General features: G+C 44.0%; 8 protein-coding genes across 9 annotated transcripts; 5 read left to right on the forward strand and 3 right to left on the reverse strand.

Annotated features, from left to right (window-relative positions):
- Positions 1–20,976: 20,976 nt before the first annotated feature.
- LOC138786274 (olfactory receptor 5G29-like) lies at positions 20,977–26,205 on the reverse strand. Its single transcript, XM_069963148.1, has 4 exons — positions 26,200–26,205; positions 21,919–22,042; positions 21,102–21,717; positions 20,977–21,019 (listed from the first exon to the last, which is right to left on the reverse strand). The coding sequence occupies exons 1-4, from the start codon at positions 26,203–26,205 to the stop codon at positions 20,977–20,979; spliced, it is 789 nt and encodes a 262-aa protein (XP_069819249.1).
- A 4,632-nt stretch (positions 26,206–30,837) lies between these two features.
- LOC138786279 (olfactory receptor 5G26-like) lies at positions 30,838–31,788 on the forward strand. The gene has a single exon (XM_069963158.1). The coding sequence runs from the start codon at positions 30,838–30,840 to the stop codon at positions 31,786–31,788; it is 951 nt and encodes a 316-aa protein (XP_069819259.1).
- A 4,981-nt stretch (positions 31,789–36,769) lies between these two features.
- Positions 36,770–50,741, reverse strand: LOC138786285 (putative olfactory receptor 5AK3). Its single transcript, XM_069963172.1, has 2 exons — positions 50,656–50,741; positions 36,770–37,730 (listed from the first exon to the last, which is right to left on the reverse strand). Exons 1-2 carry the CDS (start codon positions 50,739–50,741, stop codon positions 36,770–36,772), a joined length of 1,047 nt encoding a protein of 348 aa, XP_069819273.1.
- Positions 50,742–52,479: 1,738 nt separating this feature from the next.
- LOC138786293 (olfactory receptor 10A7-like) lies at positions 52,480–53,400 on the forward strand. The gene has a single exon (XM_069963185.1). It carries the CDS (start codon positions 52,480–52,482, stop codon positions 53,398–53,400), a length of 921 nt encoding a protein of 306 aa, XP_069819286.1.
- Positions 53,401–67,700: 14,300 nt separating this feature from the next.
- LOC138786299 (olfactory receptor 10A3-like) lies at positions 67,701–68,615 on the forward strand. The gene has a single exon (XM_069963197.1). The coding sequence runs from the start codon at positions 67,701–67,703 to the stop codon at positions 68,613–68,615; it is 915 nt and encodes a 304-aa protein (XP_069819298.1).
- An 8,552-nt stretch (positions 68,616–77,167) lies between these two features.
- LOC138786308 (olfactory receptor 10A3-like) lies at positions 77,168–78,097 on the forward strand. The gene has a single exon (XM_069963209.1). The coding sequence runs from the start codon at positions 77,168–77,170 to the stop codon at positions 78,095–78,097; it is 930 nt and encodes a 309-aa protein (XP_069819310.1).
- A 7,752-nt stretch (positions 78,098–85,849) lies between these two features.
- Positions 85,850–86,821, reverse strand: LOC138786313 (olfactory receptor 1500-like). The gene has a single exon (XM_069963223.1). It carries the CDS (start codon positions 86,819–86,821, stop codon positions 85,850–85,852), a length of 972 nt encoding a protein of 323 aa, XP_069819324.1.
- Positions 86,822–113,789: 26,968 nt separating this feature from the next.
- LOC138768739 (alpha-2,8-sialyltransferase 8E-like) lies at positions 113,790–139,215 on the forward strand. Of its 2 annotated transcripts, none has more exons than XM_069946792.1 (7): positions 113,790–114,097; positions 129,239–129,319; positions 132,002–132,088; positions 132,229–132,370; positions 133,333–133,445; positions 137,501–137,587; positions 138,464–139,215. In XM_069946792.1, exons 3-7 carry the CDS (start codon positions 132,021–132,023, stop codon positions 138,924–138,926), a joined length of 873 nt encoding a protein of 290 aa, XP_069802893.1. In that variant the 5' UTR covers positions 113,790–114,097; positions 129,239–129,319; positions 132,002–132,020; the 3' UTR covers positions 138,927–139,215. The 2 variants fall into 2 exon arrangements, with proteins under 2 accessions (XP_069802893.1, XP_069802825.1); XM_069946724.1 differs by lacking the exon at positions 113,790–114,097 and adding an exon at positions 129,042–129,137.
- The last annotated feature ends 4,964 nt before the right edge of the window (positions 139,216–144,179 follow it).

Raw genomic sequence — 144,179 nt, forward strand, 5'->3', positions numbered from 1 at the left:
AGACTCAGCTTGCAGGTACACAGCCCAGGCTTTCTCAGGTTGTCTTTCTTGCACATAGTAGTTAAATAGTTACTTAGTTAGTATGGTTAAAAAAAGGCACATGTACATCAAGTTCAACCAAGAAGGGGGTGGGTGAAGGGAAGGGGGATGGATGATGGGTAGATTCTGTACATATGCATTTATTTTATTTTGAGCTAAGAACTTGTCTAAGCCTGTTTTGAAGCCCTCCTCTGTCTTTACCGTTTTAGTAAAGCTCCACCCCCACATCCTGTGGTCTGTCTTGCTCTAACTGTTACTAGAGACAAGTTTTCCCTACCAACAGGACAGTAGATTGTAGACTTTACAGCTATTTTTTTTCTAGGTAAAGAGTCATTTTTGGTAAATTAAGTTTTACAAATATGATAGGAATGGCAGGCATTTCATAGGATAGTAATTTATTTTGCGTATTCTGATTACAGCTAATGACAATGAGAATCCTAGAAGGGGTGGAGAGGTTTTTAAACTAGGGATGTGGAGGGAGGACAATGTAGTATGTAATGTAGTGGCAGATAGGTTAGAGAGGGGACAGAACATTGAGGAGGGAGGAGAAGGGTCCTGTGGGGGGAGGGTAAGAGCAGTGGATAGGGAGAAGGGACCTGTGGGGGGAGGATAAGAGCAGTGCATAGGGAGATCCATATGTTGCGGATGGACAGTGAGGATGATTGTAGCCACAGCACAGTAATAAATCCTATTTCTTATAATGAAGCGGTTAAACTCAATGGTAATATAAAGTGTATGGTTACTAATGCCAGAAGTCTAGCCAGCAAGATGGCGGAGCTGGAGGCCTTGGTTCTGGAGGAGTCCATTGATGTGGTTGGTGTGACTGAGACATGGCTGGACTCCTCACATGACTGGGCTGTCAATATTCAGGGATTTACATGGTGGGCAGAAGGGGAGGAGGAGTATGTCTGTATGGTATAAGGACCGGGTGGGCAGAAGCGGAGGAGGAGTATGTCTGTATGGTATAAGGACCGGGTGGGCAGAAGGGGAGGAGGAGTATGTCTGTATGTCAGAAATGATATTAAAGTGAGTGTAAAAGATGCAATAGTGGGCGATGACTGTGATGATGTGGAAGCATTATGGGTAGAACTACAGAAGGAGGTAAAGAGTGAAAAAATTATTCTTGGTGTAATCTATAGACCCCCCAACATTACTGAGGAGGTAGATGGCCAGTTGAATAGACAAATGGAGCGGGCTGCCCGGGAGGGGACAGTAGTGGTAATGGGGGACCTCAACTACCCAGATATAGATTGGGGTCACGGTTCAGCTAAATCCACAAAGGGGGGGAATTTCTTACCCTCCTGCAGGATAATTTTCTGGGCCAGTTTGTGGAGGAGCCAACTAGAAGTGATGCCTTGTTGGATCTGGTTATTTCTAACAACGCTGAGCTGGTTGGGGATGTCACTGTCCATGAACACCTGGGGAATAGTGACCACAATATAGTGACTTTTAGCTTAAAGTGTAGAAAAGAAAAACATGTTGGGAGGGCAAAAACTCTTCATTTTAAAAGGGCCAATTTTCCTGGGTTAAGGGCAGAACTTCAGGGCATAGACTGGGAGCGGCTGCTGTCACATACGGATACAGCTAATAAATGGGAAATCTTCAAATCCACATTAAATAACTGTACTGCCAAATATATTCCTATGGGTAACAAATATAAACGGTTAAAATCCAATCCCACATGGCGACAACCGAGGTTAGAAGGGCTATAAATGAGAAAAAAGGGGCATTCAAAAAATATAAATCAGAGGGGTCAGCTGTATACAGTACAGATCAGAGGGGTCAGCTGTATACAGTACAGATCAGAGGGGTCAGCTGTATACAGTACAGATCAGAGGGGTCAGCTGTATACAGTACAGATCAGAGGGGTCAGCTGTATACAGTACAGATCAGAGGGGTCAGCTGTATACAGTACAGATCAGAGGGGTCAGCTGTATACAGTACAGATCAGAGGGGTCAGCTGTATACACTGCAGATCAGAGGGGTCAGCTGTATACAGTACAGATCAGAGGGGTCAGCTGTATACAGTACAGATCAGAGGGGTCAGCTGTATACAGTACAGATCAGAGGGGTCAGCTGTATACAGTACAGATCAGAGGGGTCAGCTGTATACAGTACAGATCAGAGGGGTCAGCTGTATACAGTACAGATCAGAGGGGTCAGCTGTATACAGTACAGATCAGAGGGGTCAGCTGTATACAGTACAGATCAGAGGGGTCAGCTGTATACAGTACAGATCAGAGGGGTCAGCTGTATACAGTACAGATCAGAGGGGTCAGCTGTATACAGTACAGATCAGAGGGGTCAGCTGTATACAGTACAGATCAGAGGGGTCAGCTGTAGCCTTTAAACATTACAAAGAAGTCAACAAAACCTGTAAAAATTTAATAAAAGCATATAAAAAAAAAATCATATAAAAATATTTTTTTTAAAAACCCCTCCCTAATAAAAATTAATTGCACCAGAATTTAAGTGCCCAATAACAGCCAGTTGTATACTACAAAAACAGGCATATCAGGAAGCAGGTGCTGGATCAATTTAAGAGGGGTACTGCTGGAATCAGCATGGCACTGCAGAATGGTGAGTATATAAAAAAAAAATTTTAGCAGGCTTCTTGATAGATTTGCTTTAAAGGGGTAGTTTACAAAAAAAAAGTCTTTTAAATCAACCAGTGCCAGAAAGTGCCAAAGATTTGTAATTTACTTCTATTAAAAAATCTCAAGTCTTCCAGTACTTATCAGCTGCTGTATGTCCTGCAGGAAGTGGTGTATTCTTTTCAGTCTTACACAGTGCTCTTTGCTTTCACCTCTGTCCGTATCAGGAACTGTCTGGAATAGGAGAGGTTTTTTATGGGAATTTGCTACTGCTCTGGACAGTTCCTGAATAGAGATGATAGAACATCGGAAAATCTTAGGTTTTATAGAGCTTGAACCTTGTCAAACCTTCCCCCATTTGATTCCTGATGCCTTCCCGGTCTGTGGGGAAGGAGGAGACAGCCCGGGTATCGCCTGGAATTCCGGGATTCAGGCTAGGTAATAGGCTGTATCCCGGAATTCCAGGCGGTACCCAGGCTGTCTCTCCTGGGAAGGTATCAGGAATCAAATACAGAAGGTTCGACAAGGTTCGAGTTCTGTAGAACCAATGTTCTATCATTTCTATTCATGCCATGGACAGAGGTGGCAGCAGAGAGCACTGTGTCAGACTGGAAAGAATACATCACTTCCTGCAGGACATACAGCAGCTGATAAGTACTGGAAGAATGGAGAAAGTATAAGAGAGAAAGAAATCTCTGCCTGGTGCCGGAGAAAACTGTAAGAGCAACAGTTCAAAGAACTAACAAAAACGTCCAGCATCAGTCTGCAGTGGACGGAAATGTTCATGGGTACACAACCAAGACCATTGCGATAGCTCCGGCCGCTATGTTCCAGCAGAAAATACTGCCAGCATATGGAAAAGAAAAAGTTATAAGTAGCAAAAAAGCCATAACTGGTGGCAACAACAAACACATCAAAAAGTGGAGTTATCCCAACGACATGAAATGTGAGATCAGAGCCCAGCTCCCCATAACGATAATTAACCTGCGAAGCCAAGCGCCCAAAACATCCTAGTACATGTAGATTACCCAGTGTGCCCCTGAGGTCTTCAAAGCATTCGACCAGGGTTTCTTTAAAGCTGATCCTCACCAGTGCTCATCGCAAGGTGGGATGGACTTGCTGCGGCAGACAACCCCCTGGCTTGGCTTGCCAGTGGTGGTGGGTGAGGTGCAGCTGGAGACACGTAGGAAGGTTGGCTGGCAGGGACAGAGCAAGACTCACGGCTGGTACCGGGACAGCAGCCATGGGCTGCAACCACAGACAGCGGGCAGGAATCACAGGCAGCTGGGACCAAATGCTATGGGAAGCATGCTGAGGCTCCAATAGAGGGGTTAGAGAGGTGCCTGGATTTATAGGGGAGTGTTGGGTGCAATTGACCAATTAGGGTTGTACTGTCCCTGTAAATCTGCAAGAGCCGACGCAAGCCCTAGGAGGCAGGGGACGTGCGTCGGCCAAAGCAGGACAGAGCAGGAGGACCCATGCACATGGGCTCCAGCGTCTGCTAGAGACTGCCAGCAGGGAGAGCAGGTGCGTCAGCGACCTGGAGCACGGGCCGCCGCCGCATCCCTAACAATGATTACACTGCCTTAGGCAATGCATGAAGTCAAGGAACCAAGTGACATTTAGGGCGCTTGGTTAAGTGTCCCTGTAAGGACTGTAGCCTGTAGAATGACAAACTTATTGTGGGTGCTGATGATTTATGGCTGGTCTGTTGGGTGTCGCACGTTGGCCAAATTCTATGCTCTCTTTTCACTGTACAATGAACATTCAGGCCAAGTGGTGCTGGTAATTCTTCTGCGCATATCGCTATGATACAGGCTGCAGAAATACTCTCAGGTCAGCCGACAATTCTGAGATTACTCCTCCGCGATTTTCTCGACCTTCAGCCTTGTCTTGGAAGGTTTTAATCATTCTCGTGGACTGCTGTAGTTTTGCTTTAGGGAAGATTAACTCAGACTTGACTGTATCCAAGCACTCCTCCAGCTCAGTTATCTATAGCACAATGACAGGACAGCTGAAGCCCCGGGAGAATCATATCGTCCAATTCACTGCCTTACTACATGCACGACTGCTGGGACCCGATAATCCTATCCTCTGTGTCTGGAGAGACGGGCACCACCTTGCCTTTTCCCTTGTCAGGAGGAGGAAGGGCCGCCTCCCATCTCGGCCAGTGCGGTTCTCAGAGGGTTCCCCTACACATAGAAAAAGCCCTGAAATGAGTGAAGCGGAAGGACAGGTAACGGAAAGCCTGGTGGTCGGCTCACACCGCTACCATACACATGCTGGAACTAAAAATGAAGTTTTTGAGTTTAGTCTACATACCGTAGGTTATTGCCTCTATCAAAATGCTGCAGTTGCCCATAAAGAAAGTAGGAGACCCTGGACTGTCATCTCGGACTTTTCCCGACAACCAATCGAAGGCCAAGCTGTGAGGAGCTGAGGGACAAAGGAAAAATGTTGTGTTTCATTTATTGTTTAGTTTGTGTTGTCTTAAATACACGGTTTACCATATGGAGAGGATGACACCATAACTTTATTTAGCAGGTTAGAACTTTTACAGCCATTTTTCTTTTTCTCTTAACACTTTAGTTGCTGTTCATGTCATGAACCAAGGTCCTACAATAACAAACATGGGACGGGAGTGCCAGGCTATTCCTGCCCCTAAATGAAAAGATGTTTGCCTATCCTATACAGATGTAGCCAGGGTTAACTTGATCACAATGACGCATTTTCCTCCCTGACACAGTTGTTGCCTCAGGGATCACGTTAACCCTGGCTACATCTGTAGGTAGTCACTAATACACTTTTTTCAATCTTCACATTTTCTTTCTTCATTGCCAACCACAGATATCTCCTCATAGAAGACTGAATATCTTTGTTTCTTAGACTGTAGATAATTGGGTTTAGAAGGGGGGTCAGTACAATGTAGACGAGAGAAATAAACTTGTTAATAGTCAGTGAGTGTCCTCTGTACGGGACCATGTAGATGATGAGCATAGACCCGTAATAGATAGACACAACCACCAGGTGAGAGCTACAGGTGGAGAAGGTTTTCTGCCGGCCCGATGTGGAGGGAATCCCAAAGATGGTGATAAAGATGGACACATACGATATGATTATAAATAAGAAAGGTAACAGAATCAATGGTACAGAAAGGACAATCATGTCGATACCCACCCCGGTGGTATCTGAACAGGAGAGTTCTAAAAGTGGAGCAAAGTCACAAAAAAAATGGTTAATAACATTGGACCCACAGAATACTAAGTCACATAACAATATAAGTGTAATAAGCACCAACATAAAGCTTATAACCCAGGAGGAGATGACCAGGCCGTATCGAAGCTTCACATTCATCAATGACACATAATGTAACGGTTTACAGATGGCCAAGTAGCGGTCATAGGACATGGCGGTCAGCAAGAAACACTCCGTACACACTGTTCCACCATAAAGGTAAAACTGGGCTAAACACCCAACATAAGGTATAACGCTCCCTTCTCTTACAATAACGTCCAACATCTTAGGAACAATGGTTGTTACCAGTATAACGTCTGTGAATGCCAAATGTCCAAGGAAGAAATACATGGGAGAGTGGAGACGTCGGCTCGTGGACACCAGGAGAATGATCAAGAGGTTCTCACATATAGTCACACAATACATGAGAAGAACAATAGAGAATACAAGATACTTGTAATCATTCAGATCTGGGAATCCCAGGATAAGGAACTCGGAGACGGAGGTGGAGTTGACTTCATGGATCTTCATCTGCCAAAGTTCTATGAAGTGTCTTGTAGAACGTTATAATGATTTATAATGATTTGCAGCAACTTTTTAAAAAAAAAAATATTAAATTTTATAAGAGTTCTATTTATCTGCAAAGTTCATCTTACTCCTTACTCCATAACGGGATTTGATGTAAGAGTCTTCCTAGGGTTTGCAGATATAATACAATAGATATCTCCTGTAGCCTGGAAGATGATGTAGACTGGAGTCTTCTGAAAATAAAAATTACTCAGTGTATCATGTCATCTCTATATATCCGAGCCTAAAGCTCTGAGGAAGCGGCCACCAGAGACGGTTATTGCACCTCGTTCTATGGAACAGCGACTCTCATGATATTTTTTAATAAATAAGAAAAAATAAAAATAATGGGCTCAAAATAATGAGTAGAAATTTAAAAGAAATGTTTGCAATATTATATTTGTTTTTCAAAATTGTAACTTGGTTTAAGAGCAACGTTTTGTTTTAAGAGATCATGGTACTGGGTGGGAGGCCCATGGTCTGCATAGCGGGGTCTACAGCCCTGTACTCTGACCAGGAAGTCTTCCTCACCTTCCAAATCATGGCAGATCCACTTCAGGCTGGGGCTTACATCAGGGGACAGAACTGTGGAGGTAATCTCTCTATAGCTGTAACCCCTCTCCCCGTTTAGAGAGTGCTGCATTTATGTGCCCACTTACTGCATGGCCTGATCATTCCTTCATGCCCCACACAGTCTCTGGGCGCCCTTGTGTTTCCCATCCTCTCCATTCCTGCTATAATGTGCCTGCACTCACACTCAGCTACACACTACTGCTATAATGTGACTGCACTCACACTCAGCTATACACACTGTTGCTGATATTATGTGCTTACTATACATTATACACCACATGCTGACCGTTTTATTATACAGTAACTTATATTACCACAAATTCAGCTGTTTCTAAATGTTTGTTTCATTTGTTTTAAATGTTATGCAGGATAAAATAATCATTATATTTGGGGTGTGGAACCAATTGTCTGCATTTCAATTATTTCTTATGGGAAAATTTGCTTTGGTTTAAGAGTGGATATGGATTACAAGCGCGGTCCCTGAACAAATTATGCTGCCTAGTAAACCCAGGCAAGTGCTGTGCTGAGTCCTTAACTATAAGCACGTTTAGGTAGATAGACATGATTGTCTGTTGGCCATCGGCTCATTGCACTGTCAATTACTCTTGTGACTGCAGGCAGCTCTGTACCTCTATGCTCCAACGCTCTTTGACAGATGTGCGCAGAGAGGCACAGAAGGGGGAAGAGGACAGGACATCAGAGAAGCCAGGAGCCAGTAGAAGCTGAGTATTTTTTTTTGCACAGAGGGTCCTGATACTATATGGGGGCCAGGGGCATAGCTAAAGGCTGATGGGCCCTGGTGCAAAATATTAGCTTGGGGCCCCCCATCTCACCCAATTAGGCAAAGTCCTATCTAACGTTGTATCCACTTACTCTAATGTGCCACCATGTTCTAATGCCTGTCACTGCCTCCACCTCATGTACTGCACTACTGCCCACTATAATTAATGGACTGTACTGTGTCATTGTCTAATCATTGTATTCCAATCTTTGACTCTCCAGCTGAAAAACTACAACTCTCATCATAAACTGCCAGTTGGAAACGATGGGGGTTGTAGTGCTGCAACCTGAAGAGCCACATGCTGCAAAACTACAACTCCCATAATAAACTGTCAGCAGGGCACGATGAAGTTTGAACTTCTGAAACCTGAAGAAGTCACCTGATGTCACCTGCAGTCCTATGTAACACCACAGATAACAGTGATATCCCTCTGAGTACAGATAATGTAGTAGTCACCTGCAGTCCTATGTAACACCACATAACACAGTGGTATCTCTGAGTACAGATCATGTAGTAGATGTCACCTGCAGTCCTATGTAACACCACAGATAACACAGTGATATCCCTCTGAGTACAGATAATGTAGTAGTCACCTACAGTCCTATGTAACAGCACAGATAACTCAGTGATATCTCTGAGTACAGATAATGTAGTAGTCACCTGCAGTCCTATGTAACAGCACAGATAACACAGTGATATCTCTGAGTACAGATAATGTAGTAGTCACCTGCAGTCCTATGTAACAGCACAGATAACACAGTGATATCTCTGAGTACAGATAATGTAGTAGCTGTCACCTCGGGGCGCCCCTACTAAATGATGTTCTACAAAATAAGAAAAGTGTCATACAGTGACTCACAGGTGACGTCTTCTTTGATCTGAGGAGTCACTTTCCCTTTTCCTCTCCATCCAGCCCAGACCTCCATGATGATTCCTTCCAGATATGTTTCATCTTTTCAGAACCTGCGAGACAAACAATTTAGGCTCCGCACATTTCTAGCAGCTTCCTTTCCTTCCTCCCTCCTGTAGGCTCCCATAGTAACTGCGCTGTTTGGTGTTATGTGCAGTAAAGCGAGTAGGAATGTGGGATGCCCCCTGTATGTAGGATCCCTTGCTGTGCCCCCTGTATGTAGGATCCCCTGCTGTGCCCCCTGTATGTAGGATCCCTTGCTGTGCCCCCTGTATGTAGGATTCCCTGCTGTGCCCCCTGTATGTAGGATTCCCTGCTGTGCCCCCTGTATGTAGGATCCCCTGCTGTGCCCCCTGTATGTAGGATTCCCTGCTGTGCCCCCTGTATGTAGGATCCCCTGCTGTGCCCCCTGTATGTAGGATCCCCTGCTGTGCCCCCTGTATGTAGGATTCCCTGCTGTGCCCCCTGTATGTAGGATCCCCTGCTGTGCCCCCTGTATGTAGGATTCCCTGCTGTGCCCCCTGTATGTAGGATCCCCTGCTGTGCCCCCTGTATGTAGGATTCCCTGCTGTGCCCCCATGAGCTAAAAATGCCCCCAGAGGTGCCCCCATATACTAATAATGCCCCCAGAGGTGCCCCCCATGAGCTAATAATGCCCCCAGAGATGCCCCCATGAGCTAATAATGCCCCCAGAGGTGCCCCTATATACTAATAATGCCCCCAGAGGTGCCCCATATACTAATAATGCCCCCAGAGGTGCCCCATGAACTAATAATGCCCCCATAGGTGCCCCCATATACTAATAATGCCCCCATGAACTTATAATGCCCCAGAGGTGCCCCCATGAACTAATAATGCCCCCAGAGGTGCCCCCATATACTAATAATGCCCCCAGAGCTGCCCCCATGAACTAATAATGCCCCCAGAGCTGCCCCCATATACTAATAACGCCCCCAGAGGTGCCCCCATATACTAATAATGCCCCCCAGAGGTGCCCCCATGAACTAATAATGCCCCCAGAGGTGCCCCCATGAACTAATATTGCCCCCCAGAGGTGCCCCCATGAACTAATAATGCCCCCAGAGGTGCCCCCATGAACTAATAATGCCCCCAGAGGTGCCCCCATGAACTAATAATGTCCCCAGAGGTGCCCCCATATACTAATAATGCCCCCAGAGGTGCCCCCATGAACTAATAATGTCCCCAGAGGTGCCCCCATATACTAATAATGCCCCCAGAGGTGCCCCCATATACTAATAATGCCCCCAGAGGTGCCCCCATATACCAATTATGCCCCCTGCTCTGCCCCTAAAAAAACAAACATCCTTCTCACCTAATCCGCGCTGTGCAGGCAGCAGCTCTTCCTCCTCTTCGGGCTCCATCTTGCGAGCCGCAGGGACGGGACTTCCGGCAGACGTGATGACGTCACATCATCACGCCTGCCGGAGAGGTCACGGCCCGGCCTCCCATAGGCTGCTGGTATGAAGTGCCGGCAGTCTATGGGAGAGAATACAGGAGGAGGACACTGACAGGTCCTGCTCCTGTATTCTGATCGCTTTAATGTTCAAACATCAACATCAAAGCGATCAGTGCATCCCGAGAAGCTGCGTGGCCGCAGCTTGTCGAGATGCTCAGAGACAAGTGGCAAGGGGGGCCGTGCGGGCCCCCCTAGCATAGAGGCCCGGTCACCATGGCGACTGATGCGACCCCTATAGCTACGCCACTGATGGGGGCCCCAGAAGGAGGGTGATTTTTAATTTTTTATTTTTTTTCAATTATTTTTATTGAATTTTCAGATTTATACAATACAACAGAACTAGTGCCAACGCAGCACAAACGGGTATAAACAAATCAGGCCCAAAACCGAGCCAACAAACACACTTAGCTCCAAACAGAGCAACAGAACAAAACAATGCACATCCAGTTATACAAAAATTAACCAATGGTTCCATGTTGTAACTGATACATTGCCATACACCGATTGACCTTGTAAGGGGCCTGAGTCAGGGGAAGAAAGGGGGGGGGAGGGGAAAAGGGAGCTGGAAAACAGAGGAAGTGGGGAGGATGGGTAAGGTACACAAAGCTTAAAGGAGTACAAGGTTTTGAAATTTCAACCATTTGGACCACTTTACTTGAAAACTCTTATCTGCAGACATACTGAGGTCCCCCATCATATGTTCTAATATACAGTTTCTATGGACTATGCTGATAATCTCTGCCATCGTGGGCAGGTCCCGGGACTTCCAGTGTTGAGCAATTTTAGAGCGTGCCATGACCAGTATGTGAAACAACACCGTCCGGTCCTCCCACGGGAGATCTCCCAGTCCCAAGGACAACAAGACCATTCCCGGGTCCCATGGTGGGTTATAACCCAAAACCTTCCGCACCAGTCTTTTGACCAATTTCCAAAAAAGAACCACATTGCTGCAGGACCACCATATATGTAATAACGTGCCTGTGTCGGCCTGGCATCTCCAGCATACTGAGGATGTTCCAGGAAAGATTCGGGAGAGGCGGTAGGGGGTTAGGTAACACCTATAGGTAAGCTTTCGTGATGCCTCCAGGTGATTCACACATTTGGAGAGTTTACTAGGGAGGGTGTATGATTGAGCCCATTGCTCATCTGAGTAATGCCTTCCCAACTCAAGTTCCCATTTTTGTATGTAAGGCGTTGGGCCGCTGGTCATGTCTATCAGGTGTTTGTAGGCCATGGATATACCCTTAACTGTTTTCCTATTGTTGTAGAAGAACATTTCGTACAGATTACCAGGCTGCTGCTCGCTCATTGGCAGGTTTCCTGCAAAGTGTCTGAGCTGAAGGTATCTGAAAAATTCTTTATGCGACACCTGGTACGTCTGGACGAAATGGGAAAAGGGAAATATATTCCCTTCGATGTCAAATAGCTGTCCCAACTTAGTAATCCCAGCCCCTATCCACCCCCCAAAGTTAGCATCGGGAATTTTACGTTGTATAACAGCTATGGGTAGGTTATATAGCCTAAGAGGGAGTATGCCTAACAAAGTTAAAGCCTGCTGCCATAGTTGCAGGGTGGCCCTAATCGTTGGAGAACAGCCCCCAAAATCTCTCACGGTTGTAGCGTTGGGGAGTACTGTCTCCCACAACACCTCACTCAGGGAGCTGCATCCTAACATATGTTTCTCCATCTGTACCCACTGTCTGGACTCATCCCCGATTGCCCATAATTTAGTTTGATCTAAAATCGATGCCTGGTAATATTGCTTTACAGAAGGGCACCCCAGACCCCCTTTCACTATAGGCAAACATAAAATGCTAGTTTTGACCCTAGCATGCTGCCCTTTCCAGATTAATGCGTTAATGAGCCTCTGAAGGCAAGATAGGATTTTCTGTGGATAAATAATAGGCAAATTACGAAAAAAATACAATATTTTAGGGAGGATCATCATTTTGGTGGTCGCAATGCGACCAACCCATGAGATGGGTAACTTGTTATATGCTTCTAAATCTCTGGATATTGTGGAGATTAACATAGTACTGTTGGTCGGAAGGAGCTTGGCGAGGGGGTAGGTCAATAGTATCCCTAAATATGTTATTTGACCATCAGCCCACTTGTATGGGTACCTGGCCTGTAAAATATCCCGTGTTTGGGCCGGAATGCCCATGTTGAGGATCATGGATTTGGAAGCATTAATCTTGTAATAACTCACCCTCCCAAACTCCTGCATGATACTGGTCGCTGCTTTCAGGGAGTCTACTGGAGAAGCCAGGCCTAAAATTACATCGTCAGCAAACAGGCCTATGCGGTGGTCAACATCAGCAATGGTAATACCTTTAATATCTGCATCCAAACGTAAAAGTTGGGCCAGCGGCTCCATTGCCATAGTAAAGATTAGGGGTGACAGGGGGCACCCCTGACGTGTACCTTTGGTGATTAAAAATTCAGTAGACAACGTGCCCGCAGTGAAAACCTTAGGGCACCTTGTATAGGGCCATTATCGCCGTCTGGATGCCCCCCGTGAACCCAAACCTCGCCAACACCTGACTTAAGTACCCCCAGTGTACCCTGTCGAACGCCTTCTCCGCATCCAAGGTAAGAAGCAGAGAAGGCACTCGCTGGGTTTCCACTGTTGCTATAATGTTCAGGAATCTCCTGGTACCGTCCAGGGACTGTCTGCCTTTCGTGAAACCCACCTGATCATAATGTATAATAGTAGGCAATACGTCCACAAGGCGGTTGGCCAGGACCTTGGAGTATAATTTTAGGTCTGCATTAAGCAGAGATATAGGGCAGAAATTGGCTGGAGTATCTGAGGTTTTACCTGGCTTAGGCAGTGTAATAATCAATGCCTGAAGCATTTCCTTAGGTATAACTCCAGACTTAAAAAATGCATTGAAAGTTCTAGACAGGTAAGGAGCTAATAGTGTCCCATTCTGTCTATAAATTTCACTGGGAAGGCCATCTGGGCCAGGCGCCTTGTTGGACTTTGTTTGTTTGAGCACCTTCAATACCTCCACCTCTGTGATAGGACGTACCAGTTCTTCTAGTTGTAAAGGCGTAATGCTAGGCAGATGACACTTATCCAAAAACCTAGAAATACTGATCTCATCCGGTTGTGTAGTATCACCATCTTTGTGTAAATTATACAGCTTCTCATAAAATTTAGCTAACTCATTCGCTATACCTTCAGGGTCAGCAATGCGGGAGTTATCAGGTGCTAATATGTATGGTATACGAGTTTTTGCCCCACGTTGCTTCAGCAATCTGGCCAGATGTGAGCCCGCCCTACTACTCTGAGAGTAAGAAACCATCTTCAATCTCTTCAAAGCGCGCTCATATCTGTACAGACTCAACTCATGCAACCGTTGGGATATTGTAGATATTTGTTGTGTTGTCGCTTGGGAGTAGGCCTGTTTGTTACTCCTATGCAGAGCCGCTAGTGTTGTCTGCAATCTCTGCAGTCCGAGTTTTAGTTTCATGTGATAGTTGTTTTATAAAGTGTCCTCTTGCTGTGGCCTTAAAGGCACACCATAAAGTAGTATCACTAACCATATGATTGTCATTATGAGCAAAGTAATTTTGAAATTCTTGCTTGGTAGCAGGGGCATATTTAGGGTGCCGCAGTATGTAAGTCTGTAGTCTCCAAGGAGACTTGCGTGCAGAGGAAAAGTTTTCCTGAACCACTACAGATATGGGAGAATGGTCTGACCAACTAATGGACCCAATGCTAGATGACCGAACCCTTGGGATTAAAGTTCTGTCCACCAGGAAATAATCCAGTCTAGTGTATATTTTGTGGGAGTGTGAATAAAAGGTGTAATCTAACTCACCGGGATGTTGAATACGCCATATGTCGTGCAGGTCATTGTTATGTATAGTAAGCGTAAAAGGTGACATAGCAGTTACAGCTTTACATGGCGTGGTTGAGTCTACATCTGCCCATAGCACCTTGTTATAGTCCCCCACCATTATGAGAGATCCTTTTTTAAGCGGGTTCAGGACTCTAAGAAGATGCCGCATAAACTTATGTTGGCCAGCATTAGGGCCATATATAGAGACTATTATCATTAATGGAACACACAAGTATTACATATCTGCCTTTGCAGTCCACCTTAACCTGGTGGAGTGCAAAGGCCAGAGAGTCTCTGACCAGTATAGATACCCCACCTTTCTTCCTAATTGCTGGTGCGGAAAAAATGTGAGGAAATTTTTTATGTTTCAGTCTACACAGATCTTCTGAATTTAAGTGTGTTTCCTGGATACAAAATACGTCAGAGCACGTGGACATCGCCTCCTTCCAGACCAGGGATCTTTTATACGGGGAATTAAGCCCCTTAACATTCAAAGATGTAACCGTAAAAACCATAACAGTGGTCTAAGAACAATGCTTAATTCACTCATGCGGTCGCCACAGCAACCCACTTCCCCATCTAACATACAGGCAGGCTCCCAGTTAGGTGGTTCCATAGCTACATGGTATGCTGGATAACAGGATGTGCAAAAAAACTAAACAAAACAAATAACTCAAAACAGAATATAACCAACTGAAGGATACAAAGTTGTGTCCAGCGGGTATATTACCCACTACTGGGGGGTCGGGTGCAATCACCGGAATAACATGTGCCAACATCGGCATCTAGGTGATAAGCACACCCAACTATAGTATAACTCAAACAGACTCCAATGGGTGGGTCACAGGAGAAACTTGAATTCCCAACCGGCTAAGTCAGTTAGTGCGTCTTTTGCTGCGGAACACCGTGGCCCATTCCGTTGGTACATTAGGTGAGCCAATCCTCTTGGCCGGTGCAGAACGTGGGGAGAGAGGTTGTAATTGCCATTCCTCACACAGCTTCATAGCCGCCTCCGGTGTGTTGGCCACCACTGTTTGGCCATTTTTGATGATGAGGAGTTTCACCGGGAAGCCCCACCTGTACTGTATAGCGTTCGCACGGAGTGTGGCCGTACTAGTTTTGAAGGCCCTCCTGTGGGCCAAAGTGACCGCCGACAGATCCGCATATACTGAAACGTGTCTGAACCGCTCAGAGAGGATCGGTGCATTCCTCATGGCAGACATTAGGTTCTCTTTTACATGAAAAAGTGGATCCGCAGGATCACGTCCCGTGGAATGTCCGGGGCCAACCCCTTAGGCTTCGGCAAGCGATGGACTCTGTCCACTATTAAATCAGTTTGCGAGGCATGGGGCATCAGACAGGATAGAAAGTTAACCACATATTCATGCAACATATCGCTCCTCACCTCCTCTGGAACCCCTCTCAGCCGGACGTTGTTTCTGCGAGAACGGTCTTCAATGTCCGTCATTTTAAGCTTAATGGCTTCTATATCCGCCTCCATTTCAGTGGACATATCCACATGGTTGTTATGTGCTTCAGTGAGCTCCGCCATTTTGTTTTCAATGTGGGACGTGGGATCCCCAAGATCCCCCATATCTTTTTGTATGTTGTCTACCAGCTTCTGGATGGTGTTTTGAAATGAAATCTTTAGGTCAGTCAGGAGAAAAGCATTGTGGCCTCAGAAATCGGGGCAGCGGCTTGTGGGATATGCAGACGTCCCTCCATGAGGGGATGCTTATCTGGTGCCTGCTGCGTCTTCCATGACATGGCGTGGGAGGCAAGGAGGGAAGATCCATATCTAGCAGGTTGACTGCGGATGCATTTGGTAAGTCAGTTAGGGACCCATATTTCCGTAATGGCGTCTCCCGGTCTCTCCCGCCATATTGAGGGGACTGTGAGGTGCTATTTTCCGGGGTCGCTGCCAGTGTTAGGAGGGGGCCGGAGTTGTGGAGGGTATCGCCTACCTCACTGGCAGAGTCCCGGTCCCCATGTGCTGCATTCGCGGCTGTCGGTGATAAGGAGGGGGTACGGGAAGAAGTTGCGTGGCGCGGCTCTTCTCGGTGCCCGGCACCATCTTGGGTCCGCTCTGTAGCGTCGAAAAACTTGGCTAATTTCAGCGCAGCATGCTTCTTTCTTCCCCTGGCCATGCTGGATGGTGTGGGCCACCTCTCAGGGTCAGTTCTATGCACTTTGGTCGGGTGTGCTGCAAGCTTTGTGCCGCTTTCGCCGAGAACAGGCAGGAGCTCAGGTCTCACACGTCCTTTCTCATGCCGTGCTGGCCACTCCCCCAGAAGGAGAGTGATATTAAATTGGGGCTGCTGGGGAGGTGGAATTGAGGAGGACTGATACTTTATGTGAGCTGTATGGGGGGGGGGGGGGGGTCTTATACCATATGGGTGATGCACGGGGGGAGCCTGATACTATATGAGGGCTGCAGAGGGGGGGGTGGTCTGATAACATAAAGGGGCTGCACAAGAGTACTTTACTATTTTGACTCTGCAGAAAGGGGTCTCATACTATATAGGGGTGCACAGAGAGGCCTTATACTATATGAGGACTGCACATATGAGGGGCCTACACTATATAGGGAACATACTACTATAAAAGAGCACAGAACATACTTAACTATTATGTGGGGGCACAAGAGAGCCTTAAAACTTTATGGGGCACAGAGGGGCCTAACTACTTTATAGGGACACAGGAGACCAAACTACTTATTGTGCTGGAACAAAGAACCTAAAATGTTTCTCTGGCAGATTCTTAAGAGAGAATTCATAGCCAGGAGAAGACTTGAAGGTGGACCTGGCTGAAAGGTGAGGAAAAGGAAAGGTGAATGACTCTGGTCTTCTATTAGTCTTCACCAATCAGCTTCACCAAGGCAGGACTGCAGTCGCTGATTGGCTGAGCGGCGATAGTAAAGAAAGATAGTAGACTGGAGCAGTAAGTATAATTTTCTCACTCCCCTCCCCAACAACAGAGCACAATCTGGTCCCAAGTTAACTGTCACTTTCAGATTAACCAGATACCTTCAGCTCTGCCAGGTGGGGGGCACTTGGATAAATGCTAAAGTTTTCCATTGATTTCAATGGGGCCCATTAGTCGAGTCGAGCACTCGAGTATTAAAAAATACTCAATTCAAGAAACAAGAACTCAAGCATTATGCCACTCCCTCATCTGTCTAATACAACAGATAAGTGATCCCTACAGTATATGGGGATCCATAGCAGATGAATGGTCACTGCTCCTCTGCTAATGAAGTAACATCTGCTGAAAAGGCTTCAGATGGCATTGCAGTATAGAAACTGGACCTCCTTCGACTGACAAAGGGTTTTCTTCTTTAAAAAAGTCACATTTTCTACTCCATTGAATGGATGTAGGTTGGTGTATTGTGGCATTTTTGGGGTCCAAGTGGAAGGCTGATTTGGGTATGAATCCATCCATGCTGATAATGTACACCCAGCAATGCCAATTGTCTTCACTGGGGTGGATGGGATCTTCCAGTAAGACAATGTGACATGTCATATGGCTAGAAATGTCCAACATTGGTTGGAAGAGAACGACCAAGACTTCCAAGTACTACCCTTGTCTCTAATTCCCCCAAACCACATCTTGCTCCCAATCTGTGATAGTACTTTGATGGTCAAGTTGGCTCTATGGGATGGTAGTAGTGGATGGGAGCCAACCTGGGAGCTTGCCATGCAGTAGAGAAGGAGCAGGGGCAGGCGCTGCAGATTTGAGTGCAATGGAGGGAGCACTGGAGGAGTTGCTGTTAGCTGACAGTGGGTAATAACAAGCTGCCCCCCTACCAAACCCCATGCACAATGTATGTAAAGGTGTAGCCCTGCGGAATCTGTTGGCACTTTACAAATAAATAATAATAATAATAATAATAATAATAATAATAATTATTATTATTATTATTATTATTATTATTATTATTATTATTATTATTATTATATGCTGTCTAAATGTCTGGTACAAAAAGGGAGTAAGTGGTAATACATAGCATTACTGCTTACACTTTTTTTTTAAACTAAGAAGAGTAATCAATAATGTATAGAGTATGATTAAAGGACAAGTGCCATGAAAAACTTTTTCCCAGTAATTGAAGCACATTACAAAGTTATATAACTCTGTAATATGCTTCAATCACCTATCTGCCTCCCTTCCCTGTCTTTTCCCCCCTCCACCCCCCACCAGGAAGTGTCCTGACTCACACAGACCTGATTACTGTCGCCACTGTCACCAGGCAGCTTCTTCTTGTGAGGATGAGTCATCAGCAGGAGGGCTGCTCTAGCTCCTGTTACACCAGCCCCCCCTCCCTCCCCTCCTTGTCAGGTGACTCTGCTCCCTCAGCTTATCTTCTCTAGTGACATGACTCCTTCACTGAGTCCACGGCAGCAGGAGAGAGGGTATGAGGGGAGGGGGGAGCTGCCTATGTGCCGGAGTCAGTCTGAGGGAAGATAAGCAAGTGAGATGTGACAAGTGATGGCTTGCAGTTGTTCAGCCAATGGGAGCTGAGCAAGCCTGTCACCTGACAAGGCAGGGGAGGGGGAGGCTAGTATAACAGGAGAAGGAGCTGACAGAAGAGCCTGGTGACGGTGACAACAGTAATCAGGTCTGTGTGAGTCAGGACACTTCCTGGTGGGGGGTGGAGGGGGGAAAAGACAGGGAAGGGAGGCAGATAGGTGATTAAAGCATATTACAGAGTTATATAACTTTGTAATGTGCTTCAATTACTGGGAAAAGTTTTTCATGGCACTTGTCCTTTAAGTACTGTAGATTATCAAGGACTCCTGTAAAGGTGACGAGTGCTCCTCTGTGCAGTTTCCATGACACCATATGTGGTATCCCACCACGGGTTTTACTATTAGTTACATCCTTCGTAAAATGTCGCTATTATAATATTGTGTATATCGTATTGCACAGCTGTAGTATTGAAGGGGTTATTGTTTGTTTATATGTCACATGGATCTGTAGACCAAATGAGAGTACTTTTTTCTTCTATCCTATAATCTCTCTCTTTATTTCTCACATCTGCACTCTTCACCCATTCACAGCACACCTTACAGGGGCTGTAGATAGGAAGTCACATGGGAAGAAGAAGGTCTTTTTTCACTAGAGTCTGTAGAGGAAGGACACAAGCCAGAATGCTCTCTACAGCGGTCCAGTTGGGCCCTGGCCCTCTGCCAGGTCCCATCTCCACTCAACACTATGCTGTGTTAAACCCTTCACTAGAGAGGACAAATCAGAGATCATCTCAACCCACACAGTGGACAAGGAGAGACACAGTTCAGGACAGTATTCATTGAAAGTAAAGGTACTGATCCAGATAGAGCAAAGTTGCTAGAAGCCTATGAACTCTATCTTGCAGCACGGGTGTGAGCAGGGAACCCTTAGCATTCCGCTCATACCAGAAAACAAGGTCTGGGGCTTGTGTCACCCTCTAGGACAGGTCACTCGACACTGGTAGGGCAATAGGTGGTGCAAAGACCAAAAACACAGTCGAAACACAGGCACAAGTATTCTCTCTCTTCTCAAGTATTCTTCTATTTCTACCTCCGCCATCCCAGCAGAGCACAGACTCTCATAACATCCTCCTCTCTACTCTTCTGATTCTTCTTTATACTTCTCAGCACGCAACTCAGTCAGCACAACTGTACCACTCTCTATACTCTCGCTGGAGATCTGGATCCTAAACTGACAAGTGTCTTATCAAGTGAAACGTGTTATGTCAATGCAAAAGCTGTATGATCTGCTGCACACAAGTATCTTCAGAGTAAACCAGCTTTTATTTATGATAAAGAGACTCTGTGATTCCTCATCAAGCACCAACTCAGTACACACGCATTCCTTGGGTCATCTCCCTTTTCTGTGGGTGGCAGTGCCAATAGTCCGGGTGGGTCACTATTCCACTCTGGACCATCGTGACAACAGCCCCAGGGACCCCGCAACAACCCGGCAGGTCACTGTTCACAGGGCAACAAGATATAACCGGTCCTTTAAAATAAAAGCAGATGTGCCACCATACCTGTGGGCCCAACTGGCGTCACAACATAACATCACTGGGCTTGGTTATATCTCGGCCAACCAATATGGAACTGGTGTCACACTTCACTGTCTAGCAAGTGACCGTCCGCAACCTCCCACACTGAGGGTCATCACACATACACTAGGGCATTGTAAAATCTGCATATAAAGTAGGAGGCGTACACTGTCAGAATGTAGGAGTGTTTGTGGCAATCATTGCATCCTGTAGCACATTCTCCACAGATGTCGGAGACACTGGCTCACTATAAATGCTGGATCGGCAGTAGTGGATTATAATAGGTCTGTTTCGGGAGGGAACCTGGGGCCCTGAGCTCCTGGGGGGCCATGGCCACTCAAAAAGACATACTTTTAGTGGTTAAATGTCTCCTGGCTACAGTTATGCCATGATATGCAAAAAATAGCTCCTTCTCTACAGCAATTTTGCACAAATCAGGGCATCATGATTTTATCTATCCTGTTCTATCAGCATTATGCTATTGCTGCCATAGTTACAGTGGGTTGGGCGCCCAGGCTTGGTGAACAGGGCCTATGGTACAGTTAATCCACCCCTGTGGGCCGGTGATAGACCTGGTGATCGGCAGATTGGAAGTGTTACAAACTGGAGCATAAATTCCTGGGAACCTTTTTGTGTGCTGGAGACAAGTCCTGCATATTAAATTAAGTAGGGTTGCAGATCTACTACCTTGACCTGTGTCCTCTTCTTCTCTTTCTTGTTTCCTTAGGCTGGCCATATGCAAAAATAATAGCTAAAACTGTGCAAAAGAGCTTATCTACAGACCCCTATAGCATTAGCTCATCTCCTACACAGGACATCCTGGACCCTTCTTGCTCCAACATCATTCCATGAGGTTGCAATTTGACGTCTTACCAACTAGAGTGTCCTACTCATCCTACACGTCCTACATGTTGACTGTGTTGGCATTAAGCTGGGTTGGCTTGTATCTAAGTGAGGAGCTAAGAAGATATTGAGCTGATTAACTGTCTTTTAGTTTCCTAGAAAACTTTTGCCGACCACTATATTTACCCAATGAAAACCACATTTAGTTTTGAAATCTTTCTAAATGCCAACCTGATCTCTCGATTTCTTAAGCTGTATATGATGGGATTAAACAATGGAGTAAGAAAGGTATAAAGCAAAGATAGACACTTATTGAGGTTGGGTGAGTAGCCACTGGATGGCGCTCCATATACAGAAAGCAAAGAGCCATAGAATATAGAGACAACGAGAAGGTGTGCGGAGCAGGTAGAAAAGGCTTTTTGCCTTCCAGTAGATGTCTGTCTTCTAAAGATGGTGAAAAATATGCAGAAATATGTTAGACATATAAAAACAAATGGAAATAAAGTAACAGTTACGGCAATGATTAAATCTTCCACTTTAACTATGTAAGTGCTTGAACATGATAGTTCCAGAAGAGCAACCGTATCACAGAAGAAGTGGTCAATGACATTGGAGCCACAATACTGCAAAACATATATCTGTGCAGCTAAAGTGATGGAGGTCATTGTACCTGCAACCCAAGACCAGAACATGAACTGATACTGGAGCCGAGCACTCATGATGGAATTGTAACGTAGAGGGTCACAAATGGCCAAGTACCGATCATACGACATCACCGCGAGGATAAAACACTCAACAGTCTCTGAAACACAAAAGAGAAAAAGCTGAATAATGCAAGGACCTAAAGAAATGGTGGTCCCTTCCTCCAACACCCCATGCAACATGTAGGGCACTATGGAGATGGTGACCAGTATGTCTGTTGCAGCAAGGTGGCCGAGGAAAAAGTACATTGGAGAGTGAAGATGTTGACTTGTTGATATCAATGTGATAATCACAGAGTTACTGGTCAACGTAATCACAAACATCCCAAGAAAAAAAGAAAATGTGGGCAACTTCAAGAAACTGAGGTTCTGGAATCCAAGAAGAAGAAATTCTGAGGTCAGAGTTTCATTCCGTAAATGCATGGCCTGTGGTGGAGAGAGACACATGGGAACAGAGTTATATTATGTTCTGAATATTGTAATATGTTACGAATAGAGGAAGCCTTGTCTCCCAAACCATTGGTGACAGTTGTCCAGATCCTATAATGGCTGAGTTGGCTTCATACATGTAGTGATGGTCATAAGATCAAAAATAGGTCTGGATCTTATTTAAGAAAACTCCAATTTTTCTCCATTAGAGTTTTCCAGTTTTTCTGGCTCTTACATGGACATAGGGACACAAGCAAGACAGATGAGATAAAGGGGCTATCTTAGATTAGGAAAAGAAAATGCTTCCCCCCACAAAGCATTCATCTTAAAGGCATATTCCAAATTATTCAGATGGGTGATGTGTTCCGACTGCTGGCATCTTCGGTGAATTCCAGAGTGGGGCCCGGACTCCTTGGTTCTGAATGGAGCAGTGACTCCTGCATGCACACTACCACTCCATTCTTTATCTTTGGTCCTCCTTAGGAGAGCTTTTTGGGGGGCAGCTCTGTAGACAATTAAGGGTGTATGAGCAAAGAACTACCCCATTTACAATATAAAAAAAAAGTGCCATTAGGTTTCCCCTCCAATGGGCATCCTTGTGATTGCATACTTATCTCCTATCTTATGCAGCACAAGTACGCAACTCCCCTCTCCCTTTAAAACAAAGGAATCAGGGGCCTGTTATGGAGGTCACATGTCCCATGGACCTCGTCCCTGTGGTTAGACCACCCCACAATCTGACAATACTAAGTCTGACATAGTCTGGTAAGTTAATTTGGAATACCCTGAGCTGAGCTGTAGTACCAGACATGACCCATGGACACCTTTGGTTATTACTGGAACTATCATAGTTATGATGGTCACATTGTGTAGTGGATCTAGTTGGCTTCTAAAGGGTTAATGGGTCCTCCAGGTTTCCATTTAAAAGAAAAGTGATAGATATCCTTTCCTCCATGTCAAATCCTTTCTGCAAGTACAACCACATTCATAGGACTAAGCGTAAAAATATACAAAGTACCTGCATTATCTCAGCTTGAAAAATCTTCTTACAAAAAGTGGGAGCGATAGGTCTGTAGATATCCCTGGTCTCCTGTACTTGTGCAGTGTAATGAAAAACAACCCAGGAGCCTAGTCTTTATACAGACTTCGGGTTTACTAAGAAAACTGTAGAGACCTGTATAGAATCCCCCAGAGCTCATGATGCAGGAGTGAGAAATGAAGAATTAACCTGTTATTTGGCCGAAGAATATTGGGCACAGTACAGACTATATAGGGAGACATCGGTATAGGACGATGGTGCTGTGTCATACCTAAATAGAAGAAAAAAAGTCACGAATTACATGAATTCCAACCTATAACCTACTGTGTTGATCCAGAGAAAAGCAAAAGTAACAACCCTTATGAGGCAGATGCCAATTACCAGGGAGAACTTCCTCCCCGACTTCAAAACTGGCCATCAGAATAAAGGTCGAATCTACTAATTGTTTTTATCTGTCCATGAATCAGAATCCTGGACCCGTTGATTTCAATGTGGTCGTCCACACATCTGTTTTTGACCACTAATATATTTCAAATAAGAAAGACCTAAACTTACACGGTCCACAGAACCTCCAATAACAGTCCATGGGGGGGGGGGATGGATGCCACTGATGCCACACAGGTGCCCTCCGTTCCTCAGTGAAGCATTGCTCAGCAAATCCTAGGCAGCCTCCACCCTGTGGCCTTTTCATTTTACCTCTTCTCGTTTTTTTCTGATCTGCAAAAAACTGATCCATCGCTGATGCCAGACTGATGGGTTTTTCCAGGACATGACTAATCCCTCAGAAAAACTGATGTGAGGATGAAGCCTAAATCCATGGATCAACGTCCTATCACCGTAAATCTAGTGCCTGTAACTTGTAATGTTATATTTCTCAAGTAAAGCATTCGGCCCATTCATATATTTGTATATTGGGATCAGATCGCCCCTAAGAACCCATTCTCTTATTAGCTTAGTGGTCTCCCTGATGTCCGCTCCAGTTTAGCCTTGTGTTTCGGTGGGTAAAATTCAATTAGACCTTAAATGAACCGCTCTAAAACTGCTTAACGATTGGCACTACGACAGTGGAATTATAGGGATCCGTCTCAAAAATGTATTTTTCCATGGCAAGTTTTAACGCCCCATTGATTTCAATAGGGGAAGTTTAAAAGCTGTGCTACAAATGACGTATGTGCCGGTTATTTTAGAACATTTAGAACATTTTTGAGCATGTGCATGATTATCTTGTGATGTACGCAACTGCATAAGTTTCCTCCCACCAACTTAAAAGAGCCAATGAACTTGTGGGGAAGGAAGGGCACATCAGGTAATGTAGTAGCCATGGTTACTACTGGCATTACTTTCTGTACGATTAGCGTCATTACATATGTTACGTGCATACTATAAAAACGAGACACTGAGGAGAATTTTCTCACAGTCTTTCCTGGTTATTGTGCCGTTCAGAAGAGAGAGTGAAATGAGCAGGGACAGCAACTGAATTTAGTTAGGCAGCAATATTCCCAGTGGTAGATTCCCAGTGGTAGGGCTTAGAACGTTGTGAAATTGTCAGCATAGGGAGGGAGAGCTGACCCAGTAGGGCTAAGAACGTTGTGAAATTGTCAGAGCATGGAGGGAGAGCTGACCCAGTAGGGCTAAGAACGTTGTGAAATTGTCAGCGTAGGGAGGGAGAGCTGACCCAGTAGGGCTTAGAACGTTGTGAAATTGTCAGCATAGGGAGGGAGAGCTGACCCAGTAGGGCTAAGAACGTTGTGAAATTGTCAGAGCATGGAGGGAGAGCTGACCCAGTAGGGCTAAGAACGTTGTGAAATTGTCAGCGTAGGGAGGGAGAGCTGACCCAGTAGGGCTTAGAACGTTGTGAAATTGTCAGTGTAGGGAGGGAGAGCTGATCGATTAGGGCTTAGAACGGTGTGAAATTGTCAGTGTAGGGAGGGAGAGCTGACCGAGTAGGGCTTAGAACGCTGTGTGCCAGTGCTTGCAGAGTGTAATTAATATACACAGTAGTATACTGTATAAGTCATTGCCAATATACGCATGGGCAAATAAAAGATACGCTAATGCCACGTTATTGCTTTGCTATGGTGTTCTGGATCTGGTTCTGAACTGATCACTCATCACTAGTTAAGAGCGTTTTTGCTTGTTCCAGTCATTTAAAAATGAAACCCCACGAAACTTGATTTTTAATAACCTTGTGAACAAACCGTGACGGAGTTAGCAGTAAGCAATGGTAACAGCGGTTAGACAAATTTAACCTGCCGACAGCTCCCTAGTGCACACAGGGTGCTGAGGATGATGGTATGTTTTTTACCTTTTTCATCAACATCATTCCGGTGCTGTTAGTTGTGCCCGGTTAGCCATTAGGAGCACTCCGAACTCCGATCCGGCCAGCCCCCTCCATTGACAATTATTAGGGGAGCTGGGGTGGATGTAATGATTATCAATTAAGGGGCAATCCCGGGGCAGTCTAGACTGGTGCTTGGAGAGGCAGAAGCCACGCCCCCAGTGTTCCTTATCGCTTACCGGGCAAAACTTACAGCACAGTAACAGTGTTGATGATAAAGGTAAGCAAAAGAATGCTGGTTGACCTCAGGGAGATCAATAAAAACACCGCAGAGACACCATCACGTGCTTCTCGACGTCAGTGTATCTAGGACATTGCCTCCTGGCAAATCAAATACTGCGGAGACACCATCGTGTGTTTCTCAACATCAGAGAACTAGGCAGACCTTCCTCCAGGAAGGAACAACCAGGTCAAGGAAGGTCTCCAGTCAAGAAAACCACCCAAGCAAGGTGTCCATCCACAGACACGGACTGGAGACCTTCCTTGGCTTGGTTGTTTCTTCCAGGAGGAAGGTCTGGCTAGCTCACTGACGTTGAGACACATGATGGTGTCTCTGCAGTGTTCCGATTGATCTCCCTGAGGTCAACCAGCGTTCTTTTGCATGCACTTACTAGGCATTGCTCCCACTAGCCAGAATTCTACTTCACACCAATGAGGGGCAAATACCAAGAAACAGCTGTCTGTGGATCGATACCTTGATTGGGTGGTTTCCTTGACTGGAGACCTTCCTTGGCTTGGTTGTTTTTTCCTGACTGATAAAGGTAAGACACCACATACCTTCATCCTCAGCACCTTGTGTGCACTAGGGAGCTGTCAGCCGGTTAGATCCATCTAACATGCTCATAGTTCCTCTTTATAGAGTCACTGTCACAAAAACATTTTTTTATGAAAATTGTGACGGTGAGCAGTTTTGCAATATACTCACTCAATATGTTTTTTCTTCAAGTTTTCTATGTTTAAATCAACATTATACATACGACCAAACTGTGGCCCATGGGTAGATTAAAAATAAATAAATAAAGAGAATATATTGCAAAACTGCTTATGATCACAACCCCTGGGCATTTAAAAAAAAAAAAGTATAATTATGTGGGTGCACTATTGAGAGTATTATTATGTGGGTGCACTACTGAGAGTATAATTATGTGGGTGCACTATTGAGAGTATAATTATGTGGGTGCACTATTGAGAGTATTATTATGTGGGTGCACTACTGAGAGTATAATTATGTGGGTGCACTACTGGGAGTATAATTATGTGGGTGCACTATTGAGATAATTATGTGGGTGCACTATTGAGAGTATTATTATGTGGGTGCACTACTGAGAATATACATATCATGTGGGTACACTACTGAGAGTATAATTATGTGGGTGCACTATTGAGAGTATTATTATGTGGGTGCACTACTGAGAGTATAATTATGTGGGTGCACTATTGAGAGTATTATTATGTGGGTGCACTATTGAGAGTATGATTATGTGGGTGCACTACTGAGAGTATTATTATGTGGGTGCACTATTGAGAGTATAATTATGTGGGTGCACTATTGAGAGTAGTATTATTATGTGGGTACACTACTGAGAGTATAATTATGTGGGTGCACTACTGAGAGTATACATATGTGGGTGCACTACTGAGATTATAATTATGTGGGTGCACTACTGAGAATATACATATCATGTGGGTGCACTATTGAGAGTAGTATTATTATGTGGGTGCACTATTGAGATTATAATTATGTGGGTGCACTACTGAGATTATAATTATGTGGGTGCACTACTGAGATTATAATTATGTGGGTGCACTACTGAGAATATACATATCATGTGGGTGCACTACTAAGAGTATAATTATGTGGGTGCACTACTGAGAATATACATATCATGTGGGTACACTACTGAGAGTATAATTATGTGGGTTCACTATTGAGAGTAGTATTATTATGTGGGTGCACTACTGAGAGTATTTTTATGTGGGTGCACTAATGAGAGTATAATTATGTGGGTGCACTATTGAGAGTAGTATTATTATGTGGGTGCACTACTGAGAGTATTATTATGTGGGTGCACTATTGAGAGTAGTATTATTATGTGGGTGCACTGCTGAGAGTATAATTATGTGGGTGCACTATTGAGAGTATAATTATGTGGGTGCACTGCTAAGAGTATAATTATGTGGGTGCACTATTGAGAGGTAATGCACATGTCATACACTCACTGGCCACTTTATTAGGTACACCTGTCGAACTGCACGTTACCACTTAATTTCTAATCAGCTAATCACATGGCGGCAACTCAGTGCATTTAGGCATGTAGACATGGTCAAGACAATCTCCTGCAGTTCAAACCGAGCATCAGTATGGGGAAGAAAGGTGATTTAAGTGCCTTTGAACGTGGCATGGTTGTTGGTGCCAGAAGGGCTGGTCTGAGTATTTCAGAAACTGCTGATCTACCGGGATTTTCACACACAACCATCTCTAGGGTTTACAGAGAATGGTCCGAAAAAGAAAAACCATCCAGTGAGCGGCAGTTCTGTGGGCGGAAATGCCTTGTTGATGCCAGAGGTCAGAGGAGAATGGGCAGACTGGTTCCAGCTGATAGAAAGGCAACAGTGACTCAAATAGCCAACCGTTACAGCCAAGGTAGGCAGAAGAGCATCTCTGAACGCACAGTACCTCCAACTTTGAGGCAGATGGGCTATAGAAGCAGAAGACCACACCAGGTGCCACTACTTTAAGCTAAGAACAGGAAACTGAGGCTACAATTTGCACAAGCTCATCGAAATTGGACAGTAGAAGATTGGAAAAACGTTGCCTGGTCTGATGAGTCTCGATTTCTGCTGGGACATTCGGATGGTAGGGTCAGAATTTGGCGTCAACAACATGAAAGCATGGATCCATCCTGCCTTGTATCAACGGTTCAGGCTGGTGGTGGTGGTGTCATGGTGTGGGGAATATCTTCTTGGCACTCTTTGAGCCCCTTGGTACCAATTGAGCATCGTTGCAACGCCACAGCCTACCTGAGTATTGTTGCTGACCATGTCCATCCCTTTATGACCACAATGGACCCAACATCTGATGGCTACTTTCAGCAGGATAATGCGCCATGTCATAAAGCTAGAATCATCTCAGACTGGTTTCTTGAACATGACAATGAGTTCACTGTACTCCAATGGCCTCCACAGTCACCAGATCTCAATCCAATAGAGCATCTTTGGGATGTGGTGGAACGGGAGATTGGCATCATGGATGTGCAGCCGACAAATCTGCGGCAACTGTGTGATGCCATCATGTCAATATGGACCAAAATCTCTGAGGAAGCTTCCAGCACCTTGTTATATCTATGCCACCAAGAATTGAGGCCGTTCTGAAGGCAAAAGGGGGTCCAACCCGTTACTAGCATGGTGTACCTAATAAAGTGGCCGGTGAGTGTATATACTATTGTGCATAATATGACACAAGATATGTGCTGAAAAACAAAGTTTTTAGAATCCTGTTTCTTCTGACTTCCCTCAGTATTTCCCAGATGGGGTGTTTATAGTCCTCAGTGGATTTGTGACTCACTCCTGTCAATGCCTTTGTGAATAATCTCACTAGATTTCCTGAGCTATAAATTCAGGACCTTTATATAGTTTGTACCAGTAATATTATAACATTTAGGTGGGAGACTTGTATTTTATTTGTTTTTCTTTATCCAAAACCTGAAGTTATAATCTTGTTATGTGAACAACTATGTGCAAATCCTGAAGACTGAACTTAAATGCTAAAGTGGGTGAGACAACAACCGATCCCACAGACAGTGAGCTGCTAACCACTGTACTTCATCCTTCCTTACCTTACCGGCTTCTGGGAAGCCAAGGCTTTAGGAAGTGGATCCTTGAGCTTCAATGGTTTGGGCGAAACTGATGTGCAGAGACTAAGGAATTTCCCACTCTTCACTCATCAATTCTATTCTCTATGTCACTTCTATTCTTTGACGACTGAGCTTCTCCTCTACGGCCTCTGCAGTTTGTTGTGGCTGATCTGCTTCATCCCTATGCTTATCCACAGTCTATGTGTTTCTCCCTCTGTAAAATGCCTTGTGTCTGCTTTCCTCTCTATGTACATGAGAGCTGCCCTCCATGTATCCTCTTCCTTCTGTCCACACTCCTTTCCCCTCCGAGACCAGGATTTTTTGAAAAACTTTCTCCGAGCAGCAGAAAAATTATAAGAAATATTTAAAGTAGTTTCACTTTGCATTCAGAAAGAAAAGACGCCTATAGTGTATAACCCTTACCAGTAGAGATGAGCCAACTTTTAAAAAGTTCTATTTGGATAGTTTGAAGCAAAGTATGAGTTTATCCAAATGGCACCTTGTACAAACTGCACTAAAACAGCTAAATGATTGCAGGCTTTCAGCTGTTTAGCGGTGTGGTTCAGTAAGCTCACTCATCAAATACTTACCCGTCCATGCTCCCCTGGTGTTCCCTGCTGATTGTAGCCATTCCCTGATAAGAGTGGTAAGCCTGCTCAGCCAATCACTGACTGACTGAGATGACTGGAGGCAGCTGTGATTAGAAAGAACACACCGGGGGAGCGCAGACAGGTGAGCATATACTTTTTTTTAAATTATTTTTTAATGTGTATTAAATTGTGCAGACGCCATCCTTACAAACCTTTTCCGAACTTTTAAAAAAGTTTGTCTTGTCAGAGAACCAAACTTTTTACAATGTTTGTAGTGAATCTCAGTTTGTAAGTTTCAGTTCACTCATCTCTACTAACAAGAAAGTATGAAACTTCTCATCCCGATTTCTAGAGACCACTCCCTAATCCTTAGATTCCAGGAATCCTGTTGTTTCAACATATGGGGGAAGCTAGTTTTAGATTATTGATCAGAGTTTGAATTATTTTGATTAGTTGTTTCTTTGGCCAGTTATGTTATCCCTGATTTATAGAGACACAATATGAATGTTACATCTTTTTTTTGTCCACTTACATATTTTATTCTTCTTAGTTTAAGAGAAGGAAAAATGTTTCTTCAAATGAACAGATAAGGCAAAAGGAATCTGTAATGATATTTTTCATGGACGGTTGTAATCTCATGTTGTCCCTGAGCTACTGGGTGTAGACTAGCCTCTATGATGTCTCCCCACACTGCACTCATAGAAGAGGGAGTACCGCATGCCTATATGTTTATAATACATATCAGAAGCAGCATGGAGGACATTATAAAGCAGCACTGAGTGATTTAAGCCACATATTAAACAATTAGTAAATATAACACTTATTTAAGCCCTCAGTGGTATCTTTTGCATCTGACTAACTCTACAGGTCCCTACTTCTCTTCTACGTCTCTCACTGTATAGCTGTAACTGATTCCTCACTTGTATTATTTATTTCGGAGAATTTTGCGGGATCGGTAATACTGCTTCAGGATGACTCTGGGACAGAACCTTTCATCAGTCAATGAGTTCTTCATTGTGGGCTTCCAGGGTCTACACAGTTTTCGTATTGTATTCTTCCTAGTCCTTCTGTTGATTTATATAATTATATTGGCTGGAAACCTCTTGGTCATCTTGCTGGTGTCTTCCACACCTTGCCTCCACACTCCCATGTACATTTTCCTCAGCCAGTTGTCCATTTCAGATATTATAGTCACATCAACAATTTGCCCAAACACTCTTCTTGTCACTTTTAATGATGGCTACACCATCTCAAAGGCTGGATGCATAACCCAACTAGCTGCATTTTCGGCATCCATGATAACTGAGTGTCTTCTTCTAACCGTGATGTCCTATGACCGATATGTCGCCATCTGTAAACCTATGCATTACCTTACTATTGTCAGTTCTACCTTATGTCTTCAGTTACTTTTGTTCTGTTGGGCTTTAGGTTTTCTTCTGACCATCATAGCCACCATCTTGATCTCCAGTCTTGACTTCTGTGGCTCCAATGTTATTGACCATTTCTTCTGTGATTATGGACCTCTTCTGCGTCTCTCCTGCTCAGATACATTTCTTCTGGAAACAGTAGTGCTCTTTATAACCACCAACGAAACCACCTTTGAAATAGTGTTCATCTTTTCAACATACGTCTGCATTGTTCGCTCTATACTGAAAATGTCAAAAAGCACTGGGAAGAAGAAAGCCTTCTCCACCTGCACCTCCCATCTGACCGTGGTCTGCACTTGTTTTGGATCAATCGTCGCCATCTATGTGTCTCCATCTGGGAAAAAAGCCTTTGGCATGAACAAAATATTTTCTTTACTCTACACAGTGCTGACACCATTGCTAAACCCGATCATCTACAGCCTGAAGAACCAGGAGATCAGGAGCGCCATTGTGAAAGGATTCAGGAATCAGAGGCAAATCCTAAGGAGTGAATAACAATGTAGTTGTACTGACCCTGTGTAATAGTATAAAAAAAAAAAATATATATATATATATATATAAAATGTAATAATTAAATATGAACCATAAAATGGTGCGACTGTTAGATTAGATGGTGCTCTGGCACCTGAATATACTAACAGCATGACTATGACCAGACAGTCTTGTGGTCCATTAATAAACCCTAGGTTGTCTATCAATACGAGATGTGGGGCTCGATCAGAGATATTTTCTGTCCCATAATCAAGACCTTTTTTGGGAAGACCTGGCAGGCAGTGGAAGATGGGCCCAAAGATAGAAGGTTAGGGTAAAAAAGCCATGGATTGAGGTAATCAGTAGGGTGCAAACTCCTGACACAACTGGCAGTCATCTGATTGGCACAGTCCTAGCGTTGGAAGCAGATAATCGACGAGAACAGAAAGCCTCAGCTTTGTTAATGGTTTGAAGTGGTTGCGCTAGTTACTGCAGAGCATCTCCTATTATAATGAGCATAGCAATATGTCATCCTTCTTCTTCACCACAGATTGAAATATAGTTTTAAAAAGGAGTTAAAATGTAAAATGTATTTGCTCTACTCTGAAGGCTCTATATGCCAATCCTGTAGCCAAAGTCTTTACCAATAACACCCTGCCTGCTTTGTGGTTGAATGAACCGTAACTATTGAAGCTGGATTTGGTCCCTTGGAGGCCTCCGTGTTTCTTGGAATTGCTTGTCCGCATTTCAATAGTATGGTGAAGGCAAAACGGTTAAAGCCATTTCAAGAGTTGGTCCTTTTGGATCTCCGTTCTGCTTCATAACACATGAAATACCTCCAGCGAAACCATTTCTTCCAACTGAATCTAAGCTCCAGCTATTTAGGGATCTCACAGATTTTGATTCCTTGTGTTTAGCAGCCTTTCCTCCAAAAAGAATGATCTCAACTTTGTATGTCCTGCTTCTTGACACCAATCACAAAAAGCTGGTATCTTGTATGCTAAATTGGAGTAAGGAGCTGGGTAGAGAGATTTCTCAGCAAGATTGGGATAAGACTTTAACCATGTGCTATAAGACATCTATTTCTTACAAAGTTCAAGAGACCAATTTTACGCTCCCAACATGATAGTATAGGGTTCCGACGGTTCTACACAAGATGTATTCGGAGGCTTCCAAGACTTGCTGGAGATGTTACTCCGAGATGGTTAGGCAGACTGACTGGTTAGCAGGGCTGCAGACTGACAGGAGGAGAAGTGGGAGGGAGCAAAGCAGGGCTGCAGACTGACAGGAGGAGAAGTGGGAGGGAGCAAAGCAGGGCTGCAGACTGACAGGAGGAGAAGTGGGAGGGAGCAAAGCAGGGCTACGGACTGACAGGGGGAGAAGTGGGAGGGAGCAAAGCAGGGCTACGGACTGACAGGAGGAGAAGTGGGAGGGAGCAAAGCAGGGCTGCAGACTGACAGGAGGAGAAGTGGGAGGGAGCAAAACAGGGCTGCAGACTGACAGGAGGAGAAGTCTGAGGGAGCAAAGCAGGGCTGCAGACTGACAGGAGGAGAAGTGGCGGGAGCAAAGCAGGGCTGCAGGCTGACAGAAGGAGAAGTGGGAGGGAGCAAAGCAGGGCTGCAGACTGACAGGAGGAGAAGTGGGAGGGAGCAAAGCAGGGCGGCAGACTGACAGGAGGAGAAGTGGGAGGGAGCAAAGCAGGGCTGCAGACTGACAGGCGGAGAAGTGGGAGGGAGCAAAACAGGGCTGCAGACTGACAGGAGGATAAGGGGAGGGAGCAAAGCAGGGCTGCAGACTGACAGGAGGAGAAGTGGAGGGAGCAAAGCAGGGCTGCAGAGTGACAGGAGGAGAAGGGGAGGGAGCAAAGCAGGGCTGCAGACTGACAGGAGGAGAAGTGGGAGGGAGCAAAGCAGGGCTGCAGACTGACAGGCGGAGAAGTGGGAGGGAGCAAAACAGGGCTGCAGACTGACAGGAGGATAAGGGGAGGGAGCAAAGCAGGGCTGCAGACTGACAGGAGGAGAAGTGGAGGGAGCAAAGCAGGGCTGCAGAGTGACAGGAGGAGAAGGGGAGGGAGCAAAGCAGGGCTGCAGACTGCAAGGCAGAGTAGTAAAGGGAGCAAAGCAGGGCTGCAGACTGCAAGGCAGAGTAGTGGAGGGAGCAGGGTGGATATACAAACTGGTAAGAGGAGTAAAAGAAGAGAGTTGGGTGGGGATGTAGACTGCTAGGAGGAGGAGTGGAGGGAGCAGGGTGGGTTTACAGGGTGGGGATGCAAATTGCTATGAGTAAAAGAAGAGAGTAGGGTGTGGATGCAGACTGCTAGGAGGAATAATGGGAGGGAGCAGAGAGGGTATGCAGACTACTAGGAGTAGTGGAGGGAGCAGGGTGAGGATCCAAACTACTATGACTAGGAGTGAATGGGGTAGGCCAGGCTGTCCTAGACCTACTGCCAACCAGAGAGGTCCAGTGCACAGTATACAGCTGGAGCAATTTGGAGATGAAAGCACCAAAACCCTTTAAGGTATTGAAATATCTTTACTTATGCAGACAGTATATTTAAATTTTTCAGCACTTTTATGTCTTTTTAATATCCCAGATCTCCCTTTACTTACACAATGATTTATTTTTTTGATACATGATATTAACAACTCTGATAAAGTGCAAACATTCAGCTGCTATTACTAATAGAAAAAATCTATATGACATAATCTGGCAAACTTATCAGTCAGATGTCTCCAATGTTAAAGTAACAGTAAAAATTAAAAAAAAAAAAAAAAGGGGGGGGGGGAGTAAAAATGTTATATTATATTATTTGGAATTATTAAGATTCTCCAGAATAAAAAGGAGAACTCTATGCAGTGGCATAACAAAGGATAAAAGATATAACATAATATTACATAGCTATGAATTAAAGGGATATTCTCATCAAGTGAAAGCATATTACTAGGACATGCCGTGATCGATGGGGTCTGACCTCTGGGATCCCCAACAATTGTGAAAATGAAGGGGAGCAGCTCTGGACGGCTGAGTGACCTAAAGAGGGGGGGGCACTGTAATTCTCAGCAATCATAAAGTGTGGCACATATTAGGCAATATAAGGACTCCATTGTCACTACTATGTATACAAACCTGCAGGTGTGCTCTTGTAGCCCACAATATCTAGATTTAAATGCAGTTTTATGCTAATGAGGTGCATTGGTGCCCTGGGGGTTGTCCCGAGCCACCAAGAACCCCTTCGCCTTTCCAGATAGCTTATTACTTAGGCCCCACAATGACGCCATTGGGGATGCATTTTCCAAAGGGTTTCTTCTCAAGCTGTCGACCTCATGGGCATAAACCTATTATTGTGTAACTACAGAACGCCACAACAGGTTTGGAAATGGGAAAAGTGCACTTTAATCAGGGTGCGATGGGCTACAGGGACATACTAGCAGGTTAGTTTACATGGGAGGGACCCCTTGATATAAAATATTATTATTACTATTTACTGCAAATATGAACAGGTAACCTTTACCATCATTATGTGTGTGTGTGTGTGTGTATATATATATATATTATATATATATATATATATATATATATATATATATATATATATACAAATATTTATTTATGTATTTATTTTATTATAAATTTGGTTTGTTTCATAAGTTTTACCGTTTCTGACTACATACATCAATAAGATATTTAATAAGTTATTGTGAACAATCGCTATAGTGTCTTCTGGCAGAGTCACAGAGTCAGGGTAAGTTAATGGGGGACACAATGAGCAGACTCCTTAGGACCTCCACCACCTTTAGGACCTAGTTGGCCCCTAGTGACTTCTCTACTCCCACCACTTCCGTCTGCCTCTCTATTTCATATCTTTAATGACTTAGTGACCAACACTGAGGAATAGTGATGAGCTAATACTGTTCGATCGATTAGATATTCGATCGACTAGTAAGGTATTCGATAGTGCCAAATATTTGAGAAATATTCAATTAACGTTCAAATCCCCCTTCCCTTTTCCTAAGGTGTCATTGTGGACTTGGTGACCTCCTGGTGGTCGAATAGATGTTTTTCAATAATCAAATATTTGTTCCCATAGACGTTAATGGGATCAAATATTCGATCAAACGTTCGAGTATCTGTAAGATATTCGTACAAATATCGAATATTTCACTATTCACTCATCACTAATGAGGAAGTCAGGCATGTATATGGAGCCAAAATATTTAAAAGAGGAAAGTTTCAAAAAGTTTGCCATGAGATCCAACATTTATTTTTAAAGTCCCATGATGGCTATCTGTCCATCCTTTCTAGATAAGATCAACTGCCTCCATGTGAATATAAGGGCCCTATTACACGCGACGATATAGTTTGAATTTAAACGATAATCGTTCTGTGTAATTGCAGGCAATGATCAAATAATCGTTTGTATGTCGTTGATCATTGATTTAGATCTGAACCTAAAATTATCGTTAATCGTTCGCTGTAATTCCACATTCGTTCACCCAAGTTCGGCATTTGTTCACTAATCGTTCAGTGTAATTGCACATTGTTCATTATTTTTCTGGGATCAGAAGGAGAAAATGATCATAGTAACGATCGCAATAACGATCATAGTAACAATCAAAACTAACAACCAACTAACTAACAACAGAACGTGTAATATGATGAACGATTTCAGGTTAACAATAAACCATCTAGTTTGCGATTATTTATCGTTAGTTGTTAATCGTTAAAAATTGCTCCGTGTAATAGGACCCTAAGGCAGTTAGTTGATCTACTTCAGTAGATAGGGTCCAATGCATGTCATTTCATATCTCCTTAGTAGCTAATACAAGGGTTCAGTTGGGGTCCTTGTCCAAGAGTTGGGGTGGGAACCCTCACCAATTTTTTCCCTTGGGTGCCCCCCCCCCAACCTCACTCTAGCCTTAGGCACAATTACTCTTAGACACGCATTCATCTTGATGATGAATGCTCCATGAGCCCATGCATTTCATTGTATTCCAGTTTTCTCCACTCAGCGATTGGATTTTCTGCCCCTGTAAACATTTTTCATGGTGTCGATGATCTCCCTGTTTCTCATGCTGTATATGATTGGATTGGTAAATGGGGTGAGCATGACAAAGAGCAAAGATTTCATCTTGTTTTCATAGAAGGCATTTGTGCGTAAAGGAGACATGTAGACGCCAATGAGGGAGCCATAGTAAGTGCAGACCACGAGTAGATGAGAGCTGCACGTTGAGAAAGCTTTTCTTCTTCCTTTTGAGGATGAGATCTTAACAATCACAATAAAGATGCAGATATACGATACCATGATGAAAATAAAAGGCAAGAAGATGACAACAATGTTAAATGAGATGTCAAGCCAAGCCAGGACATCGACCTTCGAAGATGAGAGAGCAAGAAGAGGAGCAAAATCACAGAAGAAATGGTCAATGATGTTGGAGGAACAAAATTGTAACTGGCTTATAATGATGACTTCAACTTTTATGAGAAGAATCCCGATCATCCAAGATCCAAAGATCAACCGTATGGAAAATGTTATATTCATTATAGAAGAATACCGTAACGGTAGACAAATGGCCAAGAATCGGTCAAAAGACATCACCATGAGGATGCAGCACTGAGCATAGGTGGAGACAAATACAAAGAAGTACTGTGAGATACAACCATTGATGGACATCTTGTGACCTTCCAGCCATATGATACGCAGCATGTTTGGTACGATACTGGTAGTGATGATGAGGTCAGCCACGGCCAGGTTTGAAATAAAGAGGTACATTGGACAGTGGAGGCGATAAGTGGAGGACACCAAGAGAATGATGACAATATTTCCAAGAAATGTGAATACGTAGACAGAAAGGGCAAGACAAAAGAGGGCAACCCTAAACTTGTGGCTATTCTGGAAACCAATGAGAACAAACTCAGTCACTATGGTCTCGTTGCCTTCACACATGTTACAGTGGGAATATTCCGACCTAAAAATGAACCCAGAATCATAAATACGTCATCAGAAAAATTAAGATTTTCTTCTTAAAAAAAAAAACCTTAGGTTTTAACTAGGTTTTAACTGGTGTTGCAGCTCGGCTTAAATGAAGTGATTAGGGATGAACTCCAGACAATCTCTGCTATGTCTAGCCCTATGTGTAGCCTTTATTTAATCTAGAATGTAAAAATGCAAAAAAAGACAATAAAATAAAATAAAAAGTAAATAAACTAACTAAATAAATGACAAGAAATATTAATATCCGGATTATTTCAAGTTATAAGTTAAAACATTTCACAACTAAATAATAATAATAATAATAACAATACAATAATTATATTGTAATAATGACGCTGCATTACCGTCAGCCTGTAGCTCTTTTATACTGTACTACAGTATAGGTTACATGTAACTTTATATACTGTTAGGATTACTGAAAAGTACTGAGTGATTTATTCCAATAATAATAATAATAATAATATGAGAAGACTGAGATGACTGGAGAAGACAAGTCCTGTGTGCGCAGAGCACGGAGGGCAGAGGTGATGGTTACCTTGGATGGAGACAGTGACAGAACATACAAATATCATTGACCTGATGACCCAAACAAAGGAAAACATCATGGAGGATAATCGTCCATATAACTATCATGTATAGAATGGGGGAGGTCCAGTGGCCTGTAGGGGGTTGTTTGCTGCCTCCATCTGTATTTTTTTTTTTTTAGGTTTGTAAGGATAAAAGTCAAGCAAATTAGGGTTATTTTTTTTCCAGCTTGCATCCAAATTCATTAGTAGTGAAGAGTACTGGCCGGGATGATCATCAGTAACACCGGCTGGTCTGTGGTCTGGCCGGGTCATAGAATGGCCGGTGTTTACTACATGTGAACATGGCCTAACTATGCAACCAGGAAAGGGGAAAACAAATAAAATATTATAAAAAAAAAAAAAAAAAAAAAAAAACATAAATTAAAGCATAATTATATTTTCAAACAAAAACACTCAAAATTACATGAAAATACAATAATCAGATAAAGTACAGCTAATAATAATAAAATAAAATAATAATAGAACAACAACAAAAAAAGTAGGATAAACTAAGATAAATCAAATATATCCTTTGTTTCTTTTTCTTTAAATAAAGTTGTTAAAATGTATTTGTTTTTTTATTTTATTTTACAAACTGGACACTTTTAAATGTTTCCTGTTTTTATTTTAAATTCATATTTTTAACATTTTCCCGCTGTGTTACAACTGTATAATGGCAATGCTTTTTTTATGGTATTCTATTTATTATTATTTTTTTATTTGAGTAATCAAATTTCTTTTGTATTTTACAAATAGGACACAACCATTTTTTTTTCAGTTTTTTATTCAGTAATATTATTCCCTTTGCATTTAATAATAATTTATTGTATTTCTTTTATGTCAATAAATAATGTCTTTGTATATTTATGAGCAGTCAACAAGTACAAAATCTAACAAGGGGATTGTCTTCAGATTTATCCCTGCCGACATGAACTCTTTCCATTGTTTGACAATAATGTTTAGTGTTTTGGAGATAATCTCCCGGTTTTACTCACAGTTTTGGCCCCTGGAGATGAGAGACAATCTGTGCTTCTGGTCCGGTTGTATCTTCTTATGTATCTCGGTTACCCAATCCTTCCTGTCTGTAACATCTCTTGTCTCTTTTATACCGTCAATCACCTGGGGGAATCCATTGTTGAGTCTGGTAAGAAAAATTATCTCCCTACCTCTGGGGTATCAATGAGAGAAAAACATGAAGCCCCTCATCACCTGGTGTGAGGGATAAACATATTATGTCCCCATATACTAATATTCCCACCCAAAACACATAACAGATCAGAGACCATTATGAGACTGGAACCAATTATCAGCTCAGCGAGGAAGAAAGACACAAATATATTAGATATAATGTGATAAAGTCATTGTATTATTATTACTACTACGCTTGATAACTCCATACATTGTTATCCCTTTTCTTTCTTTCTTCTTCTTCATCTTCTGATTTTCTGCAATTCATAAAGCCCAAACCACTTAACGTACAGACTCAACCACTTTGCATTCAAACTGCACTTCGTGACAGGTGTGGCAAGTATTTTTTTTGTTTCAGTCGGATTGGTCTTTTTTAAGAAATTTTCTGAATTCATTTATTTGTTACCTTGTTAAATGATTTTTTGGTTATCTGGTATTAAACATGACTTCTTTGTATGTCAACATTGGATGATGTCTGTTATGGTTCATGGTGTTGCCATTAGATCAGTGTTGGCTAGACCAGAGATTCCCTGGAATTTACCATTTGAAAAAGTGTAAGGGATCATGAACCCCCATTATTGCCGTCCTGATTCCTCATTTTTGAAGATCGTTTTCTAGACAGCTCAACATATAGGAAATATTTGTTTAGTCAACCACTGACCGTCCTGACCAACGTTACAGGGTTCACAGTGAAGACTCAAACAATCTCATAGACTCACCTCCCTGCTTTAGTCCAACAGAAAATGAATCGTCCTTATTTCAGATAAACATTGTTACATCTTGAGATTACATAATCTGTGGGGCGATCCGCACAACGAAAAAATAGGACGTGTCCTAGTGTGGATTGCACTGGCACGGATCACCTCCCCATCACCCGGCTGCAGAGATATGCTCTCCTGTCATCGCCTACTTCCCCGTGCTGACCGGCGTACATGTTAACCAGAAGTGGCCTGGAGTACGCTGCTTTCTTCTTCCAGCAGAGTAGTCCCGGCCACTTCCAATGAGCGCTTGTAGCCGGTCTACACAGGGGAATAGGTGAGTAGTAGATGCAATGACAGGAGAGCATATTATGCTCTCCTGTCATCTCTGCAGCCGGGGTGGGTGGGGGATGGCAGTGGCGTAACTACCGGGGTCGCAGCGGTCGCCACTGCGACCCGGCCCGCCACAAGGGGGGCCCACAGGGCCCCCGAGGCCCCCCCCAGTCAATCCCTCTTGTGACCGCAAGCATTGTTTTGCTTGCGGTCACAAGAGGCTGACTCCCTCTTCCCCCCGGCTGATGTTCAGCTGCCTGGGGTGTCCGGTCCGCGCCCTGTGCCGCCTGGGGCCCTGACTTCCGGTACAGAGAGCGTCTTGCTTTCTGTGCCGGAATTCCCAGCCACAGCGTACAGGGAGTCCAGATGCGTGCGCTGCCGGGGATAGGACCGGACACCCCCGGCAGCCGCACATCAGCCGGGGGGAAGACTGCAGGAGGGAGGAGGCTGCAGGAGGAGTGAGGATCGACGGGGGAGCGAGTTGTAAGGTGAGTTGCATGTGTTTTTTTTTTTTTTTTTTATCTGGGGTGAGGGGGGGCCATCTATAGAGAGGGGGCTATGAGGGGAGAGGGGACTATCTATAGAGAGAGGGGAGAGAGGGCTATCTTTGAGGGGAGAGGGGGGCATCTATTGAGAGAGGGCTATCTTTGGGGGGGGGATCTATGGGGGGAGAGGGGGTTATCTATGAGGGGAGGGGATTATCTATAGAATAGAGGGGGGGAGGGGGTCATCTATAGAGGGGGGAAGGGGCTATCTATAGGGGGGGCTTCTATGGGGGGAGAGGGTGTTATCTATGGCGGGAGAGGGGGTTCTCTATGGGGGGGGGGAGAGGAGGGTATCTATGAGGGGAGAGCGGGCCATCTATAGAGAGGGGGAGAGGGGACCATCTATGAGGGGAGAGGGGGGCATCTATAGAGGGGAGAAGAGGGAGCTATCTATGAGGGGAGAGGGGGCCATCTATAGAGAGGGGGGTATCTATGAAGGTGAAGGGGAGAGGGGCTATCTATAAGGGGAAGGAGAGAGGGGGCCATCTATAGGGGGGAGAGGGGGGCATCTATAGGGTGAGAGGGGGCCATCTATAAGGAGGGACAACATAGGTGGCCATTTATAAGGGGGAAAACATAGGTGGCCATTTATAAGGGGGACAACACAGGGGGGCCATCTATAAGAGGGAATACACGGGGGGGCATATACTATATGGGATACACAGAGGGGGACCATCTATAAGGAGGCTACACAGAGGGGGGCATATACTATAAGGGGTCACAGAATCAGCCTACCCACTAAATGAGGGTGTAAAGGGGCCAGTACAGATGTGCAGTGTGTATAGAAATGAGGATGGTGCCAGAGTGAGAAGCCTAATATGTCTGTCTGACAGATTCTGTGGATTCGTGGCACTGAGAAGTTCTCATAATGGCCCAGGACAGATGGAGAAGATGAAAAGGGAAGAACTCCGATTAGAGAAGACGTCCCCTGTGAGTCACCTGATGTAACTGCACTGTGATGTATATGGTGTATGCAACCTGTGTGGAGCTGGGTCTGCCTCTATTTGCCTGGATGAGGTGATAGTGATCTGTGTACAGTGGATCTTATGCAGTAGCAGCGATGGTGGTATCAGTCAGTATGTGGTAGTGTTAGTCAGTATGTGGTGATGTTTGTTACTTGTGATCTGGTACTGTGTTTTATTGGATTTAGTATACAGGATTTGGTCAGTAACAATGTGGTGGTGATGGTAGTAGTGGTGTTGCGGTAACATTTCCTTCCTATATACTGGTAATATTGGTCTTAGTGTACAGGATTTGGTCATTAACAGTATGGGGGTAATATGTATGGTGATAATATTTTCTCTTCCTATATGCAGGTGTTATTGGTAAGTTCTGTTTTGGTGTGTGTGTGTATATATATATATATATATATATATATATATATTACCAATAGCATCACTTGGTTGTGAAAGGGGGGGGGGGCAAGTTGACCTCTCGCCTCAGGGCCCAGGAGACATTAGCTACGCCCCTGGGGGAGGGGATCCATGCCGGGCGAGTCCAACAAGTTTAGCCTATAACCCTAATGTGTTGATCCAGAGGAAGCAAAAACCCTTAGGCCACATTTACACCTCTCTTGTTCTGTCCGCAATTATTCAAAGGCCCCATTCACACGTCCGTATGGGTGTACGGGGCTGTGATCCGTGCCGCAAATGAAGCGGCAATGTAGTGCTCCATGAAGCACAGAGCCCTACAGATGCACATTCTCAGTGCAGGCTGCGGTCACGGGCTGCACTACGGATGTGTGAATGTAGCCTTATGAGGCAGAGGCCATATGCCCCATCAGAGGGAGAAAACTTTCTTACCGACAATGGCGATTAGAATAATCCCTGGATCAGCGTCTTATCACATGTAATCTGATGCCCATAACTTGTAATATATTTATCCAGATCGACCCTAAGACGTCTTTTTTCTAGTGTAAGTAACTTCAAGCTTGATAACCTGTCTTGGTCCTGTAACCCATCCATTCCTTTAATGACCTTGGTCGCCCTCCTCTGTCCTTTTTATACTGGTGTGTTAATTTGGCCCGGGCCAACGCCGTGTCCAGTTGGTGGGATGCTATGGCAGCCAGGAGTTGTGGCCGATCAGGACAGTGACAGGTAGCTCAACCTTTCTGAACAACAAGACATTCCCGTACTCCTCACTACCATTTACCTGTATCTTATTGTGTTTTACCCAGACCTGACTATTTTGCCAGTCGTTCATCCCTACTTTCTGCCAAATAAAAGGTGAGGTATAGAGAACAGAAGACGACTCAAGCTTTCGGATCCCTAGTGCTCACTTTACCTACTGAGAGGGAGCTGGTGTATAACTAGATTATCATGTATAGGTGAAACCTTATCATCACACAATGTCTAACAGATGCACAATGTTACTAATGTGGAGGCAACATTGTACAGCTATACACCATGTGCAGGAGTAGTTTCACTTGCACATGATGATCAGGATATAAACCCACCCACATACATCGCAAAAATGCAGAAAACATGGTTACAAGGTCCACAGATTCAGATCTCTGTTCACACCAAGGAAAGGTTGCTGATTGCAGGCAGGGATAATAAGGTCCTAAAGCTGTGGGATCGTCTGTGCTGAGGAGCTGGTGGCTTTCAGAAGACCATTGAAGGAACGAAAAGGAAGATACTGGGAGGACAGTGCCTCATGTAATCCTGTTCGGTACAAGTATACACGCACGTCGCTTCTGACCACCTCACCTCGCCTTTGACCACCACACGTTCCCTTTGACCACCGCACGTTGCCTCTGACCCCCCCAAATTGCCAATGACCCCCTCCAGATTGCCGTAACCACGCCAGATTACAGGTACCCACCCCAGATTACCTATAAGCACTTCAGTTTATCCGTAACCACCCCAGATTGTCTGTAACCACCCCATGTTGCCCGTAACCACCCCATGTTGCCCATAACCACCCCACGTTTCCTGTAACCACAGCAGGTTGCCTGTGAAAACCCTAGATTGTCTGTAACCACAACAGGTTGTCCGTATCCACCCCTGGTTGCCCGTAACAACCCCACGTTGCCCATAACCACAACAGGTTGCCTGTAACCACCCTATATTGTCTGTAACCACAGCAGGTTCTCCGTATCCACCCCACATTGCCTGTAACCACCCCAGGTTGCCCGTAACCACCCCACCTTGCCTGTAACCACCCCAGGTTGCTGTAACCACAGCAGGTTGCCCGTGACCACCCCATGTTGACTGTAACCACCCCAGGTTGCCCGTTACCACCTCTAGGTTGCCCGTAACCACCCCAGGTTGCCCGTAACCACCTCCAGATTACCTGTAACCACCGCAGGTTGCCCGTAACCACCCCACATTACCTGTAATCTCTTTTTTTTTTTTTTTTTTTAGTAACTGCACTATTCTAATAATTATTACTAGCTGTGGTTTTGCTCCAGCAAATTGGCGCTCCTTCCCTTCTGAGCCCCGCTGTGTGCCCATACAGTGGTTTATGCCCACATATGGGGTACCGTTGTAGTCAGGAGAACCTGCGTTACAGATTTTACCTGTTCCTTGTGAAATTTAGAAATTTCAAACTAAACCAACATATTATTGGAAAAATTTGAGTTTTCCATTTTTACTGGCCAATTTTGAATACTTTCCTCTAATACCTGTGGGGTCAAAATGTTCACCACACACCAAGAAGAATTCTTTGAGGGGTGTACTTTCTAAAATGGAGTGACTTATAGGGAGGGGGGTCACTCCACTGGCACTACAGGGGCGCTGCAAACGCACCTGGCGCCCAGAAACTTCTTCCGTTTTAATGTTTACTTTTGAATACTTTAATACCTGTGGAGTCAAAATGCTCACCACACCCCAAAATAAATTCTTTGAGGGGTGCTCTTTCCAAAATAGGGTGACCTATGGCGAGATTTTACTCCGCTGGCACTACAGGGGCACTGCAAACCCACCTGGCGCTTGGAAACTTCTTCAGCAAAATCTGCATTGAAAAAGCTAATTGGCGCTCCTTCCCTTCTGAGCCCGGCTGTGTGCCCATGCAGTGGTTTATGCTCACATATGAGGTACCTTTTTACTCAGGAGAACCTGCGTTACAAATTTTAGGGTACATTTTTTTCTCTTGTTCCTCGTGAAATTGAGAAATTTCGAACTAAACGAACATATTATTGGAAAAATTCGAGTTTTTCATTTTTACGGTCTAATCTTTAATACTTTCCTCTAATACCTGTGGGGCAAAATGCTCACCACACCCCAAAATGAATTCTTTGAGGGATGAACTTTCCAAAATGGGGTGACTATGGGGTTCTATTCTGCTGACACTACAGGGGCACTGCAAACGCACCTGGCGCTCAGAAAATTCTTCAGCAAAATCTGAACTGGAAATGCTAATTGGCGCTCCTTTCCTTCTGAGCCTCGCTGTGTGCCCATACAGTGGTTTATGCCCACATATGGGGTACCTTTTTACTCAGGGTGCTTTTTCTCTCATGTTCCTTTTGAAAATGAGAAACTTTAATCTAAACGTATGTATTATTGGAAAATTTTAATTTTCCATTTTTTTACGGCCTAAGGCTATGTTCACACTGCGTACGAATCCGTATGCAGTTCTTACGCCGCCGTACATGTGCGGCTGAAACTAGGGGCGTGTGAAAAATATACATGTGGCCGGATGCGTACGCATTACGAACATACGCCCGTAGTACAGTTATGCTTCCCTAGCTTGATTCGAAGCGATCTGAAGCAGGTCATTTACTTAAAAATCTTCGCCCAGCCCCGTAAACCACACAGAACCTTTTGGATCGAAAAATCAAGTTCAATTTGACTGAAATAAGTACTCCGTACGGGACCGCATGGAAATCCACGGCCGTGAGTTCGAACATTTCCGTCCTCAAACAATGGTCTTGTTCATTTTTCCCGGCGGCGTTTACAATGCGATCGTAAACTCATACGTAGTGTGTACTGTGCGGGCGTATATCGTATACTTTCAAGCGAACGCATCAAACTCAAAACTACGTACATATATTCGCGGTTCGCACTACGAGCGGAAATATACGTAGTGTGAACCTAGCCTAATGGTGAATACTTTCCTCCAGCCCCTGTAGGGTTAAAATGCTCATTATATCCCAAGATGAATTCTTTAAGGTGTGTAGTTTCCAAAATGGGGTCACTTTTGGGGGTTTTCAGTATACAAGCCTTCTAAATCCATTTAAAAAAAGAACTGGTCCCTAAAAAAAATCATTTTTGGAAACTTTCACAAAAATGTGATAATTTGCTGATAAATTTCTAAGCCCCATAACACCCTAAAAAAGTGAAATATGTTTACCAAATTATGCCAGAATAAAGAGGACAAATTGGTTATGTGACTTAGTAACTAATTTATGTGGTAAGACTTTTTTTTTTTTAGAAGCAGAGAATTTCAAAGTTCATAAAATGCAATTTTTTTAAATTTTTCATGATATTTTGATGTTTTTCACAAAAAAACACACAAAGTAGTGATCAAATTTTGCCACAAACATAAAGTGCCATATGTGACGAAAAAACTATCACAGAATCGCTAGCATACGTTAAAGCATCACTGAGCTGTAAGCTGTCAGTGAGACAGGTCAGATTTTGAAAAATGAGCCTGGTCATTAAAGCCCAAACTAGATGCAGCATGAAGGGGTTAAAATGAAAATAAAAATTACAATTTCAAAATAAAATTAAATTATCTGCCATCAAATAAAAAAAATTAGAGGGTCGCACCAGGCTCTCACCCACTTTGAATCCTTCACAAATTTCAATCGTGCTTGGCATTGGATATTGTCTTTGAATTCCAGGCCTGCACTTGCATACTTGACCTCTCATAGATACACAGTAAAGGGAAACTATCAGCAGGTTAGACTAACCTAGCCTGCTGATAGCCCCCTATTGCACAGGAGGTAAGAGGCGGTATGACTCTTACCTTCCTCCTCAGTGCCGTTCAGTTTAGCGTTTGCTCCATGGTCTGGTAAGATTGTGAGGACTACTGCCCGCCCCCCATAGTGCTGAACGGCACTCGGCCGACCCCTTCCTAATTATATTCCATGGAGCGGGCCAGCCAGATGGGGGCGGGGCAGTGCTCCTAACAGCCTTCAGTACTCCTAAGATCTCACTGGACCACGGAGCAAACGCCGACCTGCACGAGAACGGCGCCAAGGAGGAAGGTAAAAGACACACTATCCTCCTCGACGTCTCCTTAACTATTCGGGTCTATCACAAAGTTAGATTCGTCTAACCTGCTGATAGTTCCCCTTTAAAGGATTAAAAGAGTGTTTATTCAAACTCCATTGCTTCTTAGGAAAATTGTCTTGTTATTTATTCATCCCTAATTCCAGGAATTTATAAAAGGGTCACACCAGGCTCTCGCCCACTTTGAATCCTTCACAAATGTTTATCATGCTTGGCATGGATATTGTCTTTACAGACACACTTGCTCTCCTTTAGATACTTATTAAGGGTGCATTCACACCTACAGGATCTGCAGCAGATTTGATGCTGTGTTTAGTTATTTAAATGAAATCTGCTGCAGAAAATCAGCTGCAGATCCTGTAGGTGTGAAAGCACCATAAAGCATGGGTCTCCAAACTGTGTCCCTCCAGTAATTGCAATGCTACAAATCTTAAGCTTTAGCTGTCTGAGCATTATGGGAATTGTGGTTTTGAAACAGCTGGAGGGCCACAGTTTGGAGCCCCATGCATACAAGGATTGAAAGTGTGTTCATTAAAATTCTAGGGCCTGGAATCGTTGTCAAATTTAATTTAAAAATCTATTTCAAATTCATCAATTTTACCAAGTAGCTAATTCTCAAGCAGAATCAACCAGGTCGATCGATCAACAACGGGGTGTTATTATAATCTTAATTAAATTAAATTTTCAGGGGAATTTTAATTATAAAAAATATCATTAAGAATTCAGGCTCTCACAGACCTGGTAATTTTTCTTTTAGAAGCTCAGCCTACTCTGCACTCCTGCATTCATTGCATCTCTTTGAAGGGGTCACCTTTTTAACAAAAAATCATGGCCACACAATCAATCATTAAAAGATTGGATTAAAAGTGTAATCATTAAAATTCCAGGCTATTAGAAAAACTGTATTGTTATTTAATTATTTATATCTACAAGAATTTATAAGAGGGTCACACCAGGTCCTTACCATGAATTATAGGGAGATTTACCATCAGGCCCTCACCATGAATTATAAGGAGATTTACACACACACACACACACACACACACACACCCTTCCCCAGTTAGCAGGCACACACAGTGGTCACTCAGTGAAGTTATTGTCAGGGTTGTAAATTAGAGGGAGGATGTAGGCATGGGAATGTCTAGGTGCTCATTGTCCCACCAAACTTCAAATTCAATACTAATTTAAAAATTTATTTAAATTAAATAAAAAGTTACAGTGATACACTGCTTAAAAGTCAATAAAATGAAATAAATAAAATTCTGTTAAGGATTTAAATTAAATTTGAACTGTCCTGTGGTTAACCCCCATTTTGGTTTGCACCCTTCTACTCCTTTCTACACCCATTTTACAGCCATTTTTGTGTCCTAATGTTCAGATCCCCATAGTCTTGGGATGGGTTTTGTGTCCATGCAAAAGTTTGGGTAAAAGTCCAGGTGTTTAGACTTTGTTTTTCAAAATCGAACCAACTGGTCAAACCTGAATATCCATGGGTTTGCTCATCACTATTCATTATTTCAAAATGTTATAAAATTTGTATTTAAAAAATATCAAATTGCATTAAAATGAAAATGTATTCATAAAATTCAATGGCATTTCTTCTTGTCTCTATGTGGTGTGAAAACTGCAGATTCCAATCCCTTGATTGGGCTGTTAGAAAAATTCTAATCAGTAGGATTCCCTCATATCTTCTTCTACACTGTACGGGGTGGGTACCACTCCTTAAAGTGGGCACCGATATACATTCATTGTCCCTGTCCCCAGTGCTGCAAGGCAACAGTGCTAACTTTTAATAAAAATTATACTGCCATTTCTTCTCCGCTGTACAGGGTGTCAAACCTCTTACTGCTACTGCGTAGGAAAGAACCTAATTTAAAAAAAATCAATGGCATTTCATCTTCACTGTATAAAGTGGCAAATTTGTTGGTCTAATTTTGGGATGCTCACGGGCAGAGCATCTTACATAGATTTTGCCATATGCCCTACATGCTTCCTCAATGCCATATACACTGTTGCCTAAAAAGTGGCCCAACTTACTTAAAAACACTCTTAGACTACCTGAAAGCTTTAGGCCACTTTTTAAAAACCCAACTTGTTCAAAACTCACTCAGGTTGAACCGAACCTTCAATCTTTTCACATATTTCTAGTCAAAACAGTTAAATGTAATAAAAACTATTTGCACTTGTTATTTGTTATTATAAGTACTGCCCCCCCCATCACACACACAAAAAATAAAAATAAAAAAAGATATAAATTGAATATTTGACATAAAAAATTAGAATGACATTTCTCCTTTGTTTTGTTTTATTTCCTGTGAACCATCTCAAGGCTAAATACAAGTCTATAATCCTGTATTGAGGGGCAGCTTTTAAAATGTGGTATTTTATGGGGGTTTCTAGCACACAGGCCTCTTAAAGGAGTTATCAAGCACTACAAAACATGGCCAACTTCTTCCAGAGACAGCAACGTTCTTGTCTCCAGGTCAGGTGTGGTTTGCAAATAAGCTCCATTCACTTCGATGGAACTACTGTAAATCGCAAAACCTGCACCCAAACTGGAGATAAGAGCGGTGCTGTCTTTGGAAGAAAGCGGCCATTTTTTTCTAAGACTGGAGAACTCCTTTTAATCTTTAGAAATGAATTCTGTCTCTAAAAAAATCAAGTGGACATTTTCCACATAAAGAAGACATATTGGTAACATGTATAGTTAACTGACTGGCTATGTTCACACTTGGTTTAAGAGCGTCCGTTGCATAGCAACAGATGCTGTTAAACTGCCGTCATCCGGGCTGCATTTAGGACATTAGGAATGTTCTTGTTTTACTACTGATTTGCGGGCACCGTCAGGTGTGCGCCAAAAACAATTAGCCATTCACTTCAATGTAATGTGCGGCCGACGCTGCACCTTACATTGTGTCAACAGCTGTTATTTTCAGATGCTGTTTAGTGAACAGCGTCCGGAAATAATAGACAGGTACATTATTTTAACGCCCGTTCTAAACAACACTACGCTGTGTGAATACAGTGGGCGGCATTGCATTGCAATCAGCATCTGTTCTTTACTCAAAACTAATGTTGTGTGAACCTAGCCATTCACAAGTTTTCTGCTTGATCTTTGTTTTCTTGGATAGGAGATTGGCCTCAGGACCCTTATTGAATGGACCTGGCTTAGACGGATTACGTGCGTGAAATTGCCGAACCAGACGTGGGGCATGTATGTCCTTCCCAGAAACCCACATACGTTTCTCTGGACCAAAGCCCTTCCAGTGGACCGGATACTGTATGGAACCCTGTACCCAAAGAGAATTGAGAATTTTCTCCACCTCATATTCCAGCTCCCCCTGGATGACCAGTGGAGTAGGAGAAGTGGATGGAGACACCAGAGGAACGTACCTTTTCAGGGTAAAAGGACGCTCAAAGTCTGGCTGTATTAACACTGGAGCCTGTGAGAAACATTGACTAAGTCTGTCAAATGCCATAGTGTCTGAGGACCAATTAACCAGATCCGCTCCCTTTTCAGTAAGGGGTTTTGCTATGAGTGAGAACCTCTTAATGAATTTCCTGTAGTAATTGGAAAAACCCAAGAACCTTTGCAAAGCCTTAAGACTATTGGGTCACTCCCTTCAGAGGGTCCATACTGAACGAGTTTGAGGTTATTTTATACCCCAAGAATGAGATCTCCTGTATGCCAGATTGGCATTTTGACAGCTTGGCCCACAGATAATTTACTCTCAGAAGCTTGATGGCAGTACGGACATCCAAAATGTGAGAAGACCAATCGGGGGAAAAGATCTAAATGTCATCAAGATAAACCACCAGAAAATGACCAAGATATTCGCTGAAGACATTATTGACAAAATGCTGGAAGACTGCCAGGGCATTGCATGACCCAAAAGGCATGACCAGATATTCGAAATAGCCTTTTTGGGTATTAAAGGCAGTCTTCCACTCATCGCCCTCCTTAATCCTAATCAGATTGTAGGCTCCCCGCAGATCTATCTTAGAGAACCATCTAGCACCCACAATCTGATTAAAAAGGTCAGGGATGAGAGGCAGCGGGTGCTGTTTTTTGACCGTGATCTTGTTAAGCTCACAATAGTCAATACAAGGTCCACCATCTTTTTTGCCCACAAAAAAGAATCCCGCCCCCAAAGGAGAAAAGGAGGGGCACAATGGCCCTTATGTTAACTCTCCTTTATATACTCCCACATGGCCTCTTTTTCTGTAGAGAACAGGTTAAATATGCATCCCTTAGGATAGTTGAGAAAAACAAATACAATATGGTATAGTCAAACAGGCAAGGTCAGAACCAAACGGGCAGCGTACTAAAGAATTAAGTAACAATTGGATAGACAAAAGTCAAGCCAGAGGTAAGGTGATGAAGTCGAGCAAATAGAGGCCGTTAGGACGGGAATTGCAGTAACAGACAGGGGGAGCTGGGACCAGGAGCCCTGTGGCTCCTATTAATATAAATCCCCAGACTTTTTGTCCTGGGAGTTTTTGTTTTATCTGGAGCTTTGTCTATCTTTTCTACTGTATAAATACATCTAAGATACTGGAAAGATTAGCAGCTTTTGCCTGCTACATCGTGCAAGTCTAATCTACGTATACACCATCTACGGTAAGATAGCCGCTCCATCCTAGGGTTACATTATCTTGTTGTATTGTTAGTTCTGTCTTGTCTTGATTCCACATCTCTTTTAGATCACTTTTTTTATTTTAGCTTTTAATGTTTTTAGTTACATATAAACAAAAGGGAAGAACAAAAAGCAACTGGATAAGGAAAACAACTAAAACGTGAGTGCCAACACAGAAACCTTACTCTAATAAACTTATATTAAATGATAAAAAATAAACAAAACATACAATACAGTAAAAGAAAAAAAAAGAATATAGGTATAAAGTATTTAAAGAAAAACATTTAAAAAATATAGAAAACTTTTTAATTACCCCCTTATAAAAAAAGGGGTCAAGTTCATGTCTATGGTCCTCCTTGTGGGGCCGTATGTTAGAGACATTCATCTCTTTGAACTATACCTATAAGGTAGAGAACCTTGATAATATTGCAACCTGGAAGATGGGTAGAGACATAACATTACCAAGTGCATAAGGCCTCATAAGGAGATAATATGTATAATGATGTGTTATACAAAAGCACCGTGACAATATAGATGTATAGGACTTCTTTCAATTCTGTTGCTTTTCAATATCTAGATTATGATTGAACCAAACAGGACAACTGTTACAGAAATCTTTCTTCGTGGCTTCGATGATATCCAGAATTTGGCCCCGCTCCTCTTCATCCTGTTCTTGCTCATCTATGTCTTGACGGTGGCTGGAAATGTTTTAATCATCATCTTGGTATCTGTCATTCACCGTCTTCAATCCCCCATGTATTTATTTCTTAGAAACCTTTCCCTAAGTGAAGTCATCTTTACTACAAATATTGTGCCCAAAATGCTGCAGGTGATATTACAAGGAGGAAGTGCCATATCATTCGCTGGTTGTGTCACCCAACTCTACGTATTTGCAGCCACAGGAATAGCAGAATGTCTTCTTCTCACATCAATGTCTTACGATCGCTATTTGGCCATCTGCAAGCCTTTACACTATTCCTCCATCATGAGTTTCAAGCAACACCTCTACTTGGCGGTCTTTTCATGGGCGTGCGCTTTGATTCTACCAGCAATTACCATAAGTCTCATCTGCGTTCTTGATTTCTGTCGCTCTAATATCATTGACCACTTCTTCTGTGATTTTGCTCCACTCCTAGAGCTCTCTTGCTCCGATACCTCAACCGTAGAATTTGAGGTCTTTGCTCAAACTATTCCCGTCTTTGTTTGTACTCTCATCTACATTGTAACAACTTACATTAATATTTTCGTTGCTATCTTGAGAATCTCCTCTATGGTTGGGCGTCAGAAGGCTTTCTCCACCTGTAGTTCCCACCTGACTGTTGTGTGTACGTATTACGGCACCATGATCTCTCTATACGTCACCCCCAACAGACGGCAGTCAACAAAAGTGAACAAGACTCTTTCCTTGCTCTACAGTGTGGTGACCCCATTATTAAACCCAATTGTTTATGGTCTGAGAAATCGTGAGCTATGGAGCTCAATCTCATCAACTTTAAAATAAAATTATAAATAATCTTTACTTATCAATAAGAGATGAGCGAAGCAGATGGAAATTCATTTCATAAGCTTCGCGAATTTCGCAAACTCGTTAAGATGAACACTTCAATATTATTCAATTATTTCAATAAAACAGCCAAACTATAGAAGCTACAGTACTGGGACTATTACAGAAGGGCGATTACAGAAATTTGCTAATACATGTTCTTGTAAAAGTGTAAAAAATTGGAAAATCACAATTTAAAAAAAAAAAGTCAATCAGCCAGTCAATCATCCAAATTCTATCATGGACAGCAGTGGATCTAGCAAAAAAGCAGCATAAAATATATAAACTTTCTAATAAACCATGTAACATGTTCCAATCCCCCTTTAAGTTCCCTTTCACCAAAGTAACTGACAGTTTAATTTCCATTTTAACCCTTTGAGGACCAGGCCCAAAATGACCCCGTGGACCGCGCAAATTTTGATCTTAATGTTTTCATTTTTTCCCTCCTCCCCTTCTAAGAGTTCTAACACTTTCAGTTTTCAGTTTTGTACTTTGTAATGGCGTCTTTCATTTTACCATAACATGTATGATGGAATCCAAATATATTATTTATGAAGATATAAATAGGTGAAATCGTAAAAAAGATTGCAATATGGTAACGTTTGGGGGGTTCCTGTGTCTACGTAATGCACTATATGGTAAAATCGACATAATACTATTATTCTATAGATCAGTCCGAACACAACCATATGCAGGTTTACACAAATTTTCTAATGTTATATATTTTTTTTTAATGAAATCCTTTTTTTTGGCAATTAAATATTAATAAAATGGGCCTATTGTGACGCTTATAACGGTTTTATTTTTTTACCTACGGGGCTGTATGGGGGTTTTAATTTTTTCCGCCATGATCTCTAGTTTTTAAAATACCATATTTGTGAACATCGGACGTTTTGATCACTTTTTATTATTATTTTTTTTATATATAATGTAACATAAAATCGGTAATCCGCGCACTTTTTTTCCTCTTTTCGTGTACGCCATTCGTAATGACGCTTGTTATAGTTTAATAGATCGGACAATTACGCACGCTACGGTATATTATATGTTTATTTATTTTTATATGTTTTATTTGTATAATGTGAAATGGGGGTGATTTAGACTTTTATTGGGGGAGGGGTTTTGAGGTTGTGTGTTGGTGTTTTTAACTTTTTTTTTACACATTTGAAGTCCCTTTGAGGGACTTGTACATACAGTACTTGGATTTCTACACTGATGATTGCTATGCCATAGGCATAGCATTGTTCAGTGTTATCGGCGATCTGCTCATTGAGCCTGCCTGTGCAGGCTCAGTGTAGCAGATCGCCAATCGGACCGCACGGAGGAAGGTGAGAGACCTCCGGCAGTCCGTTTTACCGATCGGGACCCCCGCAGTCACACTGCGGGGGTCCCGATTGGTAAGTGACAGGGGACTCCCCCTGTCACTTACACTTAAACGCTGCGATCGCAGCGTTTAAGGGGTTAATGACACACGGCAGCGCGATTGCTGCAGCGTGTCATTACCGGTGAGGTCCCGGCTGCTGAATGCAGCCGGCCCTCACCTGCTATGAAGCGCGCTCCGCTCCAGAGGACGCTTCATAGCTCAGGACGTACCGGTACGTCCTAGGTCGCCTAGGGGTTAATTGATTTTTTTTATTTTATTTTGATGTAGATGTAGAGTGACCCAGTGTGAGCTGCAGTCTGGTAACAGTTACAATGCCATCATAATTAACAGCCTTCAGGAACGACAACAGGCTTGGATTAAGGTTGTAGGACCCAGTAGGACAAGTGGTCAAGCGATTAGTAGCCAGGCTGGTATTGTGTAAAAGATCCTTTAAAGTTCCAGCTCCACTGCAGTCAGTATTCATCCCAGAGCCAGCAATCATCAGAAGGGTCCTCCCAAAGCAGTGCCAACACCAATCCATGCCAAGAGCAGGATGTTTCCTCTTCCCTGTGTCCATTGGTGTCTCAGCCGCAAGTCAGCTTTGAAGGACCATCTGTAAGAGAGCTTCTGGCAAGCCTAGCCCTCCCACCAGAGCCTTAGTCTGAGTCTTGGTGTAAAAAAACACACAATGCTATCTGAGGCATCCGTGACCATTAAGTGGTTCGGCTTTGGGTTCAAACCCAGCCTAAGTATCTATGCGGCAGCACATGGAACACCCCACCCCATTGCCTGGAAGAACCTCCATGCCACTTTTTGCCCTTAAGCAACAACAACTGCAGCTACCATTTATTTAGTTAATCAAAATTTTTTATAAAAATTTGATTTAATAAAAAAATAATAAACATTTTTAAAATCAATCTTTTTTTCATTCAACTTTTTTAATTTTCAACATTTTAATAGATTTTTTATTATTAAAAATCGATTATTTTTTTTTAGTTGATTTTTCTAATTTTTTTATTAAATTTGCAGTTCTCCCACACAAGTGTCTGCCCTTTCCCATTTTAAGCATCTGCTGCAGGTGAAGGCCTGACCCTCCTTCTGGTGCTGCATCTATTTACATTTTATTTCTAAGTTAAGTTTTTTTTTTATAATCCATTTTGCTTCCATTGAGTTTTTCATTATTTAAATTAGAATAATTTTTTTTTATTTAGTCAGTTTGACATGAGACACCAAGCTCACATTCGCTAGGATAATTGATAGGGAAAAGGGTTAACAAGCTTTATGCATCACTATATACAACACACTACTACTGTATATACTACCAATAAACAATATAAATAAAAAAAAAAACTCCTTTGCATAGGTTCCCCGACTCCTTCCTAGGATTGAGGGATCTCTTAAAAATGTAACCACTTCAGACACTTGTACACGACATGTAACACCCTCTGCCAGATCCAACACAATGGCTATGTTCACACAACATTTTTTCAGCTCCTTTTAAAATTACGTCCGTTATTTTGAGTCTAAAATAACGGACGTCATTTAGCAGCCTGGCCTTCCCATAGACTGGTGTTTGTACATTATTCTAGTTTGTTACTAATTGCCGTTTGGATGCGGCTTAATTGAAAAGCCCATTGAATTTAATAGTAAAAACGGAGAAAGAACGGTGACAAAAAAAAAAACTGTGTATGAACTACTAATAAAAAAAGTCAGCTGTTTGCAAAAGACGTCCGAAAATAAGGATCATGTTAATTATTTTGACGCCAACGGCAAAAACGTCCGTTATTCAATACATTGTGTGCATTGAATGTTTGTCTTCCCATTGACTTCAATGCATTGCCATTGCAGTCAGTTAAATCTCGACGAAAACTGACGTTTTTTAAATATGAAAATTGTCCACCTTTTCAATATTTTTGACGTTCTGTGAACATAGCCAATCGTGGACTGTAACAACATTGACTGACCGGCTTTTTGTCAACTTGGTGTAACTCATCCCTTCACATGTTGGATTGGCTGTACACACAGAGATCGCCGGATTCTGCAATATCCAGGTCATTATGCGTAATAAGGGAACCACAAAAATGCTAATTGACTAGAAAAAAAAACACATAGGGGGAAATTTATCAAGGACTTTTTCACCCATTTTTGGTGTCTAAGTCTTATTTATGAACCAGTATTCGACGGGCGAATATTTTTTAATCTGAATTATCTGGGATTAGCTCCAAATTTATCATTTGTAACTTTAAAAAACAGGTGCAGGCCTACGTCTGGTCAGTATCAGGTGAATATGCTTGCATAATTTTTTTATTTTTAGGCCTTTTTTTGTGCCTTTTTACTTAGATACATTCACTAAGGCAGTACAACATTTTAATCGATTAGTCACAAAATATTGGACCAAAATACACACCAACCCTTATTAGAATAGTTGAACACATTAGACTCCTTAATAAATGACCCCAGTCTATTTGCAGACTCTTAAAGAACCCCATCTTCACATTTCCTGCCCATGGTGAAGGACAATGAGACCATCTGCAGCTTAGGTATATATTATCCACTGCAGGTCACTGCATCCACCAAGTGCACCATGCAACCCATCCCCCAAACACAGAATTATCCAGGATTATCTTGTGGTTTCTTGAGTGGTATAAGACATTTTTCGTCCTAGAGTATATATCTAGGAGGATATGATACAACACCCTTCTCAAGCTACTACCAGCAGCAATTTTTCGCTGAAAGACAGGTTACCTTGCGTCATTTACTGTCGTCTGTGAATGGCTGATGGAGCAAAATAAGATATGTATATTGTGGATAGTGCCACTACAGGCGCCTCAATAGATGGGACGGGGCATGGATGTAATTGGGGGGGGGGGAGAGATTTATTGGATTAAATATTTTATTGTAAAGAGTTTAAAAGGGGATTCATGTTTTTTAATTATTATTATTATTATTATTATGTGTTTTTCAAGACAGTACAGTAAAGGTATACAGGAACTTACAGCTTTACAGGAACATTGATTCAATTTAACCCGGAAATCCATGCATCAAGGACCTTTGGCATAAAGGGTTAATAAAGAATAATAAAAGATACATTTTATGCCACTGGGATATTTTTGAGGAGACATTCCTCATATGGAGATTCGGGTAACTACCATATGGAGACACAGAGAAGGCCCAACTACTACAGTATATTGAGGATGCACAGACGGGGGTCTGTGTTCTATATGGATGCACAGAGTGGATTTATCTACTACATGTGGGCACAGATAAGGGACCTTCTGCTATGGGAAAGTATAGAGGGGGCTTAAGTACTATTTTAGTGCCCAAATTGACCCTTAATACTGCATGGGGGCACACGTTTGATAGTGTTACTGTGCGGAGCAAAACAGATGTTGAGTTTGTATGGTGAGAATGATGCTAGATTGAGGAGCCTAAAATGTTTGTCTTGCAGATTTAACAGAGATGGGCTGTGCCCGGGAGAGGTCAAGGGAACATGAGCAACTCCGATCAGAGAAGACATCACTTAAGAGGCACTGGATTCAACTGGAGGAAACACTGGGAGAACTTACAAACTCCTTGCTCAGGCGCCTTGCTCTTACTGGTACCCCAGCACTGTAAGGCAGTGATGTGACCCCAGGACCCCAGCACTGTAAGGCAGTGATGTGACCCCAGGACCCCAGCACTGTAAGGCAGTCTTCTTAATGTGACCCCAGGACCCCAGCACTGTAAGGCAGTCTTCTTAATGTGACCCCAGGACCCCAGCACTGTAAGGCAGTCTTCTTAATGTGACCCCAGGACCCCAGCACTGTAAGGCAGTCTTCTTAATGTGACCCCAGGACCCCAGCACTGTAAGGCAGCCTTCTTAATGTGACCCCAGGACCCCAGCACTGTAAGGCAGTCTTCTTAATGTGACCCCAGGACCCCAGCACTGTAAGGCAGCCTTCTTAATGTGACCCCAGGACCCCAGCACTGTAAGGCAGTCTTCTTAATGTGACCCCAGGACCCCAGCACTTCAAGGCAACAATCCAAACCACTGATCCACTGCACTGCAATAAATGCCCTATTACATGAAACGATAAGAAGGCAATGATAAGCCGACATAACCGATGTTGGCTGATCATTGCAGTCGTTTGTCTTTCAACACATGTTGAAAGACAAACGACTAATATAGCAATGATCTGCTGCCGTCGTTCCATGGCATAGGAGCAGCTGCAGGAGACCGCCACTGATCTGGCAAAGAGTGATCGCCATTGGCCTAACTAGGGTTTTGCTGTAAGTTACCTACTAGTAGAGGATGGCCCTGGCATTGGGGACCCACATACTGTATGAGCGGTGAGAATGCATTATGTATGACACAAGGAGGGGGTCCTGGTGGTTGGGGACTCTTGCACTGTACCTCCAGGTCAGGGCATAGTCAGTGTGATCACTATGAGATGAGGTCATGGACATGTGACTCATTGTTATCATTAATATAAAGGTAGAATTATTAGAACCATTGTCTGCTGTGTCCTATTGTTTATTTATGTTGTTATTATGATGATGATGATGATGATAATGTATTCACTTATAACACACATAATACAATGCTTGTTTATATGATAGAAGTCTATGGCCTGGTATACATTGTGCTAGGTGCTTCATAGATCAGGAATCTGACATAGGAGGCTGGGAATGGTTAACACTCCGATCTATTGCATCACGTCTCCTCTCAGGTTAATGGGTCTCCGGAGGAATCGGCAGGTTATACAACAACAGAAATAATGAAGAGACAGAGAGGAGATCCCGAGAGGTGGCGTCAGATGGAGTCACCAAGCCAAGCGGGAGCAGGAAGGGAAAATTACACAGGAAATAATTAAATACAACAAAGTAAAAATAATTAGATAAATCACAGTAAAAGTAATTAGATGTTACGGTAAAAATAATTAGATACATTGTGTTCAAGCCAAACCGTCACGTGACTATACCAGAGATAGAGAAATCCTGATTTATATTGTACATATAAAAATAAAAGTGAAAAAAAAAATCATCAAATAAATTAATATAAAATAATAGCAGTAAAAAAAAAGAAAAGAAAATATTTAAATAATATAAAACTATAAAAATATACTAACAACACAATATAAATAATAGTATAAGAAAAAAAACTACTAATAAAGAATATTCAATATTCAAAATATAAAACAATATAAATAGTAAAATAATAAAAAATATTAATGCAATATTGTACTATAGAAAATACATTATAAATATAAGGTATAAATAATAATAATAATAATAATAATAATAATAATAATAATAATACAAGTAATACAATTTTAAAATACAAAATGCTAAACTTTAAGAATTATTATTATTATTATTATTATTATTATTATTATTATTATTATTATTGTCACTACATTATATTGTTTAAATTATTATTGTTATCATCAAAATCTTCTATTTTACACATTATAAATACACAAACATCATAGACACCTTTGTCCACCATGTTGGCGCCATTGTGGCCTCAGTATACTGTACTTACAGCAGTAATATAATTAGAGGTGAGAGAACAGGATTGTTTGCTCCAGTATTGCGGTTCCTGAAAGTACTAGATACTGGAACGAATACCGCGTGGTGCTTGAATGAAAGCGATAGTCTCCTCCCCACAGGTTTGGCGGCTTAGATCAACCTATAAACATGGCAGGAAAGCAACTGGGAGGTCCTGAAGGGTAACAGCTATGTTGGCTGCTGTCATAGCACTGATTGGCCGGCTGCATCAGGTAACCTGGATATTTATAGATGGGGTACAGTATATATAGATTGGAGTGTATAAACTGGGTATTTATAGATTGGAGTGTATAGAAGAGGTGCATATATACCGGGTGTATATAGACTGGGTATATATGATGAGGGGGAGAATTAAGAAGGTTGGTACAAATATACGCCACTATTAAATAAAGCCCTTCCGCCTTTTTCAGGCTGAATTTCCAAAAAGACGCATGCAAATCTGCTTCTTTACAATGGCGTACAGCAAGGGTGTATGATGATCATTCTCCCCCTGGGTGTATATAGAGCCAGGTCTCCAGGGGCTTGAATTGTGTTCTGTTAGCTGACAGGGAGAGCTGCTGGAGCAGGGACATAGAAGGTGGAGGGTTACATTATATAGTCAGTAGGTGACAGGGAGAGCTGCTGGAGCAGGGACACAGAAGGTGGAGGGTTACATTATATAGTCAGTAGGTGACAGGGAGAGCTGCTGGAGCAGGGACACAGAAGGTGGAGGGTTACATTATATAGTCAGTAGCTGACAGGAAGAGCTGCTGGAGCAGGGACATAAAAGGTGGAGGGTTACATTATATAGTCAGTAGGTGACAGGGAGAGCTGCTGGAGCAGGGACATAGAAGGTGGAGGGTTACATTATATAGTCAGTAGGTGACAGGGAGAGCTGCTGGAGCAGGGACACAGAAGGTGGTTACATTATATAGTCAGTAGGTGACAGGGAGAGCTGCTGGAGCAGGGACATAGAAGGTGGAGGGTTACATTATATAGTCAGTCAGGTGACAGGGAGAGCTGCTGGAGCAGGGACACAGCAGGTGGTTACATTATATAGTCAGTAGGTGACAGGGAGAGCTGCTGGAGCAGGGGCACAGCAGGTGGTTACATTATATAGTCAGTAGGTGACAGGGAGAGCTGCTGGAACAGGGACACAGAAGGTGGAGGGTTACATTATATAATCAGTCAGGTGACAGGGAGAGCTGCTGGAGCAGGGACACAGCAGGTGGTTACATTATATAGTCAGTAGGTGACAGGGAGAGCTGCTGGAGCAGGGGCACAGCAGGTGGTTACATTATATAGTCAGTAGGTGACAGGGAGAGCTGCTGGAACAGGGACACAGAAGGTGGAGGGTTACATTATATAGTCAGTCAGGTGACAGGGAGAGCTGCTGGAGCAGGGACACAGCAGGTGGTTACATTATATAGTCAGTAGCTGACAGGAAGAGCTGCTGGAGCAGGGACATAGAAGGTGGAGGGTTACATTATATAGTCAGTCAGGTGACAGGGAGAGCTGCTGGAGCAGGGACACAGCAGGTGGTTACATTATATAGTCAGTAGGTGACAGGGAGAGCTGCTGGAGCAGGGACACAGCAGGTGGTTACATTATATAGTCAGTAGGTGACAGGGAGAGCTGCTGGAGCAGGGACACAGCAGGTGGTTACATTATATAGTCAGTAGGTGACAGGGAGAGCTGCTGGAGCAGGGACACAGAAGGTGGAGGGTTACATTATATAGTCAGGTGACAGGGAGAGCTGCTGGAGCAGGGACACAGCAGGTGGTTACATTATATAGTCAGTAGGTGACAGGGAGAGCTGCTGGAGCAGGGATACAGAAGGTGGAGGGTTACATTATATAGTCAGTAGGTGACAGGGAGAGCTGCTGGAGCAGGGACACAGAAGGTGGAGGGTTACATAATATAGTCAGTAGCTGACAGGAAGAGCTGCTGGAGCAGGGACATAAAAGGTGGAGGGTTACATTATATAGTCAGTAGGTGACAGGGAGAGCTGCTGGAGCAGGGACATAGAAGGTGGAGGGTTACATTATATAGTCAGTAGGTGACAGGGAGAGCTGCTGGAGCAGGGACATAGAAGGTGGAGGGTTACATTATATAGTCAGTCAGGTGACAGGGAGAGCTGCTGGAGCAGGGACACAGCAGGTGGTTACATTATATAGTCAGTAGGTGACAGGGAGAGCTGCTGGAGCAGGGGCACAGCAGGTGGTTACATTATATAGTCAGTAGGTGACAGGGAGAGCTGCTGGAACAGGGACACAGAAGGTGGAGGGTTACATTATATAATCAGTCAGGTGACAGGGAGAGCTGCTGGAGCAGGGACACAGCAGGTGGTTACATTATATAGTCAGTAGGTGACAGGGAGAGCTGCTGGAGCAGGGGCACAGCAGGTGGTTACATTATATAGTCAGTAGGTGACAGGGAGAGCTGCTGGAACAGGGACACAGAAGGTGGAGGGTTACATTATATAGTCAGTCAGGTGACAGGGAGAGCTGCTGGAGCAGGGACACAGCAGGTGGTTACATTATATAGTCAGTAGCTGACAGGAAGAGCTGCTGGAGCAGGGACATAGAAGGTGGAGGGTTACATTATATAGTCAGTCAGGTGACAGGGAGAGCTGCTGGAGCAGGGACACAGCAGGTGGTTACATTATATAGTCAGTAGGTGACAGGGAGAGCTGCTGGAGCAGGGACACAGCAGGTGGTTACATTATATAGTCAGTAGGTGACAGGGAGAGCTGCTGGAGCAGGGACACAGCAGGTGGTTACATTATATAGTCAGTAGGTGACAGGGAGAGCTGCTGGAGCAGGGACACAGAAGGTGGAGGGTTACATTATATAGTCAGGTGACAGGGAGAGCTGCTGGAGCAGGGACACAGCAGGTGGTTACATTATATAGTCAGTAGGTGACAGGGAGAGCTGCTGGAGCAGGGATACAGAAGGTGGAGGGTTACATTATATAGTCAGTAGGTGACAGGGAGAGCTGCTGGAGCAGGGACACAGAAGGTGGAGGGTTACATAATATAGTCAGTAGCTGACAGGGAGAGCTGCTGGAGCAGGGACATAGAAGGTGGAGGGTTACATTATATAGTCAGTAGCTGACAGGGAGAGCTGCTGGAGCAGGGACATAGAAGGTGGAGGGTTACATTATATAGTCAGTAGGTGACAGGGAGAGCTGCTGGAGCAGGGACATAGAAGGTGGAGGGTTACATTATATAGTCAGTAGGTGACAGGGAGAGCTGCTGGAGCAGGGACACAGAAGGTGGAGGGTTACATTATATAGTCAGGTGACAGGGAGAGCTGCTGGAGCAGGGACACAGCAGGTGGTTACATTATATAGTCAGTAGGTGACAGGGAGAGCTGCTGGAGCAGGGACACAGCAGGTGGTTACATTATATAGAGCAGAAAGTGGGCAGGGAGAGTATTGGGGGGCCTAGCACTAGGGCTTACAATGTCTGTCCCTGTATTCCACCCATGTTCCCGGATCACTTACAATTCAGCTGTTTCTGATATTTTTGGCTGTATCTTGGTTAATAATGTGATGTGTACCTATGTAACGGCCAAAATTGAAAGCTATAAAAGGGTTAAACTGAATCTGATGACACAGATGCTGGGATCATGGCTCAGGGAATGTACTAAAGTACTGTACAAGCAAACTTCATAGAGTTGTATATTGTAGCCAGTGAACAAGCTATAGCCTGCGATCATAGCAGCACTGTGGGCTTTCACCAATACCCGGGAATCGTATTATTCTGAGGTTTCATCAATCAATGAGAAATATCACTGGGCCCAGAGAATGATATCTGAGCGGTGACACTGTATGCCTCATGCATCCTGGGCTCCTTCAGTTTAGCTGGGATTCCTGCTCCTGGACATACTTTCCATGGTGCCCTATTCCGAGGTGCCAGTGAAAGTACATAAGGGAGCAGGGTCAGTACCCAGTGAATATAGTGAACACCTTCAGGTGGCTGCACACATTGAGAGTCATGGTATACACTGTATGCCTCACCGCTCAGTGCACAGGATCATGGTGGTCTACTTTTTGGACAGTAATTTTGCCAATGTGAATCGCAAAACATGAATCCACATGTACAGTATATGAAAATTCAAAGCAAAGTCAGTTTGTGACAAACCCATTGATTTATCTCTATATTTGACCAATCTCACTGTTGGTTAATTTATATATTTGTAAGGAACATACCCGTCTTTCGATGAATGTTCTCTCTATTAAACCGATCACACACTTTAGATAAATGTGGGCTGAGCCCAATTATTTCAGTGAGTCTGGCCGACCATCAAAGGTCTGTGGTGACCTCCCGACTCTGATGGCAAATGTTGGAGAGATAGATAGAGATAGAGAAGTTGGACTTACATTGCCTGGTTCCTTTGCTCCTGGAGAGCCAGGCAGAAGCTTACTCCCATCCACATGTGTTGGGAGAGATGGTGATATTATCTGCTTATAGTTTGAGATAAGTGAACTGAACTTCCCAATAACAAGATTTGGTACCGAACCAAATAAAAGTTCAGAACAAGTTCAGAAAAATGGTGGCACATCTAAATACCAATAAAAAAAGGTTTTCTCACCTGTCTGAGCTCCCCCGCGTCCTCTTCTAGGTCTCCAGTCTCCACAGGTGCCAAGATTACTTTACAGATTGACAATATTGCGCACTCACCCCAAGATAAAGTCCAATTTAAAGTGGGGGAAGAAATTCTGAAAAACTCTCTCCTGTACATTCAGTTGTAAAGAAAACAAGAAGGGAAAGAAAAAAAAAATCCTTCTACACCCTTCAGAAGCTGCCCATCTCTTACCTTAGTTCCCGTCATCTCTAACATCCATAGATGCCATAGACGAGGGGAAAATCAAACTACACCCACCGGTTACTGTCATTGTGTGTGTGTGTGTGACATGGGTGTAACGTTTAAATATTGAAGAATGGACCAAGTGCAAAGGCTGCGAAATATCGATAGGAAAGATGGAATCCAATACACCCTTCATTACACATAAAGAAAGGCCCCATGCACAAATTTAGTGCAAGATACTTGAGTGAATATTGAGCATGCTCACTCATCTCTAGTCACATGTTGTCAAAGTAAAACCCACTCCAGCATTACTCTGTTATTAAAAAACATGCTTTTTGGCATTTTTTTTGAGCTCCTATAGTCCTACTGCTATAACCCGGGGTTGCTATGTGTTGTGTCAGCAGGGGCGAGGTGCTGGGTGTACCAACTAGGTACTTGTCACAGTGGCCCAACCCCGGGGATAGAGTGGTAGAGCCCAACCCCGGGGAAAACTGCCACAGGACTTTTGAGGCAGAACAGGTGTAGGTGTAAGGACAGAGTAACAACAGAGTCCAGTACTTAACCAGGAACAATGTTTACCGAAGGAGAATACAAAAATAGTAGCCTTGACAATAAGGTGCAATACACAAAAATAGAGTATCATTTCACAAGGTGGACGATACAGATCACTTGAGCTGGGTGCTTGAGTATATAGTTACAGTCTTTAGTAAATATGTAGACTCTTCTAACAGTCCCTAGCCTACCTTTACAAATCAAACCTAACCAACAATTAAGTCTAACCTAACAATATTACAAGTAGGAGTTGGTTAGGTTTGATTTGTAAAAGTAGGCTAGGAGGCTACCAAGGGGACTTTGCCTAAGTAGAAGCAGAACTCTGTCAGGGTGACTTGATTTCATGGTTTAGGAGACCATTACCTATTGCCAGAGAGATCACAAAGTGCCAGTTCTGATAACAGGGGCCCCGGGCTTTTACAGCTGGGTGTAGCTGGCCACTCAAGATTACCTGAGATGGCTGAGTGAGGATCAATGGAGTACTTTGGCTGTAACTGCACTTTGCTCCACTTAAGATGGTCTGTCAGCTAAAGGAATGTCCTGCCTTGAAAGAAGAATGGTCACCCTAGACGTAGGCGAAGGTTATCCTTGGTGGGGTAACTACCCTTAGTGGTAGTTACCCCACCTTATAGCAGCACACACTTTAGCTGGAACACTTTAGAAGAAAATCTGGATCAGACACAGAGTCCCTGGCAAAGGAATGGGGCCTCCAGGTCAGGTCATGGAGTAACTTTCAGCAGGAACAGGCTCTAGGTATACTTTTTCTTCATAGAAATAAGGACTGGAACTAACTAACCACAGGAATCATCAGGAAGCTTTAAAGAAGAGACGGGACTAATCTCCCTTTGGTGGGGAACTTTCTGGAAAGTTCTTTTAGATGTAGCAGCGTTAGGTACCCAGCCCAAGGTGTGCTGAGAACAGTGGTGGCACACCTGCTCTGGGACACTACACTACAATTGTAGCTTCAACCATTAAGACGTTTAATAATAATAATAATAATAATAATAATAATAGTAATAATAATATATATTTGTTTAACAGATTCCATAGCGTTTTTTTTTTTTTGTTTTGTTTTTTTACACAGTAAAAAGTTTATAATTCTAATTTTAGTGCTGTTCATTTAAGGTTCGGAGGAACCTGAACTTTGCGTCAAATTTCGACGAACCTGCCTAACCAAAGTTTTAAAAAGTTCCCTCATCTCTACCGGCCCAAAGCCAGATTGGTTGGGTGACATAGCTTGTCCACACCCATTGGGGAGTTACTGTAAGTACCGTAATGTATGTACCCTGTGACTTCACCAGCAGAGTAGTGAGCGCTATTCTTACTTTTCTTACTTTTAGATCTTTTGTAGAAATTTTCCTGAGAATAGAATTATATTTTCCTCAGTTTTCTCTGCGGCTTTTGCCTCATGGGTTTTCCTCTGTGCCTCCCTTCTGTATGGGAGCTGATACTATATATCTCAGGGTTATAGCTCCACTCCACAGAAGTTGGGCATCATCCTGTATACTTTTGAGATATGAGATGTGAATTTCATGTGAGAGCCATTGGCAGGCGACACTTTATGGTGAGTGATGGACTATAATATAGTGACCTTTCCTTACCTGTGGTGCAGTATATAATGTATAGGGCTTCTTGTGAATGATCTCCTAGGACAAATGTGCTGGAGCTAGAAATGTAGGAAGGTGAGCCTGGTGACTCTGTGGCAGTGCATTGTGGGGGTTTAGATGAAACAGAGTTACAGTAGTCCTCATACATGTGTTAGATCCAAGTGCACAGACCCCATATAGCAGGACATATCTGTTGTTTCATATTTGTTAATTGTTTTTTCTGACAACCTTCACAGTAGTTTGGGAAGAATTCCCTGCTCTAAGAATCTTCTTGTCTCTCCGAAGTTGTGAAAGTCCAACTCTAATTCGTTATAATATTACAATTACTTTTAATAATATTTATAATAAAGTAGTTTTTTTATGCTTTAGGCTTTGTGTGGCCAGAACCAGACCATGGTGATGGAGGTGATTCTTCTTGGGTTTGGCCATCTCCACCAGCTCAGAAATGTCATATTCGGGATGTTCCTCATCATATACCTTCTGACCCTCTCAGGAAATGTTCTCATTGTTAGTCTCATCAGTCTCAGTCCGAGGCTCCACTCTCCCATGTACATTTTTCTATTTAACTTATCAATCTGTGAAATTCTATTTACAACAGTAATTTTGCCAAACACATTGTGTGTGATATGGGGGAATGGCGGCAGGGTGTCACTGAATGGCTGCATTACTCAACTGTACTTGGGTGCATCATCTGGTAGCACCGAGTGTCTCCTCCTCACAGCAATGGCATATGACCGGTATTTGGCTATTTGTGACCCCCTCCGATACTCCTCCATCATGAATCCTGTGACCCGCAATCACCTGGTGGCCTGGGCATGGATCACTGGGTTCTTCGTCATGTCTATCTCAACTTTTTCTGTCTGCAAATTACAATTTTGTGGAGGCAACACGATAGATCATCTGTTTTGTGATTTTGCACCAATTGTACAATTATCTTCTTCTGATACCTCCCTGGTGGAGACAGAAGCCCTACTTATTGCCATCGCTCTTAGTCTTTTCCCATTCTTGTTGATCATTACGAGCTACGTGTTCATATTTTTCACCATCTTAAGAATCCCTTCAAAATTTGGAAGACAGAAAAGTTTCTCTACGTGCAGCTCCCATTTGGCTTCGGTTTGCACCTACTTTGGCTCCATCTTCATCATATACTTGGTTCCTTCACAACGTTCTTCTGAGAAACTGAACAAGATCCTTTGCCTTCTGTATATCATTGGAACCCCCTTATTAAATCCCATCATTTATAGTCTGAGAAATCGGGAAATGAAGTCTTGCTTCAGAGCACACTTTTTCATAGGTCCTCCTCGCTGACTTATTTGTGGCTTCTTAGTAGTGAAAGTCATCAGATAAACCAGGGCTTAAAGTTACCCCTCAAAATGGCCAACTCTAACCCCCCTTAGCTGCCGGCACCAGGGGTACTGGGCAGAGATGGGTAAAAAATTACATTTCATGTGTGGGGTGGTAGCAGGCTGGTAGTGTTAGGCAGGTGAAAGACAAATGAATGGCCCTTCCCACCCTCAGTAGAAGTTTGATACTACCAGGGTGGAAAGGGCTATTTAATTTGGAACAAAATGACTTTCTGCAGTAAAAGAAGCTGCAGCACTCACCATGAATGTTCAAACACAGTTTATTTCGATCACATGATCACAAACTCTGATGAACAAAGGGCCATTTCACTCTGATTCGAACTTCCTCTGGGCCCACACATTATCCTTCTTAACCACCTCCTTATAGCGTCCCTATTCAAAAATGTAAATGTGGCCACTGTAATGACTGTAGTTTCTTAAAGACTGTGAGATGGATACGGTTGGGAAGTCAGGAGCTGATGGTAATTTATCACCTGTAGAAGAGCTTTTATGGTATTTTCAATTATTTGTGGTTTATTTTACATAGGTAAGACAGTACATCCTATGTTCAAGAGATTTGCCGAACATGTAAGATCCATCCAAGAAGAGAAACCAGCACTGGGTGGAGATAGAAAGAGGTCACTACTAAAGAGAGAAATGGAATTTATTCTCCAGATGGATGATTGGCAAGGGGTTGTTTTCTCCAATAAGTCCCATTTTCTTCTTCATAGAATGAATGGAGGTTGCCGTGTCAGAAGAGAAATATGAGAGAGTAAACACCATGCAGCCACTGCTGAAAGAGCACAAGTTGTCGGGGGGGGGATCGCTACGGTCTGGGGGATGGTCTTGTGGTATTTTCTGGGCCACTAGTACATGTGGAGGTGCTCTCAGCAGGTCTGGGTATGAATACATTCTTGCAGGTCATGTACACAAGCATATTGTCTCCCCTAGGGTAGAGGGGATCTTGTATTAAGACAATGCGACATGTCACAGGGCTAGAAATGTCTGATATTGGTTGATAGAGCATGACCTTGACCAGTACTATCCTGGTCCTCTGATTCACCAAACTATTGTCTAACTATTCTTCTCACCCTGAGAGCTTAGTTACTGTCACCAAGTTGGGGTCTACCACTTAGGACAACACGTCAAGTAGGCTGGGACAGAGGGCTGGGTTCCTGTTAGTGATTACTTTACTTCTCTACTACTTTACTCCTGTCCTGGCTGTATATACCCCCCCCCCCCTCTCCTGTCCTGGCTTTATATACCCCCCCTCTCCTGTCCTGGCTGTATATACCCCCCCTCTCCTGTCCTGGCTGTATATACCCTCCCCCTCTCCTGTCCTGGCTGTATATACCCTCCCCCTCTCCTGTCCTGGCTGTATATACCCCCCCTCTCCTGTCCTGGCTGTATATTACCCCCTCTCCTGTCCTGGCTGTATATTACCCCCTCTCCTGTCCTGGCTGTATATACCCCCCCTCCTGTCCTGACTATATATACCCCCCCCCCTGTTCTTGCTGCATGTCTGGCTGTATACAACCCTCCCTGTCCTGGCTGTATGTCCCCCCCCCCCCCGGTTCTGGCTGTAGATAACACTCCCCCCCCCCTGTTCTGACTGTATATAACAGCCTGTACTCTCCTGTGTGTGTGTATATATATATATATATATATATATATATATATATACATACATACACACACACTATTTTCCGGCGTATGGTCACCCCATACGATGGGGGCTCAAAAATTGCCCCATCCCCACTGTACGGGGTGACCACTATAAAATAAAACAAACATTTAACTCACCTAGGGCCCATTCCCGGCCTCCCCGCGCCTCCTGTACCGTTCCCGGCGCAGGCAGTGTGACGTACACTAGAGGCTCGGAGACGCTTGACTGCTGGGAGAGCATTCTTCCAAAGCTTTCCCGGCGGCCGAGACTCTCCGTGCCTCTCCGATGGGACGCTCGGCTGCCGGGGAGAGGTGACGATCTCCGGCGCAGGTAGTGTGCATCACACTGCCTGCGCCGGGAACGGTACAGGAGGCGCGTGGAGCCCGGGAACGGGCCCTAGGTGAGTTAAATGTTTTTTGTTTGTTTTTTTATTTAGCTGCAGTTAACCCCTGACTGACCGCAGCAGGGCTACAGTCAGGCAGGGGTTAACATTTTCCGTCATATAAGGTGAACCCCTGACAATCTGCTTAAGGGTACGTTCACACTTACCAGATCCGCAGCAGATTTCATTTAAATAACTGAACACAGCATCAAATCTGCTGCAGATCTGCTGCGGATTCTGTAGGTGTGAACGCACCCTTAGGGTGCCTTCACACGTACCGTATCGCTGTGTTTTTATCGCTGCGTGTTTGGTGCGATTTTTGATTTTCACATGAAAATATTGTGAAAATCAAAACTCGCATGTAAAAATCGCACCAAACACGCAGGGATAGAAACGCAGCGATATGGTACATGTGCAGCTACCCTAAAAGTCAGGGGTTGTCTTATACGCCCAATCACCTTACACGCCGGAAAATACGATATACCTCTCCTACCTGTGTAATGTGTGACACTGCTAACACCAGAGAGCAATAGCCTGTACTCCCCAGTGTGTATATGTGTATGTGTGTATATACAGTATATATATATATATATATATATATATATATATATTGACGCCATGACACCAGCATGGAGTGAACAGCGGATTGTTAGAGCACCTGGTGAGTGACGGCCTCTTCCATTAACCGTGTATGGACTGGAACTTATTTTGAAAACTTCATTTATCTTTATGTGGACTTTATCTTATGAATCAAGAGAATCGGCCACTCTGATGACACTTATCGCACGTTGTATATAGATGAATTGGGACTTTACACTTTATTGATGCACTGTACTGTATAGAATCATGTATTGTTTATGTATTCTAATTATTATGATGTCACTAATGATGGGATGTACAATGGGAGGGGTTTTCATGTTAGATACCAGCCATTGTCTCACTGATATTGTTGCTTGAAAAAGATCTCATTGATGGGTGAATAAAAACCTTTTTTCATTCACTATATACTGGAGTGCCGCCTCGTACAAACTTTGTTATATATATATATATATATATATATATATATATATATATATATATACACACATGTTATTCAGAATAATAAATCAATATTTATGGTGTGTGGAACCAATTGTCTGAATTTCTATGATTTCTTATGGGAAAATTTGCTTTGGTTTAAGAGTGGATTTGGATTACAAGCACAGTGCCGGAACGAATTATGCTCGTAATCCAAGGCACCACTGTATATATATCTTCCCTACCTGTGTAATGTGTGACACTGCTGACACCAGAGAGCAATAGCCTGTACTCTCCTGTATTATGGGCGGTGAGAAGTGCGGGAGGTGAGTGTGGGCAGGCAAACTGTATTTTGTTCTGCAGCAGGTTGAGCAGAGGTGTATGATAAGGTTCTGCAGCAGCTGAGGTGTATTATGAAAAGCTAGGGACACACTTGTACTTCTGTGCAGACAACAACAAAATGGCGCTGCCCAGCAGTACACATAATATCACCTTTCCCCTCTTTGTTCCCCTGTGAAAAGAGAAGGGAAGTGATGATGTCACAGCAGTTGAGCAGAGACTGCCTCTTTTTTCAGCACAGCCGTATATCAGGTTACTTTTACCTGCAGTTTTCCTGCTGGAGCTCCCCCTAGGGTCCATCACTGGGAAATATGATAAATTAGATAGTTAATTTTTTATATTTCCTTACATGTAAAAAATAAAAAAAATGCACATATAAATTAACAAAAAAATAACACATTCAATTTCAAGACTTTTATGTTGTTTTTTTTTCTTTACTTTGTGACACATTCCCTTTAACTATTATCATTGTTTTGGTGGGGCCAGAAGTTGGATGGATAAAGAAGCAATGTGGTATAACTGGGGTAAACTTGACATGTGACATGATATATTTTTTATCTAAAGCATTAATAGCACATTTGTTACCAACTACTTTAAGCTCCAGGTTTTTGCCCCATTGGCTATATTTTTATTAGACATGATAGTAACTTGAGCGTGCTCAGGTCTGTCCGAACCTAAAAGTGTTGCATTTGATTAGCAGTGGCTGGAGAAGTTGGATGCAGCTCTAAGGCTGCCTGGAAAAACATAGATAAAAGCATAGGCCATAGGCTGTTTCAATGTTTCCAGGACTCCCTAGGGCTGCATCCAACTTCAGCATTCAACCGGTAGTCAAATGCCTCGCAGTAAGTTTTGGACGTACTTGAGCATGCTCGAGTTACTCTCATCTCTTTGCTTTATCTTTTCGTTTGTTAGATCTATTTGGCCTTTCCTTTGGTGATGATCTCTAGCTCCACTTGGACCACTGCACAACTCCAGACAATCCAATAGCTTAGTGAGTATGCTGGTGATCACAATCTGGGAAGCCTACAGAGATGGACCATACCCCCTAACTAAGGTTCTAGGAAGAAGGACTAGAATATTCTGTGGAATCTCTCCATGAGTTTAACTAACTACAGCGAAAAAATCCACTTTTATGTTAAAAACCAGAACAGTAATGATGAGGGTCAGATAGAGGACACATAAATTAGACAGACACCGCTTGAGAGTATTTATTTTATGGACAGGTAGAAAGTAAACTCAAAGCCAACATTTTCCTCCAAATATTGATGAATTTACTTAAGTGAGTTTGTTAGGTTGCTTTGGTTAAGTTTTTACTTCATAAATTTGTCTTATTACATAAAACCCTAAAGACAACTCATCTCTATGATCACACTCCACTCCTGTTTGGTTCCCTGTAGGACCTCACATTCCCCCAGGCCTGGTTCCTGTGGTTTCTGAGAATATAAATAACATTTTAGTTCATTTTGTGTCCAGACATTGTGCCTGAACCGTGAGCAAGATGTCATTAGCCTTTCCTACAGATGAGCCGTTCAGAGGTAAGAATTGGGAAATATATAAGTCTTATATAGATCAGTCTTCATATATATATAATTTCAACTCAATCAACTCAAATTTTCAAATTGAAATTTTTTTTTTTTTAAATGATTAAATTAGTTTTGAAGTAGTTGGATCCGACGTAGCATGAAATTTTTGTATATAATTGATACAGCTTGGGATCGTCCTGTTGGCCTCCTGCTATGGGTTGGTGAAATTCTTCTGTTGGTTGGTTTATTACTCAACCTTATTCAACACAGATATTTCAAACATTAGGACAAAACCATACAGTAAATCCTTCCTAAGTCACTGGCTAAGACGGTGTGAGGCTTATAGACTAAGTTTTATTCATACCTCATGATGAGGGGGTGTTCTTGATTTTGTACAAACGACATGGTAACATGGTAAGTCATTGAATTGGGGGAAAAAAAATCGTGACTGAGGGTTGGTGGTCTCCTCTGATGATGTATTGAAACAAAGAGAAGGGGCTATTCAATAATATACATTATTTCAGAACTGATGACTGTATTCCACCAATGTTCAGTTCCTTTATTTCTTCCCTTTTAAATCAGGGAAAAACTAGGAATTTAAAAAAGTCATCTGTGCCAATTACTATAATGAAAAGGAGTAAAGGACATGAACTTTTGAAGTCATTGGATCCTGAGATGTAGTCTTAAAATCTCTTCAATCTTCTTTAGAAATTATTTTAGTATATGGTATACTGTTCATATAGTCTGGGATAGTCCTGTCGGGCCCGATGTGGATTTATGGAGTTTTCTGGTGATGCTTGTCCTGATATATGATGAAGCAAAGAGGGTTGGTTGTCTCTTCTGGTGTCTTGGTTCCATCACGTTCCAGAGAATTAAAATGTGAGTGTTAAAAAAAAGAATATAAGGCGCTATATTATGATATAAAATTATTTCAGAATTGACTAATTGTGAATTTTAGGCGTGTTAAAGGAGTATTCTCACATAAGTCTAAAAATAAAGTTTAAAAAAAAAAAAAACATGTCAGGACCCTTACAAAATAGAAAAAAAAACATACTGTACGTAGATGTGTTCGGCTCTGTCCAGTCTTCTCTCTTCTTCCTGCTCCCAAGGTGAATGCATCCAGCTCAGCCAGTCACTCATGAGACGCCACTTCTCTGCCAAATCAGGAGAAAAACTTTCATAAACTACGGATTCTACATAGACGTCAACTTCAAAGATTTGTCTCTGACCTTTTCGACAATGAAAAGAGGCAAGAGCAACATTTCTACCAGCCTCCTGGCATCTGATCAATCATTATATTTACAGTGACACCAGAGATGAAGACGACAGAGAGGATGGTGAGTACATAAGGTTATTATGGCATCCTAGAAAAAAAAAAATAGGAAATACTAACGGGTGTAACTTTGAGAAATTCTACAACTTTGCTGCCTTCTAATGTTCCTCATAGCTATTCTAATGTCCATATTTTATCTATTTTTATTACACTAGTAGAACCGTGCGAAAACTGCTGATCGAAATGAAAAAGGAACATTGAGTCCTTTATGAGATATATGGCCCTATGATTGGATATTCACAGGAGTAACAGAGGCTGAAGTAAAAAGAAAAACTAAGAAAAATTAAAAAAGAGTAAAAATAAATGCTATAATAATAGCAAAAATAAAAAAAAATAGGTGAAAAAGGGTAAATGATACAAATTATTTTTAAAAAAAGTGAATGTTAATAATAAAAACATAACAAATCAGTATTTTATAAGACTTTTTAAATATTTTATCATTGCTTTGCAGCTATTTTTGGCAAGTATAAGTTAAGTTCACCTCACCGGGGGATATGTCTGTATGTTTCGTGATCTGTCATTTGAGCAGTCAATAGGCTCTGGACGGGTAACCATAGCTTCTTTTTCATCTTCCCCCCCACCCCCACCCCCTGCCCACCCGGGATTTTTAGATTTGGCCGGAGTGCTCCTTAAAGCTGTACAACACTGTAGATGGTAGCAGATTATTGTTTATCTCGAATTATGTTGTAATGTTGAACTATGTGCCTAGAATATGCTGTCAACTCAATGAAGCCATTGTGAGGTTAGTGAGGGAAAAGAACTGCAATGATGGGGATTAGGAGTCTGTCTTTTCAACTGGATTCCTTTAAATGAAGACAAATACAGGCCAATATCTTCTAAGGTTTACTGAATGTTATCGCACACACATTGGCATATCAATAATGGTTACAGTTGGTAAAGGAAGCACAAAATCTTAGCAGTTACTTGTACACAAGGTGACACAATTTCCTAAATGTTACGGGTAACAGAATAAAACAGTGTCCGACCCTTTAGTTCAGTCATTGAATCTTCTTCACGTAAGCTTCTCTATGGTCAAAATAACTTTACACAGGACTATACCCATTTCAGAGTTCCCGTCTACTTTGCAGTGACCACTTCTTTCTATTCTATTCTATTCTTTCTATTCCTGACCTTAAAGGCACTGAGCCGAACAATAGTTCTCCACCATTTTAGTGCATAGTGGGCTTTTCTCTAGGCTCCTTTAAGGCCCACCTCCACGTCTTCTCCGAAAAACTACCAGGGGATAGTAAGGCATACTTGGATCCTACTTTCAGCGACTCCCTTTAGCACCCCTTTCACTGTTGTTTAGGCCCCTACCACTGCTGAGAGAATTGTCCAAGCTGGGTCTACAACCCAGTGCCACTATCATGTCGATATTTACAGTCCTGAAAAGAGGCCTTGGTAATTATATTTAGGTCACTTTTCAGGACTACTGGGCAATGTACCTTTTCTGTAGCTATTCCCCAGTCCAACAGGACTAAGAACTCTAAAAAGAGCTAATTCCAGCCTTACTCAAGTTTGAGCCCTCCACCAATAAGTTAAGCATAGTAGGCTGATTTTGCCCCATAGACTTAGTGGACTCCCTTTTACTGTTCACATAGAACAATTCAATCCAGCCACTGCCACATTATGTCTCCACCTAAGTCAAGGAAGGAACAAAAAATCATCACTTCACCATCTGCTCCACAAAGTCCAGTCCCTGAAGATGAAGGGCAATTCTACCATCTAAAAGATTGGACACTTCAGTTGGTGAAAGTTATTACCATTACTGAGGCTAATGTAAGGATATTTCAGTGAAACTACTGCACAGAATTTTGGGTTTTCACTCTTACTAGTGTTCCCTAAGGGTCACAATTAAAGGGGTTGTCCAGGGAGCAGGAGGCAGCTAAAGCACCCTAGCACTGAAGGTGGCTTTGCCTGCGCATGATGATCGGGACTCATGCGTTGATACTTCTGAGACATGGAATGATAGAAAGTAATCTCTCTGCTCCCTTCATTTTCTGCTCCTCGGACACCCCTTTAAGCTCTCATTAAAGGTGAGTGATTGTTTTGCTACTATTTATCCAACCAAATAAAAGATTAAACATAAACATAGCAGATCAGCGTCAATCTCTGTAATGTGATCAACATCCTGTCAGTCTATCGAGTAGGCTCCATACTAAAATGCTGTGGGTGGGTGACCAATGCAATGAGTATATGAATAGATATATATCTACATTCTCTCATTGGCCAGGCCATGTGTGAGCTGAACAAGACGATGGCGATGGAGTTGGTTCTCGTAGGGTTTCGAAACGTTCACCATCTTAAGAATCTCATCTTTGCTTTCTTTCTCATGCTATACATCACGGCTCTGATTGGAAACTCTCTGATCATTGGTCTGATAGCCACCAGCTCAAAGCTCAACTCTCCAATGTACTTCTTTCTTAGTAACTTATCTTTTTGTGAAATCCTTTTTACCACCATTATTATGCCCAACATGTTGTATGTTTTGAAGGGCGATGGAGGCCTCGTGTCTTTCTATGGGTGCATTGCTCAGTTCTACTTGGGAGCATCTACTGGATGTACTGAGTGTCTGCTCCTTACGGTCATGGCATATGACAGGTATCTGGCTATATGTAACCCCTTGAGGTACTCCACCATTATGAATAGGATGATTCGGAATCAGCTGGCCTTGTGGTCTTGGCTCTCTAGTTTCATAGTGATGACCATCTTGACTATTCCAATATGTAACTTGCAGTTTTGCCGCTTTGACACCATTGACCATCTCTTTTGTGATCTTGCTCCACTTCTACAATTGTCTTCTACAGACACCTCCCTGGTGCAGATGGAGTCCATCCTGATCACCATTGCTTTCAGTCTGTTCCCTTTCCTGTTGATCATTATGAGCTATGTCTCCATATTTGTCACCATATTAAAAATTTCCAACAAGACAGGAAGACAGAAGACGTTCTCCACCTGCAGCTCACACTTGGCTTCAGTCTGCACATACTTTGGGACAATATTCATTATCTATCTGGTTCCTGCTCAACAATATTCTGTGACTCTAAACAAGGTCCTGTCTCTGTTATATACCATTGGGACCCCCTTATTAAACCCCATAATCTACAGCTTCAGGAACCGAGAGATGAAGTCTTGCCTCAGGTCTTATTTGTGGGTTAAAACATCAATGTTTGACATAAAATGTTAATGTCGCATCTTATAACATAGCTGCCAACTATACAGTGTTAGGCTATGTGCGCACGTGGTATGAGACCGGCCGTTCCGTAACCCCGGCCGGGTCACGGAATGGACGGTCTCTGTCCGGATCATTGTGGCCGGTACTTAAGTACCGGCCGGGTGATCTTTACGGCCGCGGAGCTCTGATGCCATAGCCCACAGTGAAGCAAGTGGCCGGAGCCGCTCGCTTCACTGTGTGAACTGACAGGTCTTTCTGCGGCCGCAATTCACTGAATTCCGGCCACAGAAAACTGACCTGTCAAGTTTTTTCCGGCGCCGCACGGGATCCCGGCCAGAGCGCATACGATGTGTGTCCGAGATCCCATTGCATATAAGGCTATGTTACACACCGCAAAACTACGGCCGTAGTTCTGCGGCGAGAACTACAGCCGTAGTTTTACGTGGTGTGAACATAGCCTTATCTTGTTTTTTGTATTAAGTAGATAAAAATATAAATACATCACTGTTTTTTGGTCTGATTGATTCTGAATATATATATATATATATATATATATATATATATATATATATGTACATATATATATAGAGAGAGAGCGAGAGAGAGAGTGAAATTTTCAAAAGTTCAGAGTCGCTAAGTTGTGATGTAAAATTCTGATTTGTCCAAACTGAACCTTAACCCCTTAACGACATCGGGCGTAAATTTACGCCCTGATGCCGGTAAGGGAGTTCAGAGCGGGGCCGCGCGGCGGCCCCGCTCTGAACCGCGCCGGTCCCGGGTGCCGCGTGTAGCCCGGGACCGTAGGTATTAGCGGGCACGGTCCGATCGCCGTGCCCGCTAATACAGTAATCGGATGCAGCTGTCAAAGTTGACAGCTGCATCCGATTACCGGACACAGCCTCATCCCTGGTGTCTAGTGGGGAGATCGCTCCTCCGGGATGTTATCCCGGAGGAGCGATCTCCGCAAATGAAGCCGGCCGGGGACCGCTCCAAGATGGCGCCGTCCCCGGCTCGGCACTCGTTTACTTCCGGCTGCAGCAGCCGGAAGTAAACGAGTGCCTATCTCATGGATCTCTGCAGCATATCTATGCTGCAGAGATCTCAATGAGAGATCAAAGCACTTATACTAGAAGTCCCCCAGGGGGGCTTCTAGTATAAGTGTAAAAGTAAAAAAAAAAGTATTGTTAATAGTAAAAAGTCCCCTCCCCTAATAAAAGTCTGAATCACCCCCCTTTTCCCAGGTTATAAATAAAAGTAAATAAATAAATACATAAACAAACATGTTTGCTATCGCCGCGTGCGTAATCGCCCGAACTATTAATTAATTACATTCCTGATCTCGTACGGTAAACGGCGTCAGCGCAAAAAAAATCCCAAAGTGCAAAATTGCGCATTTTTGGTCGCATCAAATCCAGAAAAATTGTAATAAAAAGCGATCAAAAAGTCGTATATGCGCAATCAAGGTACCGATAGAAAGATCAAATCATGGCGCAAAAAATGACACCTCGCACAGCCCAATAGACCAAAGGATAAAAGCGCTATAAGCCTGGGAATGGAGCGATTTTAAGTGTTGTATATTTGTTGACAATGGTTTAAATTTTTTACAGGCCATCAGATACAATATAAGTTATACATGTTACATATCGTTTTAATCGTAACGACTTGAGGAACATGTATAACAAGTCAGTTTTACCCCAGGGCGAATGGCGTAAAAACACATTTCCCCCAAATAAACAAAATGCGTTTTTTTTTTCAATTTCACCACACTTTGAATTTTTTTCTGGTTTCGCAGTGTACTTTATGGAAAAATTCAGCCTGTAATTGCAAAGTACAATTAGTGACGCAAAAAATAAGGGCTCATGTGGGTTTCTAGGTGGAAAAATGCAAGTGCTATGGCCTTTTATGCACAAGGAGGAAAAACCGAAAACGCAAAAATCGAAATTTGCTCTGTCCTTAAAGGGTTAAACGAACTCTACTAAAACAGCTAAATTATGGCAGCTACACTAGAGGGACTATTGGGGATCTTTTTCGTAGAAAACCAAATACATAACATGCTTTCTATTTTGAAGTAGTTGTTTGGAACATTACCACGTAGGCTTTTGCGGCATTTCCCACCCTCACCATCAAAACCAATTCCCAAAAAGCTCACTAAACACCAACAGGCATCTACATCCCTGTGTTTCTGCCCCTGTGGAGCCGAATCTCTGCTTCTGTGTTTCCAGCCCTTTACATGAAAGCAAAACCACAGTAGAGAAAAGTATGGTGGCAGGTTGGCAGCGTGATGCAGGTGGTCGTAGGTTGTAGGAGTCCTTATGGGGTGGCCTGAGGAGGATGAGAAGTTCTGGCATACACCAGTGCTTCAGTGATGGCTTGAGGAAGATGAAGAGCCTTGATATCCACCAGTGGTCGGGGGTGGCCTAAGGAGGATGAAGAGCCTTGACATCCACCAGTGCTTCAGAAGTGGCCTGAAAAGGAAGAAGAGCCTTGATGTCCACCAGGGAGTGGCCTGAGGAGGATGAAGAGCCTTGATGTCCACCAGCGCTTCAGGGGTGGCCTGAGGAGGATGAAAAGCCTTGACGTCCACCAATGCTTCAGGGGTGGTCTGAGAAGGAAGAGCCCCAACATCCTTAAGTCCTTATAAAGGGGCCTGAGGAGGAAGATATGGTGATAAGGCAAGCAGCTCCCTTGACATCACTACTCTTGGCAAATCGCACAGCTATTAAGCGGCTATCAACTCAACGAATGAGCAGCCAGTTCTAAGCAGCCCACCACCATCCAACTGGAAAGCCGTATAAGGCTCGGATGGTCAAGTAAATGACTAGGGTCTAGAAGTCCCAGAGAGGCCCCCTATACAAGAATATGACTACTATAATACAGCTCCTATCAGGATCCAGCAATCACTATGGACCTGCATGTGGCTCTTCAACTAATGTGCTCTAGAAGTTAAAAGAGGACCTATCATTGACAGGGGCAGGAGCTATTGGCTCCCTGCCCTGCCAATCAAACTTGTGGCCTGAGGCAGCATTATAGTTTGGGCCACAAAAGGCCTCTCTCCCACATGTGCTTCGATGCCCAAGTGACATCATTTGTGTGCAGTGAGCAGGAAGATACCGCCGAGGGAATTGCTGGAATATCTCAGAGATGCAGACAGGTAAGTATGAACTTATTATCGCACAAGGACAGATGAGAAGAAGGTTATGCAGGCTGGAGGTCCAGCCGTGCAGAAGGTCCGGGACTTTGGTGGCGCTGACGGCATCAGATGGTGATCACTACTACACTGACGGGAATCGTAGTGATAGATGTAAAATAATAAAAAGCCTCTTTGTCAGATTAGTATAGCAATAAGATCTGCAATCTAAACATTTATACAGTAAAAAAAACAGCAACTCAGTGTTTGAATTGCCCGGGAAACATTCTTATTGGTCAATTGCAAAAACACGTAAAACATTATTTTTTTGACTGCAATAGGTTTGATTATTTATTTTTATTATGTGATCATCTCGGTAGCTTCATTTAGGCCATTGGGCGACATCACTTGTGTGCAGAGAGCAGGAACATACCGCCGAGCAGCAGACAGGTAAGTATGAACCTATTATTACACAAGGACAGATGACTACTATTGGGAATGCTATCTGGTGGGATGAGGGGACTAATAAGATTGTAACCTATAGTGTGATTCCTATAATATTAAGGGTTAATACATACTGTAGGCCAAACTTCCCGGGGATTTCTACTGGGTACATGGGGCAGCAGCTAACAGAACAGAGGCCTAATAGTGGGGATACACTCTACTGGGGTGGAGTAGCCAGGTGGTGGGTAACTAATGGGTGTATTACCTACAGTGCGGTCCCTATTACCTACATTGGGGGATATTACATCCTTAGCGGATAGGAGGGACTAACTGCAAGAGAAAACTAACTACTGTATATTGGTACACAGGGGGATAACTACTATTTGGATACACAGAGGGGAGCCTGACTACTATATAGAGACAGAGAGGTCAAACTACTACATGGGGGGCACAGGGAGGCTTTATGGGGGTGCAAAGAGGGTCTATGATCTATACAGAGTCACAGAGGGGCCTGACTACTATGTGACCTTACAGATGGTGACCTTACTACTATGTGCTATTTGAGGTCCCAATATATACTACATGGAGGCACAAAGTTGGAACAAAGTTGGCCACAAAGTGGAGCAATACAGATGGTGACTTTGTAGAGTTAAGGATGATGCTGGAGCGAAGAACCTGTGACAGATTCTGTGGCGATGAAGCATCATCCGAAGAAGTCTTCATGATGGATAGATAGAGAAGAAAAGGAAAAGTGAATGACTCCAATCAGAGAAAACACCCTCTGTAAGTCACTGGATGTACCTGCACTGTAATCACTTATATGGTGTGCAGAGCCCGTGTACCATTGGCCTCTACTTCTATATGGGCCAGTGTGGGGGATACTGGCCTTTGCATAGTAAATGTTATTTAGTCATAGATGGTGCCACTATCATCAGTCATAGATGGGGTGGTAACCGTGATGTTAAAAAATATATATATATAAAAATAAATGGTGACAATAGGCCTATATGCAGTATATATAAATATATATGTTCTATCCCTTATTATTGCGGCTCTCGAGTCACCTATGACTCCCCAACAGCTGCAAACACTACAACTCCCAGCATTTGCCGTCAGTCTGCAGCCCTCAGGATGTGCTCGGAGTTAAAGCAGAAATAAACAGGCAACTCAAAGGGTTGTCAACCCAGAAACTACAACTCCCAGCATTCTACGAGAGTTTAAGTTGTTGTTATTTAGGGAGTTGTGGTCAGATCAGCCTCCAGGGTCAGCATGTCGCTTCTCACTGGTGGTCCCCAGGTAGATCTATGTGTGGGTCTTCAAAGAAGGAGGGTAACAGTACCATTAGGTTTTGGGGGGTGGCCAATCATTTTGCACAGAGGTCCTCTGCAGTCTGTGTCTGCTCCTGCCCTACGTGTATCGCTCCACCTGCTGTAGCTTCATCAGGGGTCTGTAGTAGCAATTAATTGTGCTTTCAATGGAAGCAAATAAGCTCCACCTACATCATTATTATTGGTCAAATCAGTACAGACTAACACGTCATCTGCATAAGACCTATAAACCCAAACCATGCAACCACCATATCAACCAAAAATACGTAACATACGTATGCGAGAAAATACAAAGTGTGCGCTAAAGAAAGGCACGTGTGCTGCACAGATAGCTCAGTGTTCATGCTGTATGAAGGTAAAAGCAACAAAACAATATACAATCCACAAAGTAACATGAAAAGTCCATAAAGATAAACTGCAATAGAGCTAATATAAGTGCAGCTGCAGGTAAACTATATAGTATAACATCGCCATCTAGTGATCATTCAATAAAGTGCAGCTGCAGGTAAACTATATAGTATAACATCGCCATCTAGTGATCATTCAATAAAGTGCAGCTGCAGGTAAACTATATAGTATAACATCACCATCTAGTGATCATTCAATAAAGTGCAGCTGCAGGTAAACTATATAGTATAACATCGCCACCTACTGATCATTTAAAGTGCAGCTGCAGGTAAACTATATAGTATAACATCGCCACCTACTGATCATTTAAAGTGCAGCTGCCAAGATATAAGAAACTTGGAAACATAGAAGATTATCGACAGGGAAAGACCCCTGGGCCATCTAGTTGGCCCTGTTAGTATTTCCCTTCTTATTATCTTAGGATAGATATATGTATAGATAGACCCCCCACTTACTAGACAATCTATCTTAGGATATATGTATTATTCTATTATTTCTAATGTGATTGGTCACTTTGTGTTGTGTGTAGTCTGATCGAGTGACCGTCGTGATAGGAGCATTTCTCAATTTTATTTTATTTTTTATTTATTTATTTTGGGATCACGTTCTGACCTGATTTGGATGTTTTTGTTATGTGTGAATGTTTTTCTCATTGCGTTTTTGTCTACAAGGCTGCAACAATAATGTGTTGATTGCTGGTCCTAGAGAGACGCGTCCAGCCTCACCTTTCCCTTAAATAAGTAATTTTTTCAGAATTCCTCCTCAAAATCTTGATATTTTATGACATCTATGAGGAATCATCTTATATGTTTGTAACCCATATACCTCATAGTTTAGATTAGACTAGTATAGACCTCTGTCTGCCATAGTGACTGCTACATTACGGGGTTGCCAATTGGACACATAACAGGAGCACTACCTGTCATTTAGCCATCAATGATTGACCTCAGCGTCATTGCTGGTGTCAGTCATTGATGGTGAGTATGGGCTGCTGTTAGCTATGAAAAAAGTTTAGCCTCATAGTCTCATAGGGCACAGCTTCCTTACATGTAAAGTAGTCTAAGCCAATGGGTTAACATTGTCTTCTCTCTTATTATATCCTACTAGTAGTCTGAACCTTACAGTTTCTGATGACATCATTTCCTCTGCTGATCTCCGTCAGGTACAGTGATGTCATGGAGACTTGATTTCCAAATATCCATTCACATCAATATACTTGGACATATACACAATTATGTTTCTTGAATGACTGATCCTGGTAGTTTAGCCCCTTATAGTCTCCGATCAATAGTCACAATGGCATCTGAGATTTCTAACAAAGGGAGCGAGACCGGAAAAGACCCCAGATCTGGCAGATGCATCTGACTGTACGGGTGGTCATCCACATCACATAGCTGCTTGATGATAGTTAATTTACCTGCAGCTCTCTCCCAGTCTGACCATATGTATGAGTGCTCGGTTTAGGAAGCCGCAGTCTATTTCGCCCACAAAAACAAATTTGGGTAGCAAAAATGCAACATGCCCGATGTCTTTAGAGGATATGCTGTTTAATACTAAGTATCCTCAAACATTAAAGAGAACCTTCAGGTGCCAAGTGTCTCATGGACAGACAGGACCCAGGACCTGACAGGTAAGGAGGTCAGAACCTCATAGATGCTGTGACTGTCATCCAGTGACCGGAGAGGGGACATGGAGGCATGAATACCCGCTTGCCAATCAGGCCAATGAACAGCATGACTTAGAGCCACCTTGTCCCTCTCGGATGAATGGATAGCAGTTGTGGTTCTCATAAAGCAGAGAACAAAGTCAGAACACAGATCCCCTCGCCTGTCAGGTCCTGGGGCACATCTGTGAGGCTCTTGGGACCTGACAGTTTCCCTTTAAATAAGCTACTTAAAGTCACCTGGTGGCACCAATTTTTTTTCTAAGTTTAGGAATGGTTATAAAATGGAAGTGGGGTACAAAAGAAAAAGGGAAGTGATTGGCTTGAGGGTTACATGAACAATGTAGGTAACATCGACAGCACTAATGGCTTCTGACAGCAAGGTTGTAGATTTAGGAGATGCAGAGCTAAAAACCTCACCCAGATGCCCCCACAGAACCCTCTGCCCAATAAAAAGACACTATCCATGGCGGCCAAAGGCCTCTGTTAGAGATTCTGGATTGGTGACCTGAAGTTATACTGAAGTTTTGGGTGTATACCCTCAAGACCGCCAGTAAAAATAAACACAGTATCTGTTTTGATCAATTCTGGTCAGGTGAAGCTTTTTAAGGCTTTTACTGTACTATGTTATTTTTTTTCCCTTCCCCTACCTATGGGTGGGCATTGAGTAGAAAGCTGTAGGGACAACTTGTGTGACCCCAAATAGTTCTACCAACTCTATGGAAATGTCTACCATTGTCCTCAGAATGCTCAGTAGTGTCCATAAGGGGTACCCAGCATCACCTATGAAGCATCTACTCTAGAACATGCACATTTTTCCGTTCATGTTGGATGAATCTACTGTTAAAAATACATAATTTGGATAATGCAATTTTGATCTCCCTGTTCCGAAGACTGTAGATAATGGGATTGACCAATGGGGTCATCACCGTGTAGAGCAAAGAAAGAGTTTTGTTAATACTCAATGACTGATTTTTAGATGGAAAAAGATAGGCAACAATGAGTGTCCCGTAATATAGACACACCACTGTCAGGTGTGAGCTGCAGGTCAGGAAGGCCTTCTGTCTACCAACGGCTGTAGGGATTTTTAATATGGTCACAAAAATAGACACATATGTCCCAGTGATATACATAAGAGGGAAAAAAGTTAAAGGGACACCAGTCAAAAGATTCTCCAACTCCACAAAGGATGTATCTGAGCAGGACAGTTGTAGAAGCGGGGCCAGATCACAGAAGAAGTGGTCTATGATGTTGGATCCACAGAAATCCAACTTGAAAAATTGAAAAGCCGTATTCAACATAATGGAAAAGGCAAAGACCCAGCACCAGAAGACGAGAAGTAAGCACCTGTGAAAGTTCATAATGGAAGCGTAACGCAGGGGGTTGCATATGGCCACGTATCGGTCATAAGACATAACTGACAGAAGGAGACACTCTGTTGAGGCCAAGGCTCCAAAAAGGTAAAATTGGGTTAAGCATCCAAAAAATGATACCGATCCACCGTTTTCTGATAAGACATGTAGCAACAAAGGGACAGTTACTACCGAAAGGAGAAGGTCACATGACGAGAGGTGGCATAGGAAGAAGTACATGGGGGAGCGAAGATTCTCACTTAGCGACGCCAAGATGATTATAAGAAGGTTGCCAGAAATAATGGCCAAGAAGAGAATAAGAAAAAAAAGAAACAGGAGACTCCTGTACTGATGAAGACCCTGGAACCCCAGCAGGATGAACCTGGAAACGACCGTCTGGTTCCCTGAAGTCATTACCTGGAGGAGCAACAAGAAAAGGTTCACATGGCTGGTATCCTGAATCCTGTAATATTAGACCCCACAAGAGCTGACATTGGTTCTGCAATAGTCTTACCACTTGATTCTCCTTCTGCCTATTCCATCTATTACTATAGGAGCACAAAAAACACTGGAAGACCAGAGATGGAAGAAAGATTCGATAGGAGGTCATTGTGCAACTGGTTTACAGTATGATGTGGATCTTCTAGTACATTATAGAACTACGAGTACAACAAAAGAAGGAAAAAGGATCATGATGGACTAGAGAAGTCGTCTAGTAACAGAAGCTCTGACTGTAAAAGCCATAAAGCAGCTGGAAGTGTAGCTGAGAAAACACCCATTGGTTGGCTGATCATATATTTGTGCCATTCATCATTATCGGTCATACATTGGTCATACCCTGTGGAATCAGTTCATGTCTGGCTAACAATCATGATCTTAAAGACCCGCATGAACGGTCCAGGGGTAGTTCAAGCAGTCCAACCTGATTGAGCTATGAAATCCTCTTTGAACAAGCCCCCATCATCGAGATCAGCCTCTATATTGATCCCCAATTGGCTTTTGTAAAAGATTTTTGCTGCTAAAGCCTCAAAAGAGCAAGAAAGGTCAAAATTTGTTACATAGAGAAAAAAAGCCTTCTTCAGATATAGAAGTAAAAAAAAAAGTTATGAAAAAAAATTGCCTATATTGATGGAGACAAGATGGTTGCTGACCATGTGAATACCAACCTATGCTTCCTTCTCTCAGAAGGGGGCTTTGAGAATCTTAGAATGGTTACACATAGCATGGTCCCCAGGTATAGAGGCCACATGGCTTCACCTTCATCATAATAAAAACTATGAACTCTTATAAAAAGAAGATAATTGACAAATAAAAACTAAAACTTTATTGAGCCCAAAGACTGATTATAAAGCGGCGGCCGCAAGGGTCTGTTCTGCTTACGTTTGTAAGTGACAAAGGAAAAGATTTGGTAGGGAAAGCTGATGGTATGCTGGGTTGTAAATAAATATATATATATATATATATATATATATATATATATATATATATACCTAAAGGCATAAGCAGTGGGAGGAGGTGATTGTGATCTTGCTGTGTATTAGTCGGTAAATCTATAGTAAGTAAAGGTAAACCTGCCTGATATAGCCTGGGTATTTACCTGAATAATTTCTGCTCTATGAGTATATACATACAGCTGGAGACAGGAAGACACATGTTCTTTACTATAGACGGCACATCCAGTGTTTCTGCAGCTGAGACTGTACCTTGGTGGAATTGATCTTGTGCAGCGGATCCATGGTGCCTTCCAGAAGCCTCGGCCTATGACTGGGCCCTCCCCATGGTTTATATACATCACTATGGGAAGCTCCGAGGAACAGTTTCCTTGTAATTAAAGCCGATGGGATTTCTCCTCTTCTGAATTGTGCTCTGGGAGAAACCTCCGTTGGGATATTAACCTCTTTCTATCCCAACTTTATAGAAGAAAAACATTTTAATTCATAGAAAAGCCAATATAAGCAATGAACGAAGCAGCTAAAAATTTGTTTTATCAGATTCACGAATTTTGGGTTTTTAAGATTTGCGAATCAAATGTTAATGAATTAAAAAATAACAGCCAAACTATGGTAGCTACAGTACTGGACTATTACAGAGGGGAGAAGTTGTTAACAAATGTTCTTGTTACAGTGTCAAAAATTGGAAAATCACAATAAACAAAATGACAATCAGCCAGTTAATCATCCAATTTTCGCCATGGACAGCAGTGGACCTTGGGGGAACAGCGACATAAAATAACTTTCTAATAAACCATTTAACATGTTCCAATCCCCCTTCAAGTCCCCTTTCACCTCCCTTGTGTGGCCCCCTTTGTATCCTCATTTAGTTTAGGTAGCACCAATATATATGCCAATTTAATTTTGATTTCAATTCATTTTTTTATTTTAATGTAGACGTAGAGTGTCCCAGTGTGAGCTGCAGTCTGGTAACAGCTCAACTGCCCGGTCATCCCAGTTAACAGCCTTCAGGAACAACTCAGGGTGGTCCCAACAGGCTTGCAGCTCCCAGTAAGACCCAGTGGTCAGGTGAATACTAGCCAGGCTGTTATTGTGGAAAAGATCCTTCAAAGTAGTCAGCTCCACGGTAGTCAGTAGTCAATCCCAGAGCCAGCAATCATCAGAAGAGTTATCTTGTAGCTGTGCCAATCTATGCCAAGGGCAGGACGTTTCCTCTGCTCTGTGTCCAGTTGTGTCTCGGCTGCAAGTCGGCTTTGAAGGACCATCAGCAAGAGAGCTTCTGACAAGCAAAGAAGTCCCCCCAGAGTCTCAGCCGCTGTACTCTGAAGATCTTTTGAAGGAATGTCAGGACAGTCAGCGATTGGAAGGAGCATTGAGACTCCACTGGTTTATAGGCAACAAAGCAGTAAGGAGAGCAAGGGAGGGGCAGTTTACAACAAAAGTATGGGATTGTACCACATGCCACTGGGGGAAGCCCCTTTAGGAGAAGAACACTTTGTCGAAGACTACGATGGTGGACCCACATGGAATCTGGTTCCCTAGATGTCTTCATCTTCATCAGGGGATCAGTAGTGTTGCAGTTTATCTGTGTTGTTGGTGTAAACAACCACAATGATATCTGTAGCATCTGGGGCCATAAAGTGGTTCCACTTTGGGTTTAAACCCAGCTAAAACATCTATGTGGCAGCAAATGGAACACACCACCCATATTGCCTGGAAGAACCTGAACCCCCATGCCACTTTTTGCTTGTAAACAACAACAGCTGTGGTTTAGTGATGAGCAAATAGTGAAATATTCGAATATTCGATATTCGTTCGCATATCTCCCCAATATTCGAATATTCGATCGAATATTCGATCCCATTAAACCACTTCGATCCCATTAGACCACTTGGAGGAAAAAAACAGAAGTAGGGGGATTTGAACGCTTATCGAATATTCATCGAATATTCGGCAAACTATTAGATAATATTCGATAGATCGAATATCTTACTATTCGATTGAATATCTATTCGATCGAACAGTATTCGCTCATCACTACTGTGGTTACTATCTCGCAGTCGCATCTCTGCAAGTCATGATTAGCAGCCTGGGTTGGAAGCAGGAGGTCCCTTACATCTACCTCTGCCTCCTCCGTGAGGACCAGTGGTAAAACACCAAAAAAAAAAAAAAAAACAGTCATGGCAGATATGCTCAATGGACTACTGGCTAAGTTGATTGCCCTACATTTCTAAATATGACCAGGTCCCTGTAGTCTCTCCCATTGCAGTCCAGGCCACTTAGGGAGCTGTTGGCTTGTGCCCAAACAAGATGGAGAGTGGCAAGTCACCATTTACTGGGCAGTAAGGCAATTCTTGGTCTGCACAGCTACCTGGAAAAGAAGATTGGCAACTCCTTGTGTCACCTCGGCGTGGGCATTTGGAGTTCTAAGTACGGACAAGGGCAGTATATGTGCCTCACTGCTCATTGGAAAAATAATTTTCCGGGAGAAGCACAGTGGCAGCAGCAAAGAATGGAGGACACAACACTCAAGCCTCCTAGGATAAGTTGGGGCTATTATTTACACACCTCATTGTCTTCCTTTATTCTCACCTTGTTCTACAATGACGACTTAACACATCCTGTCCTCCCTATGGCATAACAATGCTGCCAAACCCACCAGGCTGTCCTGCACTTGTGCAGCCTGGCTGAATGCAGCCATATTGGGCAGGAATCCTGTAATGCTATAGCTCTGTGATGCTTTAACTCATCCTAACAATTCTGAGATTAGTTTCTCGTGAAATATTTAACTTCTGAATGTTTGAAAATTTTTAAATAATTTATTTTAATTCAAGTTTAAAGACAATATTTTTTATATTTGTTTTAGAAATCAATATTTTTTAATTTATTATTTGCAATTCAAGGGCCAAGACTGACCCAGCAAATAGCGGTAGAGTATGGGATGCATCCAGGGCCCCCAGGTGATGCAGTGTAAAGACAAGCGCCGCTCCAGGGCAAGACTAGGATGTAGACGATAGAAGAGAGGAAAGAGAGGTAGCAGCGAGAAGGTAGGGTAATAGGAGAATCAGAGGGGAGGGGGGGAGAGAGGGGAGAGGGGAAGAGCTATCTCGGACATCTGTCTCAGAACGCGTCCCATGGCGCCCACACCTCTTTAAATTTGTCAACTGTATTATTCAGAATGGCTGTAAGAGATTCCATACTGAGGACATCTCTTATCCTCATCAGCAGGTCCAGCGAGGACGGGGGGAGGTATTCTTCCAGTGGAGAGAGATGAGGCACTTCGCAGCCGTAAGAATATGGAGGAGTAACCTGGCAGTGCGAGCCCCGATAGACCTCGGGGCGACATTAAGAAGCAGGTGCAGAGGGGTCAAGGGAACCTGTATCTCGAGGATTTCTCGTATGGTGTTTCGTACTGTCACCTAGTATGACATAATTAGGGGGCAGTCCCAGAATATATGAAGCAGCGACCCGGGGCAGACAGGCATCGCCAGCATGTGTTGGGGACAGCAGGGTTAAATTTATGGAGAAGATGGGGAGTATGATCCCATCGTGTTAACAATTTGTATTGAGCTTCCTTGTATTGTGTACATAAGGAAGAGGTGGCCGCTTTACGCCAGATAACCTGCCATGTAGATGTTGAGATTGTAAGGCCCAAGTCCCGCTCCCACTTGCGCATATAACCATGTCCCGAAGGGTCTGTCAGAAAGAGCAGACGGTAAAGGTCTGATATCAACCCTTTGGAGAATGCACCTCTCAAGGAGCATAGCTCGAATTGGTTAGGGTGCGGGCAGGTCAGTGAGCCTAAGCGGGAGCGGAAGAGGTTGCGAATCTGCAGGTAGGAGAAATAGGTGCGCTGTGTTAGACCATACTTCTCCTGCAGAGTCGAAAAGTCTGGGAATGTCCTGGTGACGGGGTTGACCAGGTCATAAAACCTGAACAGGCCGGCAGTGGACCAGGGTTGGGACATGGAAGAGGTTATACTAACATGGAATTTGGGAGTGAAGAGAAAAGGTTCGAGTGGGGAAGATGAAGCAGTAAGATCATATTTAAAGCGGCATTGGGACCAAATTGATACAAGGAAGGCCATGGTATCCAGAAGTGCTGAGTCCGGTAGGACACGCCGTGGTGCCTAAAGGAGGGTGCAGGGATGGATAGGGGCTATCCACAACTTTTCAATTTCTACAAACTTCTTATAGGAGCGGAGGGACGCCCGGGCAGGGATGGTGCGCAAATGTGCGGCCAGATAATAGCGAGATATATGAGGTAACGACAACCCGCCCCTCTAAAGCGGCGAGGTGAGGACCGAGAGGGGAATTCTGCGGCGTCCCTCCTTCCAAAGAAATCTGAGAAAAAGGGCCTGAATACGTCGGAGGGTAGGGCATGGTACCATGACAGGGAGGGTCTCAATGAGATAAAGGAATTTGGGAAGAATTGCCATTTTTATAGTGTTAATGCGGCCTTTGAGAGAGATAGATAGGTGTGTCCACGAGTTTAGCAGTCGAGAGACCTTGATAATTAAAGGGGTGAAGTTGGCCTGAAAGAGGAGAGAATATGAGGGGGTAAGCTTGACCCCAAGGTACGAGAGGGAAAAAGATTGCCAGGTGTATGGGAAAGATTATATATGTATAGGGAGGGCATCGGTCTTTGAGGTGTTAATTTTATAACCTGACAGCTTGCCAAAGGATGAGATGAGGCTGTGCAGGGAGAGTAGGGAGATGAGCGGCTGAGTAATGGTGAGGAGGACGTCGTCCGCATAAAGGTAGACTTTAAATTCCCTGTTGTGTACGCAAACCCCATGGATGTCTGGGTTAGCCCAAATAGCAGCCGCTAGGGGCTCTATGGAAAGGGCAAAGATCAATGGGGACAACGGACATCCCGCCCGTGTGCCGTTGTGCACAGGGAAGGGGAGAGAAGTGGCGTGAGGGAGCCGTACTGCAGACATCGGGGTGGTGTATAATCCATGGAGGGCGGTGATGAACTCGCCTCGGAAGCCCAGGTGATCCAAGGTGGCAAAAAGAAACGGCCACAGAAGGCGATCAAACGCCTTCTCGGCGTCAAGACTCCGGAGGAGCATGGGGGAGCGTTGTCTATCGGCCACATCAATCAGGTCAATCATCCGGTGAGTGTTGTCCCCCGCTTGGCGGCAAGGGACAAAGCCCACTTGATCATGATGAATAAGCTGGGAAAGCCAAGCATTGAGGCGATTGGCCAGGATTTTAGCAAACATTTTCAGATCAGAATTGAGGAAAGTGATGGGCCGATAGCTAGCGCATGCTGTTCCATCTTTTCCTGGTTTGGTAGAGCATGGTGTCTGGGATGGGGTCCCTTTGAAGAAAAGAGGCAAACAGTTTAAGGAGGTGTGGGTTGAGGACCTCTCCGAACGATTTATAATACAAGTAAGGGAACCCATCAGCACCAGGAGATTTGCCGTTAGGCAGGGCTTTGACAACCTCCTCCAGCTCCTCCGAGGTGATGGCTGAATTCAAGTGGTCCCGGGCCTCCGAGGGGAGCTTAGGGAGAGGGAGAGTAGAAAGAAATGAAGAGATGAGGGACTGTCGTTTGAGAGGGTCGTCAGGTAGGGAAGAAGGGCGGGAGTAAAGAGAAGTGTAGCAGTCCGCTATTTTATCCGGGTCGTAAACATGGGTGCCGGACGGAGAGCGGATACTGAAAGGAGTTGACTGAGCCTGGTGGTCCCTAAGCTGCCTTGCAAGGAGCGTGTGTGCCTTATTACCTCTCGTAGTAAAGGCGCCTAGAATAGTGCATGAGCTTCTCGACCTGCAACATGGCCAGGTCCCTAAGCTCTGCCCTAATTACCACAATCTTACGCAGGGTAGGGACCGTGGGGCGCAGCAGCATTCGGGATTCTAAGGACCTAAGGTTATTCCGGTAGTGGGCCACTTGCTGTAGTCTGTTTTACCTAAGGTGCGACGCCACGGAAATTAAGTGACCTCTCATGACCATCTGTGTGCCTCCCACAAAGAGGCAATGGAGGACACTGAGGGACCATTGAGGGAAAAATAAGAGGATAAATGTTGTTTCAGGACGTCCCTATGCTCCGGGACCTTGATGGGAAGTAGCAAGGTCCAGGAGCACCGGTGCGTGATCTGACCATGTGATGGGCTCGATGTGAGAGAAGGTGAGAGTGCGCAGAGCAAGTACGTTACCAAAGAAGTGGTCCAACCTGGTGTGTGTCCTGTGGGGCTGTGAGTAGAAGAAATATTGGCGGGCAGAGGGGTTATGGATATGCCAGAGGTCGAAGAGCTGGAAAGAGCGAACGGCTTGACGGAAGCTTCGCGACTGCTGGGAGACCCGGGGGGGGGGGAGGAGCAGAGAGAAAGGAGCGTGTCTGTCTGCAGAGGGAGAAAAAACAAGATTAAAGTCACCACCAACTAATAATATAGAATCACGGAAAGGTTCAAGAAGTCTGCACACCCTACAGAAGAAAGCGACTTGCTTAACGTTTGGAGCATACAGGTTACAGAGAGTAAGCTTAGTCCCTGCAATTGAGCCATTTAAGATGATATATCGGCCCTGAGGGTCAGTAACATCTTTAAGGACTTGAAAAGGGCAAGAAGTCCCCAGCAACATAGCAACACCCGCCCTTTTTGTAGAAAGGCAAGCATGATAAGCACGAGGATACCAGCGCTTAGCGAAAGCAAAAGAAGAGCTAGCATCAAAATGCGTTTCTTGCAGGAACGCAATGTCGGCTTTAAGGCGGCGCAGTTCCTGAAGGGCAAGTCTGCGTTTAGCCGGGGAGTTCAGACCCTTAACATTGTGTGTAACCAACTTAACCATTGTCAAAGGGGAAAAGAAGGAGGGTTGCGTATGGGCGTGGTGGTCCCAGAGGGGGAGGTGTGTAAAGGGTCCGGGCTCCCGGATGCCAAAGAGCCTCGCTAAGGTGGAAGGAATCGATGGAGCGAGGAGGGCCAGTGTCCGAGACAGGAGTAGAATGATAGGGGGTGGAGAAAAGGAAAGGGGGGAGAGAGATAGAAAAGGAAAGAACACAGAAAACAATTGCGTAACCGTACGCCCAGCCAGGCGTGAGATACCGGACCATGGCTGGAAAATGTCAATCAGCTATAAACACAGTTCACAATAGTGGGAAATAGGTAGTAAGAGCAAACAGAATGGTCCACTTGTATCAAGTGGGGAACGTGGGAGAAGCCGGGGAGCTCAACAACAAGTCGAGTCCCGGGCCGCCTAATAAAACATGCAAGGTAATAAGGGGGGAGGTCGGGGCGCCCGTTACCAAATGACAGGGCGTCAGGAGTCCCCTCCATAGCAAGAATAACAAAAAGAACAGTGCAACGTAAAAAAGAAAAAAAAAAGAGATGAGCCCCTAAAATGAAGACTCAAACAGGGCAGGGTAGAGGGGGAAAGAGGGAGAAGGTAAGGGAAGGAGAGGGGATACAGGAAGAAGGGGAGGGGCAATGAGGATGGTATGGAGCAGCTCATGTAGCCAAATAGGGGACCACAGAGAAATATAAAAAGAGTAGGCCTCATAATGCGAGGGGGAGGGGGGAAAGAGAGGGGAGGGGGGGGAAGGGAAAGCGGAAGAGGGGAGGAAGGGAGGAGGAGGGGGAAAGGGAAGGGGGGGATTAAGGGACAGGTTGAAGGCACAAACCGAGTAATAAAGAAACATAGAAACATAGAAGATTGTCAGCAGAAAAAGACCACTGGGTCCATCTAGTCTGCCCCTTTAGTATTTTCTTTCTTATTATCTTAGGATAGATGTATGTCTATCCCAGGCATGTTAAAATTCTGTTATTGTAGATTTACCAACCACCTCTGCTGGAAGTTTGTTCCAGGTATCTACTACTCTTTCAGTAAAATAATATTTTCTCACATTGCTTCTGATCTTTCCCCCAACTAAAATCTCACTTTGTCCTCTTGTTCTTGAGCTCAGTTTTTTACTAAAAACACTTCCCTCCTGAACCTTATTTAGTCCTTTAACATACTTAAGGTTACAATCATGTCCCCCCTTTCTCTTCTTTCCTCCAGACTATACAGATACAAATCCTTAAGTCTTTCCTGATATGGTTTATGCCTCACACCCTCCACCATTTTTGTAGCCCGTCTTTGGACCCGTTCAATTTTATCAATGTCCTTTTTGAGATGAGGTCTCCAGAACTGGACACAGTATTCCAGATGTGGCCTCACCAGAGCTCTATACAGCGGGATCACAATCTCCCTCTTCCTACTGGTTATACCTCTAGCTATACACCCCAGCATACCATTATATATATACAGCGGGATCACAATCTCTCTCTTCCTACCGGTTATACCTCTAGCTATACACCCCAGCATACAATATATATATATATACACCCCAGCATACCATTATATATATACAGCGGGATCACAATCTCCTGCTTCCTACCGGTTATACCTCTAGCTATACACCCCAGCATACCATTATATATATACAGCGGGATCACAATCTCCCTCTTCCTACTGGTTATACCTCTAGCTATACACCCCAGCATACCATTATATATATACAGCGGGATCACAATCTCCCTCTTCCTACTGGTTATACCTCTAGCTATACACCCCAGCATACCATTATATATATACAGCGGGATCACAATCTCCCTCTTCCTACTGGTTATACCTCTAGCTATACACCCCAGCATACAATTATATATATATATATATATATATATATATATATATATATATATACACACCCCAGCATACAATTTGCTTTCCCCACCGCCTGGTTGCACTGGTGACTCATTTTAAGGCTGTCTGATATCACTACCCCTAAATCCTTCTCTTCTGAAGTCTTTTCCGACACAGTACTGCCGATGTGATACTCGGATAGAGGATTCCTCATCCCCAAGTGCATTCCATTTCCACTGTTTGGACACTTATCTAGCAAAGCTAAATCATTTTCCATATTACTGACACCTTCAGGAATATCAACCCTATTGCACACTTTTGTGTCATCAGCAAACAGACAAACTTTACCTATCAACCCTTCTCCTATGTCACTATCCTTACCTACCAACCCTTCTCCTATGTCACTATCCTTACCTACCAACCCTTCTCCTATGTCACTATCCTTACCCACCAATCCTTCTCCTATATCACTATCCTTATCTACCAGCCCTTCTCCTATGTCACTATCCTTACCTACCAATCCTTCTCCTATGTCACTATCCTTACCTACCAACCCTTCTCCTATGTCACTATCCTTACCTACCAATCCTTCTCCTATGTCACTATCCTTACCTACCAACCCTTCTCCTATGTCACTTACAAACATATTAAAAAGAATAGGACCCAGAACAGACCCTTGTGGCCACCACTTGTAACCAGTCTCTGCTCGGAATATTCACCATTAACAACAACCCTCTGATATCTCTCCTTCAGCCAACCACAAATCCACTGAACTATCCAGGGATTTAGTCCAATTTTCTCCAACTTCTCTATCAGCTCTTTATGGGGAACTGTATCTGCGGCTTTGCTGAAGTCCAGATAGGCGATATCCACAGCACCACCTTCATCCAGCACTTTTGTGGCATAATCAAAGAAATCAATGAGATTAGTCTGACATGATCGGCCCTCAGTAAAGCCATGCTGGTTTGGATCCATCAAATTGTTGATTCTTAGGTGATCCATTATCTTCTTTTTTAGAAGAGTTTCCATCATTCCACTACAGATGTCAGGCTCACTGGCCTGTAGTTACTGGGCTCTTCTCTATTCCCCTTCTTGTGGATTGGTATAACATTGGCTGTTCTCCAATCATCCGGGACATCTCCTGTTAGCAGGGATTGGTTATACAGATCTGTCAGGGGGGCAGCAATCACAGATGTGAGTTCTTTAAGAACCCTGGGATGGATCCCATCTGGACCCATCGCCTTATTCAGCTTTAAACAGGCAAGTTCCTCTGCAACTTCACCCTCTGAAAATACTGGAGCTGAACCCAGATAGCTGGAGGCAATGCTGTGTCCAACCATCCTGTGATTGTGAAAGCCTCCTTCTGAAAAATATAGAACATAGGCAGCCTAGTAGGCAACCACTGTGGAGTGTAACAACAGTAAGTAGTCGTTATGAACCCAGGCGATCGGGTCCGAAGGCAGAGGAGGAGGCTCCCAAGGAGCCACCTTTTGGTAGTCCCAAGTGTAGACTCCCATCAGGTCAAGCAGGATCGAGGCGGGAAGGGGCGGAATTGTGGGTCTTCTTCCCTCTGCGCTGAGCCGGGGTCCAAATGCATGGCAGCGCGGGGGGGGGGGGGGGATTTAAGCTGATCCTAGTCTGGAAGCGATGGAGGTGTGATCTGGAGGGCATTGCAGAACTTGGGGAGGTCCTCAGGGGAAGATAGAGTTGTAGAGACCGTCCTTCCTAGCTGTAAGGGAGAAGGGGAAGCCCCAGCGATAGAGGATCCCATTGTTTCGCAGGGTGTCAAGGAGGGGGGGCAGCAGGCGCCGCTGAAGAAGAGCAATGCGGGAGAGGTCTGGCTAAAGCTGGACTTCAGATCCCTCAAGGACAATAGTGCGCAACAGTCGCGCTTTGCGCATAATGTCCTCCTTAGTCACAAAGTCTGTCACACAACAGATAATATCACGGGGTGTGGCAGAGCTTCCCTTTGGGCGCAGAGCCCTGTGTGCACGGTCCAGTTTCAGGGGGGAGTCTTCTGGGAGATTCAGGATTTGGTTAAACAACCTTTGAAGGGTAACATGCAGGTCTTCTGCTCCAGACGCCTCAGGATAGCCCCTCACCTGAATGTTGTGGCGACGGCCACGGTTGTCGAGGTCCTCCAACTGTCGGTGCATTTCTCTAAGAGCATGTGTTTGGGCCTCAGAGGTGTTACGGAGGTTAGATGTTAGTGCTCTGGTTTGCTCGTGATCAGTTTCAAGCAATTCTACACGGTCAGCAATGGCCTTTATGTCATTCCTTATAGCAGCAATCTCTGCCCTAAATGCGGAGCTGACCTCGGATATCAGAGCCTGAAAGTCCTGCTTAGTGGGCAGATTTTTCAAGTAGTGTGCCCAAGGTGCAGGGACCAGGGGCCGCCCGGGGTCTTTAAGATGGCGGACGTCAAAGCAAAGTCAGCAGGTGACAGATGGGGCGATGCGGGGGCGACAGGTGGGGGGTCCTGCTGGTGCTGTGCTGCGGTACTCTGCATGGCGGTACGGTCCCTGGACGCTTGCCTGTGGGTGAAGGGCCGTTGTTCTAGTGGCGGGTACTGCGCTTCATAGCTGGAGCACGTAGAACCGGGGAGAAGGTAATGGCGGACTCACCCCTGATGTCTTGGAGGTTGTCGCCTTGTGGCCCGTGATCGGTGGAGGTGGCAGGACCGATGCGGTCCAGGGAATCAGTGGGCCCCTGCTGTGGCTGCTGGCAGGCTGCAGCGTCCGTTCCACTCCTTGCTGGAGCCGCAGGCTGGTCCGGCGCCATGTTGGAGTGCGGCGCGGCGGGAGAAAACTCTGGGGCCAAGAACCGGAGAAGTGTCACCTGCGTGGAGTGGCGTGCCCGGGTGGTAGGAAGCGTCTTGGGTGGCTTCTGGTGTCGCCTGTTCCCCATAGGACAATGGGGAGCAGGGTGCTGCAGGTTTGTTAAGCAAGGCGGCCCGGGAGCTCAGGGGAGACGCATCTTTACTCCATGAACTGCAGGTCACGCCCCCATTGTGTAAGGTTTTAACGACTTCAGTGGTATAAGGCTAGAGAAATGTTCCGTCACGGCAGGGTATATATCAAGGAGGAGGATGTCCTCTAACTGTTATACAACAGCCAAATAGTTATGTTATGTATAGGGGGAGAGTCCCACTACGGGTGCCTCAATAGATGGGACAGGCCACAGATATAACCTAAATCGGGGGGGGGGGACAAATGGGAATAGAAGGGGTTGAATTTGTTATTGTACATAATTTTGAAGGGAATATGAATATGTTTTTTTATTAATTTGGGCGCGTGTGTTCTCCAAGACAGTACAGTAAAGGTTTACAGGAGCCGATTATCCAGTAATCTGTCTAAGCAGGAACTTCACTGAGCAGGAACAATGGGTTAACTTCAAGCACCGCACCCCCTGACTGATAATGGACACTAGCTTCACAATACCCACTGACTGAAAATGGACACTCGCTTCACAATACCCACTGACTGATAATGGACACTAGCTTCACAATACCCACTGACTGATAATGGACACTAGCTTCACAATACCCTGACTGATAATGGACACTAGCTCCACAATACCCTGACTGATAATGGACACTAGCTTCACAATACCCACTGACTGATAGTGGACACTAGCTTCACAATAGCCACTGACTGATAATGGACACTGGCTTCACAATACCCACTGACTGAAAATGGACACTAGCTTCACAATACCCACTGACTGAAAATGGACACTAGCTTCACAATACCCCCTGACTGATAATGGACACTCACTTCACAATACCCACTGACTGATAATGGACACTAGCTTCACAATACCCACTGACTGATAATGGACACTCGCTTCACAATACCCACTGACTGATAATGGACACTCACTTCACAATACCCACTGACTGATAATGGACACTAGCTTCACAATACCCACTGACTGATAATGGACACTCACTTCACAATACCCACTGACTGATAATGGACACTAGCTTCACAATACCCACTGACTGATAATGGACACTAGCTTCACAATACCCACTGACTGATAATGGACACTCACTTCACAATACCCACTGACTGATAATGGACACTAGCTTCACAATACCCACTGACTGATAATGGACACTCACTTCACAATACCCACTGACTGATAATGGACACTAGCTTCACAATACCCACTGACTGATAATGGACACTAGCTTCACAATACCCACTGACTGATAGTGGACACTAGCTTCACAATAGCCACTGACTGATAATGGACACTGGCTTCACAATACCCACTGACTGAAAATGGACACTCGCTTCACAATACCCACTGACTGATAATGGACACTAGCTTCACAATACCCACTGACTGATAATGGACACTAGCTTCACAATACCCTGACTGATAATGGACACTAGCTCCACAATACCCTGACTGATAATGGACACTAGTTTCACAATACCCTGACTGATAATGGACACTAGCTTCACAATACCCACTGACTGATAATGGACACTAGCTTCACAATACCCACTGACTGAAAATGGACACTAGCTTCACAATACCCACTGACTGATAATGGACACTAGCTTCACAATACCCACTGACTGATAATGGACACTAGCTTCACAATACCCACTGACTGAAAATGGACACTAGCTTCACAATACCCCCTGACTGATAATGGACACTCGCTTCACAATACCCCCTGACTGATAATGGACACTAGCTTCACAATACCCACTGACTGATAATGGACACTCACTTCACAATACCCACTGACTGATAATGGACACTAGCTTCACAATACCCACTGACTGATAATGGACACTAGCTTCACAATACCCTGACTGATAATGGACACTAGCTTCACAATACCCTGACTGATAATGGACACTAGCTTCACAATACCCTGACTGATAATGGACACTAGCTTCACAATACCCTGACTGATAATGGACACTAGCTTCACAATACCCACTGACTGATAGTGGACACTAGCTTCACAATACCCACTGATTGATAATGGACACTAGCTTCACAATACCCACTGACTGATAATGGACTCTCGCTTCACAATACCCACTGACTGATAATGGACACTAGCTCCACAATACCCTGACTGATAATGGACACTAGCTTCACAATACCCACTGACTGATAATGGACACTAGCTTCACAATACCTACTGACTGATAATGGACACTAGCTTCACAATACCCACTGACTGATAGTGGACACTCACTTCACAATACCCACTGAGTGATAATGGACACTAGCTTCCCAATACCCACTGACTGAAAATGGACACTCGCTTCCCAATACCCACTGACTGATAATGGACACTCGCTTCACAATACCCACTGACTGATAATGGACACTCGCTTCACAATGAAATATATATGGATTCCACAGCTCCTTAAAATATATATACTTTATTCTTGGTACATTTAAAATCTTCACACTTTGTTAAAAAAGCGCCGACGCGTTGCGGAGGCTCACCTCCTTAATCATGGCAGTGGTAATATGGGTAACAATCTTTTTTATGTGCAATGTACCTCCCCTTGCTAGACACTCCCACAGCCGTGGGCTAGTGCCTGCAAAGGGGCCACATGACTCACATTACAACTGACATTTGAAAACCAGGCATGGATCGGCACATCGGCTTAATGGATATAAAATAAGTCCGTTTTTAAGTTCATTCCCTTAAGGTCGTATTGTACAATGCCAACAACCCTTATGGTAGGTTGATTAAATGGTATGGCAGGTACATAGACGACCTCCTCCTTATGTGGACTGGAGACGAGATACAAGCAAAAAAGTTTGTGGATTACATCAATGGTAACATGTTAAATCTCGGGTTCACATACCAGTATGACAAAATGTCCATTACCTTTTTAGATACAGAATTGACACTGAAAGAAGGTAAAATATCCTCAAAACTATATAGGAAACCTTGCTCAGGCAATGGCATCCTACATGCAAACACATGTAATCAGAAATCTGCCTATTGGTGAATACATTCGAACTCGCTGAAATTATTCGGATGATGATACATACACACAAGCAGCGACACAGCTCACGAAGAGACTAAAAGCTAGAGGATATAAAGAACAATACATCAATAGAGCAAGAAAGATAGCAGAAAACAGAAACAGAAATTATCATCTACAGGACAGGAACAAAACAAAAGATAGTAACAAACCTACGCCTCTTACGTTCTCAACACCATACAGTCCACAATTTAAACAAATACAACACATAATTAAAAAATACGTAACTATACTATATCAGGATAAACAATGTGAACAGGTCCTTAGTGCAGGGGTCAGCTGTATAGCCAAAAGAGGTAAGACAATAGGTAATATACTCTCTCCAAGTACATTGAGAAGTCTCGAAGACACTAAAAAACAAACACAATGGCTGAATACCTCAGGCTTTCACAAATGTGCAGCTCCGAGATGCCCTCTATGCCCATTTGTGAAAAAACAAAATACAGTGGTGCCTTGGATTAGGAGCATAATTCGTTCCGGGACTGTGCTTGTAATCCAAATCTGCTCTTAAACCAAAGCAAATTTTCCCATAATAAATCACTGATATGCAGACAATTGGTTCCACAAAATACAAAAACCCAAGAGAGGAGGGGATTGGACACACTTAGTGAGAAAGAGAGAGGCATATTGGATTTTTCATTTGGTAAAAAGATTCCCCGAGGGAATGAACTTAAAAACGGACTTATTTTATATCCATTAAGCCGATGTGCCGATCCATGCCTGGTTTTCAAATGTCAATTGTAATGTGAGTCATGTGGCCCCTTTGCAGGCACTACCCTGACTGGTAATGGACACTAGCTTCACAATACCCTGACTGATAATGGACACTAGCTCCACAATACCCCCTGACTGATAATGGACACTAGCTCCACAATACCCACTGACTGATAATGGACACTAGCTTCACAATACCCACTGACTGATAATGGACACTAGCTCCACAATACCCCTGACTGATAATGGACACTAGCTTCACAATACCCACTGACTGATAATGGACACTAGCTTCACAATACCCTGACTGATAATGGACACTAGCTTCACAATACCCTGACTGATAATGGACACTAGCTTCACAATACCCTGACTGATAATGGACACTAGCTTCACAATACCCACTGACTGATAGTGGACACTAGCTTCACAATACCCCTGACTGATAATGGACACTGGCTTCACAATACCCTGACTGATAATGGACACTAGCTCCACAATACCCACTGACTGATAATGGACACTAGCTTCACAATACCCTGACTGATAATGGACACTAGCTTCACAATACCCTGACTGATAATGGACACTAGCTTCACAATACCCACTGACTGATAATGGACACTAGCTCCACAATACCCTGACTGATAATGGACACTAGCTTCACAATACCCACTGACTGATAATGGACACTCGCTTCACAATACCCACTGACTGATAATGGACACTAGCTTCACAATACCCCTGACTGATAATGGACACTAGCTTCACAATACCCACTGACTGATAATGGACACTAGCTTCACAATACCCACTGACTGATAATGGACACTAGCTTCACAATACCCACAGACTGATAATGGACACTAGCTTCACAATACCCTGACTGATAATGGACACTAGCTTCACAATACCCTGACTGATAATGGACACTAGCTTCACAATACCCTGACTGATAATGGACACTTGCTTCACAATACCCTGACTGATAATGGACACTAGCTTCACAATACCCACTGACTGATAGTGGACACTAGCTTCACAATACCCACTGACTGATAATGGACACTAGCTTCACAATACCCACTGACTGATAGTGGACACTAGCTTCACAATACCCACTGACTGATAATGGACACTAGCTTCACAATACCCACTGAGTGATAATGGACACTAGCTTCACAATACCCACTGACTGATAATGGACACTAGCTTCACAATACCCACTGACTGATAATGGACACTCACTTCACAATACCCACTGACTGATAATAGACACTAGCTTCACAATACCCTGACTGATAATGGACACTAGCTTCACAATACCCACTGACTGATAATAGACACTAGCTTCACAATACCCTGACTGATAATGGACACTAGCTTCACAATACCCACTGACTGATAATGGACACTCACTTCACAATACCCCTGACTGATAATGGACACTAGCTTCACAAAACCCCTGACTGATAATGGACACTAGCTCCACAAAACCCCTGACTGATAATGGACACTAGCTTCACAATACCCTGACTGATAATGGACACTAGCTCCACAAAACCCCTGACTGATAATGGACACTCACTTCACAATACCCTGACTGATAATGGACACTAGCTTCACAATACCCTGACTGATAATGGACACTAGCTCCACAATACCCACTGACTGATAATGGACACTAGCTTCACAATACCCACTGACTGATAATGGACACTAGCTTCACAATACCCACTGACTGATAATGGACACTCGCTTCACAATACCCACTGACTGATAATGGACACTCACTTCACAATACCCACTGACTGATAATGGACACTAGCTTCACAATACCCCTGACTGATAATGGACACTAGCTCCACAATACCCTGACTGATAATGGACACTAGCTCCACAATACCCTGACTGATAATGGACACTAGCTTCACAATACCCACTGACTGATAATAGGAAATGTTTTCACTGCACCCACTGATTGATAACAATACCCACTGCCCCTTGATATAATGAACCCTTTCTTCACAGCATTCAGTGACTTGGTATTATCTACACACAGCAACTTGCTAGAATGCAAAAACAGCACCAACTCCCTTTGTATTCATTAGTTGTATTCATTTGTTTTCATTAGCGGACTGAGCGTGCGCCTTACATAATCCATGCTCGCACTCCCCGCCTAATGTGTTCTAAAAACATGAACACACAGTAGGAGTGGAGTGCAGCCACTGATTATGTAAGGTGCACACTCACCTCACTGATCCCAGTAAATTGGAATAACTCAATAGGAGTTTACAGAGCCCAGTGAGTTAATACTATGTACTGTGTCCTCACTGGTCCCAGTGATTCCTATAGGCACCCAGTTACTTGGTAAACTGGACACTTGGCTGACAGCACCCCCAAATAATCACCCATAATCAGCCCTCCTCTCCGTCCCTATATCCAGTAGCACCTCGGCTATTTGCACTTCTCCAACCATTTAGAATAAGTCCTTGTTCAGAATTGTAGGACTATAGAGGATATGAGTGGGATAATTCCCTACAATGTGAAAAGTTTGAATCCCCTCATCTGTAGTAGTTACCCCTGTTGTAGCAGGCCATGGCCTGGTTTGCAGGGCTTGTATAAATAATTGGTTTACAGTTGTTGGTTGCTGCAAGCCTTGGAAAGAACGTCCTCCGGAACACTCTGATCGGACATGCTCTTTACACTGGGACCAGAACTAACTCAACTTGAAGTGTCCTGTAACACATAGACACTGCTGGGTTCTTCTCTGTATTCCCATGGGAGTGCAGTACCACTGTTTAGCCACAAAATGCCACTTGTTCTCTTTGCTATTAGTTTCCAGCACTTTGAAGTCTATGAGAGGGAAGTTAAAGCGTAACTGTCATTATTTTTATTTTTTTTTATTGCAGAAATCAGTAGTATAAGCGATTTTAAGAAACTCTGTAATAGGTTTTATCAGCCAAAAAATCCTCCTTCTGTACTCAAGAAGCAATCTCCCAGCCTCCCCCCCCCCTGACTTCTTATCTGTGCATTATCAGGCAAACACGTCTTCATTACAGAGAAGCCAGTGAAGACGGGCTCTGCTCTCTCCATTGTAAGCCTATGAAGGGGGGAGGGGCTGAGGGAGATGAGGGAGCAGGAAGAGGTGACATGAAGGTCAGCTGTTTGTAGACTCTCTGGGCACCTAAACCGCAGGATTCTGGGGTCAGAAAGGTCAGTGCTTATCTATGAACTTACTGAGAGAAGATTGCAGGGTGTTGTGCTGTGCAGGACTGCTCCGTGCTCACTCACTCCTAACAGCCCCTCCCCTCTCCATAGCCACATAATGGAGACAGAAATCCTGCTTCATTTGATGTGAGGGGGGAGGCTGGGAGATTGCTTTTTCAGTCCAGAAGGAAACTCTGTTGGTTTATAAAACCTATTACAGAGTTTCTTAAAATCGCTTGTACTGTTGATATTTAATGTTTTTAAAAAAAATGACCCTGAAATGACAGTTCCGCTTTAACCCTTTGAGGACCAGGCCCAAAATGACCCAGTGGACCGCGCAAATTTTGATCTTAGTGTTTTCGTTTTTCCCTCCTCCCCTTCTAAGAGCTCCAGCACTCTCAGTTTTCTATCTACAGGCCATGTAAGTGCTTATTTGTTACAGGAATAGTTGTACTGTGTAATGGCGTCTTTCATTGTACTATAACATGTATGACGGAATCCCAAATATATTATTTATGAAGATATAAATTGGTGAAATCGCAAAAAAAAATGCAATATGGTAACGTTTGGGGGGTTCCTGTGTCTACGTAATGCACTATATGGTAAAAGCGACATGATACTATTATTCTATAGGTCAGTCCGAACACAACCATATGCAGGTTACACAGATTCTCTAATGTTATATATATTTTTTTTAAATTAAATCAATTTTTTTGGCAATTAATTATCAATAAAATGGGCCTATTGTGACGCTTATAACGGTTTTACTACGGGGCTGTATGGGGTGTCATTTTTTCCGCCATGATCTCTAGTTTTTATTAATACCATATTTGTGAAGATCGGACGTTTTGATCACTTATTATTTTTTCTTTATATATATAATGTAACATAAAATCGGTAATCCGCGCACATTTTTCCCTCTTTTCGTGTACGCCATTCGCCGTTCGCAATGACGCTTGTTATATTTTAATAGATCGGACAACTACGCATGCTACGGTATATTATATGTTTATTTGTTTTTTTATTTTTATATGTTTTATTTATATAATGGGAAAGGGGGGTGATTTCAACTTTTATTGGGGGAGGGGTTTTGGGGTAGTGTGTTAGTGTTTTTAACTTTTTTTTTTTTGCACGTTTGAAGTCCCTTTGGGGGACTTTTAAATCCAGTACCTGGATTTTTACACTGATGAATGCTATGCCATAGACATAGCATTGATCAGTGTTATCGGCGCTCTGCTCATTGAGCCTGCCTGTGCAGGCTCAGTACAGCAGAGCGCCGATCGGACCGCACGGAGGCAGGTAAGAGACCTCCGGCAGTCCGTTTTACCGGGGGTCCCGATCGGTAAGTGAGTTACGCCCTAGGTCGTCTAAGGGTTAACTATATAATGTCTGCTGTTACACCCCAGGTACATCACACTGTCTTTCACCAATGGGAGACAAGTCCCAGTTCCTCTTACAAAACTCCTGGTTAGTTCCTGGTCGGTGGGTGAGTAACTGTAGTGATATGAAGTGTATGTATTCTGTAACTAAAGGGACCGACATCCGTCTACATCTAAGGGACTGTTCTACATTTGTCTACAAGTCCTCCCAGCTGTCACAGGACTCCCCGGCCGCTTCATGGTTAGAGAGGGGACCCGGGTTGTGATGTGCAGGGCCGCTCAGCCAGTCAGCGACTGAGATCTGACCCCGATAGAGCTGAGTGGCCCTGACACATCACCACCTGGGTCCCCTCTCTAACCAGGAAGCGGATGGAGACCCGGGGGACCAGAGCGGCAGTACGAGGCATCAATGCTGGGGCCTGGGAGGTGACTGCACATTATTTCTGTCAGCCTCCCTGGAACTTTTACAAAAAAAAATCACCCTGCCCGGAGTTGACCTTTAAAGCCTAAGCACCCCACTAATTGTCACTCAGTCTCCTCAGGATAACTAGCAGAACTCGCTCCCCCCCCCGGAAGCCTTTGCCCCGGCCCTGTACTATTGGATCTGGGACTCCCTGATCTCTCCAGCATTGGCGACTCTATACAATACCATGGGTGCGGGTATTCTCTCACGTCTCAAGTCAAGTAACCCAGCACCCAGCTAGAGTTCTGTACTGCCTAGATCTTGGCAGCCCCCCTAGTCTCCTACAAAATTCTACTAAGTGCTAGGAAATCCCTAGGAAACGCTCGCCATCCTTCCTGAGCGCAAATCGCACCTAACTGAACTTGTTATACTTAAATTAAGTGGTTAAAACCACATTGTATTGTGCTTACTTCTTTGCACTACACCTAAACCTTTAACAGGCGTGTATTGGGACCCAGGGAGGGAATATCCCCTCTGAGCTCGGTGACAAGTGCCCCAGCAGTACTGCAACATCTGCCCGAGCTGCTGAGAGTTTCCCTTTAATGTTCACCATGATCTGCGTCAGGGCCGTTTCTAGGTAATTTTGATTACAGGGCGAATCCTGCTAAAAGCGCCCCCCCCCCCCCCCCCCCCCCAAAAAAAAAAAAAAAAAAAAAATCTTCTTTGATCTGAGGCATCACTTTCCCTTTTCCTCTCCATCTGGCCCAGTCCACCATGATGATTTCTTGCAGCAACAATTCCTGCCAGACAAACATCTTAGGTTCCGCACTTTTACAACTTCCACTTCTTTTGTGTCTTGTGCTGTAAGTCAGTAAGTATGTGAGTTGCCCCCTGTATGTAGGATCCCCTGCTGTGCCTCCATATAGTAATAATCCCTCTTTGCCCCCCCCCCTTATAGTAATAATCCCCCATGGTTTGTTCACATATAGTAATAAACCCACCTGTGCAGTCCCCATAGTAATACCCCCCGTGCCCTTCCCCCATAGTAATAATCCCCCCTGTGCTCTTCCCCCATAGTAATAATCCCCCCTGTGCTCTTCCCCCATAGTAAAAAGCCCCCCCCCCTGTGCTCCCCCCATAGTAATAAGCCCCCCCTGTGCTCCCCCCCATAATAGGGGTGCGCGCAGGGGTGCGCGCTAGGGGTGCGCGCAGCTCAGTGGAGCCACCAGTGCCCCCAGCTGTTGGCGCCCCGTGTGGTCGCCCGGCCCGCCCGCCTCTAGAAACGGCCCTGATCTGCGTGTAAAATAAGTAAGAACAAATTCTGAAAACTTTTCTTCCTTATTTACACCACAAAAAAAAAATGATACATATATATGCTCGAATTATGCTTGTAATCCAAGGCACCACTGTATATATATATATACAGTGGTGCCTTGGATTATGAGCATAATTCGTTCCGGGACCGCGCTTGTAATCCAAATCCACTCTTAAACCAAAGCAAATTTTCCCATAAGAAATCACAGAAATACAGACAATTGGTTCCACACTCCAAAAATAATGATATATTATTCTGAATAACATGTAAAACAGATGAAACAAACTTTCAGAAGCAGCAGAATCTGTGATATATAAGTTACTGTACAGTAATGGAGAGGATGGGAAACACAAGGGCGGACAGAGACTGCAGGGAGCATGAAGGAATGAGCAGGACAGATGGGGGCACATACATGCAGCACTCTCTGTCCGGGGAGAGAGGGGTTACAGCTATGGAGAGATTACCCCCACAGTCCTGTCCAGGGCCGGACTGGGACTTAAAATCAGCCCTGGCACTCAAACCTCAGCAGCCCACATACTATATCCTCCCCAATATATGATAGATAGCAGTGTACATGCTGTAGCAAATTCTGCTCCTTACTCACTTACTTACTCACTGCTTCATTAAATATATGAACCCTACCATCAACACATAAAAAACAACATAATCTGCTGTGGATTTGTTGTTGCATATTTATGTATTTCAGCTGCACCAAATCCACAATGTATCTGTGTGGTCCATACCAGGTACAAAGGTGTAGATCCCAGAATACAAATGCGGGGACAGGACCTTTAGTCTAGTATATACTTTTATAATCATCCTTTTCATTACCAGCTAAAGTGTCACAGAGGCGGAGACAAGCCACAGCTGTACCTCCCCCCGTGCCTTCCTGCTCTGACTGATTTACATACACGGCGATGCTGCGGATGTCGCTGTGACACTTGAGCTGGTAATAAAAAGGATGATTATGAAAGGAGTGATTATAGTGCAATTACGTCCAGTGACTTACAGGAGGCGTCTTCTCTGCATGAATTGCAAGTGACGTTTTTGCTGGATTTGTTCTCTTTTTCTTGCTCGGCTATCATGAAGACTTCTCCAGCCGTGACTCCTCTCTGCAAGATCTACCAAACAATTTAAGATCCGTGCTCCAGCATCATCCCAAAGTGTATTTCTTCACACAGTAACCTTGCTCCCTTTTGACCCGCTTATAAGCAGTTAGGCCCAGTCTGTGTCTCTAAATAGTAGTCCCGCCCTTCTGCACCCCTATATAGTATTATAGTATTAGGTCCCCTCTGTACCCCATATAGTAATAGGAGTCTTCTGTGCTGTGTCTCCATATAGTAATAAAACATTTTCCCCTATAGTAGTAAGGCCCCTTCTGTGCCCCATATACCCTCTCTGTGCTCCAATAGATTACAGGCCTCCTCTCTATCCCCACAAAGTATTGGACCACTCTCTGCATGAAGCATAGGCCCCACTGTATTGGACCTCTCTGGGCCTCCGTATAGTATAACCAAGGCTTTTAACGATGTATTAAAAGCTGCATAGCCCTTCAACTAATTTCATTTTGCAAAGAGCGTCATCAGGAAGAAGGCTTATTTCATTTGCATCCCCTGCTTCTGATGACACTTATTTAATTTGCCCCCCTGCTCCTGATGACACTTATTTCATTTGCCCCCTGCTCCTGATTACACTTATTTCATTTGCCCCCCTTCCTCCTGATGACGCTTATCTCATTCGCCCCCCTTCCTCCTGATGACGCTTATGCCATTTGCCCCCCCTCCTCCCGATGACGCTTATGTAATTTGATGACGCTCCTTAAGGAGAGGTTATCCAGAATTAGATAAACATGTCCGCTTTCTCCCAAAAACAGCACCACATTTGTCCTCAGTTTGGGTGCGGTACTGCAGCTTAGATCCAGGGAAGTGAATGGAGCTGAATTGTAATACCACACACAACCTGAGGACAGGGGTGGTGATGTTTTTCTAATCCTGGATAATCCTTTTAATTTTACAGTAATGGTTATAATTAGAGATGAGTGAGCCTGGCCGAGGTTTGGCTTCATACAAACCTGAGCCATCGGCCTTTGAATTCCGCTGTCTTCTCGTTCCTTGCGGCAGGTGGAGATGGCACAAGTCCCGCCTGGAAAACAGAGATACAGACTATGATCTAGGCTGTATTCCTGCTTAAAAATGCAACTTGTGCTATCTCTATGGAGCGGGAAGACAGCGGGATTCAAGGGCCAATGGTTCAGGTTTGTATGAAGCCAAACCTCGGCCAGGCTCACTCATCTCTAATTATCACCTTAAAGTCACTACATGTCTGCATAGGCATCCATTTTAATATCAAGTTTAATTGAATGCAATAAACTGTAAAGGACCATTTAGGACTTTTTGAGCAGCTACTGTATGGCTTAAAAAAGTGTGTGTGAACATAGCCTGACAAAAGTCCAACACCTCGTACTGGTCTATTAGAATTCACAGCTTTACAAGAGATCCATAATGCAAGACACCATTGTTACCAACAAATGCAGTATGTGATGGTGATGGCGTCTTGTATCAGGGATTTACTATAAAGTTGTGAATATTAATTCACTGGAAGAAAGTGCTGGACTTTTGTCTATGGAATAATTTAGTCACATTTGAATACAGATTATTGCAGTGGTGTAAGTGCTGTAGGATGTGCTGGTCACCTGCATCCACACATCACGCATTCTATACATACATCATAAACACACAACACACTGTGCATGCATACATATAAATATACACACACACACACACACACACACACACACACACACTGTGCATACATACATAAATACATACATACAGACATGCACACACATTGTGCATACATACATATATCATATATACACACACAAACACACTGTGCATACATACATATATCATACATGAACACACATTGTGCCTACATACATATATCATATATACACACACACACACACACACACACACACACACACACACACACTACAGATGCGCGGAGCGTCGGACTTTTGGTCTGACAGGATCTGCGCTCGATCGTGATGCCTGTGATCCCGGGTGCATAGTTGCGCTCCCTGGAATATGCGGCCAGGATATTCCAGGGAATTCCAGATCCATTTCCTGGAATATCCTGGCAGCATATTCCCAGGATCGCAACTATGCACCCGGGATCACAGGCATCACGATCGAGCGAACTGCTATTGGACCAAAAGTCCGCACATCTCTAACACACACACTGTGCATACATGCATACATTTACACATACAGACAGACATACACACACCGTGCATATATATATATATATATATATATATATATATATATATATATACAGACACACTGGGGGAGATTTATCAAACATGGTGTAAAGTGAAACTGGCTCAGTTGCCCCTAGCAACCAATCAGATTCCACCTTTCATTCCTCACAGACTCTTTGGAAAATGAAAGGTGGAATCTGATTGGTTGCTAGGGGTGACTGAGCCAGTTTCACTGTACACTATGTTTGATAAATCTCCCCCATTATGCATACATACATACACACACACTGTGCATACATACATACATATATACATACATACAGATACATTGTGCATGTATACATATATACATACATACATACACACACACTGTGCATACATATATACATACATACAGATACATTGTGCATGTATACATATATACATACATACACACACACTGTGCATACATATATACATATATACAGACACATTGTGCATGTATACATATATATATATATATATATATATACACACACACACTGTGCATACATATATACATACATACAGACAGACACATTGTGCATGTATATACATATATATATATATATACACACACACACTGTGCAAACATATATACATACATACATACAGACAGACACATTGTGCATGTATATACATATATATATATATATATATATATATATATATATATATATATACACACACACACACACTGTGCATACATATATACATACATACAGACACACACACACTGTACATACATGAATCCTATATACACACATATATACTGTACATACATGTATCATATACACACACACACACCATACATACATACAGAAATCCTTTCCTCACACAATACACATACAGGGCACATTACATACTAAGACACACTATATACACAATATCACTTTGGACACACACCAAACAACAAGAAACAATCACTTACTGTCCATAAATCTGAGCTGCTGACAGGCCCTCTCTTCCTCACAGTCAGCATGGTGCTCCCCTGCCCCTCCGACTGCAGGAAGGAGATGATGACGTCACTGTGTGGGCTCAGGAGACTTGGTTGCCTGGTTACACAGCAGGGGGAGAGGGCAGGCTCCAGCTGTAGCTTGGTGGGAAGGACAGGTTTCTCCTCACCAAGCAGTGCTCTTTAATAGCAGCAAGGGCCCCCTCTGTGTCAGCAGCAGCCACTCTGTGCTGTAGGGGGCAGCAGCTGCTTCTCCTCTCTCCTCCAGGAAGCGGATCCTCTGCGGCAGGAAATGACGTCATCTGGCAGGTTGAAGAGTAGGTTGAAGCTGACGGTGCCTGTGCGGCACCTCCACTACACATGGGAGGGGGAGGGGGAGGGGGAATGTGCCGGCCCTGACCAATCCGGCAGAGGCTGAGGGAACAGCGCAGAGGCCAGCAGCGCTGCTCTCTCAGCCACTGCAGGGGCCGATGTAAGTGTGCAGGGGGACCAGCGGCCCCTCTGATTGGTAATCAGGCAGCCCAGCGGGCATTTGCCCGGCCTGCCAGATTACCAATCCGGGCCTGGTCCTGTCCCCTGATGTAAGCCCCAGCCTGAAGTGGATCTGGTATGATTTGGAAGGTGAGGAAGACCTTCTGGGTCTGAGTACAGGGCTGTAGACCCCGCTATGCAGACCATGTCCCTCCTCCATGCGCGCTCCCACAGTACAGGGAGCTCTTAAACCAAAGCAATGCTCTTAAACCAAGTCATAATTTTGAAAAACTGTGAGCTCTTATATCAAAACGCTCTTAAACCAAGTTACTCTTAAACCAAGGTACCACTGTGTATATATATATATATATATTGTAGTAAGGTCAACGGCACTCCGATAGTAGTGAATAACTTCAAGTGTTTATTGTGACACAAATCATCTTCAGCATTTTGCCTAATTTGTTTGCTGTGCTGAAGATGATTTGTATCACAATAAACACTTGAAGTTATTCACTACTATCGGAGTGCCGTTGACCTTACTACAATATATACAGAAGCTTTTTGGTTGGAAGATACAACTGGCACACCTGTCTTATTCGCATGTGCTGCTGAATATATATATATATATATATATATATATATATACTACCGTTCAAAAGTTTGGGGTCACCTAAACAATTTAGTGTTTTCCATGAAAAGTCGCACTTCCCTTACGTCCAATTGGCATCACAATAGATGGGGTGTCTCCGCCCCTGTGAGACCCGCAGGACGAGAGGAAATTTTAATAAAAGTAAAAGACTCCACCTCCTCCGCCTATAAGTATGGTGCAACCCCCTTTACCTGCAGTTTCTTTTTCGTCCTTGCAGGACCGCAGTGAGAGGAGGTCAGGAGATTAGGTCTCCTGATCCGCATTGTTTCTCTGGATCACAGACTATTCCTAAGGTTGGTAACATATACATACAGCGCTGCTCAGCTGGGGCCACGGCTTTTGTCTCCTCTTCATGCGCGCCGCCATTTTGTTGTAGCCGTCGCCGGATCTTGCGCATTCAGCTGCGTCTGTGCAGGGCGCATTTAGCGGCGCTTTATGGTGACGTACTTCCGGTTGTCCGAGTGCGCTTGTTCTCTGGCGTTTGTGACGGCCGTACGGCGGTTTTTGTTCCAGGATATCGCTCTGCAATAGGGCTCGCTTATTAGAGGTATGATTTATCTCTTATTTGGTTACCAAGGCTACTTGTGAAAGAAATTTTCTGATGGGACATTTTATATATATACATAGATGTCTTCTAGAGAAGACTCAGGAGGCACTGCTAGAAAAACTTCTGCAAAAAGAAAGCATTTGGCCTGCATTGACTGTGGTAAGTCCTGTTTCATATGACAGACTCCCTGGATTGCATGATATTGAATTATATCATTTCATAGATAATCTCCTTCCGGATGGTTGGGAATATCTGAAATGTCACATATGTCGGCAAGCCCCACCTCAGGAGGAGGCCACTCCTATAATACTTACAGATAAAGAAGAACCTACAGTACAGGATGTAGTTATCTGGGCAAAAAACTACATGGACCAGGCTGTTTCAGGTCTCAACAAATCCATTGTTGATTTAAAGGAGTCTCTAGACAGAGAGTAAGTCTATGAGTGCATCTCAGATGTCTGATGTTTGCTCCTGTGTTATATTGTGGTATATATATATATATATTTTTTTTTTTTTCTCTAGTAAGAGACCAAGGAGAAGTCATTCCCCTATGAGAATAAAATTATCGGATAGACGGGGAAACCGTGATTATAGAGGTACAGAGGAAGTTTACACCTCTTCTGATGATGATGATGATGAACCAGATCCTGGCAGATGCTATTTTCCTACAGAAAAACTGAGCAAATTAACCAGGGCAGTAAGGAATCAAAACCACCCTTATGAAGATGGAGAAAGACCCGGCACCTCTAAAAGATTCGAGGTAGACGAGTCCATTCTCAGCATGATGAAGGTTGAATGGTTGAAGCCTGAGAAAGCCCCTGTGCTTAGTCGCAGGTTCAAAACCCTTTATTCCCTGGTGGAGGATAGATCTAAGGAATGGAGACCTCCACCTAAAGTCGATGTGGCGGTTGCTAAACTCTCCAGGAGAACTCTGGTACCCTCAGATGACGGGTCCAGTCTAAAGGACCCCATGGACAGACGTATGGAGGTCTCTTTAAAAAGAACCTATTCTGCAGCTTCAGCGCAAGCGGCGGTGGCAATTTCTTCGGTCGAGGTTAGCTTCGCTCTGAGAAAATGGCTAATGGGCTTGCAGGAGGATATAGAGACTGGAGTTAGTAGAGACAGATTGCTTTCTGGTTTTAAACAAATTAATATGGGGATAGATTTTCTAGCCGATGCCTCCCATCAACAAGTTCGCCTAGCGGCCCGATCTATATCCCTAGCGACTGCTAGTCGCAGAGCACTTTGGTTAAGACCGTGGTGTGGGTATACCAATTCTAAATACTTTTTAAGTAATCTGGAATATATCCCAGGCCGTCTCTTCGGGGAGGAGTTAGACAAGCTTATGCTGGACCTCTCCGATAAAAAAGGAAAATCTTTACCAATTACACAGAGGCCCTTTCGGAGATCCTTTCGGAGAGAAAGAACCCCCCAGAAAGCTCGACAATTTCGTTACTCTTCTAGAGGGAGAGGCTCATATGCAGGTAGAAGAGGGAGCAACAGACAGTCTAAAGCTCCCCCTAAGAAACCAGATTTCTGACTATCTAGACGTTCCTGTGGGGGGCCGCCTTACCCTTTTTGCGGATATCTGGGATTCCGAAGTCAGGGATCCCTGGGTGAGAAACCTAGTGCAGGAGGGTTACTCCCTCACTCTAGACCCTTATCCTCCAGACAGATGTTTGTTTTCCAGACCCCCCAGACCCCCCAGGAACGTTATTTTGGAGTCAGAGATTCAGACTCTAATTACAAAGGGGGCCTTAGAAGAAGTTCCCCTGCAAGAAAGGGGAAAGGGAGTTTACTCCCCTGTTTTTCTTGTGCCAAAGCCATCCGCAAAGTGGAGGCTCATTATAGACTTAAGATACCTCAATCAGTTCATAATAAAAAGAAAGTTTCGGATGGATACTATCCGTTCTGTGCAGTTTGTTCTTTCAAGACACAATTTCCTTGCAGCTCTAGATCTTCAGGATGCCTACTTCCACATCCCGATATGGCCACCGCACAGAAGACTTCTAAGGATTGCAGTCTTGATGGACGACTGTGTGCGTCATCTACAATTCAAAGTCCTCCCATTCGGCATAAGCACAGCGCCGTTTGTATTCACCAAGGTAGTGGCCTCAGTAGTAGCCGAATTAAGGCTCCAGGGAATCCGAGTGGTTCCATATCTGGACGATTGGCTGATCATTGCTGCCTCAGAGGACCTTCTCCACACACACGTGAAAATCATTCTACACTTTCTTCACCGTCTTGGTTGGATTGTGAACAAGGACAAGTCAGATCTCATCCCTTCCACTCGCAAACCCTTCTTAGGGTTTCTCATAGACACGGATCATATGCAACTATATCTCTCCCCTCAAAGGAAGCTCAGAATCAAATTAGGATGCCAGTTTCTTTCCAGACCCAGGCAGGTTCCGATCAGAACAGTGATGAAGTTTCTGGGTCTTCTTTCATCCTCAGCCGATGCAGTCCAGTGGGCACTTTGGCACATGCGCACTCTTCAGCTAGAGATGCTCCAGGCTTGGGATAGGTCTCTAGATTCCATAGACACCAAGATCATCCTATCACCCAACAGCAGAAGATCCCTGCGTTGGTGGATCGAACTCAAGGATGGGAAGAGTCTAGAAGAACCAGAGTGGATCCATCTTACCACAGATGCCTCAGGAACAGGCTGGGGAGCACACATGGCAGATCTCCAGGTATTGGGCGAATGGACGGTCGAGGAATCCCATCTTTCGTCCAACACTCGAGAACTCAGGGCAATAGCCTACGCCCTCAATCACTTTACCCCCTTGCTCCTTCAGAAATCAGTGAGGATTCATACAGACAACATAGCGTGTGTGTGGTACATCAACAAACAGGGAGGTACCAGATCCCTATCCCTTCTGCAGGAAGTGGAGAGGATCTTTCTTTGGGCAGAGGGGAGGATAACGCGATTATCCGCAACCCATATCAGGGGAGACCTGAACACCCTGGCAGATCGCCTGAGCCGCGGTCTAACTGTACCAGGAGAATGGTGTCTGAACGATGCAATATTTCAGAAGCTAATACAGAAGTGGGGTCTTACCCAGATAGACTTGATGGCAACGCGAACCAACACGAAACTCAGCCAGTTTTTCTCCCTTTACAGAACGAACAGGCCAACGGCAGTAGACGCCATGACGGTCCCTTGGAATTTCAGCCTGGCTTACATCTTTCCGCCTGTCTCCCGCCTGATACCGCGAGTATTAATGAAGATCAGGCAGGACCAAGCTTCGGTCATAGCCATAATACCATTTTGGCCAAAGAGGGCCTGGTTCCCACTGCTCATAGCAATGAGTCAAGGGACATATTGGAAGCTGCCGCTGTGGCCAAACCTTATAACCCAGGGATCTCTTTGCTGCCAGAACCTGAGAGCGTTCAATTTGACACCGTGGAAGTTGACAGGCCCTTACTAGGAACCTCAGAACTCTCGCAGAGGGTTTTACAAACTCTTTCTCACTCGAGAAGTGAGGCGACTAACAAGTCATACTCATGAATCCAAAGGATTTTCTGTACCTGGGCATCTTCTAAGGGAATTGACCCTCATACTCCTTCCATACCTCAAGTTTTAGACTTTCTCCAGGACGGTTTTGACAAAGTACTATTAGAGTGCAAATTGCAGCCCTCTCAGTCTTCCTGGGGAAAAAGTTGCTGCAGTTTCAGCAGGTAAAGGATTTTTCCAGAGCCATCGACAGATTAAGACCTCCCTTAGTCAGACCAATTTCTCAGTGGGATCTATCGTTGGTTCTTAAAAAGTTATGCGCGCATCCTTTTGAACCATTGGAGGAGGTCGACATCAAGTTTGCAACCCTTAAGGTTTCCTTTCTTCTGGCTATAGTCACAGCCAAGAGAGTTGGGGAGCTTCAAGCATTTGGCTCTATAGAGCCATATCTAACTTTCCTGCCAGATAGAGTTCTTCTAAGATTCCTTCCACAATTCAGGCCTAAGGTCCCGTCTTTTTCAAATTTAAACCAGCCCATAGTCATTCCAGCCTTTCAACCGACACCTACGGAGTTGGAAGATCACTCTTCCCTAGACGTACCACGATGTCTAAAGATATACTTATCAGGACCAAAGATTTCAGAAAGGATGAAAACCTATTGGTTCTCTGTCATGGACGTTTTAGGGGGAGAAAGGCTTCAAAGCTATCCATCTCCAGATGGATTTGTAACTGTATTCGCACATGTTATACTTTGTCTGAAGCGCAAGTTCCTGATTTCCTTCAAGCTCATTCCACCAGAGCGGTGTCAACAACATGGGCAGAAAGATGTGCTGTTCCAATCGAGAACATTTGCTTATCCGCTACCTGGTCCACGCCAGGGACATTTATTAAGCACTATCGTTTACACTCCCTCCTTTCTGACAGGACGGCCTTTGCCAGTTCTGTCCTTACTGCTGTGGCGTCTGAAGGCCCTCCCGATGGGGGTACTACTCGCTAAATCCCCATCTATTGTGAGGCCAATTGGACGTAAGGGAAGGTAACATTTGTTATGTTAATGTGTTTTCCCTGAGTCCTATTGGCATCACAAGAGTCCCCCCCCTTATTATGTTTAGTTTTATTACTTGTCATTGAACTGCAGGTAAAGGGGGTTGCACCATACTTATAGGCGGAGGAGGTGGAGTCTTTTACTTTTATTAAAATTTCCTCTCGTCCTGCGGGTCTCACAGCGGCGGAGACACCCCATCTATTGTGATGCTAATAGGACTCAGGGAAAACACATTAACATAACAAATGTTAACTTCTTCACCACCATACGTTGTGAAATAAATAGAAAATAGAGCCAAGACATTGACAAGGTTAGAAATAATGATTTGTATGTGAAATAACATTGTTCTTACATCACACTTTGCTTCCGTCCCAGAATCCTCCTTTTGCAGCAATTCCAGCATTGCACACCTTTGGCATTCTAGCTATTAATCTGTTGGGGTAAGCTGGAGACATTGCCCCCCAACCTTCTAGAAGCAGCTCCCACAAGTTGGATTGGTTGGATGGGCACTTCTGGCGTACCATACGGTCCAGCTGCTCCCACAACAGCTCAATGGGGTGGTGATCTGGTAACTGAGCTGGCCACTCCATTACCTATGATAGAATACCAGCTGCCGCTTCTGCTGGAAATAGTTCTTGCACAATTTGGAGGTGTTTAGGGTCATTGTCCTGTTGTAGGATGAAATTGGCTCCAACCAAGCGCTGCCCACTGGGTATGGCATGGCGGTGCAGAGTGATGGCCTTCCTTATTCACAATCCCTTTTACCCTGTACAAATCTCCCATCTTACCAGCACCAACCCCAGACCATCACATGACCTCCACCATGCTAACAGATGGCGTCAGGCATTCTTCCAGCATCTTCTCATTTCTTCTGCGTCTCACAAACGTTCTTCTTTGTGATCCAAACACCTCAAACTTGGATTCATCCGTCCACAACACTTTTTTCCAGTCTTCCTCTGTCCAATGTCTGTGTTCTTTTGCCCATCTTAATCTTTTTCTTTTATTGGCCAGTCTCAGATATGGCTTTTTCTTTGCCACTCTGCCCTGAAGCCCAAAATCCGGCAGCCGCCTCTTCACTGTAGATGGTGACACTGGTGTTTTGCGGGTACTATGTAATGAAGATGCCAGTCGAGGACCTGTGAGGTGTCTGTTTCTCAAACTAAAGACTCTAATATGCTTATCTTCTTGTTAGTTGTGCAACGCGGCCTCCCACTTATTTTTCTACTCTGGTTAGAGCCTGTTTGTGCTGTCCTCTGAAGGGAGTAGTACACACCAATGTAGGAAATCTTCAATTTCTTAGCAATTTCTCGCATGCAATAGCCTTCATTTCTAAGAATAGACTGTCGAGTTTCAGATGAAAGTTCTCTTTTTCTGGCCATTTTGAGCGTTTAATTGACACCACAAATGTGATGATCCAGAAACACAATCTGCTCAAAGGAAGGTCAGTTTTGTAGCTTCTGTAACGAGCTAGACTGTTTTCAGATGTGTGAACATGATTGCACAAGGGTTTTCTAATCATCAATTAGCCTTCTGAGCCAATGAGCAAACACATTGTACCATTAGAACACTGGAGTGATAGTTGCTGGAAATGGGCCTCTATACACCTATGTAGATATTGCACCAAAAACCAGACATTTGCAGCTAGAATAGTCATGTACCCCATTAGCAATGTATAGAGTGGATTTGTTTAAAGTTAGGACAAGTTTAAAGTTATCTTCCTTGAAACAAGAGGCCGAAATTGCATTAGAATTGGACACCGCTGGCTGCTGACCAGCAGACATAGGGTTAACCACAGAATGATGGGGAGGTCTATTAGCAGATTCGCCACTAGATGGCGACATAACACTTCCAGACAAAGCCCTAGGCAGTGCCTGAGGACCCGACCAGACAGCAGCGCACGGGTTAAACCCAGGGAGAGCGCTGCTGCTACCACAAACAGGTGAGAAATAATTAATTAAGGCAGCCAGCCCGGCCCGGACTGCTGGGTCCGGAGTCTGCTGTAACCCCAACTGCCCAGCCGCCCCCAGTGTGCCCCTGTGCTCACCACCTGGAGGCTCAGGCACCGGTCCACTGCGCACCTCGGCTGCTTCCCTCCGGTTTGGGCGTGCTGCTGATGCTGCCGGCCCCTTCCGAGCTGCGGCACGCTGCCCCGCTTTCCCCGCCGGTGGGGAGAGCCGGCGCCTCTTTTTCTTGGCTCTGCGGAGGGTCAGTCGCTCCACATCCGATCCTTCATGCGCCTCCTCTCCTCCATTAAAAGGACCCGGTTATATAGCTCGTCCATGGCGGGCTTCCTTCTTCTTTCCTGCTGCTATCTTCAATCTTCCCGGCTTGACCACAAAGCTCTTTTACCGCTCCTCCTGCTGTCTTGACGCGCCGACTGCAGATCCAGTGCTGGTAGCTGGCATTATATGCAGGTCCAACTTCGCGCCTGAACCTCTCTGGCCAATCAGCTGATCGCCTTCCCAGAACTTACCCATAATTAGGTACCTGTTAGAAACTACTAGAATGATTAGTCCACTGTGAAACTAATCATGAATGCCAGCCTAATCATGTGTAACTTAATGTGTGAGGGGGGGGGAGACATGCCCATGTGGCCCCCTTGTCACATTCGTTACTTTGGGGGGTCAGAACCAATCCAAGGCCTCGGGCCTCACCAACAGGTCGTGTTTTTAAGGATTCCCTTAGTATTATCACAGGTGATGTAATTATACTCAGTGCATCAGGTATTAGCACAGGTGATGTAATTATACTCAGTGCATCAGGTATTATCACAGGTGATGTAATTATACTCAGTGCATCAGGTATTATCACAGGTGATATAATTATACTCAGTGCATCAGGTATTATCACAGGTGATATAATTATACTCAGTGCATCAGGTATTATCACAGGTGATGTAATTATACTCAGTGCATCAGGTATTATCACAGGTGATGTAATTATACTCAGTGCATCAGGTATTATCACAGGTGATATAATTATACTCAGTGCATCAGGTATTATCACAGGTGATATAATTATACTCGGTGCATCAGGTATTATCACAGGTGATATAATTATACTCAGTGCATCAGGTATTATCACAGGTGATGTAATTATACTCAGTGCATCAGGTATTATCACAGGTGATATAATTATACTCAGTGCATCAGGTATTATCACAGGTGATGTAATTATACTCAGTGCATCAGGTATTATCACAGGTGATATAATTATACTCAGTGCATCAGGTATTATCACAGGTGATGTAATTATACTCAGTGCATCAGGTATTATTACAGGTGATGTAATTATACTCAATGCATCAGGTATTATCACAGGTGATGTAATTATACTCAGTGCATCAGGTATTATCACAGGTGATATAATTATACTCAGTCCATCAGGTATTATCACAGGTGTCTTTGTATGGGATATCCTCACAACATGACCTGTTGGTGAGGCCTGAGGACTGGGATTGAGAAGCACTGACCCAGAGTGTAGAGCAGAGTACGACCCTGTCTGTTCCAGTTCCTGTGCTCCTGAGTCTTAAGCTTGGCCTGCTAAGTTAATACCAAATTTGTCAATGTTCACTCTATGGTATAAAAATCCGCACTTGCTTGCTCCTAAATACCCCGATGCGGGTCTCGCAATCTTCGTCCGGGGGTGATGTCTCTTTATATTGTATATTGGACTAAAGATATTTTCAGTAAAGTTCAACTCCTATTTAAGTGCTGGACTCTACCATAACTCTGGCTCTTGTACATGCTGCTTATCTGCTGTAGCTGCTGTGGCATCCATCGGGGGTTTCAGCCATATTCATTCCTATTTCCTCACTGGAATGATTTTCTAATGCTGCTTACATTTCCCATGAATCCTCTGGCTTTGAAGAGATGGGGAGGGGGGGTGGGGTGGGGGTGGAGTCTCATCACTGGAGTTCTCCTAATGAGATCTAATGAGTCCAGCCAGGTGAGATTGGTGTCAGTTCACATTATGTGCAGTTTTGATGCGTTTTCTTATTCAAAGTCCATCATATAGAGTAATATTACCATGAGTAGAAAGTGATCCGACCCGTAGAGAGTTTTATGAAAATTTTACCTCCTCAGGTTGCGTTCATACATTGGGCTTTTACACATTGTTTGGTGCCATTTTCCCAAATTGCTATAAAAATTACTACATTTTTGTGAGAAAAAAGTTAAATTTTGCCTAATTTTTTGGAAAATTACTGTAGTGTTTGGTTACAGTATAACCTGGTATACATAAGCTGCCAGGAGAGATCTGATACAGGGCGATGTCCTCCCGGAGTTCACAGGAAGTCAGCTGACCCAGGACAGGACACTTCCTCTGACACATGGAACACTGTGATTTTCTGTGGGTCAGGTCGGTGATCACATGTGCTGTAATAAAATTAGATGGCGCTATAGGACTAATAGCGGCAAATGGTTATATTTTTTCTGAAGACCAGTTTTTTGGGGGCAGACGACAGTCCATGAGATTTTCCTATAGCCACATTTTGCCTATAACCTCCCTGACTACTGGAGCCTCTTTACCACTACATCATTGTTCGATTAGCTACTGTTAGTGTCAGTAGCAGGCAGGAACAATACCACCAGGGAAGGGGCACTACTATGAGTAGAAGGAGTACCATTAACAGTAATAGGGGCAGCACTATAAGTAGGATCAGCACCATTATCGGTAGAAGGAGTACCATTAACAGTAATTGGGGCACCACTCACAGTAGGCTGAGCACCACTACCAGAAGAAGAAGTACCATTAACAGTAATTTAAGCACCATTAACAGCAGGATAAGCACCACTACCAGTATTGGGGCATCACAAATAATAACAGGGTCATCACTACAAGTAGTAGAAGAGCCAACATTACAGGAGCATTAGGTGGAAAAGCCACGGCAATAGGAGCACCACTACCATATATCAGTAGCAGGAGCACCACCACCAGTGGTAGGAGAACCAACATCACCAATAGCAGGAGCACCACCACCAGTAGTAGGAGAACCAACATCACCAATAGCAGGAGCACCACCACCAGTAGTAGAAGAACCAACATTACAGGAGCATTAGGTGGAAAAGCCAGGAGCACCACTAACATATATCAGTAGCAGGAGCACCGCCACCAGTAGTAGGAGAACCCACATCACCAATAGTAGGAGCATCACCACCAATAGCAGGAGCTCAAAAAATACCACAAACAGTAGGAGCAGAACTAGTAAGAAAACTTCAGCATCACCACCAGTAGCAGACGCATGAGCATCAGTAGGAGTAGCCTCAGGATCACCACCAATAGCAGGAGCACCACCACCAGTAGCAGACGCATGAGCATCAGTAGGAGAAGCCTCAGGATCACCACCAATAGCAGGAGCACCACCACAAGCAGAAGGAGCACCAGAAGAAAAATCATCATTACCAGTAGAAAGAACCCTTGCACTAATACCAGCAGCAGAAGCACCACCCCTAGTAACAGGGGCACCAGAACCACCAGTAGCAGGAGAATCATCATCACCAATAGCAGGAATACCACCATTAATAACTATTACCACCTGTAGGAAGAGCACCGCCACTATTAGGAGGAGCCCTAGCACCATAATCAGTAGAACGAGCACCATCACTAGTAACAGGAGCATCAGTACCATCACTAGTAACAGGAGCATCAGCGCCATAACTAAAAGTATGAGCATCAGTACCATCACTAGTAACAGGAGCATCAGTGCCATAACTAAAAGCAGGAGCAACACTACTAGTAACAGGAGCATCAGTGCCATAACTAAAACAGGAGCAACACCACTAGTAACAGGAGCATCAGTGCCATAACTAAAAACAGGAGCAACACCACTAGTAACAGGAGCATCAGTGCCATCATTAGTGACAGGAGCATCAGTGCCATCACTAGTAACAGGAGCATCAGTGCCATAACTAAAAGCATGAGCATCAGTACCATCACTAGTAACAGGAGCATCAGTCCCATAACTAAAAGCAGGAGCAACACCACTAGTAACAGGAGCATCAGTGCCATCATTAGTGACAGGAGCATCAGTGCCATCACTAGTAACAGGAGCATCAGTGCCATAACTAAAAGCAGGAGCAACACCACTAGTAACAGGAGCATCAGTGCCATCATTAGTGACAGGAGCATCAGTGCCATCACTAGTAACAGGAGCATCAGTGCCATAACTAAAAGCATGAGCATCAGTACCATCACTAGTAACAGGAGCATCAGTCCCATAACTAAAAGCAGGAGCAACACCACTAGTAACAGGAGCATCAGTGCCATCATTAGTGACAGGAGCATCAGTGCCATCACTAGTAACAGGAGCATCAGTGCCATAACTAAAAGCATGAGCATCAGTACCATCACTAGTAACAGGAGCATCAGTCCCATAACTAAAAGCAGGAGCAACACCACTAGTAACAGGAGCATCAGTCCCATAACTAAAAGCAGGAGCAACACCACTAGTAACAGGAGCATCAGTGCCATCACAAGTAACAGGAGCATCAGTGCCATCGCTAGTATCAGCAGCAGCACTAGTATCAGAAGGAGCACTGTAACATTGTTGGACGATACTCACTGTCCAGGGCATTGTCCAGGTCCCACACCTGCTTGTCACCCTGTCCACACCTTGGCTGTGCTCCATGCTCATCCTGGGGCTGCTCAATTCTGCTGGCCTCCTCATGTCTTCCAGCATCTTTCTCATCCCTCTGATCCCTACTGCTATGAAACGCATTTATAGGGGCAGCTTTTCTCCACCTGCTACTGCTGTCTGCCAATCCAGAGCCACCTGCATCTATTTAAACAAACTCCACCTGCTCCATTTGCTGCTGTTTTGTGATTCTTTGTGTATCCTGACCTGTTTCTGTTCATCGGATTACGCTTTCTGTCTGTGCCTTTCCTTTGGCCAACCCAGACTGTCTGACCTGCCTCTGAAGCTGCCTGCCCAATATACCTGTCTCATTCCTAGTACTGCTCTGACTCTCCTGATGATAACCCAGCTTGCTGACCACGTATACGTAGCCTGTTTCCTGGACTCTGTCTGTTTCTTGGAGACCTGGTGTCCTCTAGCTTCCGCATCTTAGAGAGGGATAAAGGGTGAAGACCGAGAGGACACTTAGACTATGCTCCCTGGTGTGGGCCAAAGCCAAACTGGTTCACTAGAACAGCAGGTTGTAACACTCACTGTCTGTTACAAGTTACCATCACTAGTAGAAGGAGCACCGCCACTAGTAACATGAGCACTAGTAGCAAGAGCACCACCCTCAGCAATAGTAAACCAGTAGTAGTAAATTACTGCTTAGTAGAAGTAGGTGCTTGTAGTAAGTGCTTTGTGGAGAGAAGAAAGAGGAGCCCTGCCCAATGTAGAATCTGTACTCTGACAGAACTGAGGTATAAATAAGGAGAAGATAAGACATACTCATACTCACGTATAGACTATAGTCTGACCGCCTTCTGCTCCCTAGCTGAATAGAACCTGTCCTAGGTGGGTAGCATGAGCCCCAGTCATCAGTTATCCGGGTGAAGCAGACTTCCAAGATTACCCGGTCATCTTGCACTGCACAGTAGGATACGTAGACCTATTTTGGTAGCTTTGTCCTACTGGTGTCAGCTCCTCTTGCTTCAGGATTCCGTCTTGTACATTTTTGAGATTTTAGGGTGATCATACGGGGTTTCTCTCCCCTACTTGGAGCTTAGCACTGCATAATTGTAGTGGCTGCTTGTATAAAAAAAAAAATCTTTAGCTGCATCTGTCTCTGGTCCCTGTCAGGGGTCCCGGCCAGAGCCAGGCCCTGGATCATCTTCTACAGGAACTCTGTTCTCTGTGCGTCCTCTCTCACTGAAAACTAAATGAAGACTGAACTCAACTTACATCTAGTGGGGAAAATAAGATACTTCATTTCCCACTTGTTAACATGAGTGAACGACTTACTGGGGTGCATATACAACACCCGTGGTGGGACACAACAAGTACCAGTAGGATGAGCCCTATCACCAATATCAGCATCAGGAGCACCACTATGTGTAACAGGGGCACCGCAATCACCATCAGTAGCAGGAGAATCAAAACCAATAGCAGGAGTACCACCATCAATGATAGGAGCATCACTATCTGTAGGAGAAGCACCACCACCAATAGAAGAAGCAACACCACCAATAGGAAAAGCACTATAACCACAAAAAGGAAGACCACCACCCAGTGTCGGACTGGGGTACCTTGGGCCCACCAAGGAATTTGATTCTATGGTCTCACCCTACGTATGCCAGATATAACCAGCACCAAACCTTTCACATTACTATAGCGACTTTGCACAGAGCTGTGTATGTGAGCAGTGAAGCTAGCTCACTGCTCGTAACGTGTCAGCAGGGGGAGTTACAAAAGAGTGCACGTAACTCACAGGTGTATGCAGCAGTGCTGTCATGTCATCCTAGAGCTGCTTAACAGGGAGGCCCACTTTTTGCTCAGGGGCCCACTAAGGGGTAGGGCCCCCCGGGGTATTCCCCTGATCCCCTGTGGACCAGTCCGAGCCTGCCACCACCAATAGTATCATCATCAGTGGGACGAGCACTAGCAACACCACCAATAGCAGGAACACCATAAACAGTAGCTGGAGAACCCGCACCAACAGCAAGGTCATCATTTCCAGTAGCAGGAGCACTGGCATAACCATCAGTAGAAGGGGCAACACCACCAATACCAGAAGCACCAGAAGTATCGCCAACAGCAGCTGGAGAAACAGCTGAAGTGTAAGAAAGTTGCTTGTTCATCTGTAAAGAGTTCTGTGTCATTGGAGAGAAAAGCCCTCTTTACAGGTATACAATTACCAATAGAATCACCCACTATGGTGCTATCACTATGAATATCTGATGACCATAGTGTGACTGTGACAGTAGTGTGGTGTAATGTGGCGGCTAAACCATTAGGACTGGGCTGTCCTGGTCTATACCAATACAGGGAATTCCACAATCTCATATATTTACTGACATGTGAATGGAATGCTATGGCTGAAACTCGCCCTGCAGAATCATCCCAGGTTCAAAGAGTGGATATCAGGGCTGCAGAGGAGGAGGAGGAGGAGGAGGAAGAGTCACTGGTGTCATTCAGACTGAACAATGCGATGGGGCTGGCGTCTCCCTGTCCTCATGGTTATAGTTCTCCATGGATTTTACTCCAACCTTCAGAACCGGATCGGGATCTATCTCTGGTAATGTCTGATAACATTTATCTGTCTATCCAATATCTATCTACTCTATCTATCGTCTATCTAGCTTCTTGATGAATGACACCGGTCATCTCTCTTGTCAGGAAGCAGCTGCAGTACAATCCACTGTCCGCCGCTCAATGTGCTGCCATCAAGGGCATCATCTTACACAAATCTCTGAAAAGGTAAGTGTAGATATTGGGGGTAGTAGAGGAGTCCTCCTGGCCGGCGGGGGGCTTCTAGTCTTATGTTCAGCTTTCTCTGTGTTGGTAACAGGGGGATCAGGATGATTATGTAGGCACCCCCCTGTTAGTTGGCATCCCTCTCCCTATGTAGGCACCCCCATTAGTTGGCATCCCTCTCCCTATGTAGGCACCCCCATTAGTTGGCATCCCTCTCCCTATGTAGACACCCCCTGTTAGTTGGCATCCCTCTCCCTATGTAGGCACCCCCATTAGTTGGCATCCCTCTCCCTATGTAGACACCCCCTGTTAGTTGACATCCCTCTCCCTATGTAGGCACCCCCATTAGTTGGCATCCCTCTCCCTATGTAGGCACCCCCATTAGTTGGCATCCCTCTCCCTATGTAGACACCCCCTGTTAGTTGACATCCCTCTCCCTATGTAGACACCCCCGTTAGTTGGCATCCCTCTCCCTATGTAGACACCCCCCTGTTAGTTGGCATCCCTCTCCCTATGTAGGCACCCCCGTTAGTTGGCATCCCTCTCCCTATGTAGGCACACTGCCGTTAGTTGGCATCCCTCTCCCTATGTAGGCAGCCCCCCCGTTAGTTGTCATCCCTCTCCCTATGTAGGCACACCCCCCTGTTAGTTGTCATCCCTCTCCCTATGTAGGCACACCCCCCTGTTATTTGGCATCCCTCTCCCTATGTAGGCAGTCCCCCCGTTAGTTGTCATCCCTCTCCCTATGTAGGCACCCCCCTGTTATTTGGCATCCCTCTCCCTATGTAGGCACCCCCCCCTGTTATTTGGCATCCCTCTCCCTATGTAGGCACACACCCCTGTTATTTGGCATCCCTCTCCCTATGTAGGCACCCCCGTTAGTTGGCATCCCTCTCCCTATGTAGGCACACCCCCCTGTTATGTGGCATCCCTCTCCCTATGTAGGCACACCCCCCTGTTATTTGGCATCCCTCTCCCTATGTAGGCACCCCCCGTTAGTTGGCATCCCTCTCCCTATGTAGGCAGTCCCCCCGTTAGTTGTCATCCCTCTCCCTATGTAGGCACACACCCCTGTTATTTGGCATCCCTCTCCCTATGTAGGCACACCCCCCTGTTATTTGTCATCCCTCTCCCTATGTAGGCACCCCCCGTTAGTTGGCATCCCTCTCCCTATGTAGGCAGTCCCCCCGTTAGTTGTCATCCCTCTCCCTATGTAGGCACCCCCCGTTAGTTGGCATCCCTCTCCCTATGTAGGCAGTCCCCCCGTTAGTTGTCATCCCTCTCCCTATGTAGGCAGTCCCCCCATTAGTTGTCATCCCTCTCCCTATGTAGGCAGTCCCCCCGTTAGTTGTCATCCCTCTCCCTATGTAGGCAGTCCCCCCATTAGTTGGCATCCCTCTCCCTATGTAGGCAGTCCCCCTATTTGTTGTCATCCTTCTCCCTATGTAGACACCCCTGTTAGTCATAAGAATGATTGCTGGGGGTGGGGGGTCATGCACCAACATATTTTTCCAGCTTATGCTGTTGGTCTATAAAACAATGGGGCAGATAACAGGCAAAAATGCTTTAAATAATGGAGCAAAAACTTAAAGTAGAAAAGGTAAATCCAAAGAAATAGTAAAGAATGATCCATATGGGGGATTGTATCAGTATCCGATCTGATGTGAATGGAGTCAGTCTGGGCAGGGCGTGGTGAGGGCTTCCAGTTCATTCTTTTATTGCTGCCCGGTGAAATTACTGTCAGGACTGTGGACTGTGGACTGTACATCCACTGGCCTGAATTTATGGCTCCATCATAAAAGTGAACATTACAGGCCGAGTTATGAGCTGGGAGTATCTCTATCACTGGGGGGGGGGGGGGGGGGGGGTTAGACCCTTATCCAAAGTCCAACAGCTTATAAATATCCTTATATACATTATAATAGCACAGGTGGTTAATGGTTCTGCAATAAATGTGTGACCACAGGGGTTTCAGTGCTTGGACCTCCCGTAATCTTGAGAACACGGTTCAGAGTCTTCCATTCATGGTGGTGGTCACATATACTTATTACCATTCCTTCTGTGGGGATGAGTGATAATGGCTGGAACACCTCCTTTCATTCCATATGGACCTGATCAGCCATATTATAGCTTTCACTCCTTTCTAGTCAGCCTTATAGCTCATCAGGTTTGTTTTTTTCCATTTGAAAATAAAAATTGCATCTAAAAGATACACAGAAAAGCTCAAAGATGCCAAAAACTGATCTCACAGATGCCTGCCATAAGTAACAGTACACAGGTGCCCTTACAGGGGTCCAGCCATAGGTACTTGCCTCATCTTTAGTCACAGTTGCCCAAATAGATGTCTAAGTATGGGATTCCCCATAGATGTAAAGCCCTATAACCACCAGTCATAGCTCACCCCCATAATTGACACAGTCCCCCGATAATTGGCAGTGACCACCCCTCCATAATGTTTAGCCCTAGCTCTACAATTAATTTCCAAATACACCCTCCCCCCCCATTGTCAACCGTAGTCTCTCAAGACCGTAACAGGTTATGGCTGGATGTCATATATCTGGACTTGTTTCATCCTGTGACACATAAAATGTTGGAGGAAATAATGATGGCGTCTTTAGGTCGGCCTCACACCTCCCTTGGTGGGACCTATTGTATAAATTATGTTTTTCTTCTTTTTGTCGGCAGCATAAAACCCAAGACCTTCATGAGATACGTGAACGACCTCCAGAGATGTTCCTGGGAATACAACAAACTGGAACACAATCTGCTAAGGTGAGGACACAAAAAGACCAAAAAGTCAATCATGGATCAGGTGCCTACTCACACGTCCCGTCCAAGGAGGAGCTGCTTGTTGGCGACAATTCTCACCAGGAAGTTTCTCTGATTCTTCTCGTGCTCTGATCCATTTACAGAGAGAAGTTTGGGAGTTGCTGTAATGCTTCTCACCTGATGATCATCACCCAGGAGAATGCGCCTCTGGGGCAACAGCTCCAATACGAGACAAATCCAAAGACTGTGACGGTCAATGAGAAAATCCACAACCTGTTTCCAGAAGTAAGTTCCATCGATAGATCTATCTTTCCTGGAAGGAGGTGATCCACAAACACCTGGGGACACTCCTGTAATGTACCCAGGGTAGACTGTGTGCAGCAAGAACACAAGTGACAATGAGACTGTCTGAAAGACAGGGTGGAGGCCTGGACATAGACAACCCTGAGGAGCATACTGGTGGGCTGTGTGAAGAGATTGAGTGAGGAGGTGTAGAAACTGAGAAGTTAGTGTATGAGGGCAGTGTACACCGGATCAAGAGATAGAAGTCACTCAGAGACTGTGGAAAAGCAGCAGAGACAGGGTGGAGGCCTGGACATGGACAACCCTGAGGAGCACACTGGTGGGCTGTGAGAACAGATTGGGTGAGGAGGTGTAGAAACTGAGAAGTTAAGCCCTTATTACATGGGTGATGAGAGGGGGTGCTGACCTACCAGGTCTTTGTAAATTGGTGTTATTAGTGAGTAGTCGGCCGGCACTTGACTTGCCGTTGTCACTCGAGTAGATCGGCTTTGTTTTACTAGCATTAATAGGATTAATAGTGATTTATTGCATTTTCTTTAATTTTTTTATTTTATTTTTTATTTTTACCATAAGGGGATTATTACAGTGATCGGCAGATCATTGCTATGATACTGATGGTAATTAACCAGGGAACGTCCAACCAATGAGGAAGTGTTCATTACACTTCATCATAGGGATGTGGAAAGGGCTTTAATGTAATTACTTTCTTCCAAAACAGTGCCACATCTGGTTGTGGAATTACAATTCATCACCATTAACTTCAATGGAACTGAGCTGTGATACTACAATCTGAGGACAGGAGTGGTGCCGGTTATCTAATCCTGGATAACTCCTTTAAATGAGTACTGCCACCCTTAGATTTCTCTCATTCCTTGGAAAGACCAGATTAGTCGGTAGTTTTTCTTTTAACCTTTTTAATCGAATCGTTATCCCTTTCATTCCAGACGTCGCCGTTCACCGATAAACGCTTTGACACTTGCGCTGTGGTTGGAAATGGAGGAATCTTGCAGCACAGCTATTGTGGGAGTGAGATCGATAATATGGATTATGTGTTCAGGTGAGGAACGGAGGATTGGGTGAATTGTGCTCCCTAGACCGGAACGTATGGCTGGTGTTCTGTATTATTATTGCCTGACAGTATTACAGTACCAAGCAATATACAATGTCCCATGGCTGCCCAGAGAGTCACAAAATGTTTTATAACAGGGAGATAAGTGAGGTGACGACAGACCGGAGTGGTGTATGGCTGTTTGATGTGGGCTGATGTTCTTCCCATCATTCTGTATGACTCTGAACCCCCTACTTCTTCTCTCTTCATGTTCTCTTGGCATAATAAAAAAATTGGTGAACACAGCCAACTGGTCTGGAATTATTACGGCAGCTTGTCTCCACCTTTTACTACCGTCCAGAGACACCTGCACCTATCTGAACCAGTTCCAGCAGCCCCTCCTCTGCCTGAGCATTGTTGCACTTGTACATTCTAAGCAAAAGGTGCATTTCTGTGATCCTGCTGGTTCTCTGTATCTCCTGACCAGTGCTTGTTATTTGGAGTACACTGTCTGTATTGTTTGCCTCTCCTGTTGGCGATTCAGAATTGTCTGACCTGCCTCTAAAGCCACCTGTCCTGATCATTTTCCTGTCTGACTACGATACCTGTCTCATCCCTGGTACTGCTCTGACTCTCCTGCTGACCATGTATGATCGGCCTATTCCCCGGTAACTCTGTCTGGTACTTGGGAACCAGCTGCTTCTCACACCTAGACTACACTTGTGGAGCATCCTGAAGCGCAGGTGGAGTGCAGAAGTCCTGGAGTGGGATTATAGAATAAAGACCTAGAGGGCACATAGACATAGTAAATGTCTGTTACAGAATACAGATGCTACTAATCAGCTGCCTTCCTTACACCCAAATAGAGGCGAGCCGTGCTCAGGCAATCCTTTACTGTTCTTTTCTAGAAGCCCAAACCTTACCCAGGCAATACTGTATAGTTCTTTTCTAGAAGCCCAAACCTTACCCAGGCAATACTGTATAGTTCTTTTCTAGAAGCCCAAGCCATGCCCAGGCAATACTGTATTGTCCTTTTCTAGAAGCCCAAGCCGTGTCCAGGCAATACTGTATTGTCCTTTTCTGGAAGCCCAAGCCATGCCCAGGCAATACTGTATTGTCCTTTTCTGAAAGCCCAAGCCATTTCCAGGCAATACTGTATTGTCCTTTTCTAGAAGCCCAAGCCATGCCCAGGCAATACTGTATTGTCCTTTTCTGAAAGCCCAAGCCATTTCCAGGCAATACTGTATTGTCCTTTTCTGTAAGCTCGAGCCTTAACCATGCAATACTGTATAATTCCTTTTTCTAGAAGCCCGAGCCGTGTCCAGGCAATACTGTATTGTCCTTTTCTAGAAGCCCAAACCTTACCCAGGCAATACTGTATTGTCCTTTTCTGGAAGCCCAAGCCATGTCCAGGCAATACTGTATTGTCCTTTTCTGGAAGCTCGAGCCTTAACCAGGCAATACTGTATAGTACTTTTCTTGAAGCCCAAGTGATGCCCAGGCAATATTGTATTGTCCGTTTCTGGAAGCTCGAGCCTTAACTAGGCAATACTGTATAGTCCTTACCTTGAAGCCCAAGCCATTCCCATGCAATACTGTATTGTCCTTTTCTAGAGGCCTGAGTCGTGCTCAGGCCATTCAGTATTGTACTTTTCTAGAAGCCCGAACTGTACCCAGGCAATGCTGTATTGTCCTTTACTAGAAGCCCGAGCACAGCTGAGGCGGAACTGTTAAGTGTTTAAAGCAGAAGTTATTCAATTGATACAGTTTTGGTCTTGGACTGAAATTTATGGCTATCTGCTGTGTGTCAATGTTCCTGCTTCCGTTCTGTACATTACAAAGCAATACTGGTAATGACAGATGATAGAAATGGTTGTTTTTAGCAATATATTTCAAGTATATGGTTTTTAATGGTGTTAAATTCCAAAGGTGTAAGATAATAAACCAGTAAGACAGTATACATGAATGGTTATTGATGTTATTGCTTATCTTAGAGATAAGTCAGTTATCCTCCACCAGTAATACTACTATAGTTGTTCTATAACTTCTAGGAAAGTGTGTGCCTCCATAAACCTAGGTATGAGTATGAGTATATGTGTAGACCCACAGGTGAGATAACGTAACATTCTCGGAGGGTCACTCACCCTCCACCCATATGGATGTTCACAGGTGGTTGGTGTTCATTCCATAGGATGGTTTGGTGGCTTCCAATCTTCTGCAGTCAATGTCTCCTAACTTTTTTGGCTTCTATGACTGGTGCCAAGAATTAGTGGTGGAGATGAGAAAATCTGTGACGTTTCATTTTATTTTAGATTTATTCAAAGCAACGATTAGTTTGGGTTTGAATGGCCATTCAGCTTCAGGATAGCCACAATGGCCAGAAAAGTGTGGTAGGACTCTCTCAGATCTCCTGCAACTATCCACAACCACTTTTCAACTCATTTTTGTCAAGACAGCCTAAGGTCAATGCGACAGCAACTCGTACAGCTCTGTGGGGTTATTATCATTTCAAAAATAAAATTCCTGGCTAGAAAAGGGACCCCGATCATGGCATGTCAGGGCTGCTCAGCCAGTCAGTGGCTGTAACTGGCCTGCCTCATCCACTGACTCGCTGAGCAGCCTTTAAACTTCATGACCCGGGTCCCCTCTCTAACCAGAAAGCAGCTGGGGACCCGGGGGATCGGAGCGGCGGTACAAGGCATCAGCGCTGGAACCGGGGAGGTAAGAACATGTTATTTCTTTCAGCCTTCCCCTCCCAAGCACTTTTATAAAAACTCACCCTGCCCTGAGTTTATGGTTAAATGTCCGAGAATGATGAGCCCGAGGCATCAGGAGAAACAATGGCTTCCTAAGTAGGAGCACCACCAAAATTTTCCATTTTTGTAGAATAACAAAATGTGTCCTTGTGTTCAAAGCATCAAGTGCAGATTTATTGTGCAGCCAGGTTTGGGTTCCCAGCAATGTTTTATGAAACATGGCGGACAATGACGCAGTGGCAGCCGCAGCAGCAAATAACTGGGTGGATAGAATGGCTGATGATGGAATTGTAGCAATATGGATGGTTATAGCTGCAGCAGTTTAATATGTAAGGTCATGGGTAGTACAAGAGATGCTCGGTCTTGTAGGCTTTCAGCAGCGGCACCAGAGGTAGTGGTAGTAGCCATAATGCCACCTGTACAGAACAGTAAGGAATGGGACTGGCAAAGATGGCAATGGGATTGAGTAGCATGCTAGTAGAAGCTTCTGCTCCCAGCACAACAAATAACAATTTTTGCAAAAAAAAATGGCTGTGAAGTCCACAAACTTTTAAATAAACTACAGTTTATGCTTCCCCCACACCCGGCAGTGTGATACAATGTATACATTTTACTTGCCTTGAAAATGGAAGGTTTATTAGTGTCGGCCAGCGATTATCTGAGCGGGCTGTCACTCTCAGACATGTCCGTCCGGAAGTGGAGGCGGGTTTGTCTTGGCCAGGACTCGAACATACTGTAGGATAAGATTTTCAAGGTCTACACTGGTGAAAAGTTAGACATTTTTGAGCAAAGCCTTGCCTTGTATAAGCTCTTCTCTGGTCTGTATCCAGCTCGCCAGGTGGGCGTGTGCCCTTCCCATAAACAATTTAGTATGATATACACCTGCACCCAGGCATGAACTATAGCTTAAATGTACTCTTACTGAGACAGACCTTCAGACAGATTGGAGACCTTCAGATTAGGTCAGCGTATGGAACATCACTCTTGATAAGTTTCCCCCTAAGTCACACATCTGCTATGTTGAAGCTTGACATAGATAACGACCACTCCCTCTGCATACTGATCATCCCCATCTACTGATAATGTCTTAGTATGCATAAGGGGTTTCAGCTTTAAAGCTTCTTGCTCTCCTTGTCCTTGTCTTGTCTTTGGGTCTTCTCCAAATCAGGTCCATGCATCCACTTAAAAGCTGGCCTTCTTCAACTTTTTCTCCATTCTGTTCTCTTACTGTCACTACAATTGGAAAAGCTGAAGTCTCCACTGAGATCATCCATTTCTCTTTGTAACTGGACGTCCCTTCTATTAAAGGTTAAATTTGCCCCCTATGACCTTAACAGAAGATACTGGAACCAAGTCTGATCTTGTCACCGCAAATCCAAGTATCCCAATAAGAAGGTAAGATGGCCAATTTTCTACAAATACTGTAATATGAGTGGAGATTTATGAGTGACCTACTGAATAAATCAACTACGACAATGCTTAAAGAAGAAGTCGGGGTGGGATTTTTTATTTTTATTTTTTCTGAAGAGACAGTGAGGAGGTAGCTGAACATAACATACACCTACCTTCCCGGCTCCACTGGGGTCCGCTGTCCTATACATCATGGTTTGAGTGGGGACCCAGGTTGTGACGTATCAGGCCCCTTGAGCCAGTCATTGGCCTTATCAGGGTTCCAGCTCTTTTGAAAAAAAAAAAATTATAATAATCTGACCCGGACTTCTCCTTTAAATAATCTCCAAGACCTCTGTTATTGTCCATGTGGCATATATGGCTCCATAATAAAGAAAAAAACGGACGTCGGGAGGGGAGACTCCAAATGTCAAAGCGGCACCCTGTGTACCCCACCCACAAGACTCAGATCTCTAAGGCCACATTCACACACCCGTAATGCAGTCTGTGGCCACAGACCCGCGGCCGCGGACCACACTACCGTATGTGCATCCGTAGTGCTCATTGCTTCACGGAGCACTCAATTCACACATCATTACCCCAGCTATCCGTGCCGCAAAAAAAAAAAGTCCGCATTACAACATGTCCGTTTTTTTGCAGCACGGATCGCGGCCTCGTATACACGTACAGACGTGTGAACGGGGCCATAGGATAACATTGGTTTCATGTTCGTTCCGCAATTGCGGACAGAACAATGGATGTGTGGATTAGCCCTAAGGATATAAAGCTTATGTGACCATGACCATTGGTGGGTTTGTCCTTGAATCCGCTCTATTGATGACGTTCTCTTCCTTACAGTAGTCTCTTTGTATTTCCTCCCAGGTTTGAAAGGCTCATGGAGAGCAGGAAACCATTTTCCGAGCTCTTGAAGAACTTCGGCTCTGCAATGTTTGTTTTACCAGCTTATTCATACGCCAGTGGCACGGATGTCTCTTACCGAGTGTTACACACAGTAAGAGACTTTGACTTACCAAACAAAGTTGTCTTTTTCCATCCAGACTACCTAAAGAACCTCTCAATGTACTGGCAAGAAGAGGGACTTAGGGTCAAGCGCATGTCTTCTGGGCTCATGCTGGTCAGTGCAGCCATCGAGCTCTGTAATAAGGTGACTCTCTATGGATTTTGGCCATTTCCTCAGGATCTAGATGGAATTACGATTCCACACCACTACTATGATGACATCATGCCCAAACCTGGTTTCCATTCAATGCCGGATGAGTTCTATTTCTATACACAGATGCATATAAAGGGGGTGTTACGCCTTAATGTCAGACAGTGTTCTTAATGAAGGTCATAGTTACCAGAGTTGATCTGTGGACGGAAGTGGCGCTGTTTATGGAAGGGAGCAGTCACTTGCATTTTTTCTGTCCTGCAGATTGTTACATCATCAGTGCCTTTTTTTTGTTTAGTTTTTAACACTTTTTTGGAGCCTTGGTGACACCAGCTTCTGTTTGGTTGTTGGGATCTTCTGGATGATTTTCCATGGGACTTGTAGGATAATTTATTTTGTAGAATTTGATTCTTTGTTATGGTACCTGCCATCTATTAACCTGAGAATATTTTATAAATGTGACTTGCTTAACCTTTACATTACTCGTTGGTTGTTTGTAGAGCAGAGATCAGATACAACATTAGTATTTGGGAATGTGGCATTGCCACTGGTTTAGGATTAAAGTGAAACTTTAAGAAACTTTGACATGTCCTAGAGAAATTTCAAAAGTTTTGACCAATCAAGGTCTTGATGTTCAGACCCTGACTGTTTGCTAGAATGAGCAGGGAGAGAAGCGTGCGGCTGAGTGCTTCTCTCACGGCTCTCTATCTTTGAGACTGAGATGACTCCATAGACTTCCATTATGAGACTTGGTCACATGGCTAGCTTCTCAAGTAATGTTACACTGTTGAGCCCCTTCAGTCTATCAGTGTGTCAAAGTGGACTTACTGCAGTAAATGAAAACTACAGAACTGTGAGTCTACTCCTGCTTAGAATTGCCCTGTGTTCAATGTAGAGTACACTTTCCGGATGAGGTATGTAGACCTGACGCATTGATATGGTTGGTGTAACCCATGAAATATCCAAGAAGCAGAGATTGACAAAATGATTAAATGATTGACAAAAACATTCTGGATAAAAATAGTCCCAACAAAGAAACTGGTTGCGCACCACAATCCTGACCTTAAGTAAGGGTCACCAGTTATGGGTTAGGACATTTATTTATCGGAGCTATGAGGGGGAGGAGACAAATATGTCCTCCATAAGGAGAGCCGAGCAATGTGGACACGTGTCCTGTCCCATGGAGAATGTGGATCCATGGATGTTCAAGTATTCTCAGCCTGGAGGTGTACAGTATGACTTCTAACAAGGAGAAAGACATAAACTGTGGAAAAACATCTCCATTACTGATAATCTCATGAGCGGTGGCCAAACATCTCTGTAACTGATAATCTCATGAGCGGTGGCCAAACATCTCCATTACTGATAATCTCATGAGCAGTGGCCAAACATTTCCATTACTGATAATCTCATGAGCAGTGGCCAAACATCTCCATTACTGATAATCTCGTGAGCAATGGCCAAACATCTCTGTAACAGATAATCTCATGAGCGGCGGCCAAACATTTCCATTACTGATAATCTCATGAGCGGTGGCCAAACATCTCTGTAATTGATAATCTCAGCGGTGGCCAAACATCTCCATTACTGATAATCTCGTGAGCGGTGGCCAAACATCTCCATTACTGATGATCTCGTGAGCAGTGGCCAAACATCTCTGTAACTGATAATCTCATGAGCGGCGGCCAAACATTTCCATTACTGACAATCTCATGAGCGGTGGCCAAACATCTCTGTAATTGATAATCTCAGCGGTGGCCAAACATCTCCATTACTGATAATCTTATAAGCGGTGGCCAAACATCTCCATTACTGATAATCTCATGAGCGGTGGCCAAACATCTCTGTAACTGATAATCTTATGAGTGGTGGCCAAACATCTCTGTAACTGATAATCTCGTGAGCGGTGGCCAAACATCTCCATTACTGATAATCTCGTGAGCGGTGGCCAAACATCTCTGTAACTGATAATCTCGTGAGCGGTGGCCAAACATCTCCATTACTGATAATCTCGTGAGCGGTGGCCAAACATCTCCATTACTGATAATCTCGTGAGCGGTGGCCAAACATCTCCATTACTGATAATCTCGTGAGCGGTGGCCAAACATCTCCATTACTGATAATCTCGTGAGCGGTAGCCAAACATCTCCATTACTGATAATCTCGTGAGCGGTGGCCAAACATCTCCATTACTGATAATCTCATGAGTGGTGGCCAAACATCTCCATTACTGATAATCTCATGAGTGGTGGCCAAAAATCTCTGTAACTAATAATCTTATGGCCATGTGCAGATTCCAGTAACCGACTCTTCTAGACTTATTTCTTGGTACACTGATCAAAGATCTGATCCAGTCCTCTAGAATCCGGTAAATAGAAGAGATTAGGGCGTCCTTATGCTCCTTTATTAATTAATGATTAACCATTGCAACAGCAGAGCCCACAAGGTATAAAGTAATATAATATAAAGTGATTACCTAACATATGACAAGGCTCATAAATCTATACAGTACTGAGCCCCAACAACGAACCAAGATTTCAGCTCTTACCGTATAATCAGTAAATGAACTGCTGCCGTTTACAATCTTTACCTTATGTCTTACATCTACATGATCTTCAGCGACTATAGCTTTATGGCCTAGTTTATTATCAGTGAACATGTAGTAGTTCTTACTAAAAATGAGCAAACTTTTCAAAACTTTGGCAAAAACAGAACTAGTTCCACCCGCACCACTAAGGTCATCAATAGCCCTAAGCCTGGAGGACTCTGTGTGTAAGGGTCCTATTCCACCGGACGATTATCGTTCGGATTATCGTTAAATCGCTCGAATCTAAACGATAATCGTTTGGTTGAAATGCAGTTAACGATTAACGACCGAACAAGAAATCGTTAATCGCTTTATAAGACCTGGACCTATTTTTATCGTTGCTCGTTCGCAAAACGTTTGCAAATCGTTCGCATCGATTAAGACATCTTTCGGTCGTTCGCAATAGATATGAACGCAATAGCGAAGAAAAAAACGATCGCAATTACGATCATGAGTAACGATTATCGTTCCATGGAAATGAGTGAACGTTTTCAGGTCTTTCGCAATAGCGGTCGTTTCAGATCGTTAATCGTTAACATTTATACAAACGATAATCGTCCGGTGGAATAGGGCCCTTACACTGTGAGGGGGCCTGGGAGAGTATTTCACTACTATTTAGCTGTTTTTATTGCAAAGATCCAACAACAGGCATGGCTATGGGTAAACAGATAGTAACTTGCAACTTGCTGGAAAACACAGCATACTAGCAGGTTTTTTTATGCTTTTTGATTAAGAAAAGGTCAAAACTGATCCTTTTTGGTAGCAGATGTGTCCGGTGTTCATATGTATCCAGAGGTATCAGAGGAAGCAACAGCTTTTCTCAAGTTTAAGTGGTTTGACGAGTACCAACGGGTTTTGTACCTAGAAAGTGAAGGAGCAATGGCTTTTTTACAAGTAGTCAATAAAACTATTCCACTGGGGAGAAGAAACATGCAATGAAACTGAGATCTCCTCCTCACACCCAAAGTGATTCAACAAATCCATCCCCCCCCTAGACAGTTTAAGTCATTTGTTGTCATTTATACATTTGCCCCTAGAGAGTCTTTAAAAAGGTGTATTTTTTAGGTTGTCTATGAATTTTCCTGCTTTAGGAAATAAAAAAAACGTAAAGACTCGAAGACGGTTCAGGGCTGAAGTCTCCAGTCCCATTCACCCCGGACCTGAGACGACTTCAAAAGTTCACCTTTATTAGAAATGTCTCCATCAGTGTCTTCTGGGGTATCTCTATTAGGTCGGTGTCTTCTGGGGTATCTCCATTAGGTCGGTGTCTTCTGGACTATCTCCATTAGGTCGGTGTCTTCTGGAGTATCTCCATTAGGTCGGTGTCTTCTGGGGTATCTCCGTTGGGTTGGTGTCTTCTGAGGTATCTCGATTCGGTCGGTGTTTTCTGGGGTATCTCCATTAGGTCGGTGTCTTCTGGGGTATCTCCATCAGTGTCTTCTGGGGTATCTCCGTTAGGTCGGTGTCTTCTGGGGTATCTATCTTAGGTCGGCTTCTTCTGGGGTATCTTTGTTAGATCGGTGTCGTCTGGGGTATCTCTGTTATGTCTGTGTCTTCTGGGCTCCTTTTCTCCCTTGCATCTGCTGGCTTCAACCCAGCATCCGGCCCCATGTGGGATTCTCTTACTGCCTCACCCTGACGACAACACCCACCAGTAACAACAGCCCCAACACCCCAACCAGCCTATGCTATTCACCATGGTTACTCACATACACATTTAAGAGACTGGAGCTGGGCCTTCTACAGAACCCTCCCAAGCTAACATTCCATGATCCCCCTGTATAGTGTAGCTGTATATGGAGTTCCTGTTTCCGGGACATGGCCATGGTCACTGACCCAGCAGAAGGCATTTCCCATCAGGCATACAGTCTAACTCAATTACCCCCTGCTTGCTATCCACATTCTTTTTCCTTGCCCCCCAGCTTGGTTCTTGGTTTGTGTCCCATACACTGTAGTTACCAGTAATCACACAACAGTTACACCACTGTTCCCACACACTTTACCTCCATAACTGTAACCACACATAGTAGTTAGGACACTGGCACAGTATTAGTGTCCCACACAAGAGTTACCGCCAATTAGACCATGGTGCAGTTTTAGTGTCCCACACAAGAGTTACCTCCAATAGGATCCTGGTGCAGTATTAGTGCCCCACACAAGATACCTCCAATGGGAAACTGGTGCAGTATAAGTGCCTCACACAGTAAATAGCTGCCAACAGTTTGCATCCATAATAGTTACATCCTCATAATAAAGCCCCTCATAATAGTGCCCAAAAATCACTCCATACAGTAGTAAGACCCCTTTAAAGATGTTAGCCCCCAAAGTGGGGAAAGATTATTTCATCATGATTTGTGCCCCAGAGCTGACATCATAAGCTGAATCAAATATCCTGTAAGGTACAGGCAAGTTGCCTCCAAGAGAGAGACACAGAGCTGAAGCCGATGGCTTACAGCTCTAATACATAGTGCTAGTTCAGGGATCCAGGGCTTATAGCGCGGAGCATGGCCCCTTATCAGTGGACTGAGTCGCAATGAGCCCCCCGAGAGCAATAGTCCCCATTTGGCCGCCAAACCACCAATAGTAGATTCGGCTCAAAGTGCAACAACCTGACCCAGACCAGCTGGAATATGAGAGAAAACCACGGCACTCGATGTTGCAAGAATAAGTGAGGGTTTATTTATTTAGCAAATAGATACAAGGTATTTACTCCGACCGTACATAGGAAATGCAAGAGATGAGACCAATAGCATATGGTGCGACGTTTCGGTCCGCTATGGACCTTCCTCAGGCAATGGGGTCTCTTATGCGCTGTATGCAGGGAGAAGGGTCGGTCCTTC

The sequence above is a fragment of the Dendropsophus ebraccatus genome, chromosome 1 (assembly GCF_027789765.1).
Source record: "Dendropsophus ebraccatus isolate aDenEbr1 chromosome 1, aDenEbr1.pat, whole genome shotgun sequence".
NCBI lineage: Eukaryota > Metazoa > Chordata > Amphibia > Anura > Hylidae > Dendropsophus > Dendropsophus ebraccatus.

What these genes read in the sequence shown, in the direction of transcription:
- LOC138786285 (XM_069963172.1), bottom strand. Translation starts at nt 50,741, where the DNA reads ATGGCATTTGACAGACTTAGTCAATGTTTCTCACAGGCTCCAGTGTTA. An exon ending in CGTCCTTTTACCCTGAAAAG is followed by an intron (nt 37,731 to 50,655) that starts GTACGTTCCTCT and finishes GTTCATTTTTAG; the next exon opens with GTCGGAATATTCCCACTGTA.
- LOC138786279 (XM_069963158.1), top strand. Translation starts at nt 30,838, where the DNA reads ATGACTCTGGGACAGAACCTTTCATCAGTCAATGAGTTCTTCATTGTG.
- LOC138768739 (XM_069946724.1), top strand. Translation starts at nt 129,046, where the DNA reads ATGCGATGGGGCTGGCGTCTCCCTGTCCTCATGGTTATAGTTCTCCAT. An exon ending in CGGATCGGGATCTATCTCTG is followed by an intron (nt 129,138 to 129,238) that starts GTAATGTCTGAT and finishes CTCTCTTGTCAG; the next exon opens with GAAGCAGCTGCAGTACAATC. An exon ending in TCCACAACCTGTTTCCAGAA is followed by an intron (nt 132,371 to 133,332) that starts GTAAGTTCCATC and finishes CTTTCATTCCAG; the next exon opens with ACGTCGCCGTTCACCGATAA.
- LOC138786308 (XM_069963209.1), top strand. Translation starts at nt 77,168, where the DNA reads ATGGCGATGGAGTTGGTTCTCGTAGGGTTTCGAAACGTTCACCATCTT.
- LOC138786293 (XM_069963185.1), top strand. Translation starts at nt 52,480, where the DNA reads ATGATTGAACCAAACAGGACAACTGTTACAGAAATCTTTCTTCGTGGC.
- LOC138786299 (XM_069963197.1), top strand. Translation starts at nt 67,701, where the DNA reads ATGGTGATGGAGGTGATTCTTCTTGGGTTTGGCCATCTCCACCAGCTC.
- LOC138786313 (XM_069963223.1), bottom strand. Translation starts at nt 86,821, where the DNA reads ATGACTTCAGGGAACCAGACGGTCGTTTCCAGGTTCATCCTGCTGGGG.
- LOC138786274 (XM_069963148.1), bottom strand. An exon ending in GTTTGTGATTACGTTGACCA is followed by an intron (nt 21,718 to 21,918) that starts GTAACTCTGTGA and finishes TTTGTGTTTCAG; the next exon opens with AGACTGTTGAGTGTTTTATC. An exon ending in CTAAATGTGGTTTTCATTGG is followed by an intron (nt 21,020 to 21,101) that starts GTAAATATAGTG and finishes CTCCTCACTTAG; the next exon opens with ATACAAGCCAACCCAGCTTA.